This window comes from Centroberyx affinis, unplaced genomic scaffold (genome assembly GCF_046629955.1).
Source record: "Centroberyx affinis isolate AG114_WGS23_722 - 3 ecotype Tasmania unplaced genomic scaffold, CSIRO-AGI_Caff_v1 ptg002745l_1, whole genome shotgun sequence".
Lineage (NCBI taxonomy): Eukaryota > Metazoa > Chordata > Actinopteri > Beryciformes > Berycidae > Centroberyx > Centroberyx affinis.
The window spans coordinates 157,833-301,529 of NW_027280909.1; the positions used below are offsets into that span (position 1 = coordinate 157,833).

General features: G+C 42.0%; 7 protein-coding genes across 14 annotated transcripts in view; 2 read left to right on the top strand and 5 right to left on the bottom strand.

The window, feature by feature from the left end:
* Positions 1-10,127: 10,127 nt before the first annotated feature.
* Positions 10,128-36,913, bottom strand: LOC139657695 (COP9 signalosome complex subunit 1). 5 transcript variants are annotated; one of them, XM_071535613.1, is made up of 14 exons: positions 36,865-36,913; positions 34,863-34,955; positions 34,086-34,267; positions 31,347-31,514; positions 30,545-30,680; positions 30,237-30,314; positions 30,005-30,065; positions 27,745-27,830; positions 24,355-24,449; positions 24,141-24,246; positions 23,558-23,638; positions 19,202-19,339; positions 16,320-16,454; positions 10,128-12,174 (listed from the first exon to the last, which is right to left on the bottom strand). In XM_071535613.1, the coding sequence occupies exons 1-14, from the start codon at positions 36,901-36,903 to the stop codon at positions 12,100-12,102; spliced, it is 1,473 nt and encodes a 490-aa protein (XP_071391714.1). In that variant the 5' UTR covers positions 36,904-36,913; the 3' UTR covers positions 10,128-12,099. The 5 variants fall into 5 exon arrangements, with proteins under 5 accessions (XP_071391714.1, XP_071391712.1, XP_071391716.1 ...); XM_071535611.1 differs by having other exon boundaries at positions 34,065-34,267; XM_071535615.1 differs by lacking the exon at positions 23,558-23,638.
* A 1,516-nt stretch (positions 36,914-38,429) lies between these two features.
* rfng (RFNG O-fucosylpeptide 3-beta-N-acetylglucosaminyltransferase) lies at positions 38,430-50,977 on the top strand. The gene is made up of 9 exons (XM_071535634.1): positions 38,430-38,770; positions 40,904-41,488; positions 47,651-47,699; positions 48,259-48,361; positions 48,474-48,627; positions 49,527-49,612; positions 49,763-49,928; positions 50,223-50,308; positions 50,671-50,977. Exons 2-9 carry the CDS (start codon positions 40,997-40,999, stop codon positions 50,744-50,746), a joined length of 1,212 nt encoding a protein of 403 aa, XP_071391735.1. The 5' UTR covers positions 38,430-38,770; positions 40,904-40,996; the 3' UTR covers positions 50,747-50,977.
* A 4,872-nt stretch (positions 50,978-55,849) lies between these two features.
* On the top strand, positions 55,850-60,633 carry dcxr (dicarbonyl/L-xylulose reductase). 2 transcript variants are annotated; one of them, XM_071535636.1, is made up of 9 exons: positions 55,850-55,896; positions 56,152-56,229; positions 56,568-56,665; positions 57,934-58,088; positions 58,222-58,264; positions 58,478-58,577; positions 58,946-59,010; positions 59,674-59,791; positions 60,375-60,633. In XM_071535636.1, the coding sequence occupies exons 2-9, from the start codon at positions 56,178-56,180 to the stop codon at positions 60,476-60,478; spliced, it is 735 nt and encodes a 244-aa protein (XP_071391737.1). In that variant the 5' UTR covers positions 55,850-55,896; positions 56,152-56,177; the 3' UTR covers positions 60,479-60,633. The 2 variants fall into 2 exon arrangements, with proteins under 2 accessions (XP_071391737.1, XP_071391736.1); XM_071535635.1 differs by lacking the exon at positions 55,850-55,896 and having other exon boundaries at positions 56,082-56,229.
* A 2,079-nt stretch (positions 60,634-62,712) lies between these two features.
* On the bottom strand, positions 62,713-69,892 carry rac3b (Rac family small GTPase 3b). Its single transcript, XM_071535630.1, has 6 exons — positions 69,858-69,892; positions 67,875-67,946; positions 65,956-66,073; positions 65,398-65,460; positions 64,650-64,809; positions 62,713-62,843 (listed from the first exon to the last, which is right to left on the bottom strand). The coding sequence occupies exons 1-6, from the start codon at positions 69,890-69,892 to the stop codon at positions 62,713-62,715; spliced, it is 579 nt and encodes a 192-aa protein (XP_071391731.1).
* Positions 69,893-71,018: 1,126 nt separating this feature from the next.
* lrrc45 (leucine rich repeat containing 45) lies at positions 71,019-89,616 on the bottom strand. Its single transcript, XM_071535628.1, has 18 exons — positions 89,549-89,616; positions 87,028-87,399; positions 85,964-86,025; positions 85,332-85,402; positions 84,864-85,042; positions 83,504-83,632; positions 82,341-82,453; positions 81,858-81,916; positions 81,007-81,084; positions 79,988-80,123; positions 79,172-79,249; positions 78,971-79,082; positions 78,766-78,836; positions 77,835-77,927; positions 76,549-76,641; positions 75,600-75,773; positions 74,139-74,286; positions 71,019-72,772 (listed from the first exon to the last, which is right to left on the bottom strand). Exons 2-18 carry the CDS (start codon positions 87,254-87,256, stop codon positions 72,573-72,575), a joined length of 2,025 nt encoding a protein of 674 aa, XP_071391729.1. The 5' UTR covers positions 87,257-87,399; positions 89,549-89,616; the 3' UTR covers positions 71,019-72,572.
* Positions 89,617-92,147: 2,531 nt separating this feature from the next.
* Positions 92,148-116,592, bottom strand: LOC139657697 (NACHT, LRR and PYD domains-containing protein 12-like). 3 transcript variants are annotated; one of them, XM_071535619.1, is made up of 17 exons: positions 116,492-116,592; positions 116,266-116,379; positions 115,769-115,882; positions 115,422-115,500; positions 114,997-115,225; positions 113,021-114,824; positions 112,747-112,920; positions 112,401-112,574; positions 111,996-112,169; positions 111,490-111,663; positions 104,254-104,427; positions 103,917-104,090; positions 96,316-96,489; positions 94,771-94,944; positions 94,172-94,345; positions 93,936-93,982; positions 92,148-93,687 (listed from the first exon to the last, which is right to left on the bottom strand). In XM_071535619.1, the coding sequence occupies exons 1-17, from the start codon at positions 116,578-116,580 to the stop codon at positions 93,146-93,148; spliced, it is 4,584 nt and encodes a 1,527-aa protein (XP_071391720.1). In that variant the 5' UTR covers positions 116,581-116,592; the 3' UTR covers positions 92,148-93,145. The 3 variants fall into 3 exon arrangements, with proteins under 3 accessions (XP_071391720.1, XP_071391719.1, XP_071391721.1); XM_071535618.1 differs by having other exon boundaries at positions 115,769-115,885; XM_071535620.1 differs by lacking the exons at positions 103,917-104,090; positions 104,254-104,427 and having other exon boundaries at positions 115,769-115,885.
* A 15,337-nt stretch (positions 116,593-131,929) lies between these two features.
* The window catches only part of LOC139657694 (NLR family CARD domain-containing protein 3-like), an 18,964-nt gene continuing 7,196 nt past the window's right edge, over positions 131,930-143,697 (bottom strand). The window contains 11 exon segments of the mRNA XM_071535610.1: positions 131,930-133,140; positions 133,383-133,429; positions 134,239-134,412; positions 139,014-139,187; positions 139,298-140,423; positions 140,426-141,097; positions 141,479-141,707; positions 141,907-141,985; positions 142,220-142,336; positions 142,727-142,840; positions 142,953-143,055. Of these exon segments, the coding sequence (XP_071391711.1) occupies positions 132,614-133,140; positions 133,383-133,429; positions 134,239-134,412; positions 139,014-139,187; positions 139,298-140,423; positions 140,426-141,097; positions 141,479-141,707; positions 141,907-141,985; positions 142,220-142,336; positions 142,727-142,840; positions 142,953-143,055 (3,362 nt within the window). The 3' untranslated portion in view covers positions 131,930-132,613.

The following is a 143,697-nucleotide window of genomic DNA, read 5'->3' on the forward strand; positions in this document are numbered from 1 at the left end:
GAACCAAAACGCACCGTGGCGCACAAAAATTCCGATATAGGCAACATGACATGTTTAGATAATCATGGTGGAACAAATCCCCGTTTATTCTTCCTGAATGTAAGTAATCTATTTGTATCTCTTAAGTGCAAACCAAATGTAAAAAATATCGTGAGCATGTGGCCTATATTGAGTTGAATATTGTGCTACCATTTTTTGTTACCAGTTTCATACCAGGCTGCTATTTGATGTTGAAATGTGATGGGGGAAAAAAAAATGCACTGAGGGTGAGGGTGAGGGTGCGGGAGGGGGGGGGGGATTTTTGTGCATTAATTTGTAAGAATGAATCTGTCTGAACAATAATCTCATATGGCATTAAAAATTATTACTTCAATATAAAAAATGATTGAACCCGCTCTAAAAATTTGTTTTATTTCATCTTAAATTCTTTTTGGAAGTCCTGGGGGAAATTGACTTAGTTGAAAACTTGAAAAAGAAAAAAAAAACAGTCGATTTAAATAATAATAAAAAAAATAATAATCAGAAGAAATTCAAGGCTTTCGCTCATAAATACGATCCTGGCATGTAAATCCTGTTTGACAGCCAGTCTCCCGGGACAGGGCGCGCTTTGGCCGCGATACGGAGAGATATATACTGCTCAGGAAAAGGTGGATCGAAGGATGACAACACAGAGAGAAGGATGACAGGAGAGGCTGACCCCGGGGGGTTAACGGCACCGCTGAGATGCACCGTACTTTATCCGCTTCCGCTCCCCGCGCGCACCAAATTTCATCCTGGCACCGAAACCGAGACAACTTTGGGCATCTGAATCAATCTCTGACCATCTGCAGTAGAGGAGATAATTTATGCGCGCGCACACACACACACACATACACACACTGACGCTGACTGGAGAGACAAGTTTACCTCCTCGGATGAGTTTGGAGTGCGCGGCCACCTTGGGCCTCCTCGCATGTGCGGAATTGGAAATAGTTCTCACCCTTGGAGCCATTGATGGATGATGCTCCGCCATTGGCTTGGAGTCTGGATTACAAACAGATTGCCTGCTTCACCCCCCCCCCCCACCCCCCCCACCCCCCCCACCCCCCGCCTCCTCCCGCCTGAAACCCCCTTTCCCCATTTCATCCAGATCCGAGAGTCTCCACTTCTCTCCGCATCAACTCGAGACTGGAAAACAAATAGTGCGCGTTGTGATAATGGGGCGGCTGTGTCATTGTGTGTTTGGGTAAAAATGTGCTAGGGGGCTCATCTTCTTCTTCTCCTCCTGCAGAGTCTCAGTGTAGATAATTAAGGCGCTAATTGGTTTGGATGGCAACATGGGGGCAGAGGTCTAAGTTAATGACGCCTTCAAGGAGCCTCACACAGCGTCTAGTGCCGCACTCGCAGTGTGGCGCGTCTCATAGCTGGTGCGTCTTCAGATATATGGCATAAAGTGGGGTTCGACTGATACGGGTTTTTTAAAGGCCGATACCAGTAGTTTTTTAGGCTGAATTACAAAAAAGTCACATGTGAATTCAAAGCACATGTGGGTTTTAGACACATGTTCAAAAACCGTTTTCATATCTTTTTTTCCCCAAGTTGTATTCTCTGTCATCACGTGACAGTTTTTTACTTCACATGTGAACATTTCAGTTCATAGCCTAGGTGAAGTGTTTTTTTTCCACTTAATTTCACATGTAAAGAGATCATTAACATGGGAAATTCCACATTAACATATGAAAGCCAACATGTGTTCAAAACCCACACGTGCTTTGAATTCACATGTGGGTTTTCACATGTGACTTTTTTTCTGTGCCAGTATTCTTATTCATTCAATCTTGGAATCGGACCATTTTCGTGCCAAAAAACAAGGATTCATCATTTCCCACAGTGACCGTGGCATGGGACACTAAAACTCTCCACTGAAACCCAGACTAATGAAATTCTTTTGAATTTCCAATAAAATGTGAAAAGAAAATGTTATTGCAGGTTTTACAGACTTTTTACAGACTCCATCGCATTGGCAATGGATGAGACGACCGGCCAATATCGGAGATCTAATGAAAGGCCAATATCAGCCTGTATGTATTGATCCAGCCACGTAGTTCACAGTTAGCCTCTACTCAGCACAAACCGCTCCAAAAGAAAGTGTCTCAGGGCGGAGTCAAGGTTAGAGATGTATGGATCTGTAATTTGTTACACAGCAGCTGAGGTTGGTTTCTTGGAGTCATTAGGCCTCCGGTCCGTCCAGGTCGTTAAGCCTATTGCCCAGGAGAGAGCAGTTTGTCAATAAGAAAGAAAAGCCCCAGTCAGAGAGCTGCTGCACTGGGTTAGAGCCTCTGTGAGACTGGGAGCAGCTCACTGGTCTGTCAGAGGATCAGGAGAGACAAGGACCATCTCTCCTGTTCTGACACATTAAACATGAATATCAGACACAATGTACTACTACTATTACTGTTACTACTACTACTACTACTGCTACTACTACTACTACTGCTACTACTACTACTGTTACTACTGTTACTACTAATACTACTTCTGCTACTACTACTACTGTTACTACTGTTACTACTACCTTTCATACAAGCATGCTGCCCAAAGTGCTTCACATAGCAAAATTACAACAATAAAACAATAAAATGTAAAAAAATAAATAAATAAAAAAATACAATAAAATAAACACCAGGGATAAAAGTAAAAGCCAATGATTAGAACTTAAAAGCTAAGGCTATAACATTACTCCAAATTAAAAGCCAGATTAAAAAGATAGGTCTTTAATTTCCTTTTATGGCTGCTGCCATTCTAATATCCAGAGGCAGTGAGTTCCACAGTTCAGGGGCATCTCACCAGCACTTTTATGGGACACATAAGGAACATTTAAAAGAAAAGCGGTGGAGGACTTTAGTGATCTGTCTGGAACATAAATTGAAAGAACATCTCTGATAGGGAGGAGCAAGGTCATTTAAAGCTTTATAAACAAGTAAAAGAACTTTAAAATCAATTCTAAAAGATACAGGTAGCCAGTGCAGTGTCTTACTGTTACTACTACTGCTACTACTTCTACTACTAGGTACTACTGCTACTACTACTGTTACTACTACTACTGCTATTACTACTGCTACTGTTACTTCTACTACTACTACTACTTTGACTACTGTTACTACTACTACAACTACCACTCCTGCTATTATTCCTCATCCACCTACTGCTACTATTCCTATTACTACTACTAAGAAGAAAAAGAAGGAGGTGGAGGAGAATATGAGGAGAGCTATACGTACTCATTTTCATGGAGATGGATGCACATCTCATCCCTCTGGCTGTACCATGAAAATGAAAAAAAAAAACGGACTCCTGTCTGCTGGTCCATGAGAAAAGTCAAGGCCTCGACTTCATCTGCATTCCAGAAATCGCCCCCTCATGTCTGTGTAAAAGTGTCTTATGATTGCAGTTTACAAAATCGTATAATTGCAGTGCTACCAATACAACCAGACCACAGAATTATGCAACCTGACTGTGGTTTTCTGACATGGAAAACACTTAATGGGCCGGGCTTACCGTCGTACCATCTTAAGTGGATGAAAAAAAATGGAGCTAGATTAAAAAATACTCCAAGAGAGAGCCACATAATATGATCCCATCATCATCTACATTCCATTTTCTCCATCTACTTTCACACAAAATCAGAAGCAGATTTCTCAGATCGTCTTTATCCGCTGGCTTACGACTGAACAAAGACAACTCGGCACCAAGATACTTATCAAGAACTTCTCTTGCCTTGTGTGTAACAAGTGTCTGATACACCAGAGGCAGGAGTAGCTCATTAGGACTTATGTCTGCCAGCTATCAGAGGCTTTCTAACACTTCTACACCCATTAATTTGACTTGTAGCGACAATCTAAAACATCCCTTCTATCTTCTTTTTTAGGCCAGGCAGCCTATAGGCCAGGCAGACCTACTTTTTCTTTCTTTCTTTGACTTGACTTTATTAATTCACGCTTGCAGTAAGGTGTACAGAAAACAGCGCAGAATTTTACATAAACACAAAAATCGATATATCAATATATAAAGAGCACATTTGTACATGTAAAGTACAAAGATATAAAGATTAAAAAGAAATTAAAAGGAAATTGTCTTTCTTTATTTCTTTCTTCTGATGAACTTTGCAGGCAGCACTATAGCAACCGACCAAAGTTTAAAACTTCAAAAATTCATTAACAGTCAGCCATAAGTGCTACAGTGTGCAATTTTCTAAGGATATAGACCCATATTCTTTTGTTTGCTAATGGAAATTATCAATGTGTTGTTTTTATAAACTGTAAAACTAATGATTTTTTTTTGATCAGTGGCCCAAAACTGCAATACTTGACTGTCAGATATAGACAAGCAATGCTATTATACATTTTTTAATTTCATCAAAGATTGAGCTTTCATCGACTGTAAATGCTACTGTACACACTCACTGTACATTGCTGTTTATAAGTGTATAAACACTGAAGAGACATATCCTACAGGTTAACAAGATTTTTTGTGTCTTGGAAACAATTGCGATCAGTGGGAACTAGGGGATATTTCACCAGCATCTTGCTTGTGTTGTAACCAAACAAGATGATCCAGATGAACAACATTCATTATCAGAATTTTATTTTAAGATTAAGATTTAAACAGCTGATTTAAAAGTATGTCCTTATTGGTGGTCAAAGTCCTCATGTTCTGCCCCTGGTGGTTAGTTTCCAAACTCTTGTTCATGATGCTAAACAACCTCAAGGGTAACCTACTTTTCAAATGGTTTATTCAGTTCATGGCCTGCTTACGGTCCTATATCCAGCTTATTTAATACTCAATTTTCATGGACTACTACTTCTTCCTCCTTTCATCTTCCTCCTTTTTAATTTTTTCCTTTTTTTTCTGCTCCCAGCTGCCATGGGTGCTAGTTTCTGTTTATTTTCCTCACACCTCTCTCTTACATGGTCGTTCTGTGGGCACAGTAATGCTGTAAAGGCCCTGAACCTTGACCTCAAGTCCTTACTACTGGTTGCTTGGAATGTTGATGATCTAGGACTTGAAGCTTACCATGTGTTCAGACTGCTAGCAACACAATCAATAAGTCACCACAAGTTCATTCCTTTGCTATGGAGCTGAGTGACCAGGGAAACTCAGCTGATGTGTGGATGCTCAACAAGCTTCCCAGCTGAGAAAACTTCAACCAATCAGATTTCCATGCTTGCTTGTTTTCCTATGATGTGATTTTGTTTCATGAAGTTCCGCCTGGCAAGTGCAAAATAGAGTTCATTCCAGCCATTCAAAGCTTCCCAGTTCTCTACAAGTTTTATTTGAAAGACTACAGCAATAAACATCTCAAACACGATACTTGGAGAATGGTTGATCCACCTTTGGGGTCGATGGTGAGAGCTGAAGTCATATTATTGAGTTTTTCTGTTTATTTTTGATTAATGCTACCTCATTAGTGCTTGCCAGGCAGCTACGTTAACTCATCAAAATGATGTAACGGTATAAAAGTCAATACCAGAGCAGTGAAAATACATGATTTGCGTGTTCAAAACTTTGTAGCTGTGGACCACTACCAGAGACAGCATTACATATAGAGACAGTGCACTCTGCAATCTGTTTTGAATGGTCGTCAATGAATACTTTCAGATTTACATAATGGCAGAACTTTGTTATTTACAACAACTCACCCAAGTTGGAGACAATATCAACCGTCTCTGCCAGCAACCGTTTTATTAATGCATTTGAAATAATTTAATAAGATGATATTCTCAGATATATAACCGTCAGCTCCCTACTGTGGGCTACATGCATTACATCACTTGACAAATGTATGAGACTGCTGTAAACCAGATTTTCCTTGAAAGTCGTAATCTCACTGTTCGTAAAGCAGTGGATGGCGCTGTGTACAAGAATCAGTAAGCGGAAAAAAGACGTTTGAAACAAATTTTAACACCTTGTTGCCTTAGAAGAATATGCGGCATCTTCTGGACTGAAAAGATCACCAACCTAGAACTCTACAGGAAGACCAAAAGCCAGAACATCACTGATGAAACAAAAACAAAGACGATTGCGATGGCTGGGCCGTGTCCTTCAAATGCAGCAGGATTGCATCCCGAAAACTGCTTTGAGATGGACTCCACCTGGCAAAAGGAAACCCGGACGGCGTAAAATTACCTCCCGCTGAACTGTGACGGACACGCTTTCACAAAATGAACCTCTCTTGGGGCACAACATGACGCCGAGGACAGGAATTTTAGATTTAGACGACTCCCCATTCAGAGATAGAAGTCTCGTCTCGTTGGTCACGAACGTACCGTGCCATGCCATTGTTCCGACGGCCCATTATTCCGAAACCCCAATAGTCTGAAAACTCCATGCCTGGCTCCATCCACAACCGTGGCTTCTGACAGCCTTGACCGTAAGCTTGCTCTAACCCTAACCTCACTGACCCCATCAACCCAACCACCTCCGGGATAACAAGCTGTCGGACAAATGGGCTTTCGGTCCAATGGGTGGACATTTTTCGGGACTATTGGGGTTTCGGAATACTGGGCCATCAGAACAATGGGCAGTCCCCGAACGTACTGCCCAGGGGGGCGTTATCAAGTCAGCGCCCGAGTGGACCCACTTTCCTTAAAGGGACTTGGACTTGTTCCCATTCCACCTGACAGCAAAATGCCTACAATGTGACACGTTAATCACTTGGGGTCATTATCCAGTGGTAACGGTCCTCTAAACACCGAACAGGACCGGCGCTACGTCAAGGGCCTAAATCCTAGAGGGGTGGTCATCCATCAACCAATGGCGATCAGTTCTCCATCTAGCTGCAAACAACAGGCAGGAGCACATGTCAGCCCAAACACATTTACAAGCAGCTTCTCTCATCAGGGTTATTAGAGGGATTGAAGCGATCGATGGCGGACCCATGAAAGGGGACTCATTACCTCGTGAACGCTGACAGTGCCAGTCCTTGTGAGCACGAGAAGCTGGCACGCCGTTATTGGAAAGGCTCATTAGTATCCTCTATGGTCCTCTCCTCAAATAGACACACACACACACACACACACACACACACACGGAGGAGACGGTTCCTACAGTGTGTACACTTTGCTGAGGGACTCTACTTAAGTACATTCTTGAGGTGCTTTAAATCAGTGATTCTCAACCTTTTTCATATCAAGGACCCTAGTTTTGCACACATTAGAGCCACGGACCCCACGGACCTCACGGACCTGATGAGATTTTGTCCCTCAGACCCAAATCTGAGAATATTTTTATTGGTAGATATGATTTTGTCTAGAATTCCATGACTATCTGTATTGTAGTTAGAGAGATAACAGTGAAACTATGATCAAAATAGTCATTCTTCTACATTCTCTAACTGTGTTAACTTCTTGTAAATGAAATAATGGTGAAGTTTAATAATTCATCAATTTGCTGGAGCGCCCCCCTGGAATGCCCTCAAGGACCCCTGGTGGTCCCCGGACCCCACGTTGAGAACCACTGCTTTAAGTGAATATTTCCATTTTGAGCGGCTTCGTACTCGAAAATAATCTTTACTCCACTGCGTTTATGGAGCACCTTATTACTTTGAGGACAATGGTTTTATATACAGAACATGAGTGAAGGGGTGAAAAATGAGAATGTTCTGTACTTTCTTGTGTTTCTCAGGCCTGAGTCATTGTCAACTAATCTTACTATTACTATTCTCACCATTAAACTGTACTGATACACATAAACTGTCTTATCCAGAGAACACCTACATCTTACTACTCTCTGGTGTCAGCTGATGAGTCAAATACCTGTTCCTACTCATATCTGTATCCTGATTTAGCGAATAACGGGTTGTACAAATGCTGTTTACCTCTGCCATTTATGACTCTCTAAGGCAGTCAGCATTAGTCAGACCCACTCTAAATTCCAGGCAGAACCGCTGCAGATTGTCTTTCACTTGGGAGATGCACACAAATGTGGTAGGTTAATTAATCTCCCCAATAAACCCCCTGTCATTGACCTACTGTCTGCCCCTCCGCCTTATGTGTGACTGCAGTCGGCTGTTTGTAGTCTGCTCAAGGCTTTCAGGGTCTGATTGAGTTCCAAGCTTCGGATTTGGAGCTAATTTACGCCTCTAAAGTCCATGCGAATGTTTGCTAACATGCAGATTGGAGTTATATTGTGCTGGTAGGAATCTCTGACATCCGAGACTTCCAAGTCGGCTGCTAAACAGCGCTGCGTACACGTGCTATTTTGCCGGAAAATCAACTCAATGGTAGTCTGGCTATCTACAAACGCGCGATCAAGTTGCATGTGTAAATGTGTTTTCTTACCATTGACTGACACAAAACATTTCTGCCATGCTGATAATGTTAAAGGTGATCATAGTGTCACAACTCGTAAACTCAGAGAGCAACATTTTCGACTTTGCAACTTCGTCATCCGACTATGTATGCCATTCACATGAATGATTTTTTCCGATATATCCGAGCATGTGAATGCATAATTCTCAACCATTTCTCAGAGACAGTGGCAGAAATCGTCTCATTGGTTGAGTTAAACGTCAGTGGGAGGGAAAGAACCAGAGTTTTCTGGAGTGCTAACTGGCAAACTTGAATGGCAAAGAAGGGACATGACAATGACTTCTTTTTTCATTCATAACCATGATATTCATGATCTTGGAAGGTCAGCTAGGCCAGTGATTCTCAACCCATTTCATATTGAGGACCCCGAATTCAGTCCACATTAGGGCCACAGACCCCCATTTGATGAGATTTTGTCTCTCGGACCCAAATCTGAGAATATTTTTATTGTTAGATATGATTTTGTCCAGAGTGTCATTACTATCTGTATTGCAGCTAGAGGGATAACAGTGAAACTATGATCAAAATAGTCTTATATAGTAGTCGTCTTCTAGTGTCTCTAATGGTGTTAACTTCTTGTAAATTAAGTAAGTGAAATTTAACATTTCATCAATTTGCTAGGGACCCCCTGGAAGCCCCTCAAGGACCCCTGGTGGTCCCCGGGCCCCATGGTGAGAACCACTGAACTAGGCTAACTAGCTAATCTAAATAGCTATACTATGGCTAGATTGCATTTTTTCTGTTAGAAACAACAGCGCTAGGCTTCATAATATTAGCTTCCTCCTCTCTTATCGCTTCCCTTTTTCACTGGGCTTCAGTCTAATGTTCCTTAACCAGAAAACAGTGGTTCTTTGGCTAAAACTCCAATCTGTGTTTTCTATTTGACTTCCATCAAATGATAGCGCAGGGCACATAATTGCCTCTGGCACCAATTCTCGCCTGCTTAATGCTTTTGTTTCTTTTGTTCTCCTTTCAGCTGACATTTCTAATACTCCAAGTACAAATAAAGAAATGAAACAAACAAGGTTGATTGATGCTCATTCAAAGTTTGAGCCAGTCAACATTAAGAGGAACCAATCAGAGTTAAGTTTAAGTGGACCATCAGCCACCTTCTGAGGTTACTGCATCCAAGATTGAACACTGCTAAGCACTGCAGCACAAGAACATAGTAAGAGATTGGGTTTGTTCTTGCTGAACTATTAGTCAGTTCATTGGAATATTCAAAGCAGAAATTTCACTTTTGCTACACAAAATATTCAATATGGGTAATTCTACTTTCATTTATGTAAAGCAGTTGTATACTTCAAACACTGCAAACACACACACACTGACAGAAGAAGTGTGAGGATGAAATGCAACCATACAGCCTGAATCTGTTATTACACTGAGACTCGTCTTCGTCTCTGTTTCCCTTCTTTCTATTCCACTCATTCCCTCTAGAAGCAAATAGCTGTCTGCTTCTGTCTTCTGGCGTAAACGCTGCCAGTTCCTTGTTTCTCCTCCGGAATGTTTTATTGCCCATCCGTCGTTTCCCCCCCCCCACATCTCCCCTGTCCAGCCGCTCCACTTCCACACCTTCCAGTTTCTAAAGCGAACTCTCGTCGAAGTATGAACGGCTTCTCCCAGGGAGTACGTTTGTGTTCCAAGTGGCTTAATCGTTCTCTGATAATAATCACCCTCTGCTGATGAGTAAACAGACAAATCCCACATTCATACCGAGTGCGTTGGGAGAAGCCCGCCAGATTAAAAGCACAGAATGCAGCGCAGGGCTAGTTCTCATTACGCTTTATTATGAAGGCAATTTAAAACAGGTTCATTTGATGCTGTTGTGAAATGAACAGATTCTCCTCTCCGATTCAGGCAACTCAGTGGAGTAGCCTTTCAAACCGCCTCCAAATATCTTTTCCCTACAGGGAAATCACTTGGTTGGAATGAATATATATGACGATTGATTGGGGGATGGCTGTTTATTCAAATCGCTCCAGTGTATTGTAGCGTAAACAGCGCTGCCAACAGAGTGTCAAACATCAAATTGAAAAGATTAGTTTTTTAACCCCTTGAGCCCAAAATCTGTATTTAATATTCTGCATTCTGTAACTATAGCCTCCTTGAAAAACATGACATGCAAGACGTGAAACCTTATATTAACTAAGAGAGGGCGCTTTCTATGGCCGATTGCCTTGGAATAGAAAATAATGGAGATTTACCAGAGGAAAATGAAACAATACAGACTGTACATTTAAGCTGTCTACATGACAGCACGTCATCAGAGTGTCAGTTCTGAAGGATGAGAAGGCCCGGGCCGTCCGCTGTAAGAAACACATTATTCCTTCAAAATGAATCAACCACAAGATTAGCATCACTAAAGGAAAATTAAATCACTGAACAACATCGGAGCCTTTCATCTAGAGGATTCAATGCCCTTGACATTAACATAAACATCAAACCCTCTGAGGAAAAAAAAGCTACTGTGTGTGTTTGTTATTTAGGGATCGCAGGGTCGGCTCTGTTCCGGAAAAGTATTCACAGAGGAGTCAATGCAGTTCACTCCTTGGAGGCTGGAAATATAAAGCAGTGATTCAAAGTCTTCTGGCAGGTGACAGGCGAGTGGTTTTGTGTCAAGGCCAATAATTGTCCCTTGGATGCCTAAATACTTCATTTTTGCTCCAGTCTGACAGCAAAAATAGGAGGAATAGTCCAATGCAACCTCATTGATTGATGACATCCTTTTCAGTCTTTTGTACGGAGCCTCATTGAGCATAAATACAAATACATAACTGACCTTACATGACCTTCACAACTGTCTTTAACCCTCACAAAACTGAATTTATTTTATATTCAAGTCACTTTCACCATATCCATTACACGCACTAATCTTTGCATGTTGAGCAATGGTAACAGAATGAGATCGGACAAATGAGGTAAATATTAATTTCCCCTGTGACAAATATTAGAATCCCAAATATCCCTCGCTGAACCATTAAAATGATTCTCATTCATGTCCTCCCCAGAGACCAACACAAATTATCATAACAAGCAGACAGATCAGCAACCCAAAAGCCATAAACATGAAATTTTCATTTCCAACCATGGCAACTTGATAACAAAAACTTGGACTGCTCTCCTTTGAACATGGTGCTTTTGTTTACTGTTAAACCCAAATTGATATTCAAAAAGATATGAATGAATTGGTTGCTATCGCTGTCCTGGATAACAATAGGGGAGCATGCCCGGCATTATGCACTTTGCTGATTGAAAAGACTGGGGTTTTCATATTTTCTTCTAAAATCAGACTCTCCGGACACCGCCTAAGAGAAAGGCTGGCGCCAAGAGAAGGACAGCATGATGGGAAGGGGGAGAGAGAGACAATAAGAGCTGGGAAAAGAGAGAGAGAGAAAGAAGGAATAGTGCATTTTTTTTTAATAAAACAGCACTGTGAAGTACCTGAGCGCTCCACACACAGACACATGCAGTCTCCTCTACAGCTAAACACACTCAGGTCTTCAGTGAATCAAGTGACTGCACCGCTAACAATGTCAATACAACTCCTAACAGTGGTGACGCCTTGGGTTTCCTTTTTTTTTTCCAGGGGCAGGTGTGTGTATGTGTGTGTGTGTGTGTGTGTGGGGGGGGGGGTTAGAGAATGACCCTCCACAACAAGTGGGGCAGAGGGTGGCGGCAAAGGGGGGCAGATTTGTCCTCTTTTCAACTGGCTGATGAACAGAAGTGGTCACTTCTCGGATGGGAGCGTTCACATGTTGGTGCTCATCCTCGACTGGCTGTTGGCGGAGTTGAGATCCCCTTGGCTGCCCTCCCTCGGGGGAGACTGGAAAGGAGAAGAGGGGGAAGAAAAAAAAAAAAGGTTAAAGGAACAGCGCACCCCCAAAAATGAAAATCCTGTCACTATCTACTAGGAATGGGACGATATATATATGTCGAAATTCAATATATCGCGATACAAAAATGTAAATGATACGTATCGTGGGGCAGAAAAATGAATCGCGATATTATTCAATTCCTTTCAATTCCTTTATTGAAACAGGTAAGTCCCATTGAGATCGAGATCTCGTTTTCAAGAGAGACCTGTGTACACAACAACAAGAAAACAAATCAAACAAAATTCACGACAAGTTATTTCCAGACAATCCACATGCAGACAAAATAAGAAAACGAAGAGAAACAAGAGCAATCCATACATAATGCATCATCCAGCAGCCTAAACGTCTCTATGGAAACAAGTCGGTCCAATTTGAGTGAGTCCTGAAGCCTATTCCATCTATTAGGAGCGTAAAAGCTGAAAGCGGTCTTTCCTGACTGTGTTCATACGTGGATTGTCCAAACTAATGTATGCCTGCGAACGTGTCTGATATCCTGTAGCACTGAAACTTAAAAACGAAGACAAATACAATGGGAGCTTGCCACATAAGGCTTTGTAAATAAACAAAAGGCAGTGTTGTTCTCTTCGAGTGCTAAGAGATGGCCATCCTACTTTCTCATAGAGAATACAGTGATGTGTTCTAAGCATGTCACCGGTTATAAATCTAAGAGCACTGTGGTAAACAGCATCAAGGGGTTTGAGTGTCAGGGCCCCAGCGTGCATATAGATCACATCTACATAATCAAGCACTGATAAAAATGTACAATCTGCATCCTACTACTCATTGTATATCAGCTCCATGTTATTCTGCTGTAGTAATCACAAATGAGACGGCTTGACCATCACAGTTTCACAAGCTCGCCATCCAAATTATATTATTGTCACTTTGTAATGACATTTTTAAATTGTTGTTTACATTCTAGCGAGCCAGCAACCACAGCGAGTTAGCAGTTCCATTTCAGCTTTCTCCCAAACAACTGAAGTGAATGGGGTCTGGTTGTTTCGAGATCCAAAAAGGGCATAAAATGACCATCATCATTCCTCTAAACAACTTGCCCAGCATAATCCAAGTGTTCTGTAGCCAAACGATTGCACTGCGAATCCAAAAGGCCTATATTTACCTCATTACATAATGTAGGTAGATGAGATGGTAACTTGGTGGTAACTCCTGTATACAACTCATCAAGCAATAGAGAGCCCAACCTCTTCTACTGGCTGGCCAGTTAGAGACAAGACCAGCTCATTTCCTTTCAGGTCAACCAACACAAGCATCAACATATTTAATTTGAAAATATTCCATGTACCATTGGCATAACTCGTGCTATAAAAACTGCTTTATCTGTATTTACTGATGCTCAATAGCTGCAGTGAGGCAGTTCCCAGTTCCCATCAGTTTTGCATAAACACAAAGGGCCGCATTTAAATCTCACGGATGGGAGATCGCAGTTGTGATGGAGATAGGAAATTAAACAAATGTACTACTCGTTTGTCTGACTCATACAGCCTTGTTAATCTGACAACTGAAACTGGGTGTGTGTGTGTGTCATGTGTGTAAATACGTCGTGTGCGTATGTGTGTGTGTGTGTGTGGGTGTGGGCTCGGAGAACGGACAGACTGGTCAGGGTAGTCGAAAATCGAAGCGAGAGTAGGAACAGAAGGAAGGGGGGAGGGAGATAAGACGACCACACCGCTAGGGAGGCCAGGGACCGCAAAGGACTGAAGAAATAAAAGACGAGATGAGTTCTTGGAGCTATGCCAAATACCACTGGGGGGGGGGGGGGGGGGGATAAATAATTAAAAAAAAATAAAGAACTAGAGTTTGTAGATAGATTAAATAAAAATCACATCACATAATTACAGTCTGATATAGCGATATCCCCAGAGTCCCTTGTGGGTCCATTTGAGGAGAACACCCTAGATTTATCTTGTAATGATCTGGCTTAGACTAATTAGACTTCTACTTATCAGAGTTGGTTAAAATAAAAAAACAATTAGCCCTGAGGTTATTATTTCCCCATTCTAAGTCATGAGATAAAGATGACATTAGGGTTCAATTTGAAAGGAAATGATGCCCAAAGACAGGCTCTAGGTGCTCTAATCCCTCCAGCGCTAATACCCAGGAGTCCCCAAACAGCAGCAAGAGCTTATGGGTTAAACAAGTGGCATGTGCACGTTTCAGAGACCCACATTCAATGATTTAAGACCTTTTTAAATCCAAAATAAAGACACAAATCTGCCAAAACCAGCCTATTTCTGAGTGAATATAGCTAATGAAAGTTCGGAAGCATTTACCTATACACAGGATTTGATGTTGCAATCCTTTATGCCACAATCCAAGATGAGCATTTATACAGAAGCCCAATTCAAAAGAATGATGTACTAACCTACAAATGTGACTATAGAGGATATCAGGCTGTGCTGTCATAAATATACAGGACCATCAGACAGGCAGCACCATTCACTGAGCGCCTCATCTAAATATTCACCAGTCACTAACCATGTCATCTAATTATTACATTCACTAACCATCTAATCTAAATGTTACAGGGTTGAGTGTGTGATTGCGGATGTGTCACTGAAACTATCGCTGGGTCACAGTATTCCTCGTTCATTTCTGAACTCGCTATTGATCAGTGAACAGGCTAATGGGACTGCGAGAGTCATTCCATCTGAAATCACACAGGGGTTTTACAAGCTTAGGTCTCAAACTGTCATACTGTTTTCAAAACCATCTTTATGTAGTTAAGTGGACTCCAAAATGGCCACTTGGCATTGGTGTATTTGAGGCAATAAAGGAATAAAAAATCAGATTTTTATTGTGGTAATTACACATAAGGGCACTCGGAGAGCGCAGACCTCCGCCAAGGTTCATGCTATTATTGCTTGTTTGTGAGTCGGATCCGGATCCGCTCCAAAATGTAATGGGTTCTTCCTTGGCCCATGCTACACCCATCCACGGTGTTTCATGAAAATCGGGCCAGTAGTTTTTCCGTAATCCTGCTAACAGAAAAACAAACAGACAAACAAACAAACTAGAAGGGCACTCGGAGAGCGCGGACCTCCGCCAAGGCCAATAGTCCAGTCTGCTATGATATGCAAATTTCGTGAGTCGGATCCGCTCCAAAATTTAGTTTAGTTAGTTTCTTCCTTGGCCCATGCTACACCCTTCCACAAAGTTTCATGAAAATCGGCCCAGTAGTTTTTCCGTAATCCTAGTTTTTCCGTTGTCCTACAGATAAACAAACGGCACCGAAAACATAACCTCCTTGGTGGAGGTAAAAATACAAAATAATTGTTCTATCATAACTCAAATTTTAATGCATATTTTGATGCAATATGCATGTTGGACACCAGGTCCATTGCACTTTATAGGTGTTTCCACAGACCTAATTAAGTACTGTCCACACAAGTCCAAGTGTGTTTCGTAAATCAGATAAGATGCATATTCTACTACTACCCTGTTCTGGATTAATCTAAGAGTGGAAAAGCACCACAAAGAAACAATTACATTGTGAAAAAAGAAGACCTCTAATAACTGGATTGAAGACATTTTAATACTTTAGCGAGGCACTTAAAGTGGCAATCTGCAAGATCCTCAGTGGTTCAGTGTTTTTAGTCTCCATCTTTGGCACTAAGCGCTCTTTGCTGCGGTGTTTCTGCTTCCCACTTCCCAGAGATCACCTGTCAATCAAACACTGTGGGCGGAGCTTGGATTTTCTATTGATGCAGTTTGAGTTTCTCTTTTCTTTGTCTGTTCAGCCATGGTGACTATCATTGCTCATGCTAACTACCCAGTTCTTCTTCTGTTTATTCCAAACAAACCAGAAACCACATCACTTCATGTGAGCCAAAGGAAAGGGCTACCAGACACCGGGTGTTTAACAGCTTTCATTAACTTGGCTATAGGTTGAATTACTATTGTGTTGTATCAATCAGCAAAACAGACATTTATTTATATTTATATGAAAAGTGACTGTTCAATGGCCGGGAACTGTGGTTGTAATGGTCAGCTCCCAGTGTGTGGAGGTGTATGAAAGTGTGTGTGCAGTCAATTTTCAGCGACTAAAACCTACACGGCGCAGAGGTTTTGGTACCTTGACGTGGATCTGGTTGCGCAGCACGGCGGCCCGGAGGATCATGGCTTTGGCTCGTCTCTGGAACTCCTTTCCCATGTGGAGCGACTTCTCGAACGTGGTGCTCCTCTGGTCTACGTCCCTCGCGTACAGAATCTGCGGAGGAACAAACCCGGTTTACCTACTGTAGGCGGACAAGGCAGACAAGCAGGCTCAGGACTGGAAGATTGCTGGTTCAAAATCCCGGACTGGCTGGGAAAATCTATCTGCGTGGGGTAATAAATCTCCAGGTGATCCTCCATGTTTATAGGGCGTCTTTCCACTCTGAGTCAGAACTTTTTTCAACTTGGCACATCCGAGGCGCACTTCCAAAAACGTGAGGCGCCCAGTGTGGAAAAATGCAAGGTGCCCAGCAGTGAAAAGCAGCAAAACGCTTCACTCAAATTGAAAAGAACTAGAAAAAATCCACTGCTAAAAACATGTCCTATGTTATCGGGACCTTAGACCGCACTGGGCAGCTCCCAGTGTGAATGTGTGGAACTGTATGAATGTAAAGTAGGGCATCGCTTTAAAAAATACATAAAAAGCATGGAGCTCGGACAACTTGCCCTGGATAAATAAAAGTGAAAAAAGAAAAAAAGAGAAGAGGACTGAATAGAAGGGATGATTATTACAATTTGCTGGTGGAGCACAAAACCATGACAATACACATCGTGGAGCTGCAAAACGGTTTCTGAAATTAAGTGCACCCCATTTCCTTGATTGATGCCAGAAAGTGCTTCAGAATGGCCGACCGTCCAAAATGCACCATCTTTGTTTTCGTTTATAAAGACTGAACGTCGGAGGGTGAAATTGCCGTCCAAGCCTATAATTAGCCAGGTTTTACTCGACTGGCTCAAGAGGTCACTTTCCCCAGTAAGCCCGGCTTGATCAGGGTATATGCAGGAATCCTGAAGTTAAATTCAATACCTTTTAAGACCTTTTTTTAAGACCTTTTCAATATATTTTAAGACCTCAACGCCACTTCGAGCTGTAACCGCTTACATCAGCGACACCTTTAACTTACATTTACTATACAATGATTTTGAGATTGCAAAACTAAAACAGTCTTAGTTTGCGATAACTTCTATGGACCGCTGTATCAATACAACAGAATCCAGATAGGCCGGGAGGGAGCAAAGCTCAAGAGAATAAATTGAGTGACTAACCCAAAGGCTAGGTTTATTAAAAGTAATAACAGTAACACGCTCACACACACACACAACACGGTCATTAACAAAAATCTCTGTGGTCTTTGCATGCTTTGCTCTCTTTCCCATTCACTTTCCATAATACTTTCCACTTAGGGACAGCCTACACAGAAGAATCCCAAATTGGCCCGGTGCACAAGAGAGCGTCTCTTAACTTCCTTATGCATTACTGTTTCCGGTTGTAGTTTGTTGTAGTAGTTGTGAGGAGCAAAACAAATAAATTCACGCAAACTATTAGCACACAAACTCTTTGGACAAATAGGCTATAGCTACAAAACTGAATACCTCATAAAATGGCGATTAAGACTTTTTAATACTTTTTAAGGGCCTTAATTTTCACTAAATTGAACTGATTTATTACCTTTTAATACTTTTTAAGACCCCGCGGACACCCTGTTGAACGTGTGCGGCGGAGGAGAGAACGCCCTGCCGAGACAAAGACAACAGTGACGGTGTCGCCGGTGACACAGAGGAACTTTACGCGCTTGGCAAGTACACCGTGTTCGACACCTCCGACGTGATTCAGGCTGCCGACAAAGGAAAGTTCCAGTCATTGTCCCCCGCCCCCCCCCCCGGTCTGTCGGCAAATTAGCCACGGCGAATACCACATGACTCTTTAAGTGCTCCTTTCCGCGGCTCGGCTTCCAGGCGGCGGGCCGGAGAGAGAGATCACAGAAAATACATTAGCATATTAAACACGCAGAGGATGTGAGGCCGCATTCGGTCACCGGCGGCTCGTCGAGCTCGCTGGAGCCTCACTTAGTGGCTCAGAAAACTCCGTGTAAGAGACATGACAAGTGCATGCACATTCTTTTGTATTATCATAATTGGCTATTTCGGGAAGAAAATGTGTTGTTTTGTGCAAATCACGGAATCTGTTGTAATAACCTTGAAATATGTGACAGTCGCAGCTCTAAAAGCAGATGTCCACTTTGAGAATACAGTGAATGGACAAAACATTAGGGACGCATGAAATCCACTGATGACGTGAATCCAGGTAAAAGCCATTATTGATTTCCCTTATTAAATATAGAACAATCAGAAAGGAGGAGATGTAGATGAAGAGAAGCAGATGAGTTAGAGAAGGATTTTTAAGCTTGGAGACAAAAAAGGGCACAATATCAGGAAGATGTTACTTAATATTTTAGGTTTACATTTTTATCACTCCACTAAATGCTTTTCAATGAAATGTACATAGACAAACGTCTAAATAAGATGCAAATATGCCAATAAAACCCTTGTTAGAATACAGTGGAAATCTTAATAAGATTCTAAAGAGAAATTGCTAAAAACACGTTTTGCACATTTTCTGCCTTAATAATGATTCAAATGTTGTGACTATATCAAAGCCTTAACCCTGTAACCTGTCTCAAAACAAACTGTGACCTTAATGTGTCATCCCACCCGTGGTTTATTACTACTGCAATGATGACATGTATGTGTGTGTGTGTGTGTGTGTGTGACTGTGCGAGTGAGTGTATCCACTATCTTGCTGCGTTGAGTCAATGTGTGGTGCCGATCGGGGCTCCAGCTGTGTGTGGGTGTGTAGGTATGAATGTGTGCGCTACCTCGCTGCGAGGGTTGATTAAGTTAAGCCTCCGGTGCGCTCTGTGTGTGTGTGTGTGTGTGTGTGTGTGTGTGTGTGTGCATTACCTTGCTGTGTGAGTCGATGCGTGCGTTGATGAGGCCTTCTAGTATGAGCTGTGTGAGCTCGTCCTCCAGCGCCGCCACTGTGGTGTTGAAGGCCTGGGCCATCTTAGTCATGTCTGCTGACACGTACGGGCTGAAATACTGCAAACACACACACACACACACACACACACACACACACACACACACACACACACACACACACACACACACACACACACCACTGACACTTTACTACACATAGAACAGTAATTCTGATGGCTAGGGATGGACGATATATCAAAATTCAATATATAGAGATACAAAAATGTGACAATACGTATCGTGGGGCAGAAAAATGAATCATGATATTAGCTAATCACAAATGAGACGCTTGACCATCACAATTTCACAAGCTCTCCATCCAAATTATAATATTTGCACTTTATAATGACTTTGTTATTCTACATTCTAGCAGCCAATACCATCGCTAGAAAGATTTGTGGCTCAGAAATAAACATAATTCTGCACAGTCAGACTTTGTTGTCGTCGAATCGTGAACTCCATATCATAATAATAATAATGAGAATAATAAACTTCATTTGTATAGCACCTTTCATACAAGAAATGCAGCTCAAAAGTGCTTTACAACAAAGAAATCACATGCATGAAAATAGACATAGAATGAGCATAACATAAGATGGAAAATAAAACCCACTGAATAATAATAAAAATAAAGTTAAGAAATAGAGTACATAATGTATCGAATCATATTGTGACATAAGCGTATCTTCCCATCCCCGACTGTTGGCTTTAAGACGCAGCTTGTAAAGATCTAGGGCGTTCAGGTGGCTCTAAAATGTTATATAAAGAAGAATCAATAAATAAAGCTTCTCTTTGAAAAGCCCTTCATCGTAGAACACTAGGTTGGACACTAGAGAGAAAAAAAAAAAAAAAAAAACTCAGCACGAGGCTCTTAAAATCTCTCTCCCACAGGGTTGTGACTGATTGGAGTTGGAAGCTCCACGGTTTCCAGATTGTCTGGCTGGAAGATAATCAGTAGGTAGCGAGCAACAATGTGGGACGCAAAATGACAAACAAGTCAACAAAATCAAGTCAACTGCAGACTGTACTTTCAGAGAAATGTACTGACCAGGGGAACTCCAATCGATTTCCATGCTTCCTTGTTCCCCTATCGATGCGATTTCAATTCATGAACAGTAGCTCCGTCTGGTACGTGTAAAAACGGGTTGAGAAGTTGATCCCTGACATTCAAAAGCTTCCCGGTTCTATATCAGTTCCTCAATTAAAAAAAACATAACTGTTTCAAAAACCCATTCATAGCAGCGACTCTGACAGCTTGGTGGAAATCCAACCAAATCACTGGACACCCCACATCTTCAAATAAATGTACCCCAATCTGGCACAAACCTGACTTTCAGATCAAAAATAAACCACTATCATTCAATTCATGGAAAAAAAAGTAGGAATTACACATCTGGAACACTTATTTGAACATGGCTCACTCATACCCTACGAAACACTAAAACAGAAATATGATATCGGTGGTAACAGCTTCTTACAATACTCACAACTGAAACACTGTTTAAAAGGGAAAATCAGCACATCAAACAACACTCTGCAAACACCCCCATTGTTCAATCAACTCAAATTTATAGCCACTCAGAAAAAAACCCTTTTCAAAAATGTACAAACTTTTAATAAAAACAGACAATAATCTCCCACGACCGGTCCAAGATTGGGAAAAAGACCTAGCTGTTACCATCGATATCAACTCCTGGATCTGCAACAACATCTTCTCAATGTCCCATAACTCCAAACTGCAGAATACAGAATACAGAATTCTACACAGAGTTCACCTCACCCAATCTAAACTACACAAAATGGGACTCACAGACGACGACACCTGCATACTGGTCGCTCTAACAATCGCCAAGAAGACAATCCTCCTAAAGTGGAAAGACAGAAATAACCTCTCAACATCCCAGTGGTACCTTCTACTATCTGACTATATCACAACAGAAAGACAAATAGCATGAAAAAAACAATCAAATAGACTCATTTCACATATGCTGGACCCCATTTATCAACATCACTTATGCATGTAACACAAACCAATATACACACATACACACACGGACACATCCTCGCCTAGATAACAATCTCCCCCTACTGCCGGTGACACCAGTGCCCCCCCCCCTATACATACTTGAACTGTGGATTAGAGAGCCCTCAAGCCCTGCCAGGACCCCCCCCCATACTACAATAGCGGACATTTCTAAATATCAATTACAAACCATTTATGTATTCATTTATTTATTTACTTTTCATTCTTCTCTTATTGTTGCCTATTTGTTGTTCATTCTTCAATACATGTATTATTATTATTATTACTGTTATTATTATTATTATTTTATTTCATTATTTTTTTTCTTTTCTCTGCTCTCCCATACACACACAATCATACACATAAACACGCGTTCTAACATGGATCTTCCCTAAAACACTAATTTTGGACTGCAGTGGCTGCATGATGTCACTGTCATCATAATTGGTATGTCTTTTTCATCTGTTTGTTTTGTTTCATTTTGTTTTATATGTGTACCATGTCAAGTGTTATATGTCAGCCTGTGGTTGTTTGTTCATTGTCTGCCCTTGTTATCCCTGTTTCAATCATTGTTGTATCTGAAAAGTCACTGCTGTTTTGTTTTTGCACCAATAAAAAAAAACAAACAAAAAAAAACAAAAGCTTCCCGGTTCTCTACAGGTTTTATTTGACAGACTACAGGAATAAACGTCTCGAACACGATGCTTGGAGAACAGTTGCATCCATCGTTGGGGTCGATGGTCAATCTCTGAACCCATCGTCTATCGATCTGACGACGATGGGAGTAGAATGGAGTTGGAGTTGAGTATAATGCACAAACATCAATACTTTTTGTAGGCGTTTTAGGTCCAGACGCCATTTCAGATAATCTCTATAAACAGATATCTGCATATGAGACGTCGTCTCTCAACTCCGACTCCATTCTCGCGTCTCAAGTTGCTAATCGGACTGTAAACAATGACCGGCGCATGGAAGAGGAAGTCTTGACCCGGATGTCCGCTGGCTGCACCGGAAACCCCCAAATATTGGCTGCCGCCCCCAGAGTCTAATCGTCGTCAGACCGATAGACGATGGGTTCTGAGATTGATCATCGACCCCAACGATGGATGCAACTGTTCTCCAAGCATTCCCGTAGAGCGATAGACAATGGGTTCCGAGATTGGTCGATGATAAGCTCTGATTTCATTTAATTGCGTTTTTCTGTTTATTTTTGAGTACTGCTTACCTCATTAGCTATGTGAACTCCTCAAAACAATGTGATTAAAGCCAATACCAATAAAGCATGACTTTGTAGCTGGACCAGACCACATAGTCAGCCAGCATAGAGCCACCCATCGACCAAGCTGATCGCAGTACCAATGATTACACCATAATATTGAACAGAGAGTATTTCTTCTTCAAGTAAATGTCAGTCAAGTTAAATTAAGGAAAGGTCAAAAGGGGCATCTGGCCCCTGGAGACCTTCGGATTGAATAACAGCCTCAGAATGGCTCTTTAAGGCACCGATACATCACCTCCCCGTTCGGTCCAGCTCATCAGCGCGCTCGACCTCAGCGCTCTACGTCGTTTCGGATGCCATCTCGTCTCTAATATCATCTATTGATCTGCCGGGGAGGAGCGTCTACAGCGCCGCTAACGACTCCGGTATTGATTGAGTTTAACATCAGCTCAGGTAAAGAGAGACAGTGTATCAACCCCAACAGTGTGACAGCGGTGGGACTGAAAGCTCGAGTTTGATCCAAAACAAGTTAATGACGCCGCATCTGTGTTTGTTTACTATGATTCGCCTCTGGCTGTGTTAATTCTACATACAGGACATCAGGGTTCCGCTAATAAGGGTTTTTGAAGGCTGATACCGATATCTTGGGATTGAATCTGACAGTAGTCAATACCTTTAAATTTGAACATTTTCATGCCAAAACTTTTTAAGTATTCCGTGTTTTCCCCAGAATTGTAGTCATACATGTGTCTGAAACAGCGTTTAGACCATCATGGGACAGTAAAACTCTCCACTGAAACCCAGGACAAACATCATGCATACTGGAAGGCTGGAATCTAATCAAAATGTCTCATTAGAATCAGTTCAGGTTAAAGGCTTCCCATAGACAACCAGTGTGGTGTTGATTCAATTCTGCACTAAATATGGAAGCAATCAAACTGCATCATATCCATCACATCAGAGGCACAGCCAGCCTTGTTTCTTTCAATCAAAACATAAACTGTGATTGTGTGTGTGCGTGTGTGTGTCTTACCTGTATGAGGGCTCTATTTCTGATCTGGGTGTAAAGGGTCCGTACATGAGGAGCCAGGTACATGTCTAGCAACAGGTTATCCTAAGGAGGGGAACAGGAAGGGGGGGGGCAATGGGATATGAAATTATATATCTACTTAATTTCTCTTATTTTTTTCCACTGGCAGTATTTTCATATCACACAATTTTTCATTCATTTGCCTTCGCTGCACTTTGGCTTACTGCAGTTATTTTGCACACCATCATAATACCGGAATTCATATTTTGTTACACTTCTCATTCATACATTACATTTTTAATATGTTCTTGCTGTGTGTGAAATTGTTGTGTTATGTTTAATACCCCCCATTTGCGCTATTGTTATTAATATTCTATTTAATTACCGTCTTGCTGCGGTGATGACCCAATTTCCCCGCAGGGAGCATCTTTTAAAGTTTCATCTATTCTTTTCTGAAATCACTGTTTTCTAGTCTGGCTCAAATGTCTCTAAAGCTGTATGTGAAATCTCGGTGCCTGTTGCAACGTGTAATATTGCTGGAATCCTCCTAATAATTCATGTAATGATTTGCGAATGTAAGCCTTACCTTGATTTCGTCCAGCATTTTGAGGCAAGAGGCGTACTTCGACTCGTAGAACTTGAAGATGATGTCGCGGACCTGCGGCTCCAGCTCCAGGAACAATTTGAAGGAGCTGGGAGAGGAGGTTTGAAGAGGGAATGTAGTCAGTATGGTGGGGAAATAGTGAGAGAGCAACTACATATACACACACACACACACACACACACACACACACACCGACCTGCTGGAGATGACGTTTCTTTGGAGCTCCTGTCTGTCAAAGGTGGCGAGGGCGCACATGCCGCCGTAAACAGCTACGTTACTGGGAGACAAGAGCTGCGAGGAAACACATCCATCAAACAACATGGACTACAGAACAAACAAAACACTGCCACTATAAAAAGCCACTATAAAAAATTCAATCAATCCAAAATTTCTCCTTCTGGGAACTGCAAAAAAGAAATGGTATGTGGGGAAAGAAAGTAGAAAAAATATGTCACTGTTTTCCTGTTACAAGCGTTTATTGTCCACATAAAGGAGATTCAGATTGTGACAGAGCGTTTATTAAAGCACAAAATTTGTGTCAATTCTATACTCCATTCATTGCTCCATTGGATAGTGACAGTATACAGTGATGACTCTGCCACCCAGTGGTTCTGCTGCACGTTCTCAATGAACTTGCAAGCATGCGAGGACAGCAGTGTCTCTTCTATTATGTTCTATTACCTTCAAATGTTTTAAACGGCTGGTATTTCCACTCAAGTATTATTTTTAAACCGTCTCCTGCTGGCGGACTGCAGCCTGTGGCTATTAATTTCATAACCGCAAAACGGTCAGAGGTTGGCAACGAGAGGTAAATGACTCCGCTCGGTACGTTCTTGTCTTGTCACATGCATCTGAATCACCTCCCGTCTGATTATTTGACCTTTTAAAATGTACATTTCCAGCCGCGGCGCATCCCAAAAACTTCTGCCACGTTTTTTTTTTTTTTTTTTTTTTTTTGAGAAGACCAATTTATTATGTAAGAGCCGCGCCGCTTTATCTGACACCGGAGGACAAACCTGAGTGGATGGAAGGGTTGGAACGATTCCGGAATATTCTCGGCTTTGAAAAGTTAAACGGCCTTGCACCGCGTCGGAGTAAAGGTTAGAGAGTGTGTGTGTGTGTGTGTGTGTGTGTGTGCGCGTCCGTCTATATATATCCGCATTCGATAACATCAAACCTCGAGCCTTGAGCTGAACGCCTGGCAATCAGCGATTTAGATTCCGGTGCATTCGAGGTTGCCGAGCTGTGAAAGCTTTTTTGTCGAGCGGACCTTCGGATTCCCCTGGATTCACTCTACCCCACCTCACCTTAAACCTAATGGAGTTTAGTTGCAGTGTTCAATTGGAGCCGTTAGCAGGGGTCAAACCGCAGTCTGCACTCAAAACAAAAGTGGGTTCCTTTGACTGCAGGACCCAGCCTCTGTGGAACTGCTACGGCGCACTTATATGTACAGTAGTGACACCGAATAACAGTGTTCATCTCAAAATGACTCTTATGTGAACAGCCGAAGATAGATTCAATAATTTGTATGATCCTTGTTTATTTAGAGGCTCTGACAGCACTGTCTTGTTTCTCTGAGGCTCATTCAGGCTGACTGAAGAGAGCCTCTGCTGCTGCACTAAGACAGGGAAAAGTGAGGTAGTATGTCACATGGCCAAAGCCAAACAATGGAGGGGTTTCAATGGAGAGTTTTAGTGTCCCATGATGGTCTAAATGCTGTTTCTCCACGCTTTACAACAATAAAATTCTGATAGAAACAATGAATTCTTTCTTTTTTTTTGGCATGAAAATGGTCAAATTTGAAGATACCAAATATTGGCAGAACATTTTGACTATTGGCACCTTCAATACAGACATATTGGCATCGGCTTTCAAAAATCCATTGTTGCTGTCGGGTAAAAAAGTTTGTAAATCTTTGGAGATTTTCATGTTTCAAACTTAAATTAAATGACTCAATGCTCCTCTATGCGTTGAGAACGTTCTACAACCCTTGGGCTCGTTAATCCCTGAAAAATACACGGTCAAGCTAAAAACAAGGCTTGGTCCCTGGAAGGTTGACAGTTTGGAGATAAAAGGTTTTCACCCGACAACAGTGCCGCATTGGTTGAACCTACCTACCTACAATACAAATTAGCAAATAATTAGTATGTTAGCTATGGAGGCAGTTATATGTGTGCAGCATTTGAGTCCAAGACAAATTTCCCCATGGGGACAATAAAGTATATTGTATTGTATTGTATTGTATTGTATTGTATTGTATTGTATAGCTATGAAAGCATCATTTGGCTGCTTAATTTGCATGTAGCTGCGAATTGCAATAACCAATCAAATGGTTTCTTTAAATATTATTCTGCTGCTCACGTCGAAGTTTAGAGGAAATGTCAGCCAGTCGCTCCTGAGGGTCCCGACGCTTAAGAACAGCTGCACCCTCATAAACCCATATAGCCACTAGGCAGTGAACTAATCAAAATGTGTTTAGATATAAGCTTTTTTTCCCCACTTTCTGAATACTTAGGCCTAAGCAAACACTATGCAACAAAATAAACAACTATCCAACATACTATTCTAACGCCTCAGATTGTACCGCTGGTTTCAAAGCGAAGGCATGCAGGTTCAAGGCTGATATTTCCCTTTAGGTGCTGTGAACTGTGGTCCTGCAGTGAGGAGGACCATCTGTAACACCACCTCTGGAGGAGAGAGCCCCAGCCGAGGGACCGGCATGCTGACCTTCTTTAAAATTCAAAGACGTTGATGTGAATAGACCGCTTCTATGAAGATAATGAAGATGATTATGTTGATGGTGAGATTCTGTGGTGAGACAGTTGGGACTAGGCAAGGCTAAACTAGGCAAACTTTGCATGTCGGCGGCTTTCATATCAATTTCAACAAATTTGTTTACGCTTTGATAGAAAAGCGTGCATTGCATAGAACCTAGACTAAAAATCCCAAATATTTAATAGCACAACAAAATGGGCAAAAAGTCAAGGGGTCTGAATACTTTCACAAGGCACTGTGAAAATTCTGTCTAGTTCTGCTTTAAATTTGACTATTTTATACATAGAAAATAACACAGGCATTCATTTTTTCCGCCACAATTTTCTCCTTGGCAGGGTAGAAATACTTCTGATACTGCATTTAGACCATGGGACACTAAATCTCTCCATTGAATCCCTAATGCTAAGAATATGAATAAGCATTCTCATGCATACTCAATAATTAAATAAATACGCCAAATGGTCATTGTTTTTGCTTGAATACTAAGATCATTAGTAAAATTAAGATTATTATTAATTAATTAAATTTGATGTATTAGAATAAATAAAATACCCCCAAAAAAGGACCCCCCACCTCTGTGATAATGAACTGTATATATCGCGATATTTTGGCGGAAAGCATGGAGATATTAAATTTTGGATATCGCCCATTACTCCATTGTTTCAGGTATGAGGAGACACAGGCTGAATTGTCTTGAATTCTTACTCTTCCTCGTCCTCACTAGCTGAAGGCTGTGGGAGGGGGAGAAGCTAAGGGGGAAGAGAAAGCAAAGAACGTCTTTCTGACAGTGTTGCTGCAGCCAGGCTCTCACCTCAGGGAAGTCACAGTGGTCAAAGGAGGCCAGCAGGAAGCACTTTGCAGCTTGTTTGTATTTCCTAGAGGCCAGCTCCGCTAGGCCTGCAAGGACAGGGGGAAAATAGAAACACAATTCATTCATTCAACCCTTTAATCAAGACAAACAGGGAGACATCAAAGGGTTTTTTTTTTTTTTCAATGAACAGTGTGAGGCTCCATGTTTGTCACCGGAGCACAAAAGACTGTCAGAGCTGTTGATTGGTGAGCGAGTGAAAACAAAACACACAACTGTTATTTATGAACTATTTTTAGTCTTCATTTTCAGTGTGATATCTGCTCCACCATATTGGAGCTTTCATTTAACTTTTTTGTTCCTGAGGCTTAATTCATGTTTGTATTCAACTTTTTGGTGCATATTTTACCTTTTGAGTTATGGAACTTTAACAAACAAGATGCACAATTTGAGCCTCTTGTTTATTATATACTAATGTCCCACCATAATCACTATGATATATTAAACATAATCAGTTATGCTAATAAGGTTATTAATTAGGATAATTAATACATTAATTAGCAAATATTTCAATGTCAACATACAACAGACCTCTGTTATCTGAAAGCATTAAGGAGTTCTAGTAGTTTCAAAAAAAAAATTTTTCCTCATTAATATGAAAATTTATGCAGCAAATGATCTATAATCAGATCATCTACTCCAGTGGTTCTCAACCTTTTTCATATCCCTAATTTAGTCCACATTAGGGCCACGGACCCCCATTTGATGAGATTTTGTCTCTCGGACCCAAATCTGAGAATATTTTTATTGTTAGATATGATTTTGTCCAGAATTCCATGACTATCTGTGGAGTAGGTACAGAGATTTCAGTGAAACTATGTAAAATGGTCATTCTTCTACATTCTTTAATCGTGTTAACTTATTGTAAATGAAGTAATAGTAACAATTCATCAGTTTGCTGGGGACCCCCTGGAACCCCCTCAAGGACCCCTGGTGGTCCCCGGACCCCACGTTGAGAACCACTGATCTACTCTGTCGAGGGTAGCTGTGGTGTAAGCATGAAGTTTCTATCATGTGTTGGTAACACACAGATGCCACCATGACAACATAATGTCCCACATACCATGTACCATGATGGCGGGACATAAGAAGAATGGGGGGTATATGGAGGCTTTTTCAAATTCTATGTTACAAATTCAAATTTTATTATATCACTAGCTGAGGGATAAAAAATGATTTATCATCCCCCAGTTACAATTATGTGTCCCATGTTCTAGAACTTTTAGCAGTCCAACCAAAAGCTTCCACTGTATTTTTAACTGTAATCTTTATACTAGAAACACCATTCAAACTGCAAAACACATACTGTGGTAAACCAAAAAATCAATATTCCAGCACACACCAGGATACTAGGAATTACACTATTTTATTAACAGATTACATTAAAAACAAAGAGGAGCGAACTATGCTTTTCGCATGTTGCTTCATCAGATTGGCTCTGTGCCTAGTACCTACCTACTGTGGTAAGTTAATTAAAAACCATGAGGGTTTACGATGCCACATTTTTGTCACTCAACTACACAGGGAAACATTCAAATTGCCAACTGCCTAGTATGCTCAGCTGACCAAAATCGCAGTTGCTCAGTTGTGCAAATGTTCCCCACAGAGTTCAAAGTATTTCATTACATTTCTAGCTCATTTCCATTCACAACCACTCAATATGGTAAACTGATCAAAGGTAGTGATGATTGAAAACCCTATACGTATGTTGATTGCCTAGGAAAGTCATCAGTTTGCTTGAAATGTCATTCCAGTTGTCCAGAGATCAATCAGAGGACAATTCAGATCCTATTTGATGCCTTTGGTGTAAATTAGTATGCAGATTTCATGGAGTGCTACACATAATGTAGAGATTTGAGCACATAAACAAAGGTGCACACAAATGATGGGCATCATGCTACCATTTTCACTCTCTGAGCTACTAATGCAGTGTTGCCTTAGGCGTACACACTGAAGTGATTGCTACTCTAAATGCCTCATACTGTCTGGATTGCTATCTCAGATATCAAATACATAACAGTTCCTTTCAGTCCGCCAACACATTTCCATCCAGAAAAAAAACATACTTTTACTAGTGTGACTAAAGGCCTTGTAATGAATTCCCTCTCACCAAACCATTACAGGTTTACGGGCTTTGTTCAGCTTGTCATTCATATTGTTCGTGTTTGGCCATTTAAAGAGATAATAGCCATCTGGAAATTACCTGCAGCACATTTTAATTTGGTGAGAACAGCTTGGCTCTGGCAATCCCTCTCTCCTCGTTGCTGAAAAACCAACGGCACATCAAACAAACGGTGTAAGCAAAATTAGGCACGTTTCATCTTTAAAAAAAAATATGTTCAGGGACAGATTAGTATGCGCTTCAGGACTAAATAGATTAATACGGGACTTCAACAAAAATTCAGATTCAGATTCACGAGAGATGGCCAACGTACCTCTGCTATTTCTGGAGTCGACTCTGCTTTGCTGACATAACTTAGGACATGGGACCAGTTCTGGAGGTAAACACTAACCTAATCAACAGGAACACACACACACACACACACACACACACAGTGAGAGTCAAAGGGAAACAAATCTCCATCAAGACTGCCCTCTAGTGTATGCTATCAACGACAATTACATTTAAGGTCGGTGCAGGCAGGAAATGTTGGCCTATAAGCTCTCTGGGCTATTCTGAAGACTCGACATTAACACCCAGCCTATACAGTATGTTTCCATTACAAAGTGACGGGTGTCTTGCCTTGATGACGTTAAGACACATGTTGATGACGTGCTTGGCGCTGGTGCAGTAGTCTCTGGCCCGCGAGTAGCACTTGAGGGCGTTGCTGAGGTCACCGCAGTCCAGGTAGTGGTCGCCCAGGTCGTCGTGACCCCGCCTGAGAGGAAAAAACACCCAATGACAGACTTGCATGTGGAGTTGCGAAGCTCTCCTTCCCAATACTTGAACATATATACCAGAATATATCCCAGGTACTGTCTGCCACTGTAAAGCCTGCAGCAAGAAACTTCAGTGTTTTCAATACAAATCTGAGCTTTGACTTTGAGCTTCTTTCAACTGAGGAATATTGCCAAAAATGAAGCCGTTTTTATCCTTCAGTGATCTGGAAAAAAAAAAAAAAACACTGTGGATCGACTTGCCTGAGGAGCTTTGGCTGGCTAAATCAGTAAATCATCTTTTAAAGCGCTGTCTTTCATACGCTTGCTTTTGTATAATAATCTATTATTGTCTTTGACCTTGTTTTTGTGTTTCTCGCCTCGCTATCGCAGTTTTTGCCTCGCTTTTGTTGTCAATTTTATCTGTTCTTTGTGGGTTTTGCTCCTTTGAAAAGTGATTTGAAAGTGTGTTTTGAAAAGCGCTACATGAATAAAGATGATGATTATTATTATTATAAGAATGAGAATAGCTACTCGTGTACTGAATTAGAGTTTTCTCTGTGGCTCAACCTCATGGAGTATAATACCTAATTTTTCCCCCAGGAGGGATGACTGATTAAAGCAACTGTACGCCACACACACACACACACACACACACAAAAACACACCTGATGCTCTCTTTGATGGAGTTGCCTTTGTAGTTCTTGAGGTCGGTGTCCAGTTTCTCCAGTTTGAGCAGGGCCTTTTTCCTGGTCGACTCGGCCCAGGCCTTGTCCAGGGGAGGGGGGTCGGCGGCCCCCGCCTCCGCCGCGGCCTCCGGGGCCCCCTGGACCTCTCTGGACACGGGAACATAAACACAGAAGGGCACGGTTTTAGTTTGGTTTAGTTTTCATTTGAAGCAGCGGAGCCACAGTGCAGCAGAAGCGCTTTTATCTGTACAAAATAGGCTTGGGTCGATATTTGATAATACTGAATATCGCGATATTTCATGAATATCGCGATATTTTCTGTGATATTTTGTCGGGACAGCATCATGATATTACATTTTGGACATTGCCCAAGCCTAATACAAAACTATACATTGACACAAAACTGTATTTTGTTAATTATGGGTATTTCTCTGAATTTACTCACACACTGTATGACAACCAAAGAATAACATAAGATTGAACTTGTGTTTCAATAAGCAAGATTTTTACTGCCCCATAGAAAATGACCATAATATATCTGCACATTATAGCATTTATTAAGCAATGTTCAAAACATGTGCATTATTGTCTATTCACAGTATCACTATCATTATCAGAAAATGCATGTATTATCAGAACAAATGAAAAAATACTGAGATTGCTGAAGTGAAAAAGTGACTTTAATACATGAGCCAAAACCCTGATGATTGTGGACATCAAGACATGTCTGTCTCGTTTTTGTCAATGGATCATTTATTTTTGGCACATGTATTAAAGTCACTTTTTCAAAAATATTGTCTTTTTTCTTCTTTCATCTACCCCTGTGTTGGTTGTCACATGGTGTATTTTCCTTCTGTTTTAATACCCACACACTCATAGAAAAAATGTTCAGCCCTTTATACATCTGGATATTTGTTTGATTATGTGTACTGGTATACAAGTAAAATCAATTACTACAATAACTAAATGCAAATGAACAATTAAATACAAATATATTTCAACAGCAACTTACATGAAATTTGGGGGTCTGTGCACTTCCAGATTTGCTATTTTTAATTTATGAAATTATAGATAGAGTATTATGGATCAGTATTTCAATGTATTTCAACAATTTAATATACTAAAAATTACAGGGTTCTTATTAATTTCCATTTCAAAATTCCATACGTTTCCAGCCTTAATGTTCTAAGACTAAACATATCAGTTTTCATATATTGAATGCCAAAAGTATTTATTTAAGAAAAGGTTCTTAGAGAAAATATCTGCTATAAAACCTATCTAAGACTAATCAATAGCACCAAGCACCAAGTTGCTCAATAGGACAGAATTAATTGCAGCATCATGTTTCAATTTAACAACTACACTGGGGATAGAAATTTTAGCATAGGGCTGCTTTCTGCCTGCCAATCCCAGGCAGTGATAATTTCATTATCAAAATAATTACCCATACTTGCCCACACCATCAAGACCTGCGTAGGAACCCTGTAATTTGTAATTAGCCAACTCCAGCGCAGTTAGCTGGGATTAACAAGGTTTGACTAAGAAAACTGATTCATGCTGAAGCAACCAGGTACTAAACATTAGTTTAAACAAGCAAATAGTAAACATGTTGTCCCCCACCAGTGATGTAGTTCCACCCTTGGGTCAGTCAGTGATTGCTGAGTGTACTTGAAATATGAGTGAAATTGTATAAGCATTTTGGTATGGGACAATGAAAGGACAGATTGACCATATATTTCTGTTGCCTACTCTCCTCAGAATTAGGCTTACAAGTTATATCTTGAAATGTAGTAACTGTAATTGTCCTGTTTTTACTCAATACAGTACAAAATATAAGAACTACAATACGCAATAAATACAATCCGTACATTACACAATGTACACTACAATACAATTTATAATACAATATACAATATAACATACAACACCAGGAGTGTGAGTGTTATGAATAATGTAAATGCTAAATGATAAGTGATATATGGTATTGCACAGTAGGTAAGTGGTAATATGATATAAGTAGTCAACACTGAGGCACAGTGGTAGTGCAGTGATGATGCAATAACAGAACAACAGTCCAACAACTGGACAATAACTACAGTGTCTTGTGGTTAGAGGTTTGCCCAGAAATTCTCCATTGACTCTCACTTCAACACATCAACCCAGTCTGATGTCTCCAAGTGTGTAGCGTGTGTAGACTATTATGTTACCTATGATAACTTTAACTGGATTGCTTTACCACTGAGTCCCCATTCATTGTCCCCCACATTGTATGATAACTTTAACTGTATGACCTGCTTTACCACTGAGTCCCCATTCATTGTCCCCCACATTGTATGATAACTTTAACTGTATGACCTGTTTTACCACTGAGTACCCATTCACTGTCCCCCACATTGTATGATAACTTTAACTGTATGACCTGCTTTACCACTGAGTCCCCATTCACTGTCCCCCACATTGTATGATAACTTTAACTGTATGAGCTGCTTTACCACTGAGTCCCCATTCATTGTCAATGCCGCCCCCTAGCGGCACAAAGTCAACGTTACAGTGTGACTAACTAACGAACGAACTAACTAACGGACGAACTAACGGACGGAGACCGATCCATAGTCCCCCCTTTGGTGGGGGACAATTAGACTTCACTCATTTTTTCAAACAGAATAACTAAATGGCTGGCATAACATGATAAAGAGCCGTGTGCTGCTCTCCTCGTACCGTGTGGCCTCGGTGAGTTTGCAGTGGATCTCCTCGTACATGTCGACGTTGAAAGTCCTCTGAACGAAGGTCAGCGCCATCTTGAGGGCCTCGGCCCTGAGCTGTGGACAGTGCTCTGCGATGAACTGGAGCCTCTCGATACGCATCAGGCCACTGTAGCTCGACGCATACTGCTCCAGGTCCTACACACACACACATATTTGTATTACTATACTTGTCAGGACTTAACCCCTTAACCCTGACCTTTACATGCCCAACCTTAACCCTTACCTTAACCTAAACCTATACAAGAGTAACTAAACCCCAAACCCAAATCTGTGTAAAGCCTGACACATATTGGTAAAAAGCATGCTACTGAACTTGCCATCTGCTATTGGTTGATCTTTAGTGCCAGGTGATGTCACCACCTCATGCTTTTTACCAATAGATGTCATACTTTACAGTTTAGTTGTTTAGTTACACTTTAATTCTAATCGTAAACTAACCTTAACCCTTAGCCTAAACTAAATCGAATCCTAATCTTATCCCCTTAATCCAAGTCCTAATCCTAAACTAGCTGTCATAGAGGTGTTAAGTGGCAAAATGTCCTCACTTTGGAGGATTTTCCTCATCTTTCTATCTTTGGGAGGACATCTGGTCCTCATAAGTATGGAAATACAAGAATGCACACACAAAAAAGGTCTCAATTTAACAGCAATGCCAACATTTGTATATCGACTCCATAGGGAACCAAGTACAGTGGGAAATACAGCAGAGCAGGATGGGTCCGGTTCATACCAGCGTTGGATTCTCCACCACGTAGCTGACATCTGGGGAGTTCTGCTGGTCCTCCTGTGGGTCGGCATCGATCTGCATGGGTTCGACTGCCCCCTATGAAACAGATCACAACACTATTGTATTGGAAGTATGTGCCACAACATTAACAATGTGAACCTGGAGCCCATAATTGTATTCAAATAGCCTAAGTGCTGCTTGGTGGATTGGATGTAGGGTCTGCCAAAATGAGTGCGGACCACAAGTTGACCTATGTGATATGTATGTTCAATGCCTCAGTTATACACAGTCTCTGGTCTAAGGTGCATGTTTTCAATCTTTGTCTGTACACTCTCTCTGACTGTGAGCCAATTAAATCAAATGGCTCTGTAACAAACAGGCTCCTGATTGGCTGCCTGTTACGCTGCTCAAAGCAATAGTGTCTCTGCTGTCTGAATGGTTAACTGGTCGAACGTCAGTTGAAACTTAATGTTATTACCATGTGGCGACACAGAAACAGGGTCCAAGACAAAACATTTTTTAAATTTTTTTTATAAGTGAGTGAGCAAGTTTTAAATGAAAAATCTAAATCTGCTCCTCTTTTTATTGACTGCTACAAGTAGGGCTGGGCGATAATTCAATATTATCGTTTATCGTCTCATGGAATCATATCGTGATGATATGAAGATATTTTAATATCGTGACACTAGGGCTGGGCGATACGGACCAAAAATCATATCTCGGTATTTTTAGGCTGAATAGCGATACACGATATATATCTTGGTATTTTCTACGAAGTGGGCTAAATGTTCAGTTGTAAGTAGAGCTGATTAGGGATTAAAGCTGGGTGATATGGACAAAATCAAATATCACAATATTTTTGACCAAATACCTCGATATCGATATTGCGACAATATCGTAGGGATGACTATTGGTGCTTTCACAAAATATTTACACGATGAGATTTTTGTTAAATAATCATCAGTAATGTGGATATAATGACTAAGTGGGTAAAGGCAAATAATAGAACAGCTAGAACAGTCTGGTAAGTTCAGAAAATGACATCACTTCACTGAAATGCAGCCTTTAAAACCAGGAAAAGACACTTATGCCATATCACGATATTACAATATCCAAAATCTAAGACGATATCTAGTCTCATATCACAATATCGATATAATATCGATATATTGCCCAGCCCTACGTGACACACATTTCTGCTGTCTAAATTGATGATGACAAGCAAATTTTACTTAAAAACTCTCATAATATGAGGTATGGTAGGAATATTATTTGATAATTTCAGTTTTGTTTGACATCACACCTAACATTACCATTCGGTTCAATGAGAGGAACATTCATTTGACACATACAAATATGAAAAATGATAATTATATAGACAAAAAGATGAATAACAAACATGTTATGACTACACAGAAGGAATGAGTACAAAGAGAAGAAACTGATAGATACAAAAGGGGTTTTCCCCATGAATTCAGATTTGTGAATGATTTTTTCCCCCTCGAATAAACATAAACAAATGTACTATATATTGAGGAATTGGCCAAAAGTCGGCAGAGTAACAGATAATGTCAAAATGTTAAATATCAATATGTGTCCCCATTTTGTCATTCAGAAATCCCATTTAACGCTAGCATCGAAGTTACCACCAGCATCACCTACCAGTCGAGCTAGCTGGATAACAGCAGCATGGGGGTTATTATCGGTAACAATAAATATACGTTTTAAACTGTTATATGCTTGAGCACGTGACAGTTCTGTACATTCCTAATTAGAATAGAGAAGTGTATTATTAAGCTGTCACCGATATTCAGAGTTAAATCACGTTACTGCACGAGCTAACATGGAACTTACTACTAGCTGGGTTGTCAAACTGAGCGGGCAGCACGAGCTCGACTCGAGTCTTAAAACACACACCTGTTCTATAAGCATGCTAATTTCCCTTACGCTACATGCTACACCTTATAAACCTGGCGAATATGTAAATATGTTAACCAAATCTTACTTGGAAGTTGAATACTTGAACAGGCAAAGGCATCTTCATCTGTTTCCAAAGCGCCGCAGCAGCAACAACAGTGGGTTTAGTTTCACTTCCGGGGCAGAGTTGCCTACGTAATGGCGTGCAGTTGTGATGCCTTCACGTGCTGTCGGAAAATCAGGTTTTCGTCCTGAAAGAACGCAGCGGAACACTACGCGGTCTGCTCTTAACAAAGTCAGTTAAGCATGTTTAAAATGATTCATTTAATCTACCCAGTTAACTGGGTGATGGCAAGATTTAAAACAATGCTAATGAAACGTGTGTTTATGTGTTTTTCCATATCGAAAACAAAAACATTATTCACCGGTTCTCATTAGGACTTTGAATATTTCACTTTTAGATCTACTGGTACAATTCATTTTGACAGTAAAGACAATTTTATATCTTCATTCTGCTGCTGCAGCATATAAAATAGCTCTAAAAACAGAAGCCACCCAACATTATTTTGTTCCATTCTTCTATTAGTTCAGACCAAATGTTTGAATGCAGAAGTCGTAAGTAAATAAGCTCAAAGTTGATGTCGATGTTGTAAATGTTCAATGAATGTTATGATGAAATATTGTATCAAAATCAAAAACATTGCACTGTGCATTGGACAGCTATAAAATATATGTACTTCTTTTGCACAGATTTGTCATTGAGGTAGAAGACAATTTTTATTTTTATTATTGTAATTAGTAGGCCTAGTTTTATTTAAGCAGCTTGTTCATAGAGTAGATTGTATTGACATATCAAATAGCAAATCCACACGGTAAAAAGCATGGTAATGGTGAGGTATTATCACATCAGGCAGAGGGCGCTCAACTGAATTGTAAGAGGTCGGTTTTGGGAAACAAACCATAATCACAGAATAGGGAAAGGGAGGGAGAGATACGTCAAGCAAGCAAGAGTTAGCCAGCGTAGGACAGGAAAGTAGACGATTTAGCCTTCAGAATAAAAGCGTAAAATTTGTCACTTCTAAAAAAAAAAAATTTGGGGGTGCACAGGACAACAAAAATCATATCAAAATACTGAATAGAAAAAGATTAAATAAGGGTTCTTTGTCTGACTTGACAAAAGGTACAGGAGGAACAAACGTCACTAAGCCTACTATCGGTTAAAATGTACTTTTTATCCCTCCAGTTTGTCTGGTGTATGTTTGTTAGTATGTCTTTTACTATATTTTTTTTGTTGTATAAGTATGGCTTCTTGCATGGGCTATATAGTTAGATGCTTGTTAGCTTGTTAGATTGTGATATCACCAAATGATCATCTTAGAGGGAACATTAGTGCTGAATGCTCCCAATTTTGTAGATTGTAGAGAATTTTTGGTTATATGTGGCCTCCCTCCAAATAGATTTCTGGCAATGTTTCTTGATCTTTTCTCTCCATTATAATGCAAAAAATTTGGACTCACCAAGGCCACACCTGTATAGGCCCATGCAACATTCGCTTCAATAAGACTTTTATTTTGAAATATACGTCCGGGAGTGCTATTTTATTCTTCTGGCTAGCTTGACACTGCTTGTTACTGCTGAGTTAAAGTGTTTTGTAGACTATTTGGATAACGTTACAAGCGGACGGGCTGCAATGGAAATAAAGTCGTGTTTGTATTATTTTTCTCTTAACGACTTTCTTAACGTCAGACGAGACTGATAATCTGAGAGAGGAAGAGAAGAGGAACTGTAAGCACCGCTGGAGGTTTAAAGTCACGAAGGAACAAAAAAAGAAAGACAACGAGTCGACCAGAGGACCCAGCTCTGTCTTTCTCTCCGGTTTAAACTGCGAACTGTTTGCTTTCAGCACAATTTGAAGGCTTCCTCGCCGTTTCCCGACGGAGTTAAAAGCATGATACTGGAAAAAAGACGGCAAATTTGTGCTCTGTTGTTTCATGGTAAGTTCACGCTGCAGTGTAGCCCCGATACGAGCAGGTCTCTCTTCATAGTTGCGACGCCACGCCAAAGTTCATTTAAAGCTCTGACAATTTAGCGTGGTCTTGGTTATCGGCCGAGGTTCACATCTGGTAGAACATCACTTAAAACATTTTACGAATTGTTAGGAGCCACCGTTAAATTCGGCGTACTCATAAGTCACCACGCAGCACGCATTTCAATAAAATGTCAACATTTATAACTTCACATGCTCACAATCTTCTTCCACCAACATAGCCGAGGAGAACGGTAGCGAGCAGTGCGAGCCAATTATAAAAGTTGAAATTTTACTGTAATAAGAGCTGCTTGGTCAATTATGTGTATGCCGAATTTAACAGTATTTCCCAATGATTCGTATACGGTCTTGAGTCGTGTTTTAAGGGGCATATACCGTTGCCGATAACCATGGCCACATTAAACTACCAGATTGGTTAATGGAGTTCGGTGCATATTTACGACACCTATCAGTGCTAGCTATAATAGCGTTAGAATTTCAGGCATTCCAACCAACAACTAACGACGGAATTTTCTAGAAAGATTACCATCTCATGTCAACATAGGAATAAACAATTTATCTCAGTAGAAGCAGGTTGAACAGGCCAATGCAGGGAAATGGGTCTTTCGAATGACATTTAAATAGGCCTTTTAACTGTGATGGAGATTGCACCTGTTTGTTGATTTTACTGTAAATGAATGCCTGTCTACGTAGAATTCGTGATATGCAATTTTTACTGGGAAACCCTCAACCTTTCTTTCCTTCATAGTCTTGGTGGAGATTATGCCCTGCAGTCTCTCCAATGCATGAACTTGGGTCAACTCAACAATGGGATTTTTCTCTAGAACAGTGGTTCTCAACGTGGGGTCCGGGGACCACCAGGGGTCCTTGAAGGGGGTTCCAGGGGGTCCCCAGCAAATTGGTGAACTGTTAAACTTCACCATTATTTCATTTACAAGAAGTTAACACAATTAGAGAATGTTTTGATCATAGTTTCACTGTTATCTCTCTACCTACAGTACAGATAGTCACAGAATTCTGGACAAAATCATATCTAACAAAAAAAACATATTCTCAGATTTAGGTTCAAGAGACAAAATCTCATCAAATGGGGGTCCGTGGCTCTAATGTGGACTGAATTAGGGTCCTTGATATGAAAAAGGTTGAGAATCACTGGCTTAAAATATGTCTGAACCTAAATATAGGGATTCCGTTTCATCCTCGTTTGCTTCTTATTAGCACAGATGAATAATGATGATGATACTTTATTGCTCCTTATATGAAAATCCTCTTTTCTCAAAATCTCATGAAATGGGGGTCCATGGCCTTAATACTAAATTAGGGGTCCTTGATATGAAAAAGGTTGAGAATCACTGAGCTAAAGTGTCGCTGCTCTCCTGAAAATAGCAGCAAACAGGAAATTGGCTCCACTCTCTGGCAAATTGCAAAGGCTATGACTGATGACCTGCCAAGAGCAGACAAGTTTAAAGCGGATACGTGAGCAGAAGTCGGTGCTGGTTATTAGAAGTCTAGTATCTGCTGAGTTATATGCCGACGATGGGGCTGAGTGGGACTGCTGCCTGCTTTTTTGGAAATAGAGAGGGCGCTTGTGTGGGGGACAGAAACCTCTATCACAACCAGATGTTGGAGAGGCTTTATTTTTTGTGGGCCATAGGCAAGTGGGTCCCAGAGGGGGGTCCACGAGGGCGTTTGAGGGGGGTCCTCAGAAAAAGCAAGAGCCGTAATTTGACTGCTATTTCATTCGCCAGAAGTTGGCACAGTATGAAAATGTATGAGTTAGGCTAGTATTCTGATTAAAGGTTTCACTCTCTCCACAGCAGGGGCAGTTATGCGGTTCTAAATTAAAGGGACCTTTATTGGCTTTATGGTCTGGGTTCGAACCCGGCCTGGGACCTTTGTCGCATGTCATCCCCCTCTCTCTCCCAGTCTTTCCAATCTGTCTCTACTTTGTACTACCTAATAAAAGGCGAAAATGCCCCAAAAAATATAACTTCAATGTAAAAAGTTCAATGAAAAAGTTTGAAAAAAGCGGCATCGTGAGAACATGCTCTAACTATCCTGTTGAATCTATTTTCTGTAGGTTCCCAAGTGATGTCATAAGGATGGGACACGGCGGCGTGGGAAGTGAAGCCAGCCCTGGAGGCTGACGAGACCCGTCTACCGGCCAATCAGGATGCACATAGCCTCGGTGGGCGTCAGCAAGCTCTGCTTCCTGTGTTCCCTCGCGTTCTGCGGCCTCCTGCTGCTGCTCATCCCTGCCTTCCAGCCCCCGTCCCGCCTGGGGGACCTGCCTCAGCCCCGACCCCACGCCAGGCCCGCGCGGGCCGGCGGGGGCTCGGCCAACACCCTGCGCCGCCCTGGGGCTCCGGCGGTGTCCGTCCATGCTGGGGAAACGGCACTGGCCACGTGGCTGAACGGGAGCACCACAGAGACTGAAGTTACTAGGAGCGGCGACCAGGGTCCCGGGAGGGGGACGGACTCCCGCAAAAGCCCGGAAGGAGGCGCTCTCCCCGGGGGGGGGAAGGGCGGTGGACTTGCAGGGTCCAGGTCCCGGGACCCTTTGGAGCTGAAGGACATTTTTATTGCGGTGAAGACTACCAGGAAGTACCACAAGTCCAGGCTGGAGCTGCTGTTTCAGACCTGGGTGTCCCGAGCCAAAGAACAGGTAAGGAGAGATTCGAGAGATTTGGTGTTACGGATGGAGTTGGTTCAGTTGCAGAAGGTTCCCGTGTCCATAATCAGCCACTCTTTGCTGTAAACCACGATATTTAAGTATGGATCAGATTGGAAGATTCTGCTGCCAATTTCAGACCATTTATTTCTTCTGTGGCTTTTAGCATGTCAAGATTTTCCATATCTGTAGGCCTTCAAAGTAGCCGTAACAGACTTGAGAGAAAGGGAAACATCAGCCTCAGATACAACACTTTGGCCAAGGACGCTACACCCTTGACCAACGTAATTTCATAGTTTTGACCTTGCAGAATAGGCCACTGCAATACATTTGAATTACATCTATGTAAGGTTGAGTTCAGTGGTCTTGGTCCCTGTTCACCCATCAACTTATGACCAATAGAGCCTTTGCAGTTGCATCAGAAATCTCCTATCAGCCACGCCTGGTGCCATGATGGAATTGGCTGTGCACAAATGTCTTGATATATAACAGCAAAGCTAGAAAAGAAGGATAAAGATTGTGAGAAAGATTGGTGTGGGTGGAGGTCAATTCGATATTGCTTTAAGTAAAAGTGAACAGCGTGATAAGGGGGATTTGTTTCCGACACACGGTACATCCACCTGAAATCTCTCTATAGTTTATATGCTGGGATCAGTGAAGATCTCAGCTCCACACTTACAGCGGGGCATAACATTCGGACCACATCTTTAAAAAAAAAAAAAAAAACATAACCAGCTTTCATATAAACACATTCCTCCACCATGTACTGGCTCCTGTGGTGACAGTGTGAGGAGAAATGCAGCAGCAACAGGGCTTCAAGACCTTTTAGAGTCCATCATGTTTGGTTTGGACTCAACGGCTCATACAGCTACATTAATGCCAACAAAGTTAGCTCATGTCTGCCTAAGCTCTGTTGGTGTCTTTGGTTGTTTGTATCGGTTTTTCTTTAGGGTGTTGCCTTATCTCCGTCAGAGATTCCTCACTAATGCGGTTAGGGTTTGTCCTTGTTGACAGTCAGTGGAGCCACCAAGACGTTTATAGGAGAATAAATCTAGATTTCACAGCTCATCTCGCATCTAGCCATCCTCTAGATGGCTGGGGTGTGTTTTTGTGTGTGTATTTCTGTGTGTTACACTGTTCAAAATCCGTTCTATGTCTCTCCTTAACTCTTCTACCATTACTATTCTACTACTATTTTCCCCTGCATATTAAGGGCACTTAAGGCCGTGACCTTTGACCTCCGGACTATCAGTTGTCTGTAATGTTGGTGATATAGGTCAGTGATTCTCAACCTTTTTCATATCAAGGACCCCTAATTTAGTCCACATTAGGGCCACGGACCTCTGTTTGATGAGATTTTGTCTCTCGGACCCAAATCTGAGAATATTTTTTTATTGTCAGATATGACTATGTATAGAATTCCATGACTATCCTACTGTAGGTAGAGAGATAACAGTGAAACTATGATCAAAATACTCATTCTAAAATGACAAAATAATGAAGTTTAACAATTCATCAATTTGCTGGGGACCCCCTGGAATGCCCTCAAGGACCCCTGGTGGTCCCCGGACCCCACGTTGAGAACCACTGATATAGTGTGTGTGTGGGGACCCCTGGCCTGGGCCTCTGGGGAGGAAGTTCCACAGCAACCCGAGACTGGGAGACACATGTGCTAAAACACTCTGCTGTGTTTGCTCTCTCACTGCAGGAATCTCTGCCCCCACCCCACCAACCACCATACACACACACACACACACACACACACACACACACACACACACACACCATCCCTCAGCAGAGCTACCCTCCGACTGCCACCACAGATGTCAGGGTGCAGAGAGCTGCGGTGAATGCAGAATGGAAGGGGTTGAGGGTGTTAGCGATGGGAGCAATGGGTGGGGGCTGGATAGGGTGGTGGGTGCTGGTCAGGGGGGAAGTGGGTGGGGAGGGAGGACAGCAGCCAAACACATAGACATAGATAATTGGGTTTCCATCTGGGTATTTTTCTGTGGATTATGAAGTGTCACATTAGAAAGGCTGAATAGAAAGTGAAAATTTCACGATAATTTCATCCAATATTACAAATTTCTTCCAATATTACAAAAAGTTATTTGCCTGTAAGTAGCAATGGAAATTCTTTGGTCATATGGCGCAGTGACATTTGCAGCCAATGATGGAAACATAGCTATTTGATTTTTAATTAAATTTCAAAGGTACCCTTAACAGTTGGATGAAAAATGTAGCTTATGAATGTTAAAATCAGCGCAATTAAGTTTAAAATCTATGATATTTTTAATATCTTTGTTGTGTATAAAAATACAGAACTTTCCTGCACATAACTACTAAAAACTAATAAAAAAAAATAATAGAATATAGTGTGTCTAGAGTTTGGAATACAGAAGCAAATGCTAATTTAGGCTTGGACTAACTCATTGTTGCACAGCTATATTTTCCAATGCCAAGACATTCAGCCGTGCAACATGACGTGGCCTGTTTTCATGCCTGTTGATTTTCAACACGCCTGACACCTTCACACCACTCAGGAGTCAACTCCTCTCCAAGGGAGGCTGTAGTAAACCCCCCCGTCCCAAATACCATGTGCGAAGTTTAAAGTAGCCAAGATGGAAAGCGCTATGACTAGTTCTGTTTTGGGAGCCATTAAAAGCTATTAGAAGTAAGTCCTCCTGTCAGACAAAGAGCCACAGTGTTCAGGGAAGGAGATCTAACAGGAGAAACACTCCAGCCCCACTTTGCCCCAGCAACTTCGTAGCCGGAGAGTATGAAGAAGCCCAACCAGTTCCGTTTGTGGATCCAGTACCAAGAGCCTGTCTGTACTGGTTCTAACAAGAGGCCTGTTGAGAAAGTGTTTGGTTGCTCTGTGTTAAGTGTCGACATTAAGAAACCATTTACTCCCAAACGTGGAGAAGCCATTACTGGCCTGTTGGCCAGGTTATTTCAGTGCTCTCAGGTCAATAAAGTCTAGCCACTCAAGTTTATGAGTGCCTGTAAAAATAAAAGTGCCTCTTACCAATTTGTATTTAATATAGACGTGTCAGTCTGACAGTTCGGTAGTGCAGGTGGCACATTCAGTAGTTATCTTCACAAAGGGAGACAGACGGTAGTTATTTACTAGAAGTCCAAGGTCAGGTGAAATTGGGCCTTCGAACGTCTGGCTCATTTGATGGTGTGTGAAGTTTAAAGCATGCCCGCTGGGTTTATTCGGCCTTGGTAAAACTTTGAAGAGCCCGGGGATGCGTGTCTTTGCCCGGTACAGTCTGAATGCCGGTTCTGTGCAGGGCTAACCTTAAGTCATGAAGAAAACCATGCCGGGAGCCTCTGAGTCACGACGTAGCTCTTAATGTGGAAACTATTCCTAGAATCCCTCTCTGTCCATATGCAGGCCTGTGGAAAATGACCTCAGTAACCTCAGAGGCCCTATACTAAATAAACCGAAAGGGAGATGATGTGGACTTCCTTTGTTTATAAAACTGATACGATGATATATATCTCTGACTAATGCATTCAGATAGGACCGTCCAAGTGTTGCACTGCCTGTCGGAATTGGTCAGAGCCAGGTTGATGTAATGTGGTTGGAATGAAATCGCTGTAAAACCCCCCCCCCGGAGTTCCAGATTGAGGGCAGTTGGCGCTACTCCGCTGGCAAGGACAATGATTTATGGCAAAGACGGACGTTTGGACATTTCTGGCCGCTCTGTTTGGATGGCGGCCCGGCTGACACGACTCGACTCCGTTCGTGAGCGCGCGTACATGTTTTTGTTGGCATTCTTACGTTCCGTCCAGCCTCGGCCCTGTTTGCCTCTGTCAGCTTGGCAGGCAGTGTGCGTACAAGATGTGCAGACGCTAGGGTTGAGCCGATATGTTCTTTTGAAGGCCAATATTTGATTTTTTTTACCATATATGACAAAAGAAAAAGGATTGAGTGGTGGAAAAGCCTCTGAAACAGCATTTAGACCATCATGGGACACTAAAACTCTCCACTGAAACCCAGACTGAATAGGTTTAAGTGGGTCAGCAGCATCCTTAAGGCAGAGTGAGGCAGGTTTCACTGTAGGTTTTACAGGCTGAAGCTGTTGAGTGAAAGGGAGGAACCTCCAGGACCTTTGTCACATGTCATCCCCCTCTCTCTCTCTCTCTCTCCCAAAAAATAATCAGTAGAACATTGGCCCAGTATATTGTAAAACCGATATATCGATCTAAACCTAGTGGTGCCTGCGGTGCCTGGCAGAGACGACTGCAGAGAGACGTCTGCCAGCACACATGCAGAGGGGGAAGAGACGGCATGCCATCGGCCACGAGTGTGTCGGCCAAACGGGGAGAGAGGCAGGAAGGCAAAGAAAGAAAGACGGAGCGGACGAGAGGAATTGAGAGTCGGGGATGGAGCGGATGAAGAGAGACGGGGAAAACCACTGGGGCAGACGAGTATGGAGAGATTTTGAAAGGAGAGATGAATGAGTGGCATGAGATTGGCAACGATTATGGTACTCGATCACAAAGGCCGGTTTTAAATACTTTGAACTTAGATTTTAAACTTGGTAAGTTTGTAGTTGCTAGTTTCTGGTACTGTGCAGTGTTATATAAATGGAACAGACTGCAAACCCAACCACCCATCCGTCTAGTTTCTGGCAGCTTGTCCAGGTCAGGGTTGCAGTGGCAACAGGTCAAGCAGACCAATCCAGACATCCTTTTCCCCAGCAACTTTCTCTAGCTCTTCTCCCAGGCATGCTGGGAGATGTAGTCTCTCCAGAGTGTCCTGGGTATGCCCCGGTTGGTTGTGCCCGGTTATAGAGGGCTTTCGGGTGATATAATACACCCTCTGGCAGCCATATTGGAGGTCCTCAGCTCTTGGGCAACAGTGGCTATGAAGAGTTGGTTGTGTTTCTAAACTACAACTTTATGGAATGCCATTTAAGTCGATATTAAATAAATAAATATGCCTATGAAATAAATAAATATTGCTATGAAATAAATCCTGAAATAAATAATTGAGACAATAAGTATATAAATACATGTAAATATAAATATATAAATCAGTCAATATAGTTCAATAAATAAATAAATAGGTTTTTGTTTCAAAATGATGTTGACTATATAATGACTATAAAATGACTATATAAATTTACATTTATTTATATATTTATATATTTATTGCCTCATTTATTTATTTCAGGATTTATTTCATAGGCATATTTATTTATTTCATAGGCATATTTATTTATTTATTTATTTATTTAATATCGACTTAAATGGCATTACATACGACTCGGTCGTCTCAAGAGAATTTAATAGGCGTGGGCCATTTTTGTATGTGCTGTTTTGATTGGGAACTGGTCATTTTGCCACTGACAGGACATGACAATGTTAGCGTGTTAGCTAGCTAACCATGGTATCTGGTCGGTTAACCATCACTGTCTTTCTTGTAATCACGCGATTTGCGCACTAGCTAACTTATCTAGTATAAGCTAGACTTTTTTTATAGGAACAAGGCTTCAAAACAGCTATATAAGCACAACAAAACCAATGGTTATCATTTTATTTGATTTCGAAGGTCTCTAACCCTAACCCTAACCCTAACCCAAGAACTGGGGAACATAGGACCCTGGGAACATAGGACCCTGGGAACATAGGAATGACTCCAATGGGACAGGTCACCCTTTTCCAGGAGAGAAACATGGTCTCAGATGGTCAAGATTGAGATGCTTTTTTTTCTTTCTTTCTTTTCAAGAGAGACCTGAGGACAAGAGCATTCATAAAATTAAAATCCAATATACAGTTCAGTCACACATTCTAGCAGTCAAGGGACATAAATAATAAGAAGAAATTGTACATCTTATTGCTTAAAAATCATTGAGGGAGAACATGTTTTCTACTGGTGCTCTCACTCTATTTCTCTCTTCCATTCTATCTGTTTCTCATTCACTGCCTCTAGTTGTGTGTGTGTTTGTGCCTCATTTTCATTGTTTCCCCCCCCTCTCTCCCTCTTGCTCTTACAAACTCTGCACACATTTACTCACATCGTCTTGGAAAACAATGGAACAATTCATCTTGCCTTTGCGGGGGGGTGAGTGTGTGTGTGTGTATGCGTGTGTGTGTGCTAGCACACTAGCAGTGTTAACAGTATCTCTTTGTCTGTTCTAGACTTACATATTCACTGATGGTGAGGACAAGGAGCTGCGGAGGAAAGCAGGTAAGAAGAAGTCGGAAACGTGAATACAAGCAGGCCTGGAAAGTTCTCATAGGAAAAATTAATAAAAGTCAAAATGTGGCCTCATTCTTTTGCGTTGCCACATACTAGATTAGATGAAACATTAATAATCCTTGTGGGGAAATTGGTTTGTTGTGGCAGCAAAGAATGGGATACAGATAAGAAAAAGACAAATAGAGAGTACTGAGGATAATACAAGAAGTAATTACACCAAGCAAGCATATTCAGAATAATGCAGCAAGTAAATATATAGATTAATAATAATATATAGATTTATAGGTTGAAGTGGATGCATTGTAAATATTTACAGATGATAACATAACAGAAATATTTGCAGAACAAGCAGATGTACATTATAAACTATAAGGCAGATGGAAGTAGCATATGTTTAGAAAAATGGTAAATACAGTATGTCCAGAGCTGGCATATGTGCACTGTCAGCTATCACCTTATAAAATATATATATAGAGGTTATATACACACATAGACATGAGTCTGGATATGTAAATGAAGTGATGTAACTGTCCTGTCTCGTTCCCAGGCGCCAACATCATCAACACTAACTGCTCAGCGGCTCACACGCGCCAGGCTCTCTGCTGCAAGATGTCGGTGGAGTACGACAAGTTCATCGAATCTCAGAAGAAGTGAGTATCCCCCTCTCTCTCTCTCTCTCTCTCTCTCTCTCTCTCTCTCTTCCTCACACCCGTAGGCTCCCATGTGGTAAATGCAAAACTGACCTGTCTGTCCGTGCCTCAGGTGGTTCTGCCACATGGACGACGACAACTACGTGATCCTGCCCAGCCTGCTGCGGCTGCTGGCCTCCTACCACCACAGCCAGGACGTGTACCTGGGCCGGCCCAGTCTGGACCACCCCATAGAGGCCGCCGAGAGGGTCAAGAGCGACGGATCGGTCGGTCACCTTAACGCCTTATTCGTCTGTCTGTCCCCCCGCAGTTCCTCTCCTTCATTTTTATGTTTTCGCGTTGTCCGTCCGTACGTACGTACGTCCGTCCCATTCTCGTGAACGCGATATCTCAGGAACGCCTTGAGGGATTTTCTTCAAATTTGGCACAAATGTCCACTTGGACTCAAGGATGAACTGATTAGATTTTGGTGGTCAAAGGTCAAGGTCACCATGACCTCACAAAAGACGCTTTTGGCCATAACTCAAGAATTCATAAGCTAACTAGAAGGGCACTCGGAGAGCGCAGACCTCCACCGAGGTTCGTGCTATTATTGCTTGTTCGTGAGTCGGATCCGGATCCGCTCCAAAATTGAATGGGCTCTTCCTTGGCCCATGCTACACCCTTCCATGAAGTTTCATGAAAATCGGGCCAGTAGTTTTTCCGTAATCCTGCTAACAGACAGACAGACAAACAAACGTCACTGAAAACATAACCTCCTTGGCAGAGGTAATTATGACAAAATTTCACACAAATGTCTAATAGGATAAAATGATGAAGTGATGACATTTTATATACAAAAGTTCAAAGGTCAACTTCACTGTGACATCATAATGTTTTGCTTACCACTGTAGCTGAGAAAACGATCTTGGGTCATTCTACAAAAACGGTGGAAGTGCTGTCACTTACTTTTGCAGACACCAAAATCCTTTAAGTTGACCTAATAATCACATTAATTATATATGTTCAATAAATAAAGACTGTCCTTGCAATGATAAAACAAAGTTTATGGGCAGAGGCATACAACCGTGAGGCGGTTATTTCTAGTTTTCCTTTCTGTTCTTCATAGATGATACATTTTACAGATAGTCATCGGCTGATCTGCATGTTTTTTGTTTCTCCTCAGGTATCTGTGAAGTTCTGGTTCGCCACGGGCGGAGCTGGTTTCTGCATCAGCCGAGGTCTGGCGCTGAAGATGAGTCCGTGGGCCAGGTCAGTCCCGGTCTCTCCCCGTCTCGGTCCCCACAATGCTTCAAAACAAAACCGAGTTAGAAAGAACTGCTGTAAACCGACTAGGAGTGAAAACCCCCTTAGACGAGGCTTGATAGTTGAGACTGTTCTTCCTCTCTCTTCCCGCTCCAGTTTGGGGAACTTCATCAGCACGGCGGAGAAGATCCGTCTACCTGACGACTGCACCATCGGCTACATCATCGAGGCGCTGCTGGAGGTCGCCCTGACACACACACACCTCTTCCATTCCCACCTGGAGAGCCTGCAGAAGCTGCCGACCGACACGGTGCTGGAGCAGGTGTGTGTGTCAGTGTGTCATTCTGTGTTTGTCTATGTGCAGTAGTGACATACAAGCGTATTGGTTGAAAATGGTGAAATTTAAAAATGGAATATCTGGAAAAACATATTGTCTAATGGCAGCTTTGATACAGAAATGCCAGTATCGCAGTTAGCAGTATTGGCCTCCAAAAACCTATTGGTCAAACCCTATTTGACCAATTGTGTGTGTTCTTTCCTGGCTTCACTTCACATCAGTTGCTTTCTACACTGGAATGAAATTAAAGTGTGTGTGTGTGTGTGTGTTTTGCAACAGGTGACTCTGAGCTACGGAGGTTTTGAGAACAGAAGAAACGTGGTCAGCATCGGAGGAGGCTTTTCTCTGGTTGAGGACCCCTCAAGGTAAACACACATGACTACAATGCAGAAACATTAACTCTACTACACTGGTTGTCTATGAGAAGCCCTTAACCTGAATTCTATGATTCTGTTAAGACATTTTGATCAGATTCCACATAAGTATGTATGTATGTATGAATATCTTTGTATGTTTTCTGGGGGAAGCACTAAATACTTAAAAGTTGGCATGAAAATGGTCAAATTGAATGATACTCAATATCTGCAGTGTCAGTTCAAAACTATGACTATCAGCCTTCAAAAACCCATCGGTCGGACTCTAGTTAAAAATTTGCTCTTGTGAGAAAAGTTAATCTGTCAGTGACTCTCTCTCTTCCCACCCTTCCATTCCCTTCCCTATCCTCCAGGTTCAAGACAGTCCACTGCCTTCTGTACCCTGATACCGACTGGTGTCCGCGGGTGAATCCTCGCCAGAAAAACTAAAACCCACTACGAAGAAACCCACTACGCCTTTGTCCTTCAGCACTGACGCCCACTATGCCCTTATCTCACTGCTTCACTCTGCCCTGTCCAGATCAAGCTACCCTCCGGTCTGTCAACAAGCACCCTTAGCCAAAGTTCCTGAACACATCATGTGGCGGATGCAGTTATCCAAAGCGCATCAATGTAGCATGAACTAGCGCTGAACAATTAATCAAAATTTTATTACCATTTTAATTTTATACCATTTTAAATGAAATATTGTGGTGGTGCAGAGATGTCCTGGCCTACACATCATATTCTACAGACTTAAGAAAACATCTTTGTCTGTTACAGGTCAAAATAATCGCAATTAGGTATTTTTTCAAAATCGTTCAGCCCTAGCATGGACGCATAGTGGCAGTGTTAGCGGCAGGTTGGAGTTTTAGTCTACGAACATTTCTCGGTGGTGGAGCTGCTCTAGAGGCAGGAATAATCTCATTGGATGAGTTAAAGCTCAATGGGCGGAGCCAAAGAAGCACCATTATTCTGGCTAAGCAACATTGGACTGAAGCCCAGTGAAAAAGGCAAGGGGTAAGAGAGGAGGTAGCTAATATTATTAAGCCTAGCGCTCTTGCTAGTAACTTGGAAAAAAAATGCAATCTTACCATAATAAGCTATCTAGGTTAGCTAGTTAGCCTAGCTGACCTTCCAACTTCATGAATGCCGTGGGCCAGAGGTGTGACCAAGTCAACTTTGCTTGAGTCCCAAGTCAGTCGAGACTCAAGCCTTGAGGCACAAGTCTCCAGTCAAGTCCCAAGTCTAAATGGAGATTACCAAGTCAAGAGTCCAGGATCTTTTGTCAAGACTTTAGAAACCTTTTCAAGTCATCAAAGTACAAGTCAAAGTCAAGTCCCAAGTCAGGTCTCAAGTCAGAGTCCTGTGACTCGAGTCCCCACCTCTGCCATGGGCATTAAGTGAATGAAATGAAATGAATTTATTTATATTTTGTCCAGACTTCCTTCTTTGCCTTTCACGTTTGCCAGTTAGCCAACTTTCACTCTGGAAAACTGATTCTCTGGCTCCGCCCATTGAGGTTTAACTCAACCAATGAGATTGTTGTTGACTCCAGAGCAGCCCTGCCTCTTAGCAATGTTCGCACTCCAGTCTGCATGTTAGTGCCATGCTCTTCCCACTGAGCTACATAGAACCACTTGTAGGAAATGATGTGTGAATGCTTCATTTGTGGCCTGTACAGGAACTTGCTCCACTTTGCTTTATCATCCACTGCTAAAGCCGCTTCCACAGGCTGAATAGAAGCTCATCCTGAACACAGGCATTACCACTGCCACTGAGTGAGTCACTCTTAATATTTTTGAGGTTATGGACTTCCTCTGTCACCCGCCAGCCACCCTCTCTCCTTGTTTGCAGTTTGTTTCACCACTTTTTCTTCTTTTACCGTAGTCGTGTCATCCCAAAGTGTAAACTTTAACATTGAAAAGTGCATCAGTCATAGTTATGGTACGTTTAAAGAGGCTGAGCTGGATGAAATGAGATTTATTTTAGCTTTGGTCTCAGACATGAATTGATGGTTCATATGATGACTGTCTAGATTTGCGTGTCTGCGTGATTGACAGAAAGTATTGGCGTGAGGACAGTGTGTGACTGTTGCTTTCTCACGGAAATCTCTTCACTAGTGTTTGTGTGTATGCATGCGTGTGCACACAGTCTCTGTCATAATTGTGCTGACAGCTTCATATTCTTAGCCAAATTCCACTGCCGTTGAAAACTACGTCAAACAGGTCTATGTTGATGGTTTTGCACTACTTGTTTTGATCTTGTCAATTCCTATACGTTACTTTCTGTGTGTGCCATGTTACAGTGTTGGTGTAAATATGAGGGCAAAGTTCATTTTTTGTGTGTGTGTGTGTGTTACTGCCATTGCACACTCTCCTCCTCCTTGCGCAGATTGTAGTTTTAGTTCTACAAACATTTCCCGGAGGCAGAGCTTGCCTGATTAGCTAGCTCGCTCTCTGAAAAACTGTGGTTCTTTGGCCCCGCCCACTGAGGTGGAACTCTACCAATGAGCTTCCTTCTGTCTCTGGGAAATGTTCATATAGAACTCCAGTCTGTCCTTTTTGCACAGATATGGAAGCCCATTTCCGCCAGTGTGATGAAAAAAACAGTCCTGTAAGTCATTATAATGAGAAACTTTCTCAAAATAATGACTTAGTATCTCAAAATATGAGATACTAACTCATTATTTTGAGAAAGTTTCTCATTATTTTGAGATACTAACTCATTATTTTGAGAAAGTTTCTCATTATTTTGAGATACTAACTCACTATTTTGAGAAAGTTAGTATCTTAAAATATTGAGTCATTATTTTGAGATACTAAGTCATTTTGAGATACTAAGTCATTATTTTGAGAAAGTTTCTCACTATTTTGAGATACTAAGTCATTATTTTGAGATACTAAGTCATTATTTTGAGAAAGTTTCTCACTATTTTGAGATACTAAGTCATTATTTTGAGATACTAAGTCATTATTTTGAGATACTAAGTCATTATTTTGAGATACTAAGTCATTATTTTGAGAAAGTTTCTCACTATTTTGAGATACTAAGTCATTATTTTGAGATACTAAGTCATTATTTTGAGAAAGTTTCTCATTATTTTGAGATACTAAGTCATTATTTTGAGAAAGTTTGTCACTATTTTGAGATACTAAGTCATTATTTTGAGATACTAAGTCATTATTTTGAGATACTAAATCATTATTTTGAGATACTAAGTCATTATTTTGAGAAAGTTTCTCATTATTTTGAGATACTAACTCACTATTTTGAGAAAGTTAGTATCTTAAAATATTGAGTCATTATTTTGAGATACTAAGTCATTTTGAGATACTAAGTCATTATTTTGAGAGTTTCTCATTATTTTGAGATACTAAGTCATTATTTTGAGAGTTTCTCATTATTTTGAGATACTAAGTCATTATTTTGAGATACTAAGTCATTATTTTGAGAAAGTTTCTCATTATTTTGAGATACTAAGTCATTATTTTGAGATACTAAGTCATTATTTTGAGATACTAAGTCATTATTTTGAGAAAGTTTCTCATTATTTTGAGATACTAAGTCATTATTTTGAGATACTAAATCATTATTTTGAGAAAGTTTCTCACTATTTTGAGATACTAAGTCATTATTTTGAGATACTAAGTCATTATTTTGAGAAAGTTTCTCATTATTTTGAGAAAGTTTCTCACTATTTTGAGATACTAAGTCAAAATATTGAGAAAGTTTCTCATTATTTTGAGATACTAACTCATTTTGAGAAAGTTTCTCATTATTTTAAGATACTATCTCATTTTGAGATACTAAGGCATTATTTTGAGAAAGTTTCTCATTATAATGACTTAACAGGACCGTTTCTTTTTCATCACACTGGCAGCAATGGGCTTCCATACACAGAAGACTAGAATCCAAAATCCAGAGCATGTATCCCACTGCAGGTCAGTGGATGAAATGGAGCGAGAGGTATTCTCCTGTGTTTTTTTTTTTTTTTGTATACCTTTTTACCACTGATGTATTATTTTGTTGTTTATTTTGTTGTTTCGATAAGAATAAAACCTTCCTGTGTTATCACGTTTTTTTGTTATGCTTGATTGAATATCTGAACATTTCCAAATGATGATACAAACACCAACACAACTAAGTTGCATAGAACTGAAGTTACATTCTAGTTGCACCATCTGAAGCCAATACTTTGCCTCTCGATTTTACTGCAGTGAAGGCACAGTAAATGACATCAGCTGTAATTGGAACAAAATGCCTGTCAGATTTATAGGATCCTGTCTGGCACATCCTCCTGGAGAGTGTCTGTAATCAATTTAAGCTCGATTAGACGGGCGGATAAACTCTCTCTCGAGGTAAAAGCTCGGATGCATGAGTGATATAACGCTACAGAGGGGGGAGTGACTGTGGATTTAGTGCCGAGGGACTGTCAGGGTTCAGCACCTCCTGGGTGGATGTGGATGATGAAGAGGGTTCGGCAAGGGTGGGGGTGTGCGTGTGTGTGTGTGTGTGTGTGTGGGAGGGGTGGGGGTGAGGGGCAGACAGCAGAATAACAGGTTTTCACAGTTCCTATATGAATAGTCTTAAAGTAGATTCCTAAAATCAAAGGTTTCCTGTTCACAACAATTGATTATAATCTTATGAGAAGAATTTGAGTTTATAAATTAAGATGTTTACTGATAAGCTATATAAAAATAGCTGTTGTTGATATTTGGGCCCATATGCAACATGTTATATATGTTATGTATTGGCATAAACTTAAACCACATGTATAAAAAGCTTGTATTTTAACCATATAGGTACAATAAATGGAGGAAAATATCAATATTAGCCTACAAAAATGGCCTTTTTCATATACATGGCACTGAAATTTGACATTGGGTTTCCTGTACTGCTAAATGTATTTTCCCCCAGGACATATTATGTAAGACTGTTTTGAATTTGAACCCGTTAGTCATAAATACATGTATTTACATGTTGAAACAGCTTGCCAGGATCTAAATATATTTGCTTGTATTTTGGAATATATGTCAGACTATGTGGTCTACATCAGTGGTTCTCAACGTGGGGTCCGGGGACCACCAGAGGTCCTTGAGGGGCTTCCAGGGGGTCCCCAGCAAAGTGATGAATTGTTAAACTTCATTATTTTGTCATATTAGAATGACTATTTTGATCATAGTTTCACTGTGTTATCTCTCTACAGTACAGATAGTCATGGAATTCTGAACAAAATCATATCTGACAATAAAAAATATTCTCAGATTTGGGTGCGAGAGACAAACTCTCATCAGATGGGGGTCCATGGCCCTAATGTGACTAAATTAGGGATCCTTGATATGAAAAAGGTTGAGAATCACTGGTCTATATGACCATATATGTCCATATATAATTTATTAAATAGATGCATAGATCTCTATGGTGAATTTGCCTTGTTCACAGGCTGGAGGCCAACCTGGAAGAGAAGCATCTTTTGCCCATTAACTTTTGGTGGAACTTTAAACTTTGAGCCCTGCAAAAAAAACAAAAAAAAAACACGTTAGCTTCCTGCAGCCTGCAAGACTGACCTGTCAGCACTGCAGAACTGCACACAACCGGTAAGCCAACAATCCCGTAACACACTGTAAACTGTAATCTATAACCATAATTTAGAATCTATGAAGCGGTTGTTATTTATTTGGATGCGGGCGAGCTATCGGCGGCTTGATAAGAAGGAATTGGGAAAGGAGTAGGAAGTTGTTAGCTGGGTGTTAGTAGCTGTTTGCTCCGATCTATCAGTCATGCCGATAGAATACTTGGACTATTCACTTTAACATTCACGTGCAACCAAATGTATTGCATGTGAATCTACAGTGTATCTTGGTGGATCCGACGAGCCATGGAGATTTCATTCGCAGGCAAACGAGCCCTGGTCACTGGAGCAGGAAAAGGTAAAGGAAACACACACAAACACACACTCTCTCTCCCCATGTTTTCAATGGGTACAGTGACACCAGCAGGTCGCTTCGAAAAGCACAATAAAAACTCCTGTCTCTCCAGTTTATTTAATAGGATTAGCAAGTTTTCACGAGTCTGCCTGTTGCAATGCGGTGAGAAAATGAAGAAGCTTTCGGTCGTGTCACAGTGTCGTAAACCCTAAGACATGTCAGGAATGTGTGCGTGTGTGTGTGTGTGTGTGTGTGAGTGTCAGGCCGCGGTGTCACACAAGGCAGCTCGAGCCCCGCATAAATAATAAGCCTTTGTGTTTATGGATGTTTTCCGACCGCAGGGATCGGCAGGGCCACGGCGCTCGCTCTGGCGCGCGGCGGGTCAACGGTCACGGCGGTCACGCGCACGCGGGCCGACCTGGACAGTCTGGTGCTGGAGGTACACCCCCCCACACACACACACACAAAAACACCCCCCCCAAATCTGAGGGGCCCCTCTCCCCGACCTGTGACCCCCCCTCACCCCTCCACCCTCCTCTGTTCTATCTCCTCCATTGTGCCCCCATTCCATCTCTCCGCTCATTATCATCGGAGGCGCACGCTCTCCACTTTGCTCCGCTCTCTACCCCCGCTGCTCTTTTCATCTCTTCCGCCCATTGTCTCTCCTCCTCTCTTTCCTCCTCCTCTCTTCATCGCGGGACAGGGAGGATGAGCGGTTCCCCCTCTGGGCGATTCGTTCTGGCGTCTGGTGTAGCTTTGCCTACGGTACACACTCATTAATAAGACGTAGAAACATGAACCCTACATTCACTTAGAGTTGAACGAGGCAGCTTCACACGTTGGCGGCCCCTAGTGGCAGCGTGAGGTAACTGCCTTTAAATGCCTGTTATTAATAATTGGATTTTGGTCAGTCACAGTGGTGGAAAGTAACTAAGTACATTTACTCAAGTACTGTACTTAAGTACAATTTTGAGGTACTTGTACTTTACTTGAGTATTTCCATTTTATGCTACTTTGTACTTGTCCACTACATTTTAGAGGGAAAATATTGTACTTTTTACTCCATTACATTTATTTCACAGCTATAGTTACTAGTTACTTGTCAGATCAATATTTTATATTTAAAACATTTGATCATCTTTATAAAATAACTATAAAATAGCATTGTTATAGATTAGACTACCCAAAAGTAAAGCTAAATTGTTAAGATTAGCTTCACGTTGACAACTTTAAAATGCTGCTTACATGTACATGTATGTCAATAAATCAGTATTAATATTCCAATAACTTATGAAAAATATAACTCTAAATGGGGACAGTTTGCATAATGAGTACGTTTACTTTGATACTCTAAGTACATTTTGCTGCCAATACTTATGTACTTTTACTTAAGTAAGATTTTGAATGCAGGACTTTTACTTGTAATGGAGTATCTTTACATTGTTGTATTGCTACTTTTACTTAAGTAAAAGATCTCAGTACTTCTTCCACCACTGGCCAGTCAGCATGGACCAAGTCTCATATGATGGATATGATGCAGTTTGATTGATTACATGCATGAATATGTACTATTCTTATTATTATTGGGTTATTCCCCTGGGATTCAATGGAGAGTTTTAGTGTCCCATGATGGTCTAAATGCTGCTTCAGAGGCACTAACTATCAACTATTGGCTGATCCCTGGTCTCGTGCGGCTGGTTCCTGCAGTGTCCCTCCATCACCCCGGTGTGTGTGGACCTGGCGGACTGGGGGGCCACAGCGGCGGCCCTGCGGGACATCGGCCCCGTCGACCTGCTGGTGAACAACGCCGCCTGCGCCTCGCTGCAGCCCTTTCTGGAGGTCACGCCCGACCAGTTCGACCAGTAAGATGAGATGAGATGAAATTTAAATGTTAACACAACCCACAATTTCACACACATATTCCTGGAATATACAGAAATATGTCCAGATCAGACTGTTTAAAGATTCTATTTTAAAGGTCTGTGTCATCTCCAGGTCTTTCAACGTCAATGTGAAAGCCGTGCTCCATGTTTCTCAGGTAAAACGATGGGTCTTTAAAGGAATAATCCACCCAAAAACACTTCAACACTGTTAAAAAACAACAGCTATTGGTGATGCACCTTCTATATGTGGGTCGTGGGTCGTTTGGTGTATTTTTCCTCTTAAGTCTAACAGCATTAGTTTAAATGCAGATGTCTGGTTAACCAACCCATGTCAGTTTAATCAAACACACACGTCTCTCTCTGTCTAGATAGTGGCTCGGGGGATGAAGGCCAGAGGAACAGGAGGCTCCATAGTCAACATCTCCAGCCAGGCGTCTCAGTGCGCCTTCAGAGACCATACCGTCTACTGTGAGTGACAGGGCCGGTGTTGCGACAAAATGTGTTTCCCTTAAAAAAAATGGTTTCCCCTGGCGGTGTGTCTTTGCCTCAACTTCACGCCAGGGAAGAAATAAACAAAATAATTTAAATATTTCAATACATACATTTGTCTACTTTTGTCTACTCATTTATTAACTATAATTTTCATTGTGCAGTGGGAAAACAACACACACTGAGGACAAGACAAGGACACACCAACAGGGAAACACATTTTCTGGGGATACACATTTTGGCACAACACTTGACTTGACAAGGCTATTCTCAACCCTTTCTAACCCTCTGTTCATTTTTGTTCCATCCCTCTCTTCTATACGTTTTCTCTCTGTGTCACTCTGAAGGTGCCACTAAAGGAGCCCTGGACATGTTGACCAAAGTGATGGCTCTGGAGCTGGGACCCCATCAGGTACCAGACCCACACTGCCAGCCAGAGTGGCTAATGTGGGCCATATTTAGGCTAAATTACACTGAGTGTACATATAGGAGAGGCAACACAGGCAGACAAATAGTGTTAGAACTACTACTATTACTATTAATACTAACTACCACTATTAGTACTACCTCTACTACCACTACTGCTATTACTACTACTACTACTACTACTACTACTGCTATTACTACTGCTATACTGCTACTACTACTGCTATTACTACTACTGCTTCTACTACTACTACTACTGCTATTACTACTACTGCTTCTACTACTACTACTACTACTGCTACTACTGCTGTTACTACTGCTATTACTGCTACTACTACTACCATTATTATTACAACCATTACTAGCCCTGCAATTACTACTACTACTGCTACTAGTGCTACTACTACTACTGCTACTTTGAATAATAATAAATATAATGATAATAATAATGATACAGCCATGTTAAGTTACCTGCAGAATATTATTGCATTCATTGCTTACTCCCGTGTATTAATTGCTGCTCTACTTTAAAAATATGAAAGTTCTGGAATGGGTCTGAAGCCCTCCAATATATGGTGCTTTCACTGATGGAATATTTGCATTGTTTTTACTGACTGTCACTGACGTCCCGGTGTTGTGTGCCGGTCAGATCCGGGTGAACAGCGTGAACCCCACAGTGGTGATGACCGACATGGGCCGAGTGGGCTGGAGCGACCCTGACAAGGCCAAGACCATGACCTCCCGCATCCCCCTGGGCCGCTTCGCAGGTCACACACAGCACATTTTATATATATATATATATACATACAATGCATTTTCACTTCTCATGCACTTGCAGCTTTTTGGCTTTGGAGGGTACTGTACGGAAGAGTATTAGGGCCATTGTAGGTGACTTTATTTTTTTTACTGCAGCCGGGGGGAGGGGGGTAATTTTCAGAGAAAAAAGTCAGAGATTAAAGTCAGAAATTTGTTTTTGAGTTTTTTCTCACAATTTTCTGACTTTAATCTCAGAATTTCTGAGGTTTTTTTTCTCTGAAATTTCTGTCTTTAATCTCCGAAATTTCTTTAATCTCCCAAATTTCTGACTTTAATCTCCCAAATTTCAGAGTTTTTTCTCAGAATATTCCCCCCCCCCCTGCCCCCGGCTGTGGTAAAAAAAAGAAATCCCCTACAATGACCCTAATACTCTTCCGTAGCACTGTCACATCTCTATTGCCGCAAGAACACACTTCTCTATACAATAAGACAAATGCGAGATACACACAATTACTTTGTAAATTTGTCAGCATGAGCCTTCACTGAGATTGTGTATGTGTGTGTGTGTGTGTGTGTGCGTGTGTCCCTGTGCAGAGGTGGAGGACGTGGTGAACAGTGTTTTATTCCTGCTGAGTGACAAGAGCAACATGACCAACGGAGTCACTCTGCCTGTGGATGGGGGCTTCCTGGCCTGCTGACCCCAACCTATCTTTCTCCTCATTGGCTGACCAAGAAAAGAAACACTTCCTGCTTCATAGCCTCACTGTAGTATTATACAGATACAGGTTCATTTTATTCACTGATTAAACTCATCCAGTGCACGACTGACTTTGTGCTTCCCGGTGTGTAAAATAAAGGCAGTCACGACAGAAAGCAAAGTGCCTTACATATACATTTGTATTTAGTATACAAAAATTGAAATATTTCACCACACAGACGTGAAGTCATAAAAAATAAGACAAACAATTGGAACAAGTATACAAGTCATCTTACATTACATACGTACATGGCCAATGCATTTCATCATACAACCTCTCCTAAGAATTACAGTGGGTCAAATAACCAGATAATTTCCATGCAATAGTAGATTTGTATTTTTTGCTGCAGTTTCTCAGCTACATTTTCGACACCCTAGGCAGGACCAGACACGACATTATTCAACCACACAGTTTGCTATGCCAACCAAAGACAGCGTGACAGGCGGGGCGGCAGTGCTGCGTCTCGCCGGGCGAGGGAGACAGACACACTGGAGTCCCGCGACCATACAGAAATGCATTTCATAAAGGTGCAACCCGCACTGTTTGCCACGGCCGACAAACTACACAAAGATTGGCCCCTTTATTGTACATTGTTTTGCGACACTTCTAACTTCAATGTGAGCGACTAGAATCCTTTTTAGTTTGAGTTGTTTTCGAGTTTCAAGAGCTAAATATTCAGGTACATGTAGATAGATATTCATAACGCATTCCTTCTCTAAGGGTTATTCTGTACATCACTAGACTCGTCATCGATATCCCTTTTTACTTTTTTCTTCCTTTATGCCGACAGTTTGTTGAAAAGTCTTGTGTATTACTACAATACAATATGAAATAGTACCAAAAAACTTGACACTAAAAAATTTGCTCAAAACAATACTGTCTTTTACACACTAACCCAAGCTCGCTCTCTCACCAATACCAACCATGTGCTCATCCACACGCACGCACACACACACACACACACAAGCTTGCACGTTCACATGCACGCTTGCGACACACTCTCACACACACACACACACACACACTGAACATATTTAAGATCTAAACAATGGGATAAATTAAGACAGAGAATATTATTAAGACCCATGCAAGCTCCTCCGCCCCAGAGGCAGAACTCAGGCAGCAAGGTTGTACAGCCCCCATGTTTGGCATGCTTGTCTGTCACATGTTCACAGAGTTAGATGAAGTTACCCATAGACACTTGACTAGGATCGGACGTTTGCCTCAATCTCCGCAAAGAACACAACCAATATGGTCTTCGCAAAATTTGCGGAACAAGCGTTAACTCTAAACCGCAGATTACGCGTTGTGGACAGGAATAATGTGAAGATTACATTCCTCCACCATGAAAGGAGTATGTGACAATAACGCAAATTGGACATTTTCACATTTGTCATGTGAAAAGGTTAGCTAAAAGTTAAGCTTAGGCAAGTAAAAATTTGGTAAAGGCTCGGGTAAAGTTTTGGGCATACTAAAATAAAAAAAGCTTAAAATAGTTGGGAATTGAACCCAGGTTGCCAGTTTCTAGTCGTGCCTCCTTCACGTAATCCCTTCATGGTGGGGAAACGTATTTCTCTCACTTTTCGTGCATGGAACACATTATCTGCATTTCAATCACGCTAATTTTCACAACATTTTGTGAGACCAGGCTGCCAAAACGACAGTATTTTGTCCCATTTTGCGGAGTTTAGCATGCCAGAAGTATGAATTTGGTTTTCCATGGCACCACGCACTGATCCTAGGTCAGACGCTGAGGGTAACTTCAAACCTGAAGGCGTATTCACAGTTCACTTTCTATTTAGTCAACACTGCATCAACTCAAGCAAGCATGGCTGAGAAAGAAGGGATGGTGCAGTATGAATAAGAGTAATAGAAACCTCTGTCGGTCCTCTGCATATAAAACAATGGCAACTTGATGTGGTTCTATGCTGTATAAAGTAGATGGACAGTCAACGTCTTTCACAGAGAAACAAACTTATTCAGTAATGTAAAAAAAACGGTATTATGTATTGGCCTTGTTACCAATATCACTTTGAAAAAACATCAATATAAAGAAACAAAATCTCAGCAGTGCACACTCACTCTCGCTAGGTTTCTCTCTCTCTCATCCTCTCAGAGAAGTAGTGGTTGTTGTTCATGGTCATGGACTGTGTTTTCGCGTCGCTTCCCCCTCCTCAGAACACGGTGCACCTCTTCCCTCGCTTCTTGACCGGCGGAGGGCAGAGCACGGCTCGGATGGCCTCGTCGAATACCGTCTTCAGCCCCCGCTGGGTCAGCGCGGAGCACTCCAGGTACTTCACAGCCCCTGAGGACCGGGGGAGAAGACACGGTGGGACACATAGCGGACATGGTTTAGTTCTCAGTGCCGCCGCTTCGTACCTGTAAAGCACGGCAAAGGCTTGGGAAGGCCAGGTGAAAGCAGGGAATGGAGAAAATAATGGAAACACCTAATATCAAATATCTAATGAGGAGTAGGACCACCCTTTGCCTCCAGAATAGCTTCAGTCCTGCTTGTACTGCTGACATCAAGTCGTGAACTGTACATAGCGGGACATTGGACCTTTCTTCAAGAAAGAAAACCTCCAGTTCTTGGAGGCATGACGCTTTGCACTCTGCACTCCAGAAGCTCCCAAAGGTTCAATGATGTTCAGATCCGGTGGAAAGGCCATGAAACTTCATCTTGGTGTTCCAGAAACCACTCTTGAATTTGTTTAGCAGTGTGTATGAGGGAATATTGGAATATGGGAACATAATGAGAGAACAGTGTTTGCACCCTAGGGTTCTCCTGGTCTGTTATGTGGCCATGCAGACCAATCATTGGACCTAATGAGTCCCATGAGATGGCTGCCCATACCATTACAGATCCACCATCAAGATAAAGTCCATCATATGATGTTTCCATTATGTTCCCCACCCACTGTATACAATTTCCCATAGTGCATACATTAGTATGCATGCTTCCTTCAACAGTTGAAGAAAATGCTGTAGTGCACTTTCAAAGAGCTGTGATTGAACGCCCTACCTGGAAGACAGTGAAGCAGATGCAAACGGACAAAATCAACCCATCATTGGACAAATTTTTTTAAATATACACCAATATTATCCTTTGATATTGTAGAGAGATGAGCAGAGCTGGAGGTCAAATCACCCAACAAGGTCCAAAGCAGAGGCTACAACAGCTGTATTGAAAGTGACATCTATAATGTTAGCTAATATTAGTAGACAGCTATTTATTTATCTCTAAGCCAACTACTGTAGGTGGAATGAAAGTTGTAGTCAACAACAAGTTTTAACAGTAGCAGTTTTATCCTGCTAAAGTCACCTAAAGCTAGTGTTACCTAGCAGACACAGCTAGCATAAACAATTTGACCGTCAAAGAAATGCCACTGCAGAAAGCATAATTGTAGCATATTACTGATACTAAAGATAATGGCTATGAATAACGACAATTAATAAGAATTCTAGCCAGTTGGTTTGGAGATAAATATAATGTTAACAACATGAAGTAGCCGAATGCTAACATTAGCTAAAGGTATGGATCAACATCACGGATTGTACCCTTCAATCCACTTGCTGTAACCTTTGATCTATGCTCATCTCTTTTGGTGTATATTTAAAAAATTTTGTTTACCTTTCCATCTGCTTTACTGTTTACTAGGTAGGGTTTCCCACCCTGAGTATGACTTTAATGAAATATGGCTGTCATGCAAATAAAGCAAATTGCTAGCAACATTGTGTTCTCCACTACATGTTCTTGATTCGCCCTTTTGGGGATTATTTTGCGAAAATTACCTACCTATGACATTCCTCATTTGACATGAAATATTGATTTAAAATGATTTAACTGCAAGCTAAAGTAACTGTCAACCTTCCGCCAAAAAAATAGTCCATCAGGAGCAACCAAGTTACTGCAGGAATGTCTTTTTGGCACAAGGTGTCGTCAGTTAATTTGATTAAAAATCAACAAAATGAACACAACAGGCCTCAGAATGCCTTCACTGGCCAATCAGAATTGAATACTGAACAAAGCCGTGTAACAAATGGTAATAATCCATTGAATCTTGATCTTACATAACCTATCCAGTCACACATACGGCAAACACAGCCTCACCAATCTCTCTGGCCATGGCCAGACCCTGCGGGTAGGTGATGGGGGACAGCTTCTTGTCCCTCAGCCTCTCGATGGTGTCCTTGTCGTCTCGCAGATCCAGCTTGGTGCCCACCAGGATGATGGGCGTGTTGGGGCAATGGTGTCTCACCTCAGGGTACCACTGGGGCACCACACACACACACGCATATAAAGGAAAAAGTCAGTGAGAGGAGAGAGAGTAGAGTTAGCTGGATAGAGTGGCAGAGTGATGAGCGCCTTTCCACGCTGACATGCAATAGATTCTACGAATGGTGGAAATAGGAGTTTTTAATAGATCTGTCTGAATGGAACCATAGTTCTAACTGAGCGCAAAACATCCTTGGGCAAAGCAACCTCAGCTAATCTACTTCACATGATGAGAGAATCCCGTTGGACCGGTGCAAGACAAACTGTATAGAGGGAGATCTGACCTTAAGGGAAGAGTGCGATTTCACATGAGAGCGTCTCATGATGCTCAGCAGCTGAAACCACAGTAAGGCCGTTCCTCTCCCTCTATAGAGCGCCTTGACCTCGTTCAGACCTTGCCTTGCAACATTGCTCCGTACCACGTCCCGTAGGGGAATGCGAGCACTCAAATCCAGAACATTGTAAGACAAGGTCCGGACAGGGGTGCCCTTTTTTTGTTTTCCGAAAGCGTTGTGATAAGCCAGGAGGAGCCATAGATGTGCCTCGTTGTGGTCAGACTCGAAGGGTCAGTCAGCGTACTGACCTTAGCTCGGACGTTCTCAAAGGAGGCCGGGCTGACCAGGGAGAAGCATATCAAGAACACATCCTGGGAGAGAACCAGAGAGATGGCTAGTTGAGAGCAAGATCTGTGTGTGAGTGTGTGTGGCTGCAAAAAATGTCCATCGTAATCTAGTATTGACACTTAAAATCGTACTTTTCTTAAAACGTGTAAAGAGAAATCTGCCAATGGGTTGAGGTTGTTTCACTTTCCGATGCAAATCAACAGATTTTCTTTGATGAAGTATCATTTTCCTGATACTAGTGCAATCATCAGGCCTCTGCCTTGTTTCAAGATACTGACACCTGTTTTTTTTTTTTTATCCTGAAATAAGTGAAACTGCATTGGAACAAGTGGAATTATCTCATCCCATTGGCAGCATTTTTCAGTTGTTTAAGAAAAATACAATTTTAAGACTGAATATGACTTGCTACGATGGACATTTGTTGCAGTGTGGCATTGAAGGCTGTATGCAGATAGCTTTAGAGGCCTCAGATAGTGTTTGAGAGCTGGGCGCGCATGTGTGTGTGTGTGTGCAGATACCGTCTGTGGGTAAGACAGTGGTCTGAGCCTATCGTAGTCTTCCTGTCCGGCTGTATCCCAGAGGCCCAGGTTCACTGGTTTCCCATCCACCATCACATTGGCGGAGTAGTTGTCAAAGCTGCAGGAAGGCGGATATTTCACTGAGTAAAATGCAACTGTCTTACATAAGTCTACATCCAGGGGGAGTCACTCCTATGTTCCCAGGGTCCTATGTTCCCCAGATTTATATGGCACATAATGGGAACATGACAAAGGGTCCTATGTTCCCAGGGTCCTATGTTCCCAGGGTCCTATGTTCTCCAGTTCTAGGGTTAGGGTTAGAGACCTTCAAAATCAAATAAAATGCTAACCATTGGTTTTTATGAAATATTTTAACTTGAAACGGGTCAAATTTGACCCGAACACAATAGGAGGGTTAATGTGTGTTAACAGAATATTGAACTGGGGAACATAGGACCCTGGGAATATAGGACCCTGGGAACATAGGACCCTGGGAACATAGGACCCTGGGAACATAGATACGCTCCCCATCCAGGGAGGTAGGGGAGGGTAAACACAGCTACACTCAAGTTTACCCACCTATGCACTTGAGGAACAGTTTATCACCTTTTTAGGCTGACATAAATTCATTGTACACATCTTGGTAAGTATCAAACAGATATAATCTTTTAAAGGTGCAATAATTCTGGTTTTTACCACCCCATAGTACTAAATTCTGCAGGTGGTTTCTCAATACCAATGATTCAACGGTTACTTGGCCAGGTGCTAAGATTCCTGGCTTTCAGAACTCACTTTCTGGCCGGTATACAAAACGTAACAAAAACTCCCCTGCCTTTGGGGGTTTCAAGACACTCTCAGTTCCCCCCTTGCAACACATTTCAGCTACAAAGGCTAAAAAAGCCTTGTTCTCAAGCAAAAAAGCAAATGGCAAAGCAGTAATGTTATTGCAGTATTTAGCATGGTGATATGTTGTCTCTTCACTAGATGTTTCCATGGAATCTCTGCTCTAATTAGCTAGCTTTCTCCTCTCTATTGTATAAACTTGACTTTATTATTTATGTCAATTACAGGCCACCTTAAAGCAATATTCCACTTAGTTTTAACTTTATTCGGCTCTTGACCATGAAAAGCAGAATATAAACTAATCACCAGATGCAGCTGTAGTGTTCGGATTTTTACTTCCCATTCATTTGAATGAGCCACGAAAATAGAGTGAAAACTGACATTTAACACGTTGGTGAACAGATTCAACAACAGATCCTGCTGCTGTGATTTTCAACTGACTGTGGGTCCAACGTTTTAGAACATAATTTCGCCAAATAGCATTTTTATTAATAGAAGAGAACATAGCGGAGGGATACCATTTAGGAGAGATAGTTCCTGTTTGGGAGACCGGATCCACTTTTATTTTTAAATACTAATTTTAGTGTAAAGCAAGAATAGAAATGCAAAATGATGAAGGACCAAGGACTGCTTTGTTGTCTTAAAAGCAGAATCTGTTGTTGAATCTGTTCACCAACATGTTAAATGTCAGTTTTCAGGTTATTTTTGTGCCTCATTCAAATGAATGGGAAGTAAAAATCCTAATGCTACAAACTCGTCCAGCTGCATCTGATCTTGGTGAGTAGTTTATATTCTGGTTTTCATGGTGGTCAAGTGCTGAATAACCCCCAACTAAGTGGAATATTGCTTTAAAATGCGCCAAAGAGCTGCCAATGTTGTTGCAATTCCTACTGGTCGCCTGTAGAGGTCGATAAAATCCAAAATTACTTAACGCCCCTTTACGGAAACCGCATGAATAAATGCTTTTCTGAACGTATTACTGATTTTCTTTCATATTTGTGCTTACCCAACCTTTTTATTTAACACATCACCACTGCCTACATCAAGTAATACTGAACATAATGTGGTTTACTCACACAGTGGGTATGTATTCCCCGGGGAAGGCATTGGTAGTGTAGCTAATCAGCAGACAGGTCTTACCTACAGCCCTGTGGGGGGGGGGGGGGAGAGGATAGAGGATACAAGATTATAAATAGATCGAAATTTTCCAAGATCTGTTGGTCCAGCTCCAACATGTGTGTCTCTCTTCTGGCTGGGACTGAAATCCTATTATCCACCGCGAATGTCAAGCTTGAGAGATAGATTTAAGTGAGATGACGGAATGGCATCTGTCCCGCGCTACAGGGGGGGAAAACATGCAACATTAAAAATAAGATATTTGTTGGGTCTGCGTTGTCTAGATCAGTGATTCTCAACCTTTTTTCATATATAGGACCCCGAATTTTGTCCACATTTGGGCCCCGGACCCCCATTTGATGAGATTTTGTCTCTCAAACCCAAATCTGAGAATATTTTTATTGCTAGATATGATTTTGTCCAGAATTCCATGACTATCTGTATTGTAGGTAGAGAGATAACAGAGAAACTATGATCAAAACAGTCATTCTTCTACATTCTCTAATTGTGTTCACTTCTTGTAAATGAAATAATGGTGAAGTTTAACAATTCATCAATTTGCTGGGGACCCCCTGGAACCCCCTCAAGGGCCCCTGGTGGTCCCCGGACCCCACGTTGAGAACCACTGGTCTAGATTTTTGTAACGTAGGTCTATACTCATATGTAAGGGTAAAACAAAACATGACTGTATGTGTGTGTGTGTGTGTGTGTGTGTGTGTGTGTGTAAAGACATGCAGCCTCTCCCTTTCACAGAGTGCCACAGAGACACTGGCCTACATTCATGTTGCCTGAGGGGCATAGTAGCCCCCTCTGATACCAAGCCCCCTTTCACTTACACACACACACACACACACGCACAACATGACTATACCTCTCTCTCTCTCTCTCTGCAACACACAACACACCACCACCCCTCCCCGTTCTACACTGACACAAGCTCAGTATTTGGCAGCCTGTCCGTCCGAGGGATGCCGCACAGATCGGTAGTGGCACGGACGAGTATTGGAGTGAGCGGTGTACTCATGCATGCAATAATGAGAGTGACTTTGTGAGTGTCTCTCTCTCTCTCTCTCTCTCTCTCGATACACACACACACACACACACACTCCCAATGTGTGTGAGGGCACCGTGAGATTTGGGGTCAGCGAGTTTGCCTGGCTGGGAAGGAGAGAGGGAGAGAGAGGGGTGGAGGATGAAAAACAAGAGGGAGGAGGATGTAAAAAAAAAAAAAAAAAAAAAAGTATGGGCCCATAGTCCTGTCACCTACATCTCCTACCATCCCCTATGAGGAATAAGAAGATGCAGATACACCCATGATGTTAATGCCTTCATGTTAAAGTGATTGATGACCTTAGCCATCAGTGCCGTAGCCCAGCATCCCCCCCTATTCCTGCAGATATCTACTGTAATAGATCAGGCCGGTCCACTGACATGATATTAAGATTTAAGTGCAGCGGTGAGGGGAAAATGGATCCTGGCGGGGTTTCTGCACACGATGCGGCGAGAAACGCACGGAGAGGGCAGAATGAAGGGAACGAGGCCTGTTTTTTTTTTTTGCCATAGATTCCTTAGCGTGCATCAGCACTTCAGCCTGCCTCCAGTGGCCTATGAGGCGTGTAGGTGTTCCCCGCATAGCATCCCCCTAGGCGGCTCTCTTCCCCTACCCGCAACAATAAGCTGGAGGGCACAAGCCGAATGCAATTGGAAGTGGAAGATATAAAGATTTTTTTTTTTTTTACCCCCACTCGCATAGACCACATAAAAGCAGACCACCCGTCCAAAAAAATAAATACATCGGGAGAGCCCCAGCCCCTTTTCCTACATAGCATCCTCCCATCCATCAATCCATCCGTGGACGCATCGCCGAATCGCACGCGAGGAGGGGGGGGGGGGGGAAATGAACGCGGCGGTTTCCCCTTCTCTGATCGAAAGGTTGCGCTTACCCGTCGCCGACCACCACGCATTTGATAGCTTGCATTTGTGCAGCGGCTGACGGTGTTTCCAAACGAGCCCGGCGGGTGGTTTGCTGAAATAGATCCCCGGCAATCTTTTTCGCTGTGGTCTCGGATGAGAGCAGCGGGCCAGTCCGCTCAGCGATGGAGCCGCAGTGAAAGGGGGTCGATGACGAGGCGGGCGCGCGAGCGGCTCCGGAGAAGACCGAGGCGGATTTAAAGGGCCAGGCGGAGCAAAAAAGGGAGGGAACAAAAGAATGAGGCGGCGCGACGAGAGAGTTCGCTGCCGACACTTCCGGCTTCGCTTTTTTTTTGGGGGGGGGGGGACTCGGAGTAAAAGCAGAACTTGACACATTTGGTCTTCGCCTTATTCAGTCAAATATGAAATTTAATAAGCGTGTAAAATGAGTTCCTTTAATTGGGTTCAACTCTACTATTGCTGCTTTGAGGGTTCCTCTATATGCATTTCTTTATTAGTCGAGGTGGATTCTTGTGGGTTTTCTGCAATAAAAATAAAAAATTGCTATCCATACTTTCCATACTATTTCACAGCGGTGTGACAATAAGATAACACAACATCCACAGTATGGTTGTTGGCAAAATATGTAAAAAAATTCAGTAACACATTCAAATATAACAGCTTTGTCTTATGTAATTTCTACTTACAATATGTAAACACAGAGCAATTAGCAAACGGGATCCAAAAATCCCATTCATTTTCACCATAAAGAGAATAAAAAGGTATTTTGATAGAATCTGAATGCTCAGAAATGACATCATCACTTAAGCGGACTGCTATCAGTGATCAGCCTTCAAAACCCACCCATATAAACTGAACCTCAACATGTGCGCATGTGCAAGATCTAGCGGACAAAGGGTTTCACAGGCTGGAACAGCAAGTGAACCATCTTGACAGTTAGACCTCTTCGGCTGTAATTCCAAGATGCCTCAGTGACCTCATCCATCCCCACCCCATCTACACAACACACCACAGATATTATAAGGTTATCTGTAAAATAGGCAAATCTAACTCTGCATTAGCCTCTACTAGCTACATGAATCACACATAAGTGAAATAATGAGGAGAAACCATTCAGAAATTATTGCATTTTACTGACAGAAAAAAAACAAATATAATAAAAAACAGTGCAAAATGGTAAAAACACACCTGGAAATTTTTAATTACAACATATCAAGCGCATACTGAAATCTCAGATTTTCTGAAACGATACCAAGATATAAAACAGAATTCATATTAAAAAAACTGCATCAGCTGTTGAAAATAGGAGGTTCTTCACCAAATATCATTGCAAAAAACAGCAAATGACATTTTGTGAACCGGTTTATTGCTCTCTGCATGAGCCGGAGCCAGAGGATTTTTGGTTTGATAGATCTGAAATAAAGGCTTAAGTGGATCAAATCTCTGTTCTGATGTCTTTCAAACATTGTCACTGTTGTATGTAAACACATGAGCAATGCGAGACTGCACTGCATTCGATTCGGACGGACAGGAGGATGGGTCCAGTAGAATGGGACTGGATATGTACTGGTCCCTGTAGGGCAAACGGGGGGGAAGAATAATGTGTTGTAGATGATTTTAAGCACAATTCATCTCAGTTAATGTGAGCGGTAAAGTCCTGGGACTGGAAATTCCTTGGCAATGATCTGAAAAAATTGGCTATCATGTAATAATGAATAATGTCAAGTTTCAGAACATAAAATGTCCATTTTTACATGTGACTTAGTCTCATGTTAAGCATTAAAATCGTATTTTTCTGAAAACAAGTGAGACCCTGATGAATATGCACTAGCAAAATGCCGGCATTTAGACATTTTTGGGAGCCGAGCATGGATTAATAAATGCCATGATTTTGGATTTTTTTTCTTTTTGATGTTTAGTGGTGTGTTCAGTAGGGTTTGGGTTCTCTCCTTTTTCTCTCACAATGAAAGTGAAAGATCCAGCTAATGGGGTGAGACACTCGCTTCCCATTCAGTTTCACTTGTTCCGGGTGTTTTCAAAAAACGAGCATTAGTATCTTGAAACAAAGCAGATCACTCCACTAATACGTGACTAAGAAAATTCCTGAAACAAGACAACTGGAAACGTGAAATCATCTCACCCTGCTGGCCGATTTCTTTCCACTTGTTTGAAGAAAAATATGATTTTAATACCAGTGTCTTAGAATTAAGAGTACTTCTTAGGACTGAACCAGCAGTGCGGCTTGTGTGTAGGTGAAGGGATGATATATTTGCATATCTGCAATTAGAATATGGAATGTAGAATGTCGAGTCCCAGCAGTGAACCTGAACACAGTTACAACAGCTGCAGTAACTGGGAGGGGGGGGGGGCAGGATTCCTACACAGTTCGGATTCCAAAATTCCAGACTTTTTCCAAGACCTTCATTTCTTGATTTGATTTGAAAATTTTGGGTTGGTGTTCAATATGATTTATGCCAATAGTCATACTGCTTGGCCCCTATTATCTAAGTCATATCTGCCTATAGATGAAGATTATTCTCCATAACAACAGATACAGTATGCAAGATGACAGGGAACCTAAAAATTTCCCCTAATTTTCCAAGTTTTAAAGACTGGGAAACCACCAAATTCTCTATTCCACACATTTCCAGACTTTCCCCCGACCTGTGCAGGAACCCTGTGAGGGGAGGGGGGGGTGGGGTGGGGGGGTGTCAGAGGATTGTGGGTCATTTCTTGGGGCTGCTGTAGTGGCCCAGCGGCGAGCCCTGGACGTAGGTGAGGATGGCGCTCTGCAGGTAGCTGGCTCTCTGGGCCTCGTCCTCCCTCATCCTCTGGATCTCCGCCTCCCGCAGCCGGAGCTTCTCCAGCAGGGAGGAGATCTCGCTCTCTTTGTCGAGGATCGCCTCCCGGTGGCTGCTGGTCAGTACTGCAGGGCCGGGCAGGGCAGGGCGGGACAGGCACAGGGTTAGAAATGCACAAAAGACTGGCAGAGAAAACATTCGAGAGTCTGATGTGTTAGTATCGAGTCTTAAAATGTCTTTTTTCTTAAAATAAGTGAAACAAATCTGCCAATGGGGTGAGATCATTTCACTTGTTTCCAATGTGACTTATTTGGAGAATTTTCTTGATAATAGTGAGTGGAGTGAGCGGATTTATTCTGCTATGTTTCAAGATATTTGTTTTATATTTGAATTTTATATTAATTGTTTCTAGAAAATCCCCAAAACACTGCAAAAAACATCCCACTGCACTACTATCAAGGAAATGAAACTTAATTCTATAAAATTCTTGAAACAAGTTGATTTGCATTGGAAAGAAGTGAAATGATGTAACCCCATTGGCAGATTTTTTCAATTGTTTTAAGAAAATTATAATTTTGGGACTCAGTGATAGACTAAATGACTTGTTAAGATGGAGATTTTTTGAGTTTTTAAAAATTTTTGGCAGAATTTTTCACGATCAAATAAAATAAGATTTAAAGACTGAATATGAGACCAAATGACTTGTCATGACGGACATTTTTCACAGTGCCGTCTTCTATCCGATCTCTCCTCATGCCTCCTGCTCTTTCTTTCTCTCTAGTATTGAGTCTTAAAATCTTGTTTTGCGACAATCTCTTGAAATAAGGCAGATCATGCTACTGGTATCAAGAAAATGATCCGGATAAACTGATTTACACTGGCATACAGTGAAATTATTTCTTCCCACTGGCAGATGTTTTCGACTTGCTTTAAGAAAAATAAGATTTGAAGGCTGAATATAGGGCTGGGCGATATGGACCAAAAATCATATCTCGGTATTTTTAGGCTGAATGGCGATACACGATATATATCTCGGTATTTTCTACGAAGTGGGCTAAATGTTCAGTTGTAAGTCAAAGCCACATGTGAGATGTCACAAGCACTTTCATTAAAACAAGACTGTGATCAAAATAAAATGCAAAGACAGGGTTTCCTTCCCTGTTTTAGAACAGTCTGTTAAGTTCAGAAAATTACATCACTTTATTGTAATGCAGCCTTTAAAACCAGGAAAAGACACTTATGCCATATCACGATATTACGATATCCAAAATCTAAGACGATATCTAGTCTCATATCACGATATCGATATAATATTGATATATCGCCCAGCCCTAGCTGAATATGAAACTAAATGACTTGAAGAAGGACACTGTAGTACGGCAACAAAAAAAAAGATGTACAGTGAGAAGGAGAGCAAAGGGTTTGGGAAAGCTGAGGAAGAGAGTGATGGTGGGGGGGGGAAAGGTAAATAAAGAGGAAGTAAGAGTGCACCTTTCATCTCTCTTTCCAGAGCGCTGATCTTCTCTTTCAGTCCCCCCTGTGCCGTCCGCTCTGCTTGCAAATGTCCAATTTGCTCCTGAAGCTCCACCCTGACCCGGCTGACCTCGGCCACCTTCTCCTGGTCCTTACCCGACAACTCCTGCCAAGAGAACACCATCAGTATTGAGTCTTAATATTTTAGAAACAATTATCTCACCCCGTTGGCAGAATGTTCATGGCCACTGATCTGAATTCTCCATAAGAACGTCCTTTTCTCTGCTAAATTCCACTATTGCTTTCCCCCTCTACATCCTAAGGGAAAGAAGCCTGCTGACCTAATCCCATGCTTGTTCCCTTTTAATCCTAATTTCTAACCTTTGAAATAACCTTTACTTTTACTGACCTCCTCAGTCTGCCCGCCACAGTCCACTATTCCAAGTCAAGGCTTTTATTTTTAGTGAGCCTAATCCCAACCCCAAAAAACGTGTTTTCTTCATGACGAACATGCGTGCAGACGGAAGTTTTTAAACTTCAAAGGTTGATGGACTTAAATGTGAAGTTTGAACTATGAAAATGACATTATAAGTATATATGTATTCGGAAAAATTCACATCAGAGGAACATTCAGGACCAATGCTCTCTCTGAGCTGATAGTTTGGTGACCTACGTCTATTTCTTACATTGACCAAATATCTTAACAGCAGGGTTCCTACACATTTTCAATTAAAAAATTCCATACTTTTTTTGTTTTGAAGATTTTGTCTGGTGTTCAATATGATTTACACAGATAGACATCTTGCCCCTGCTAACTAGGTCATATCACTGTATAGATGAAGATTGTTCTTCACAGTGACAAATATCAGAATATGTGAGATGATTGGCAGGGTTCCTACACGGTTTCCATTTTAAAACTCACATTTTTCCCAGACCCTATGTTCTCGACTGGATTTGATTTTGGTGGGTATTTGATATAATGCATGCTGACAGCGGCTGGGTAATAAGAGCGTCCCTCTATCTGAACATTATCCTTCACATCAACGAAAACTGTGGACTCAAAGTGGCTCTACAACAACATAAAAGCTAGAATTATGTGTGTATCGGACCTGAACCGCAACATTTTCCATACTTTTCCAGACATTTTTTCAAATTCCCAAACTATTCAAGACCTGGAAATGATCAAATTCATTTTTAATACTTTTCCAGACTTTCCAGACCTGCGTAGGAACCCTGTAACAGTTATCAGTCATTGCCATAATTTGTCCACAGAAATTTTTGGATATGAACGGGTTTGGAAGTTGGTATCAGACGCATGGACTTTGCCATAGCTTAGAGTTCAGTGAGCCATAGCGCCCCGTACATCAGTAATAACATTTCAGATAACTTACTGTTTTTTAATGTGACGTGTGTGCGATCCATTTTGTGTCAGTTGCCTCAGGGTAATAGGCATTATTAGTGCAACAGGTGGGTGCTGACCTGCTGCAGCTCGTCTATCCTGCGTCGGAAGCCGTCGATCTCCACGCTCTGCTGGCCGTTCTTGGCCTGCAGGTCGGCGATGGTCTGCTTCTGCTGGGAGCAGTGGGTCTGGACCTCCTGGCGGGACTGGCGGACAGAGCGCAGCTTCTCCTCCAAGGACGCCACGTGCTCCTGCTGCTCAGGGGGAACGAGGTGGGGGGCGAGGAGGGGCGCGGGGGGATGGAGGGAGCCATACCGATGAAAGGGGTTAGCAACTCTCTAAAGCAGGGTGACTCACCACATCTTTTCAAATGGTCAACCATTAAATGCGTAAATAAAATGTTGCAAAGAAAATCAAATTTCATAGCAGGAACCTCCATCATCACTGCTGGATATCTGAGATTTCATTACAGGCAAATATCTAACCCTAATGGAAATTTTTTGCAACATTTAAAAAGTTTAATTCATCTTGTTTAATCCGACATTAAAGGAATAATTCACCCAAAAATGAAAATTCTGTCATCATCTACTCACCCTCATGCCAAATGAAACACAGGTGAAATTTGTTAGTCCATATAACACACAGGGAGGTTTCCAGCACAACTTGGTAGCAGCCTTCTCCAGAACAACTGAAGTCAATGGGGACCTGTTCTTTAGAGTTCCAAAACAAAAACAGCCAAACAATCACACTGTGAATAGAAAGACCTATACACCATTATTTGTTGCAAATCAATCAGCTGTAAAGATTTGCACTAAATGATGGTGTAAATATACTGTAGGTCTTTTTGGAACTCTGAAGAACTGGTCCCCACTGACTTCAGTTGTTTTGGAGAAGGCTGCTATGGAGTTGTGCTGGCAGCCTCCCTGTGTGTTATATGGACAAATTTCACCTGTGTTTCAACTGGCATGAGGGGGAGTAGATGATGACAGAATTTTCATTTTTGGGTGAACTATTCCTTTAAACACCCACCTCCTCCAGGCGGACTTGAGCGCGCACTTTGCCCAGCTCCTCCTCGGCCTGGGCCCGCTCCGTCACACACGCCGCCTTAGCTTTGCTGAGTTCCTACAAGACACATACACACTTCATATTTACATACTTTATTTCGTTCTCTAGCAAATATCCCTAATTAGAGATTAGTTCATATATAGACCTTTTTTGTGTTTGTAAACAGCGATGACGTATTTTGTGGGCGGAGCCGAACTGGTGGCAGAAAGTGAGAGTTAGCGGTATCAGGTGTCAATTTACACCATAGGAATATGGATCATCCGGACGCCTTCTCCAAATATTTTAATGGTTTGCCAGCAGAAGACAGGTTGTCTTACACTAATAAGCTAACCTTTAGCAATGGGGTGAGGTTTCCTGACCCGTAGCCTACTCACTGTCAGATCAATGGGTCACAGATCCAACTAAATGGCCAAAGTTACAGTGGCCGGACATCTTCGTATACCTTGTGGAAAAACCCAGCGTCTATACGAAAGAAAACTCAAGGCATACAAATCTCTTGACGCATACAATTTTGAACTTTGCGGTCATGTCCAGGACCTTGAATACCGAGATTTATCGAATGATTTCTGTGTGTTACGGACCGACGTACTGCCTAGCCAGCGGCAGGGACATAAAAACGCAGCTATACAAGACGTGGCCTATTATAAACAAGTCAAACAACTATATACTGACGGCAGATCAGTCTCATATTTCCGATTCCGATATACATAATAATAGTCCATACATCCATACTGATCTCCGTTCCAGCGCGTCCCGTCTCCTCTCTCTGCCGTTGTCCTCTCCAGATTTTACTTTTCAAGCTTCAGTTTATCACATCATGATATCGGTCAGCCTGCTTACTGTGTGGGACAAACGAGCTATCTCCCGATCGCAGCGGAGTCAAAACATTTGACAAGTCATTTTTTTCCACCACAAGATGGCACTATGACTCTTTCATTACATTGGGCTGGGCTTTTGATGTAAATAGATGACATTAGGTGTGTTGTTATATAGATCTGTTGCACCAGTTTTTCCCTTATTCCGGGGATCTCGCCTGTTTCCCTCTACTTGTTTCCTCTGTTTTTCTGCCGCCACAATGCGCGCGCAACTGCAGTGATGTAACTGTGACGTCCGCTCCAAATTGGTCTATAAAGCTAATAAATAACTATAATCTGTTACAACAAGGAACTTAGTTCACTAGTTTTGTTTTTTGTGTTAGGTCTACTGTAGGTTTTTTCTTTTTTACATGGATATTCTTTCCAAGATCTGACCTCCTCCAACTGTATCCGCTGTCCCTCCAGTTTGAAGATGCGTTCTTGCAGCACTCTCTCGCTCTCTTCCAGATGGCGATTCACATGGTCCACCTGCACAAAAATTTTGAATCTTTAAACATATTTTTTAATACTGTTTATTAGGATTACTAAATCATACTACATAATTAGCACAGCATACTACAATTGAAGGAAATAATAAATTGATAAATAAATAAATAAGTAAGTAAGCAAGAGGTAGGCAAGCAATTTTTACTTCCCATTCATTTGAATGAGGCCATGAAAATAGCGTGAAAACTGACATTTAACACGTTGGTGAACAGATTCAACAACAGATCCTGCTGCTGTGATTTTCAACTGACTGTGGGTCCAACGTTTTATAACTTAATTTTGGCAAATAGCATTTGAATTGATAGAAGAGAACATAGCGGAGGAATACCATTTAGGAGAGATAGTTCCTGTCTGGGAGATATTTTTAAATATTAATTTTAGTGTAAGCCAAGAATAAAAATGCAAAATGGCAACAGACCCAGGACTGCTTTATTGTCTTAAAAGCAGGATCTGTTGTTGAATCTGTTCACCAACGTGTTAAAAGTCAGTTTTCAGTCTATTTTCTCATTCAAATGAATGGGAAGTAGAAATCCTAACACTACAAACTCGTCCAGCTGCATCTGATCTTGGTGAGTAGTTTATATTCTGGTTTTCATGGCGGTCAAGAGCCGAATAACCCCCATGTTAAAACTAAGTGGAGTACTGCTTTAAGTGTTTACATGGCTATTAGCCGCTAATATTCTCCTACTGAACGGATTATCAAAGGCTAACACCATGCCCTTCGCATCGCATGAGGTGTTTCTATTCTAATTGGTCTGTTATTCTGATTACCAATGGAATATTAGGCTACATGTGAAGGGACAAAGATGCAGGACAGTACCTCTTTCTGGCGTAGACTGTCCATGTCCTCCAGGGCTTGTTTGGACCGCCTCTTCTCCATTTCCAAACGGTCTATTAGAGAGCGACACAGAAGACACACTTCCTCGTTTTCATGCGATAAAGCTGGTCTTTACTTGTGTGCGTTTGGGAATAAAACAAGGATGTGCGTCTCTGTGTGTGTGTGTGTGTGTGTGTGTGTGTGTCACCTTCTGCCTGCGCTAGTCGTAGTTTGAGTTCCGCTGTGCTATTGGTCAGCTCCTGCTTCAGCTCAAAGATATGCTGCTGCTGAGACTTACACCTGCGCTCCATCTCCTCCACCTAACACACACACACACACAAAGAAATGAGGCTCACTTTGACCAAATCAACCACAGACTTTAACTCACAAAAAAACACAATGCTCATACCTTATTTCGGAGTTGCACGTTGGTTTCTGTCATGTTCTGCATCTCCCTGAGGAGCTTGCCCTCTCTGAGCACACTTTCCTACAGGATGGAGAGCAATTACGATATCATGTGACCAACCGTCGCACCTCAGTTAATAACATGTGTTTCACTGCAAAAAACGATATATCTTAACAAGTCATGTAATCTCGTAACCCAAGCGATAATCCATGATTCTTGTTTTCTTTATTTAGTCTCCATCTTTGGCACTAATCACTCATTGCGGTGGTGTTTCTGCTCTGTACTTCCCAGAGATCACCTGTCAATCAAACAGTGTGTCCAGTACTGTGACGTCTTTTTCCTTGGATTTTCTGTTGATGCAGCTTGAGTTTCTGTAGGTGGCTACAGCTCTTTTCTCTGTCTGTTCATCCATGGTGGAACCCAGTTCTTCATCTATTTATTCCAAAGAAGCCATAAACATAAAACGCATACCTTCCTGTATTCCTTTGTATCCTCAAAGGAAATTATAGTGGGGGAAATGCGCTTAATAAATGACAAGTAGACTAATGTATAGCCTGACAACTGGAACCAATGGACGCTTGTAGTTTGAGATAATAAGATCACAAACAAGCAGGATCTCTGTTCATTATGAGCCAATAAACTAGGCTACTTTCTCTCTTTGTAATCCCATGAAATGTTTTTAAAATGTTGTTTTACCAAAAGCCAGCGATAGAAATTCATGTTATTTTCTTCACTGGTGTGACATCGAGGCAAGCTCACACTGAATATGAGACTAAATGACTTGTTGAGAGCCAGTCCATCTCACATCTCTCTTCATACCTCTTGCTCTTTCTTCCTCTCTCTGCTCTGTCGTTCCCTCTGCTCGTCCTTCTCCGTCTTCACGCGGGCCAGCAGCTCTCCCAGGTTGTGGTTTTTCTGCTCCGAGAGGGCGAGGGCGGCCTCCGTCATCTGCAGTCTGCACACAAAATATTGTTTTATATTGATTTTGTACTATATTTGTATCAATATATCTAGTATTGAGTTATGTGCTTCTTACCAGACTTCAAGGGATATTGCATACAAATAGTATATATACCCATTAAGCTTCAGAGCATGAAACTCAGGTGCTATTCCATTTGAAAGCTGTGGCTAGTAGTGTATTGTGTGTATGTAGCATCTAGTATTGAGTCTTAAAATCCTATATTGATTAAAACAAGTGAAAAATCTGCCAAACAGGTGAGATTATTTCATTTGTTTCCAATGTAAATCAGCTTGTTTTAAGAATTTTCTTGATTCAAGTGTCATTTTCTTGATACTAGTGCAGTGGTTTACCTTACTTCAAGATATTGACATTGATTTGTTTGTAGAAAATCCCACTACAAAGATACAAGTGCAACTGCATGCAAAACACATGGACTTATCTCATCAATTTTTCACTTGTTTGAAGAAAAAGACGATTTTAAGACTTGAATACAAGACTAAATTACTTGTTAAGTCAGACATATTTTGCGGTGTAGCACCTGACTGGTGTACATATACAGAACACTTCTCTAGGGGAAAGAGCGGACAACAATATGTGGGTCAGCGTGAATAAATATAAGAGCCAGGGTCGTCTGTGTACCTGAGAACCTTTAGTAGCTAATAATAGTCGTCCCTCGGAGCGCCTGATTAAAAATTCATCATGTGGGCTGAGTCAGTGGAGGAGCATTAATGAACGTATGTAGTTATGAGTCTTTAATGCATCACTGTGTCTATATCCAGCAACAGTGAGGAGACTGGTAAATGAAGAAAGTGACAATATCTAATAGATTTTGCTCTTGATGGGCTGAATATAGAATAAAGGAAGAAGGGACGAGTACTTGGCAGTGAGAGAGTTGACAGCGGACTTCCTCTCGTTCAGCGCTTCCTGGAGCTGGCCTACGTGAATAGTGGTTGACCTGATGGGGAAAAACAAAACATAAACTCCATGCTTTTTAAATATCATGGTGTATTACAAATGTGGGGCCATTTGTTTTGGCACTATAGTAAGAAATAACGCATAAACAACTTGATTTGTCTCCAAATGTTCACCTTTTGTTTTATAATCCTAATATCCTTATATGGTTTTTGAGGAACATGCAGAGTGACTATTTCCTCATTTACTTTGTGAAAAATGCATATTATTGCTATGGTGCACACCACAAGTCCCGACTGTAACAACATTTCTACCACTAGAGAAATAAACCTATGACTTGCATCATAAATCTGGAAAATTCTGAAAAATACACCGGTTTGGTCGTATCTAGAGAACAAGAGAGCACTGTAATAAAAGTGCACTGCAGTATAAAATGACAATTTTTTGTTGTTGTTTTTCAATATATTAATGTGTGACTTCTACTTTAATGTATTTTACCTGCTGCATATGAAATCCCCATGTGTAACTTGCCTATGTGGTATAGTGTTTATCTGTCTTTCATTCTTACGTTTATTTTTTTGTACGGTGTTGTAACTTTGTCTACTGAGAAACCCCCCAAAAAATACTATTTAATAAAAATCATGGTAGTTTATGTTGCGCTGGACATGGATCTCAAACCAGAGATCCTTTCCTTTTCTGTACAAATACATAAAACACACAAAACATTGATGTGGAGGTTGTGTCTGTCACTGATCTCAGTCTAATAATCTTGGTAAAACGATTCTTATGCCTTTATCAAGTCCCACTTCCACTGACCTGCTGGAGCGGCCCATCTCCTCCCTCTGCCTGTCTATGGTCTCCATCAGGTTTAGGAACTGATGGGGAGGAATAACAAGAATACCATATTGACAGTGATTGCATATCATAATTATTTCATGTAATATACTGTATGTGTGCCTGTCAAGCTAGAGGTTCTAAGTTCATCGTTTCAAAGAAAAAACTGTGAGAAGTTTATGCGGGTATGTTCAGGCACCAAACATTAATATCCCTCATCAAGGCATGAATAACTATGAGAGGTGTGGGTTGACTAGGGCAAAAAAAAAAATCTGTCGTAACCTCACAGCTCCTCCAAGGCACATGAATCAAAGCGAATCAAAAGAATGAAATAATTTGGCTAATCTTGAAGAAAAAAAAAGCTTGAAAGCTGCAATCCAGCAGCCCGTCCCCATAGCTCTAAAAACCAATATGTTCCAGCTGTAATTGCCTTCAAAAATGTAAATGCTTTGGTTTCTGGGTTACCTGCCGGCCCTTCTCGTCCTTAAGTATCTGAATCTCCTTGCTGAGGACCTGGGTCCTGCTGCGGCTCTCTCTCAGGGTGGACTGCCTGTCGGAGTTATGCTCTATGGTCTGCTCTGAGAGGGTTAAGGGCGACAGGGGAAAGGGTCGGGGAGAGAGAGGAATGTAGAGGACAGTATTGGGACAGGCAGCATTGGGATAGTAATGTGTAAATCAGTACCACCATACTACAGTTACCATTCAAAAATAAGTCTGTTTTTTTGTTATCAGCCCCTCTAAATATAAGACTGAGGTTGAAGCATCCAAAAGTTAGACCCCACCACTATCCCCGGATTCCATTTTGTCAAAATTAGTCATCGTCCTATCACACTAAATCATCTTAGATTAGGTATTCCCACTACTTTGATGAAAAATGGTACAGAAGTTGACTTTCTCTAGGTGGAAGTACTCCCACTACTTTGATTTTATCCAGTAAAAGGACGACAAAAACATTGGACATCAGCTCTGTTTGCTTTCCGATTCATTCACAGGAGAGGAACCGGACTTCTCTTGATTTTAGAAGGGAAGAGAGGGTGTAATCGCCAGTTTTGGCGGTGTAAAAGAAAAGTAATATAACAGATAGCTTAACGAATTACTAGTCTCAGGGAGTAAGAATTAAACAATTAAATCAAATTACTTCTGAAATTAGTATTAAGTATTAAGTACTTTTTTGAGTAACAAGCCCAACACTGGTGACAGGAATATGGGGTAAGGTGAGTAACACATGCATTATAACTCAACTCAACTTTATTTATATAGCACCTTTCATACAAGCATGCAGCCCAAAGTGCTTCACATAGCAAAATTACAACAATAAAACAATAAAATGTTAAAAAAAAATAAAAAAATAAATAAGAGTCAATAAATACAATAAAATGAACACCAGGGATAAAAATAAAGTAAAAACCAATGATTAGAACTTAAGGCTATAACATTACTCAAATTAAAAGCCAGATTAAAAAGATAGGTCTTTTATTTCCTTCTAAAAATACAGAGAGAGCTTGCCATTCTAATATCCTGAGGCAGTGAGTTCCACAGTTTAGGGGCATAAAATCAGTATAAGGAAAGACTAGGAAATCATAATGCTACAGCATGTACACACACACACACACACACACACCTCTTACCAAGTGCTTTGAGTGTGTCACTGGGTATGTTGTTCCCTGCCATCTCCAGCTGTACCAGGGTCTTGTTGTGCTGTACGGCCTCCAGAAGAGACCTGCCGCCCAGCAGGCCGATGTTGTTCCACCTCAGATCTACGACAAAAATCAAAAGGGAGGCCAGAGTAAAACAGCTACGAATACAGCTATTTGAACAAAATCAAATTAAATCAATAAATCGTTCCTCCGTTTCAAGAAGCACATGAGTCTGCAGGTAAACCACGAGTCTGCAGCTGGATCCATCACGAAGACGTCTGAGTAGGGATGGGAGGATGTAAGATTTTATCTTTTATCGCGATAAAAACACTCAAGATAATTTTATCTTGGTGAATTTCCATTAACGGGATAACCGTGAATATCCTCACATGTGACTTGAAAAAGCTGTCCAGCTCACTAACGTACAGTCCTATTGATTTCCTGATTTATTTTGAATTGCCATTTGCCACAAGGGGGAGCCCGCGTCTTTCCAGTCAATCGTCACCATGGCTGAAGGCTCGGCTTGCCCATTGTATCCCCCACAAAAAAAAAGTTAAATCAGATGTGTAGAAATACTATGGATTCAAAACTGAGGAACGACAGAGAGATGAGGTGCCCACCTGTACTTGATAGGTTTGATAGATTACCTGCTAGGTGTTGGCGAGAGTCTGAATCTGTCCTTGTTTGTTTTTCACTAAAAAGGATGTTCACAAAAAAAAAGAAATGTGTCCTATGATGCAATAAAAATATGTGTTTCTTAACAAAATGTAAGGTAAAGCGATTCCAATATGTTTTAGTGCCATTTTAAGAGTTTTAAACATATTTTGATGATTATCGGGATAATATCGTGAATCACAATTATTTTGGCCAGGATAATCGTGACATGACATTTTCATATCGTCCCATGCCTACTTCTGAGTGTCACTCAAAACAAAGCGGGAGCGTTGAAGGGCCGTAATGGGACGGGTGGGGGGAGGGGGTATATCACCTAGAACAGTGGTTCTCAACGTGGGGTCCGGGGACCACCAGGGGTCCTCGAGGGAGTTACAGGGGGTTCCCAGCAAAGTGATGAATTGTTAAACTTCGCTATTATTTCATTTACAAGAAGTTAACACCTTTAGAGTATGTAGAAGAATGTAGAAGAATGACTGTTTTGATTTTGATTGTTTTGACTGTTATCTCTCTACCTACAATACAGTCATGGGATTCTGGACAAAATCATATATAGCTAACAATAAAGATATTCTTAGATTTGGGTTTGAGAGACAAAATCTCACCAAATGGGGGTCCGTGGCCCTAATGTGGACTAAATTAGGGGTCCTTGACATGAAAAAGGTGGAGAATCACTGACCTAGAACTTCCAGGGTGCCGTTCCGCTTGAGCGCCAGAGCGAGCTCCGAGGCCCCGTTGTGGTTGATCTGGTTATTGCGCAGGTCCAGCTGGGCCAGGGCGCCGTTGGAGGCCAGGCCCTCGCAAAAGACCGAGAAGGCCTCGTCCCACATCCCCAGCGCGTTCCACTCCAGCACCAGCCTGCAGAGCGGCATATGAACACTGTGCCGTGACACAGCAACACCACAGCAAAGCCTTCGAGATTAAAGCTACGCTAGGCAACTTTGCAACGTCGGCTGCCCCCAAATGGCAGTGGGAGGTATAACGGTTTGAAATTTTACAAAGTCTCAATTAGTGGGGATGGGACGCTCTTCTCTGTTGCAGGGTTGTTTTACATACAAATCTTGCCTAGTGCAGCTTTAAAACCAATGATAGATTTGTCACAGATTTTGAGATACTCTCACGCTCAACTGAGGTGCATAATCCTCACCTTCGCAGAGTCTTGTTTCGCGCCAACAACTTCCCCAGCACCTCAGCCCCTGTCGATCTCAGGTTATTTCCCTGTAAACATTATTTTGCATTGAGTGACTATCTATGCACATACTTCATGGGAAAAAAAAAAAGGTAACACTTTATTTTCTGGGTCTACAATTTCCTCATAATTTCCTAGAAAGGAGCTGTTCATTTCTTAGGCAGTTTCCTGGAAAGAAGCATGAAACGATGTAGTAGTTCTATAGAAAATGTAAGGTGGAGTCGATAAGATACTGTCAATTTCTAGAAGAATTTCCTGGAAAGAACTGCAAAACTATAAACTATTTATTGGAAAAATAATACACAAAGGTCAATTTGGTAACCCAAGTCATTTTTCATATAATTTATAATATAGTTATTTGTTGAATTCCTTCCTCTAATTTCTAATTTTATATATATCTAGTACATAATTTCATGGTTCCGTCATGGAAACAACAGAATAAATTGGGGGTAATTAATTAGTACATAATGTAACGGTTCTTTCTGAACACTTTCTAGGAAATCATTAGGAAATTGCGGACCCAGAAAATAAAGTGTTACCAAAATAATACCTTTGGGTGACAGTGTGCAGCCTAATTTGCCTGGTCTTACCTTCAGGTCCAGGACTTTAACAGTTGTGTTGCCACACAGTCCAGTCAGGAGTACCTTGGCACCTGAGAGTGACACACAAGCATGGCAAGAGACGTTGTAAAGTGTTAGAATAAATAACTTGTCACATGGACTGGGTCTTTAATTTGTGCATACCGTGAAATGCTATTTAGTACAATTAAACCAAATTGACAAAGAAGACAAACAAAAAGGGAAAAAATGTCTTCACAATATATTAGTCTAATATATTGTATTATAAAGTGTAGATAAGGCTCACACTTCAATGTTTTCTATGCGTGACACAGAAATAACATCACTCTGTCACTTAGGGTTAGAATGATGTTGGTTTTTGAGGGGGTTCTGATACCGGTATTTTTTTGGATTGAACATATCGATAGTTAATATTTTCTGCTGATATTCAATATCTTTAGGTTTGACCATTTTCATGCCCAAACAATAAAAAAAACACAAGACTTTTATTCTCATTAGACTCTTTTAGGTGATTTCTCTGGCCAGACATCTAATAGAAAAATGGTAACACTTTACAATAAAGGTCACTAAGTTAAGGGTTATTAATGCTTAATAAGGGTTAGTTAATGCTTAATAAGCATTAACTAACCCTTAATTAACAGTTAACTAATGTGTAATTTACTAATGGTGTTCATGTTAAGGTATTAATTTATACATTATTTAATAGTTTATAAAGATGACTATTAAATAATGTAGAAATTAGTACCTTAGTTAACATGAACACCATTAGTAAATGATTACGACACATTAGTTAATTGTTAATTAAGGGTTAGTTAATGCTTATTAAGCATTAACTAACCCTTAACTTAGTGACCCTTATTGTAAAGTGTTACCAGAAAAATATTAAGAATATACTGATTAGTTGTGGTCAGGGAGGAACCTCCATCTTATCAGAGGTGGACACTGATTGGCTTGATTTTTCAATAAGGCCAATATTGGCTGCGATATCAGCAAACCAGAACACCAGTCTAACTCCAATCCACATAGAAAAACAAACAGGCTACATATCTATTCCACAGAGTGGGAAACTCACACACCTTCCTCGCTGAGCATGCAGTCACTGAGCAACACCTCAGTAAAGACAGTGTCTTTGTGGAAGACCCTGGCCAGCACAGAGCAGGTATCCGCAGACAGGCTCTGTCCGCTCAGGTCCAGTCTGGAGCTCTGAAGCCCCCTGGTCTCCTGGAGCTGAGCCACGACAGACTCCTGGGGCTCCACGCCTCCCTCTTTACACAGGCGCAGGTATGTCCGCCTGAAGTCCTCCATTCTGGATCACATTGGGGTTTTTTTTTTTCGTCTTGTCAGATTCGTTCTCCCGTTGCTCTTCTAACTTTCAGCCTTCCCTGAGGTGCACAACCTTTTGTTCGCTCCTTCGTTCCTTCTTAGGCACTGCCTCCCTGTGTGGCTCACTGAAGAAGGGAAGACACAATTTACAAGATGAGTAGAAGGCAACCGGGAATCAATTACCCCGAAAATCCAATTCCAAAGAAAAGAAAAGTCAATTCCCGCACACACTTATCACCTCTGCATTGATTTATTAAAAAGAGTCGACGTTTCGGTCACAAGGACCTTTCTCAAGATATATCAATCATAAAGTGACATAGTGCTTAAATACAGCCCATGACTGCATAATAGTCCACAGCTGTGTTGGAGGTGTGTCCATGATCCCACACAACAGCTCACTTATTCAAGATTCCCTCAATTGTCAAAACATACAATATCTATAATTGTACACATTCAAAACCCTTTGATATTACTAACAAGCAAAACATTTTTTCAGGTTAGTGGTATATGTATAAGACATAGCCCAGGTCTACAGTATACAAATGCCCCATGGGGTCCTATAACTTCAAATTTGTCCATGTACAGATATACAAAATAATCGACCATGGTATAAACTATTTTACATAAAGATGGACTTCTTTTGCCTTTTGTTGTGTAGGACATGCCCACCCAAAAAAGGGGAAACAGAAAAACAAAAACACCAAAACAAAACAACAAAAGGCAAAAGAAGTCCATCTCTATGTAAAATAGTTTATACCATGGTAGAAAAAACTTTTTATGTATAAAACACGCAGGTCAAATGTAAAAAAATCTATTTAGGGATTTGACAGTAGGTTGGATTTGTATCACAGGAAGACCCTGAGATCCAGGTCCTCATTCATTCCCAATGGTGTGAGAGTCTCTAATTCAGTAATCCAATATGCTCCACGTTTCAGGAGGGCTGAAACAATACAATTTACAAAAACATAATGTTTAGAAAAATGGTGGAAATTGTATTGTTTTATATACCACAGGAGTCCTAGAATTCTAATGTTGCTATCTGTCTTGTATGTGTTCATTCAGTCACACCCAAACCACACAACAAAGGTGTCTCTATCTTGTATTAATCATTTCAAGAGGTCCACTAGAAGCTCATTACCATCAGTAAGTAAGTGGAAGTGGATGTAGGAGGAGTGCAGAAAAGACCACAGTCAGACTGTTGTAATCAACAGCCTTACCAAGGCTTAATTGTAGGAAATCTGTGCATAACAGCTGCTGATAGACAGTCAGCACTGCTTCCTGATTACCAGCCCACACTGGGCCACTAGGGTCACTAACCATCAAGACATTTTCTGATTTGGAACACAACGCATCGCTGCTTAATCATGTAAAGACGTGAACAATGGCCCTTGAGGCACTACTGTGGTTGACTTGAAAACCCATATACACTAGAATCGAACTGCAAGCAATTTACTCGGACAGCCAGCCCGATAAGGTTATGGTTAAGGTTACTTTATTGTCTCCCATGGGAGAAAATTGCCTTGGATTAAGGGAACTGCTGCATCGAACCAGACATTACAATAACACATTAAAAAGGAACACATTTGCAAACATTAGCCTGAGATAAAACAACGGAGAAAATCAGCCACAGAGCCATTCACACTGTTAAAACTTACAAAGATATGTGCCGTTCTCTTTAAACAGAGAGACAGTTACGTGAACCTCCATTCAAAAATCTGGCAGTTTGGTGTGCCCTTGGTTGTCGGCAAAAGTAGGCTACATAGCCCAGAGCATAAGACTGATGACCTGTTCTAAATCACCACTAAGCAACTCTTCAATTAGGCATATATCCAATCCACCAAACCGCACCATGTTTAGAACTGGTTTGTCGGTGTTTCACCGAATATTCAGCCACTAAAATACACCGCGGTAGGCGATAGCAAGCTAGCCCAGCAGTATACTCCAAACAGTATGAATTGAAATTTTATTGAAATAACCGCTGCTTGGTGGATTACATATACACCGAAATGAAAAGTGGCTACAAGTTATTCAGAAAACATATTAACTCAGATGTTGTAAGGTGTACAATTTTGCCAAGAAACAAGATCACGATACATTGCCACATTTTGAATGGAGTGTGGCACAACGTTGTATCTCTATAAAAACGAGCGGACGGCTCGCGCCGGGACTATCGGATAACCAACTTGCTAACCATTGAACTACCCGCTTCAAAGTCCTTGGTGCAATTTAAGGCAAAAAATGATGGAAGGCTCAGAATACAAGAAAAGCACAAACCTCGCCACAGCGACCACACAGCCCAAAAATCGCTGGCTGTTGTTGTTTCTGTTGCAGACAGCTGACAGTTGGGCTAAAGGAAGCCACGAAGTAACCAGGAAGTGGATTTGGGCGCAAAGCATCTCGGTCAGTGTAGTCTCTAAATTGTACCATCACCTGACAACACTGCTTGCTGAACATGTAAATGGTGCTGGTGATGGATAACTTGAAAAAAATCAAGTGAGGCAGTGCCACTAACAATACCTGTGTACACTGGGCGTTGAGATTTCAAAATAAAACGATTTCCCTATTGTAAATGCAATGTTGTTGTCCATCCATGACTTAATATACAGCCTATTTTGACATGAAATGCCTGTCGGTGGAGATGTGAAAATTGGACTTGGAAAGTTGAACTCCAGACTGTTTTTCTGCATTTTCTTTTGTTTTTGTTTTTTGATGTTTTTGATTTTTGATTTCACAGGCTTGGGTCAGTTTTGTGAAGAATGCCATTACATTATGATGCCTGTGTGTGTGCCTTGTAGTGGTGATAGGTATTGATGATGACTGATATCAATATAATTTAGAGTTAGCTTCAATGAGAATTAAGAACGGGGCACCAGATTACAGACTACGACAGCATATTGATGTCACAGTGGGAGAAAAATATAGGCTCAGTATCTTGTTATAACGAGAAACTTTTCTTGTTATAACAAGATATTTTTCTTGTTATAACAAGATATTTTTCTTGTTATCAAGTTAACAAGACTTGTTAACACTTGTTAACAACACTTGTTAACAAGAAAAGTTTCTCGTTATAATGACATACCAACATATCTCATTGTAATGAGAAACTTTTCTCGTTATGAGATATTGATTGTGTCTGAGTCAGGATGAGTTGAGTTGACTCTATTAGCCAGCTGGCTAATACAGGTGCTGAGCATTGTGAAATGTTTGTGCAGTTTATTGTTGATGCAGTGTGGAGCTTGTAGCATCCAGCATCCCATTATATGTTGTAGACTTAACACCATACTGATTTCTTGTGTGACAGTGTGTGTAAGAGATTACTCTGTTTGTGTGTGTGTGTGTGTGTGTGTGTGTGTGCGCGGGTATGGTATGGTATGGATCCATGTAACATGAAGCCCCCCTGTCTGATTGTTGCTGAGTTGTTGAGCTAAATCATGTAAACGAGCCATTCTCAATTTCTCTGATGTCCGTAGGCTGATTTCTCATTAGGCTATAGATCTTTTTCTCATTATAACATTTGAAAATTTCTTGGTATCTTGTTAAAACGAGAAAAGTTTCTTGTTATAACGAGATATGTTGGTATGTCATTATAACAAGAAACGTTTCTCGTTATGAGATAAGTTGGTATGTCGTAATAACAAAAAAAGATGTCATTATAACGTGAAAATTTCTTGTTAACGAGAAAAAGATCTCATTATAACGAGAAAGGTTTATAACAAGATACCGAGCCGTTTTTTTTTTTTCCCACTGTGGCATCAATACGCTGCCTTACCAGACAGCATCAACAGGTCTCATCTGAAGGACTGAATTCTCGGCATGTTTGAATTTAAACCCACACAATGAGTTTTATGTAGGCTAAAATAAAATATTTATGACTAAAGCACACTAAATAATCAGGTACATATATACAAATACAAGTGAATATGGTACAGTATATACAAGAGGTATACCTATGAATTGTGATGAATCAATGGCAATAGGAATAGATGATCATGTGAATATACAATACTGAAAATTAAACCAATATTCAGCAGTCATGGAAGTTGAGCAGTGGAAGACATGAGTCAACAATTTTAGCCCTTCCCATAATTCTTTGCTTTGCCAGTTGTTCCGGTCAATGCACTGCCTGCCGACTGCCATTCAGTCGTACTGAAGAGAGAGAATAGTAAACAATTATAGCAATGCAAAGAAAAGGGTGGTGCTGAAAAAATATGAGTCATTGGAGAGTGGCCTCATTGTGTCCTCCATATTCTAGTTAAACTATACTGAACAAAAATAGGAATGCAACATGTAAAGTTTTGGTCCCATGTTTCCTGAGTTAAATCCCAATCATTTTCCATAAAAAGCTTATTTTTCTCTAATCTTCTGTCCAAGTTTGTTTACATCCCTGTTACTGAGCATTTCTCCTTTACCCAGAATTTATCTCAAATGATTTTCTTATATGAACTGTAACCAAATAAAAGACCGACATTTACACCATTATTTAGCTGAAATCGCCACTGTAGCCACTGAATTCAAAACTGTGTTCACGTGTGCGAGTACCCCGGCCTTCGAAACTAAATAGGTAAGACTATCTTGAATTAGGAGACACAAGACTTCCGGTTTTGCCAATTAGCCTTCAAAATAAAATCGGTTTTAAAGCAATTACTTTGTATTTAATTGTCAAATTCAATACGTGAGCACCCATATTAATGTTGATGTCATTATAATAATGAAAAATGCCATAATATGTGCCATTTTAACTATAAATGCTGCATGTGTTACACTGTGCGGAAAACATACAGAACAGAGACTTAAGTGGACATGAAACATTAATATGGCGAGTAAGTTTGTGAAACACAAGTTGCATGATAATTTATTTATTTTTAGAGCATAATTTTCCACAGGGTTTGCATCATGATATTCTTTTCTCCGATCAATTGTTTCTGGCTTGATTTTGTTGTTCAGCAGCTAGCTTAAATTACGTGGTGCTAAAGATCAGCTGGGAGCAACACAGCTGAGAGTCTGGGGGTGTTACACCAGTTAACTTTATTCCATGGCTGTGTGCCATGAATTTACTCTTTAACTCTATGTAAGCTGGTTCTATGTAAGCTAATGCAAATGAGGGATGAAATGAGGGATAAAAGGAATGTCGCCTTGTGTATTAGGGGCAATAGCTAGTGTTACTGTATCCTCCTATGTTCATCCAATACCACATTTGTTATGAGCAGAATATTTATTTTATGACTGCATTACTTACAAAACAACAAAAGTACAAAATTCTGTGGGAAACACTGGGATCTGTGCTTGTTTTGCCCCAGTCCATCCCTGATGTCAACTGTTGATATTTTTATGCACACACTCATCTCCTCATTTATACAACTATGGAACAAGATATTGGTTGATTTTAGGAAAATTATAATCACATATTAAGTAAAAAACAATTTTGGCAATAAAAAGTATGAAATAACTGTGCTTGTTTGAAACCAATACAATCAAACAATGTTAATTTTAACTTAAATTGTTGGAAACATGATAGATGTTAGATTGCTGTGACATTAATAAAATACCAAATAAAACAAAGGTCCAAAGGAAAGATATTTTAACCTGTCAATCATCAACAACAGACTCTCAGGTGAACAACAATAACTTGATTCTGTCTGGTTAAATATCTTGTTGATTTAATTTTCCAAATAAAATATCTGGTTTCTTGTACATGTGACATGATTACAAACATTAATATTCTCATTTTAAGGCGTGTGTGTGTGTGTGTGTGTGTGCGTGTGTTATCCTGTACAGAGTGAATATCTAATAATTTCTCTATCTAATAAGATCTAGTGAATAATTTCAGCAGCTGTCTTTGGTCAGCAGTGCGTGTGTTTCTCTCTCCCTCCTCTATCTGACAAGAGACACCGAGGAGTCAAACGACCCAAACCCAAACCCAGGATAGAGTGGTTCCGTGAATGTGGAGTGGAAGGTGTGGATGTGGATCAGTGTGTCAGAGGAAACTCTGTAGAAGGACAGAGAGCCAGCAGGCCAGTCCAGATACACTGCTACTCTGTCAGAGCCAGAGGAGGGGGGAGGGGGGATTCCTGTGGATACTAATGTTTTATTGTGCCAGGAAGAGTAACTATCATCAGAGCATTCCAGACTCCAGGACTTTTCATTCTCTCCAAGCCTGCAGTCAGCTCCCCATCCTCTCCTGCTGATTCCTCTGTAAGTCACTCCTATATCAACCACTCCTTTCCTCTCGACCTCCCAGTAACAGCGACCAGTCAGACCATTTCTACACAACAGTTGATCACAGCAGTCAAATCTCTCTGGATGATCAGGATATGGGTGCTGCTTCTCTGTCACACATGTCACCTTTCTGTTGTCTTCAGACAGGAAGAGGAATCTGTGTGCTGTGTTTGGGTCCAATGTGAGTTCACAGGCATCTGATGGAGAGAACAAGACACAATACAGAAATTATTTTTATTCTAATGGAGCTGTTTATTATTTGTTGATTTATTAACCTTTAACTTCTGAACAGTTTCATGATGACACATTATATCAGCCACCATCTTCATTCACAGTAGGACTTGAATGAATAGATGTCACAAACTGCTGTGTAGAGGGACTTTCCATGTAAGCAGTTGAATGTTTGCTGCTTTGTTTTCCTGAATCAAACTAAGTACACACTTACACTTCCTCAGACCTGGTTTCAACCTCTGGACTCCACCATGGTCCACACTGTGGACAAAAGTCAGACCATAATATTCTATTTGATGATACATACAGAAACATACCCCCTCCCTATGAAGGATTTTCCATACATCACTCATATCCACCATTAAACATTAATCAATACTCCTCAGCTTCTCAGTGTGACAGAGAAAATGTGTGTGACTCAGCCTTCTAGCAGACGTTGCCTCTCCAGACCTGAGAGTGTCCAGTCTCCAGTGTGGATCCTCCAGTCCAGCAGAGAGCAGCTTCCCTCCTGAGGCTCCTGGATGATTGTAGCTCAGGTCCAGCTCTCTCAGATGGGAGGGGCTGGAGCTCAGAGCTGAGACCAGAGGAGCACAGCCTTCTTCGGTGAGCAGACAGCCTGACAGCCTGCACACACACACACACACACACAAATCAAGCCACATGTCAGATTTTATTAGTAACCTACTGCGAAATTAGTTGTGGTAATGCCGTCAAATTCTAGCAAAACTGCCTCAAATACAAATAGTTGGCTGATCAGCTTTGTGGTTTCATTTGCTCCAGTTTGAGAGCTCTCCACTCACTTTGTGACAGAATATTATAAGTCCTTTCTGGTATTTTAGGTTTCAACAACTGAGGCAGCAAGGACAGGAAAGAATTAAATGTCCTAATGGAAAGTAATTCACAGAGGCTAGGAAGTGCTAAATGTTGGTATCACAATTGATTTTAAAATGACGCAGAGATGCGCAGAGAAAATCCTCCACAGGTGTTTGTCTGCTGATAGTAACCTGTATGTAAATGGTCTTCTGTTGAACAGGTTGAGGGATACTGACCTGAGAGTTTCCAGTCTACAGTGTGGACTCTCCAGTCCAGCAGAGAGCAGCTTCACTCCTGAATCCTGCAGGTCGTTGTTACTCAGGTCCAGCTCTCTCAGACTAGAGGACTGGGAGCTGAGAACTGAGGCCAGAGCTTCACAGCTTCTCTCTGACAGCTCACAGTAGCTCAGCCTCAATGGAGATGTACAGAAATGTGAAATGTTACTCTCTTTTATTTAATATGATTGATTTCTGTGTTTTGTTAGGCACTGCAATTATGGCTGTGTGTGTAAAACTGGATGAGAAGAATACTGATTTTGAATATGTTTTAAGATTTCCTTTCCAATTAAACTGAACATTACTTTAGTAAAATAGCTCTTAAATCCCAATATTAAACTTGCAGGGTCTTTACAGGTTCAGGACCAGAGCTGGAAATAATACTCGCCCGTCAGGCGAGAGGGATTTGCTAAAACGTAAAAAGATATTTAAGGAGATTCTAAGTAAATGTGATTATTTTTGGAACTCTAAAGAAGCGGTCTCCATTGACTTCAGTTGTTTTGGAGAAAGCTGCTACGGAGCTGTGCTGGGAAGCTCCCTGTGTGTTACGTGGACAAACAAACAACTAGCATGAGGGTGAGTAGATAATGACAGAATGTAAATTTTTGGGTGAACTATTCCTTTAAAAGAAAAAGGCCACTATAGGGGTGTTGGGTTAATTTTATCTTCCATGCCTGTGATGAAATTGAAGGGCTTGTCTCTGCATCAACCGGCCTATCAGAACTCTGCACCGTTGCCATAGCAACAACGCTCAAAGCTGAGGCGACTGACAGGCAGCTTTTTAGCTCTTTAGCTCACTGACAGAAGTAGACAACGTAAACAACAACAGCAGCGCTAATAACCTCATCCAGAAAAAGAGGTATATATAATTTTAAAGCACAGTTTCCTCCACTAACGAAGATGGGAGAGGTTTTCTTTTCATTCCTGCTTGTTTGTCTGTTTGTTAGCAAGATAAAGTTACCAACGGATTTGTGTCAAATTTGTTGGACAGATCGTTCTTGACCCAAGGATCAGTTGATTCGATTTTGGTGGTGATTTGGATGTGGGATGCAGTGATGTGTGTTGAATGCTAAACAGCGTTGCATTCAAGTGTTTTTTTCAAGAGCGCCGGGTAAATCAAACCCTGAAGACAAATGATAACCATGACATAAACCGTTACCGATGCAGATCTGCAAATTCAGGCTGCAACTTTGCAAGTTGGAGAATTGTTCAGCATTGGTGGACGTTTGCGTTCTGCCAAGTGCCTTGTAGTTTACTTTGTTAAATTTGAACATTACATCACTTATACTGATCTAGCATTAATAAAATATGATATAAGAACACAGACTTGTAATTTTTAGGCATGAATGTAACTTTAGAGCATGATCTGTCTTGATAAACTTGAATATTACATTATCTATACTGGGCTAGTAATAATTTGTCCGGGCTACTAGAAATTCTAGCCGACTAACCCGGTGGGCTAGTACCCAAAATCCTTAAGTTCCACCTCTATTCAGGAATACTGACCTGAGAATCTCCAGTCTACAGTGTGGACTCTCCAGTCCAGCAGAGAGCAGCTTCACTCCTGAATCCTGCAGGTCATTGTTACTGAGGTCCAGCTCTCTCAGACTAGAGGACTGGGAGCTGAGAACTGATGACAACTCCTTACAGCATTTCTCTGTGAGCTTGTTTTGATTCAACCTGAAAAGAAAGAAATGTATTTTATATTTTAGATATTTAGCTTTCCAGAGTGACTCTGTCAGTAAGCAGGAAGGGGTTCAGTGTCTTACTCAATGTTGAGGTAAAACTCAGATACCGCAAGAAAATGATGCCGACCGGAACTTAAGTTTCACTTTCAGTTTCCATTTCCAGCGGAGCTATTACATTGGCGCACCGCTGAAGAGGAAAAAAAACAAATCGTGAAAAAGCCGGCTCATTAAGTGAAGGGGGAATACCTGCGTAGACACTCGGCGTCTCAGTGGAGAGAGACAGACAGAGAAGAAAGGAGTGTTCAACTCGCGGTTTAACCAAAAGACGCTACTGGTATGAAATGAATCATACATACTGATCAGAGAAGTGTTGGTTTTGGTATTGATGTTGGAAATGCTTGGTATGGTAGTAATTTAAATTAATGTAATATTAAATGATAATTGGTAATGTTTAGCAGCATACATATCAGTCTGGCTTGCTTGATTTATGGTTGTACTTTGTAGCTCTGTTATGAGTTGATTTACCTTGGTTATGAGTGATGTGTATTGTTTAAGCACAATGCTGCTGACAGACAGTTTACAGAATTATTACTATTTTTTTTTATTAAATATAATTAAATGGAGATACTGTAACTATATGTTTCAAGGGAATAGGTAAATAAGAAAATGTCTAATTTAAAGAGCAGATATCTTTGTTTTGAAAGTAATGGCATTTTTTGTACATTTACAAAGAGTAAAAGAAGAGTGAGTTGTCCTATGCGTCCTTTGAAGTTAACCAGGCCGTTTTCAAGTTTGGGCAGGAGCTGAACAAAACCTACTATAACTTGACAGTTGACAACCAACACGTGACAGTGAAGACAAAAGGATTAAAGGCCTGATAAAAGTCAGAGGAAAAGCTGTCGACGCAGAGGGGAAAGCTGTACTAAAACTATAGACTGTATTTACTAAATCTTCACAAAATGGCAGAGGAAGCTTTTGGGAAAACAGTAAAGCAACTAAAGAAGGAAAGGACCTTGGCTAAAGGTGCTTTCATCAAATTAGCTAACTTCCTTACCAGAGGAGCACGGAGTATGGCTGAGATTGAACTACAAGAGGAGTTCAAAAAGCTTGCCTCTGAGGCTAGAAATGTCTGCGAAGCAAATGATGAATACAGGGCTGGCCTACTAGCAGACATTGAAGCCAATAAAGCTGATGGTGAGGAAGCAGAGCTTGACAAGCAACAGGAGGCTGACCTGGATAAAACAATGACTGTGAAACAAGATTGGATGAGGTCAGGAAAATAGTTCAAACCAACCTATGGTCTAGGTATGGGCAGGATGAGCTGAGAGTTGCAATCCAGGAAGCAAAGAGTACTTGTGATGATGTTGCTGCAACACCTGTCTCTGCTGTAAACCGGGATGGCTATGAGATGCAGTTGACTTTCCTGGGGAAGCTGGTCCAGGAGGCAGCTAAAAGCCTAGCAGCTTGGTAATTGTGGATTCTAGCAACAGAAAAAGCCAATCTACATAGAAGACTGAGTGAGGGACCTAAAAGCAGTCAATAACAAGCTTGAAGCGAGGAGAGCAGAGTTTGTCATAGCACAAAGAATTGCAGAGGAGGAGAAAAGTGTATCTGTGGCAGCTTCAATGGCAGCAGCAGCAAACATGGCGACCACACCAGCGGCACAGACCATGCCCATTGTGAGGATAAAGCCAACTTGTCTGCCCAAATTTCATGGTTGCAAATGAGAGCTTGGAGACACGGGTGCCATCAAGAACCCGCTGGTAACTAAGTCCATAGAGAGCAAGCTACCTGACACTGTAAAGAAAGACTGGCTTGTCTTCATGGTTAACCCCAGCAATAATGTCACACCAGACAACCATTTTGATAGTTTCCTCAAGTTCCTGAAAACGCAAGAAGAAATTCTGGAAAAACTGGAGCAGCTTGGAGTAACTGAGAAGCCAGAGAAACCAGAAAGAAAATTTGAAAGAAAATATGCTTCCACATGTTCCAAAGATGGAGGATGTATTGTCTGTTAAGATGAAAAGCATAAAGATAATTTTTTCTTTAGCAAGCAAACTGAAGCTGGTTGAAAAGTTGAATGCTGTAAAGAAGCTGGGAGCATGTAAAAGGTGCTTGGGATGTCATGATGAAGATGACAAATGTAGAGGCACCTACCTGTGCAGAAACAAAGACTGCAGGAAGGGGAGCTCCTCAGATCACCATTTCTTTCTCTGTCCAAAGGGAGAATCCAGGAGGGGCGAAGAAGACAAAGGTGGAAAAGACAGCAGGAAAAGATATAAGCTTACAGAGGAACAAGAGAAATTCATAGCCGAACTATTACTCATGCTTTTACCAACATGACTGCAATAACAAACTGTGTTGAGAAGGATCAGTTTGGACTGATAGAGGCAAATGGATTGGAAGAGCTACCAGTTATCATGATGCTACTAGAAGTCACTGCCAATGCAGGGCAGAAAATTGGAACCCTGATAGACTTAGCATCAGACACCAACTACATCACCCACAGAGCTGCCGATAGATTGAAGCTGAGGAGTGAAAAGATCACTTTAGTCATCCATGGAGTCGGAGGAATGGTTATGAAGGTTAACACCAGAAGATATCTACTCAGAGTGAGAGTCAAGACACCCAGAGGTACAGAAAGAGCCCACAAACTTGTTTGCTATGGTCTAAATGAAATAGCCAAAGTGCACAGAGTCATCAAACCCGAGCAATTGAGGAAATTCTTCCCAGAAACTAAACTGGAAGATTTGAGGAGACCAGAGAGCATTGAGCTACTTATCAGCCACCGAGAAGGTAGACTCACCCCACAAAGAGTAAGATCGTTGGGGACCTCATCTTGTGGGAGAGCCCGCTGGGAAAAACTGTAGGAGGAGGTCATCCAGATCTCTTTGAGGAAGTGGACATGGCAGCACATAAGTCTGAAACACTTTGCTCGCTCTATGAGAACAGCCCCAGTGAAGTATGAAGAGATCATCGAGGCACGAGAGATTCAAGCTGAGACCAAGAGTACAGTTGCTGGCAGAAAGTTCCTGGAATTGTGGAAATGGGACAGTATTGGAGCAGCCTGTGAACCAAAGTATGGGGATGTCGCTGCGGTAGTTGACAACCAGGGGGGAAGGATTGAGGAGAAAAAGCTTGAAATTATAAAGCAAGGCCTCACCTACGTAAAAGCGGATGCCCACAGTAATGATCCACACTGGGACACAAAATATCCTTGGATTGAAAACCCAACCACTCTTCCTGATAACAGGAGTGGAGTGGAGGCCACTTTTCTGAGGACAGAAAAACAGCTCTAGAGGGAGCCCAAGTGGCAGGCCGCCCACACAGCTCAGGTATATGAAATGGTGGCAAGAGGAGCAGCAAGGAAACTCACCAAGGAGATTATAAACAGCTGGAAAGGACCAGTGTGGTATTTGAGCCACACCTTGTATGGAACAGCAGCCAAAAGTTTAAGGGACTGAGTATGAATGATCTCCTGCTGAAAGGGCCTGATGTCCTTAATCCAGTCCGAGCAGTTTTACTCAGGTTCAGGAGAGGAGTGTATGCAGCTCTGGGTGACATCATGAAGATGTACAATTCTGTGTGGCTGGAAGGCCGGGAGATGACTTCCACAGATTCCTCTGGAGAGACACTTAAGATGAGGAAATCGGCGAGTATGCTATCACCAGAGTCAACATTGGTGATCGACCAGCAGGGTGCATAGCACAGCTGGCTATGCGGGAGACGGCAAGGTTGCCAATGTTTACCCACTTAGAGGAGGAGTGTAGAGTCCTAGAGGAGGATAGCTACGTGGATGATATCCTGACGTCCCAAAATGACCTAAAAAGGCTGGACGAGAGCACAAAGGGAGTTGATGAAATTCTGAAAGCTGGTGGATTTTTCCTCAAACCATGGGTCCGGTCAGGGCAAAGTGGGAGGCAGAAGCATGTGCCAGAAAAACCTGGACCAGGAATATCGACAGGAAAAGACAGTCATGAGACTCCCAAATCAAATGAGTGAAGGAGACAATAAGGCCCTAGGGGTCGGATACCTGGTGGAGGAGGACAAGCTTTATATGATGACCTCTATCAACTTCTCAAGGAGGAGGAAGAAAATGAGAGTAGTCCAAGACCTCCTTGGAGAAGAAGTGAGAGAAAAGACTCCTGACCCCCTAACCAGAAGAGAACTATTAAGCCAAGTAGCAGGCCTCTATGACCCAATCGGCCTAGTCACACCTACTAGGCAGAAAGGAGCCATACTTGTCAGGAAAGCATTCCAGGAGGCTGGAAGCGGAAGTCTCACCCGAGACACTTGGGACAAACCACTTTCTGAGGGCCTCAGGGAGGAAGCGATCAAACTGTTTGAGGAGTATGTGCGTCTTGGCCAAATCACCTTCCACAGAAGCCTCACACCAGCTGGCTGGGTTGGAAAACCTTGGGTGATAACATTCTCTGATGGATGTGACAAGAGCTACGGTCCCGTGGTGTACTTCAGGTGGGAGACAGAGCAAGGTATCCAGGTCAGATAGGTTGAATCCAAGGCAAAGCTTACACCACTGGACCAAAAAGGAGAACCAGTCAAGGCAGAGATTTGTGGTGCAGTCTTTGCAGCCCGGCTTAGAAGATACATTGAAAAGCACAGCCAAATGGAGATAAAATGATGGTTCCACCTACTGGATAGTCAAACTGTGTTGGGAGCCATTCAGTGAGACAGTTATGGATACCAGACCTTCTTTGCAAACAGAGTTGGTGAGATTCAGAAGGCTGGATCTGTTGAGGACTGGTGGTGGATCCAAGGGGACCTGAACAGTGCTGACATTGTAACAAGAAGAGCGACTCCTGAGGATCTTCGAGAGGGTTCTGAATGGCAAAATGGACCTGGGTTCCTGAGGCGACCAGCGGAGGAGTGGCCAAAGAAGTCAGCCAGAGAGGTTGCAGCAAGTGCCAAGGAGGATATAGATAAACTCCAGAGAAAGGCTTTCTCAGCAGCACTGACCAGAGCTCAGGCAAAGAGAAAGAAGAGTAGTGCACTGCAAAACAACCCTGACGGTAAAGAACCTGTGACTCTTCCAAGGACTTCTGAGAGTATGGGAGATGCTCCAATCCGGAGAGCTCCAGCTGGCTCAGTAGTTAAGCGACTTGTTGAAGAGAGGAAGTTCAGCAGTTTAACTAAGCTGGTCAGAGTCATTGCTTGGGTGTGGAGAGCTGCTACAAAGTGGAGGATGAAGAGCTCAGCTACTAGTAAGGCAAAGTGGGAGGTAATTCCTTCAAAGGAAGAGGCAAGGTCCAAAGCCAAACAAGCTGTGATCTCTGTTGGAGAGTGTGAAGATGCGCTTCGAGACCTTTTCCTTGCAGCCCAGGAGGGTGTTACCTTTCGTGACACTTCCCTCAGCAGACTGTCTGTGTATAAAGAAGAAGAATCAGGACTTTTGGTATGTGGAGGAAGAATTCAAATCTTCAATGAAGAGGAAACCGCAGTACCAATCCTACTGTACGGGGCATGGATATATATATATATATATATATATATATATATATATATATATATATAACCAGTCACCCTTCAGCTGACCAGTCAGCTAAAGGGTGACTGGTTCCTACTGGCCTACCAGAGATTCACAGCATTGAAGGGACATCCACGGAAGCTGTGGTCGGACCCTGAAAAAAACTTTGTGGGAGCCAAGCCTGCCCTGAAGGAGCTTTACCTGTTTCTGGACCAACTGGATAAATCAGAACTCGAGAATGAGGCTGCCAAACATGGGGCAGAATGGAGCTGGAAGATCCATCAAGCAGACTCACCTCACGGAAATGGAGCTGCTGAAGCAGCTGTTCGTATAGTAAAAAGAGCCCTGCATAACCTGGGAGGAGATGGAGTTTTCACATGGGGAGAATTTCAAACATTCCTTTATATGGCAGCCAACCTGGCTAATGAGAGACCCATAGATGCCAGGACTCAGAGCCGGGAAGACTGTGTAGACTACATCAGCCCAAATTCTCTACTGCTAGGTAGGGCTGGACCTAAGGGAGACCCAGGAAGCTTCGAGTTTGAAGGCTATTCCTACAAGAGATTAAGAGTTATCCAGGCAGAAGTAAACAAGTTCTGGAAGAAGTGGAGTCAGTTGGCTGGACCCAGTTTGTTTGTGAGGAGTAAGTGGCACACAAGGGAGCGGAATGTTGCTGTTGGAGACATCGTCTGGCTAGCGGACCAGAATGTCTTGAGGGGTCAGTACAAGCTTGCCAGTGTCAACATCGACAAGAAGGGCATCGTGAAGGATGTGAATGTCTGAACATTCCCAAGCTACCCAGCCTCAACTGTGAAGCCTGTCCAAGAAAGCACCACAAGCAAGGTTGGCAAAACAAAGAAGAAGCTTTCACCCAAAATCCCTGCTACAATTCTTCACAGAGACGTCAGGCATAGTCAAGCAGTTGCCTTGCTTCCTGTAGAAGAGCAAAATAACACTGGGGCTACAGATGGTAAAGAGGATGAACAAACAGGAGAACAATCTACAACTCCAAATCCACCAGAAGAGGATTCGGCTCAGCCCTTCCAACACCAGGAATGAAATTAATGATACATATTGATCAGAGAAGTGTTGGTTTTGGAATTGATGCTGGAAATGCTTGGTATGGTAGTAATTTAAGTTAATGTATAAAATGTATAAATTAATATTAAATTATAATCGGTAATGTTTAGCAGCATACATATCAGTCTGGCTTGCTTGATTTATGGTTGTACTTTGTAGCTCTGTTATGAGTTGACTTACCTTGGTTATGAGTGATGTGTATTGTTTAAGCACAATGCTGCAGACAGACAGTTTCAGAATGAAGTTTTTTTATTAAGTATAATTAAATGGAGATACTGTAACTATATGTTTCAAGGGAATAGGTAAATAAGAAAATGTCTAATTTAAAGAGCGGATATCGTTGTTTTGAAAGTAATGGCATTTTTTGTACATTTTCCCTTTGTTTTCTTTAAAGGTTATCAACCTAACTCTACTGCCAATGTCATTTATTCTACTAAGCGCTCTTATTACTTTTACAAAAAGCAAAACTGGACTGTAACAAAGTAATCAAAGCAAAGTGTAAGTGGACTGAAAATAAAAAGAGGAAAAGAAGAGTGAGTTGTCCTATGCGTCCTTAGAAGTTAACCAGGCCGTTTTCAAGTTTGGGCAGGAGCTGAACAAAACCTAGTATAACTTGACACTCAAGTACACTTGGGCGTTTCAGAGATCAAACATGATGCTCTAACCTGCCTAGCCCTTTAATACAATTAAAGGAACATACAGTAGTAGAAAAGAAGAGGAATACAACATGCATACATTTTATCATACAGGGTTTATACCATGCAAAATTATTTTACATAAAAGATACATCAAAAACAGCATACAATATTATAGTTACAACATAGTTACACAAAAGCATCATAACCTGATCTTACCTGAGAGTGTCCAGTCTACAGTGTGGAATCTCCAGTCCAGCAGAGAGCAGCTTCACTCCTGAATCCTGCAGGTCATTGTTGCTCAGGTCCAGCTCTCTCAGACTAGAGGACTGGGAGCTGAGAACTGATGGCAACTCATTACAGCATTCCTCTGTGAGCTTGTTTTGATTCAACCTGACAAAACAGATAGAAATGTTTTACTTGTCCGCCTTGTTTGAAATTGCAGAAAAATTATGACTAAAAAAAAAAAGAAAAATACAAAAATCCATCATAAAACAGCATACAATGTTATAGTTACAAAATATTGTTACACAAAAGCATCGTAACCTGATCTCACCTGAGAGTTTCCAGTCTACAGTGTGGACTGTCCATTCCAGCAGAGAGCAGCTTCACTCCTGAATCCTGCAGGTCGTTGTTACTCAGGTCCAGCTCTCTCAGACTAGAGGACTGGGAGCTGAGAACTGAGGCCAGAGCTTCACAGCTTCTCTCTGACAGCTTACAGTAGCTCAGCCTCAATGGAGATGTACAGATATGAAATGTTACTGTCTTTTATTTAATATGATTGATTTCTGTGTTTTGTTAGGCACTGCTATTATGGCTGTGTATGTAAAACTGGATGAGAAGAATACTGATTTTGAATATGTTTTAAGATTTCCTTTCCAATTAAACTGAACTGAACACAAATAGCTCTTAAATCCCAATATTAAACTTGCAGGGTCTTTACAGGTTCAGGACCAGAGCTGGAAATAATACTCGCCCGTCAGGCGAGAGGGATTTGCTAAAACGTAAAAAGATATTTAAGGAGATTCTAAGTAAATGTGATTATTTTTGGAACTCTAAAGAAGCGGTCTCCATTGACTTCAGTTGTTTTGGAGAAAGCTGCTACGGAGCTGTGCTGGGAAGCTCCCTGTGTGTTATGTGGACAAACAACTGGCATGAGGGTGAGTAGATAATGACAGAATGTTCATTTTTGGGTGAACTATTCCTTTAAAAGAAAAAGGCCACTATAGGGGTGTTGGGTTAATTTTATCTTCCATGCCTGTGATGAAATTGAAGGGCTTGTCTCTGCATCAACCGGCCTATCAGAACTCTGCACCGTTGCCATAGCAACAACGCTCAAAGCTTCCAAGTTGGCTGCTAAACAGCGTTGCATTCAAGTGCTATTTTCAAGAGCTCCGGGTAAATCAAACCCTGAAGACAAATGATAACTTTAGGTTACCAGGGTAACCCCGGTTCTCTGATAACCGAGTGAGGAACTCACTATGGGAAGCGCCTTCTGGCGTGACCAATCATGGAAGCTCCAATAACACCACGTCTGTCGTGAGACAGACCAATCATTTTGAGATGCACGGGCCAGCCCGTCCCCTTTATAAGCGCCTGTGGCACTGCACCCGTTATTCTCAAGCATATTTCTTCCATGTACTCTACATAAGCAAGCAGGGCAGTGTTGTGAGATACCTCACTCGGTTATCAGAGAGCCGGGTTTACCCTGGTAACCTAAAGTTCTGTTTCAAACCTCATTTGTTATCTCACTATGGGAGATGTGGCCCACTCCCGAATTGCATGCTCCGAAGCCCATAAGACCTCGACCCAAGACAGGTCGACACCACAAGCCCTCCCCATGGGCTAGCACACAATTAACATGAACCCACACTCAGGACTGAGTGAGCCAGTGAAGGCTCCATCATGTCCAGGCGGTAAAACCAAATGATGTGTGTGGGGATGCCCAACTAGCAGCGACACAGATGTCCCTCACAGAAATGCCCCTGAACAGGGCCCATGAGGTGGCCATACTCCTGGTGGAGTGAGCCCATAGGCTGTCCGGGGGCTGCAGTCCACGACTCTCATAAGCCAGAATTATAGCCTCTACCACCCAGTGTGACAGGCGCTGGTGAGTCAGAGCCCTCCCTCTGTGAGAGGGGGCCCAGGATACAAAGAGCTGGTTACTCTTTCTAAGTCCCTTAGTCCTGTCCACATAGATGCGTAAAGCTCTCACAGGACAGAGTGAATTAAGCCGCTTCTCACTCTCCTCCGCAAAAGGCGGTGGGTTAAAAGCCGGTGGGCTCCCTTCATAAACCTCTTTATCAGAGAATGCTGTCCGACCGCCGCATTCCCAAAAGCCACATGGCAGGCTGAAATTGCAGCCAAATAGACCTTAATGGTGGAAAAAGCTTTACCATTGTCCAGTAAATCCTGCAGAAAGCATAATACATCTGGGAGAGAACTCTGGAAAGAAATGATGGCTCTAGCCTCACACCATCTCTCAAATACGCGGCAATTACTTATTATCATATAATGATTGCGTAGATGGTGCCCTTGCGCTTTGAACAGTCTCAATCACCCTCAACGGGAGATCCGACTCATTCAGATTTACCCTCTCATGTACAAAGCCCAGAGAGCCAGTCGTTCGGGGTGTGTAGTGGTGTAACGGACCATAGTTGATCCGTGATCCGTACGGATCCCCCCCCCACGGTTCAGCACGCATGTGAACCGCGGATTAATTGCAAAGTTTAACCATCATAGTGTGAAATATAGTTTTACTGCCGTGGTTACTTTTTAAAGTAATACTTCCCTAAATCTCGATGCAGAGTTGCAGTGAAAAGATACAGACAAGACGGACGCGTGTTGTGTTTTACTCTGAAGCGCAATGATTGCGTTAGGGAAGAAAAAAAAGGAAGAGTGACTGATTTAAAGGCTGTCGCTTTCGCCTCCATTGAGTGAAATCCCATAGGCTATGACTTCGGGCATTTTCAGTGGTGTAACTGGGAAACTGGGCATGCTTGTCATCATTGAAATAGATCACAAGATTGTGATGTGTATTTCAACTTCAGCAATATGCTGCCTTCCCTTCGATACACAGCTCCGCTCGAAGAAGCTCCAGTCTCTTTGCCTGTCATAGCCTTCAGTGTTGATAGGCTCGTGACATGTAACCAATCAGATAGTGCTGTGGGCAGGACATTGAGCGAGAGTACAGAGTGGTGACTACAGACAGAGAGAGGCACCTGCATCAGAGCCAAAGTAGCACATTTTTAAATTAATTCAATTCAATACTTTATTGCCATGTCAACACAGTTGATAGGAATTTGCCTCAGTGCAGCTCTTAAGAACAGACACAAAAACACACACATAAGTAAATAAAATATATAAAATAAGAACAGCAAAAACAGTTATCACATTTATACATTCAAACATACATAATATGATAAAGTCCTAAAGTGCTACATTCGTTTTAAAGTGCTTGTTGCTTTGTGCTGCTACCTACCTACTTTTAAATTGCATTTAACCCTTTTTGTTTTGCTGATCCGAAAAATGATCCGATCCGTGACTCAAAACCGTGATACGATCCGATTCACGGATCACAAAACTTTGTGATCCGTTGCACCCCTAGGAGTGTGGGTGAAAAATCTGTCTGTGCGCCTGTAACGGCAGCGGCCATGGCTGGCTGTGAAGGAGCTGTGCCAGCTCCGCCATCCATGGTCTGCTAGGCCAATACGGGGCTATCAGAATCAAAGACAGCTGCTGCTGTCTCACTCTGATTAGTATCAGCGTGATGAGGCTGAGTGGGGGGAATGCGTACAGCAGCCCGTTTGGCCATGGGTGAGCCAGTGCGTCCGCTCCTAGTGGTGCGTCTCTGTTTCTTAACGAAAAGAACAGAGGACACTGTGTGTTTTCGTGTGATGAAAAGAGATCTACGGACGCTCGGTCGAATCTCTCCCACACCAGGCGAAGCACTTCGGGGTTGACCCTCCATTCGCCGTAGAGAGGATTTCCTCTGGAGAGTAAATCCGCCCCGCTGTTCAATATGCCGGGGACGTGCGCCGCGTGTAATGACAGCAGGCGCTCGCTGCTCCACAATATCAGACTCTGGGCCAGTCTGTGTAACTTTACGGAGTGCGTGCCTCCTTGCTGGTTTATATAAGCCATGGCTGTCGTGTTGTCCGTCCAGACCAACACATGACACTTTCCCAGGAGTGGCAGGAAATGTTTGAGCACCAGGAAAACAGCCAACAGCTCCAGGTAATTTATATGAGCATGACAGAGCATCAGGGGCCAGGTCCCGTTTATTGACCTCCCCTCGAATACTGCTTCCCACCCTCTCAGTGAAACATCCATTGTCACTGTTTTCCTCATAATTACTGTTTCCAAGGGGACACCGGTAATGAACACCTCTGGGTCTCTCCAATGACGGAGAGCCAGGAGGCATCCGGGGGAAACCCCCACCATACGTCTGAGGTGATGTCGTACGTCCAGACGCAGCAAGGATACCCAGCACTGGAATTCCCTCATTGTCAGCAGCACCTGAGGAACGACAGAAATGGCTGACGCCATCAGCCCTGTCAGGCGGAGGCAGGCTCGTAGTGAGATAGAGTTTCCCTGGCGAAACAGAGCCAGGTGCTGGCGAAATTTCTCCACCCAAACTTGTGACAGAAAAGCCCGAAAAGAAACAGAGTCTATTTCAAGGCCCAAATACTCTATACTCTGTGGGAGACAAAACGCTCTTTGTGCGATTGACACTGAAGCCCAAGCTGTAGAGCCTGCCTAACAGCGCCTGAGTGTCTCTCTCTGCTTCCTCCCTGCTGGGAGCGCAGATGAGAAAATCGTCCAGATATGCCAGCACTCTGAGGCCCGTGGCTCACATCGGATTCAGACCTGCTTCCACACACTTGCTGAAGGCAAGTGACAGCCTGAATGGCAGGGTCTGATATTCCTAGGCTACGCCCTTGAAGGTAAACCTGAGATATTTTCTATGTGCTGCATATATGCTTATGTGAAAATAAGCATCCTGCAGATCCACTGATGTGAACCAGTCACCTGGTCGAATCGAGCGGAACAGAACATTGTGTGTGAGCATCCTGAATTTGTATTTCTGGAGGTATGAATTGAGGAAACGTAAGTCCAGAATTGGACGTAATGAACCTCCCTTTTTCGGGACGAGCAAGTACTGGGAGGAAAAGCCCAGACTCTTCTCCCAAACTCCCTTAAGAGAGAAGAAATTTTGCTCTCTAAAGCCTCTGCGGCTTCCCCCGTGGCTTCTGAGAACAGCACATCATTGAAACACGGTGGTTTTGCTGCGAACTGGAGCCTGTATCCCCTGACAACGGTTGTAAACACCCAGGGGTGAGCTGCGCATGCACGCCATTCTTCCGCTTTGACAGAGAGAGGACCTGGCGGCCTGAGGCTCAAAGCTGGAGTAGCTGCGCTCTCTTGTGGCGACAGACTGTCCTGCACTTTTTTATTTTCTCTTTTCTTTTTGAACTGCTCGCTGCGCCCTCAGCTTTATGAACGAGCCTGGCTGCGTCAGCGGCTTCTTTATTGAAAAACCATGTAAAGTGCTCGGTGTGAGCACTACGTGACACTTTCCCACTTCCCTCTGAACTATCCCTGCAGGGTGTTGGGGGGGGGGGGGTGTATGTGAACTGGGTAGCACTGGGGGAACATGTGCTTTCCCCCGTCTGTGAACGGGGTGAACATAATGGGCTGTTACACAGCGCTGCCCGGGACACTGGTCTGGATCCTCTCTTCTCCGTCTCTTGGGGGGAAGAGGAAACTGCCAGTCTGTCCTGGGGAGGCTCAGAGCAGGGATCTCTCTGAGTGCTGACTGCTGAGCCTCTGTCTCCACTAACCACAGCTCCTAAGTTGACCGCCTCTTCTTCCCCTCCGGCAGGCGGGATGGGCGGTCTGACCCGGCAGCGGGAGTGGCGGCGGCAGCCACGAAGGACTTTTTGCCACAGTGTTTTTGGCCCTGGGCTCCACATTGGTGAGACACTGGCTGCTCAGGTGCCTGGGGTCTGGGTCCCTTAAAGCTCCCGCTGTGCCCTCTCACTGCCATAGCCGCAAAACCCGGGCGGGTTGGTGGTGGCAGGCGAGGTGTTGGCTTGCGGGGAAGGCAGAGGTCGGAGGTTCAGCCACAGCGATCTCTCCCCCACCACAGCCAGGCCCATGACGCAGGCACAGCCCTGAACCGCACATCTGGACACATGGTAGATGAGGTCAGTGATGACACATATCTCCTCCCAGATAGTCAGACTCAGGGATCTCTTATCTAAAAGGTGACCCATGTCCTGAAAAAGTTCAGCCTGGTACGTGGTCAGCAGAGTGATCACGTTTAGTTTTTCACCGACTGGGCTGCTGATTTGTACACGTTTTGGTACATGGAGTCGGTGAAGCGCTCCATCTTGCCCGGGAGGGGGGGACCCGCCGTGGCGAGGGTGGACCGGTGGCTGGGATGGAGGTGATAAGCCACCGACTGCTCCACTACCGGGGGGTTATGCGAGCCCCAGCACCTCGCTGTTGGTGACATCCAGGCCAGAGTAGCCCTTGACGGGAACTCTGCGTCGAAATGGTTTGTACCAGTACCACTTCATCTCCTTCATGCAAGTTGTTTCGCGGAGACCTGACGAGAAGGCAGGATTTTACCGTCGTATAAATCTCTCTCCTCCCCCTTCTCATCAAGTGATGTGGGCCAGTCGAAACTCCGCATCGGGGTCATCCACCATATCAGCCCAGCTAGGGCTAGCCGTAGCCGGCTTGTCTCGTCGGCATGGCACAGCAGTATTGACAGCATTCAGAGTCCGGGAGCGATGCCTGGGCATGCTGAACCCCCATACATGGGGGTCCCTCCCCGATATGGTGAAACCGCAGGTGGCTGGGCAAGGGCAGGACTTGACGTCCTTACTCTTGCCACCACTCGGGGTCCCCTTAGAGGATGCGGTTGCCATGGGTAGCTAAAACCTTGACTGCTAGCAGCAGTGAAAAACACATAGCTAACTAAAAACCTTGATGGCTAGCAGCAGTGGTGGAACTAAAAAACCTTGAAGGCTAGCTAGTTCCGAGAGCAGTATAAACAGGTAGAAGTCCGCTACAACATGACGACTTCACCTGAATAAAATATTTTTTCCTAGCAAAAAGTCAGTCCAATGCAAATCCCAACACCGGATATCCACACTCGTTGACTACCTTGACAGCAGTTAAATGAAAAAATCTGGACCGTCAGGGCAGCTGAGGAGCTCGTATGATCTTCACGGTGGAAGAAAGTGAGAATAACGGGTGCAGCGCCGCGGGCACTTATAAAGGGGGGCGGGCTGGCCTGTGTATCTCAAGATGATTGGTCTGTCTCACGACAGATGTGGTGTTATTGGAGCTTCCATGATTGGTCACGCCAGAAGGTGCTTACCATTGTGAGATACCAAATTAGGTTTGAAAGAGAACCAAACATAAACCATTACGGTTGCAGATCTGCAAATTCAGGCTGCAACTTTGCAAGTTGGAGAATTGTTCAGCATTGGTGGACGTTTGCGTTCTGCCAAGTGCCTTGTAGTTTACTTTGTTAAATTTGAACATTACATCACTTATACTGATCTAGCATTAAAAAAATATGATATAAGAACACAAACTTGTCATTTTTAGGCATGTATGTAACTTTAGAGCATGATCTGTCTTGATAAACTTGAAAATTACATTATCTATACTGGGCTAGTAATAATTTGTCCGGACTACTAGAAATTCTAGCCGACTAACCCGGTGGGCTAGTACTAAAAATCCTTAAGTTCCACCTCTATTCAGGAATACTGACCTGAGAGTCTCCAGTCTACAGTGTGGACTCTCCAGTCCAGCAGAGAGCAGCTTCACTCCTGAATCCTGCAGGTTGTTGTTACTGAGGTCCAGCTCTCTCAGAGTAGAGGACTGGGAGCGGAGACCTGATGACAACTCCTTACAGCATTTCTCTGTGAGCTTGTTTTGATTCAACCTGAAAAAAGTTTTTTTTTTCTTTTATATTTTAGATATTTAGCTTTCCAGAGCGACTGTCAGTGAGCAGTAAGGGGTTCAGTGTCTTACTCAAGTACATTTGGATAGGGAACATTGGGCGTTTCAGAGATCAAACATGATGCTCTAACCTGCCCAGCCCTTTAATACAATTGAAGGAACATACAGTAGTAGAAAAGAAGAGGAATACAACATGCATACATTTTTATCATACAGGGTTTATACCATGCAAAATAATTTTATATAAACGAAAACAGCATACAATGTTATAGTTACAACATATTGTTACACAAAAGCATCATAACCTGATCTCACCTGAGAGTTTCCAGTCTACAGTGTGGACTCTCCAGTCCAGTAGAGAGCAGCTTCACTCCTGAATCCTGCAGGTCATTGTTACTCAGGTCCAGCTCTCTCAGACTAGAGGACTGGGAGCTGAGAACTGAGGCCAGAGCTTCACAGCTTCTCTCTGACAGCTTACAGTAGCTCAGCCTCAATTGAGATGTACATATATTAAAATGTTACTCTGTTATTAATTTGATTGATATATGTGTTTTGTTAGGCACTGCTATTATGGCAGTGTATTTAAAATTGGATGAGAACAATACAAATATTTAAAATTTTCAAGATTTCCTTTCCAATTAAATTGAACATTACCTAATGGCTCTTAAATTCCAGTGTTAAATATGTAGGGTCACCGTTTACAGGTTGAGGAATACTGACCTGAAAGTCTCCAGTCTACAGTATGGACTCTCCAGTCCAGCAGAGAGCAGCTTCACTCCTGAATCCTGCAGGTGGTTGTTACTCAGGTCCAGCTCTCTCAGACTAGAGGACTGGGAGCTGAGAACTGATGACAACTCTTTACAGCATTTCTCTGTGAGCTTGTTTTGATTCAACCTGAAAAAACAGAAATGTTTTACTTGTTCGCCTTGTTTGAAATTGCAGAAAAATTAGGACTACAAAAAAAACTAAACAAAAAAAAAGATAAAACACAAATCCATCATAAAACAGCATACAATGTTATAGTTACAAAACATTGTTACACAAAAGCATCATAACCTTATCTTACCTGAGAGTGTCCAGTCTACAGTGTGGACTCTCCAGTCCAGCAGAGAGCAGCTTCACTCCTGAATCCTGCAGGTCGTTGTTACTTAGGTCCAGCTTTCTCAAACTAGAGGACTGGGAGCTGAGAACTGAGGCCAGAGCTTCACAGCTTCTCTCTGACATCTCACAATAGCTCAGCCTGAGGAAGAATTAGTGATGAACAACAAGTTTGAAAATATTTATTTTTTCTCTTCTGTATGAATATTACATTTAATATATCCAGTTATGCGTGCACCTACAGAACTATACTGGAGGCTTTGACCACTGGCAGTAGCCTCAGAAGAGCCTCCTCTGAAGCAGAGTATTTCTTCAGGTCAAACACGTCCAGCTCTTCTTCTGATGACAGTAACATGAAGACCAGAGCTGACCACTGAGCAGGGGAGAGTTCGTCTGTGGAGAGACTTCCTGATCTCAGGTACTGTTGGATCTCCTCCACTAGAGAACGGTCATTCATCTCATTCAGACAGTGGAACAGATTGATGCTTCTCTCTGGAGAGGGATTCTCCCTGATCTTCTCCTTGATGTACTGGACTGTTTCCGGATTGGTCTGTGAGCTACTTCCTGTCTGTGTCAGCAGGCCTCGTAGGAGAGTCTGATTGGTCGGCAGTGAAAGACCCAGGAGGAAGCGGAGGAACAAGTCCAGGTGTCCATTTGGACTCTGTAAGGCCTTGTCCACAGCACTCTGGTAGAGGTGTGTTACTTTAGATTTGTCACTTAATAGTGTAGACCACCAGGATGTTGATTGTGGTCCTGACAGTAAATTGGCATCCATGTTGATGAATGAGACGATGACATAAACAGCAGCCAGAAACTCCTGAATGGTCAGATGGACAAAGCAGAACACCTTGTCCTGGTACAGCCCACGCTCCTCTTTAAAGATCTGTGTGAACACTCCTGAGTACACTGAGGCTGCTCTGATATCAATGCCACACTCTGTCAGGTCGGCTTCATAGAAGATCAGGTTGCCTTTCTCCAGCTGCTCAAAAGCCAGTTTTCCCAGAGAGAGAATCATCTTCCTGCTCTCTGTAGTCCACAGTGGATCTGTCTCAGCTCTCCCATGATACTTGACGTTCCCCTGTTTGGACTGAACCACCAGGAAGTGGGTGTACATCTCAGTCAGGGTCTTGGGCAGGTCTCCTCTTTCACTGGGTTTCAACACATGGTCCAGAACTGTAGCAGTGATCCAGCAGAAGACTGGGATGTGGCACATGATGTGGAGGCTTCGTGAAGTCTTGATGTGGGAGATGATTCTGCTGGCCTGCTCCTCATCTCTGAATCTCTTCTTGAAGTACTCCTCCTTCTGTGGGTCAGTGAAGCCTCTCACCTCTGTCACCATGTCAACGCACTCAGGAGGGATCTGATTGGCTGCTGCAGGTCGTGTGGTTATCCAGAGGCGAGCAGAGGGAAGCAGTTTCCCCTTGATGAGGTTTGTCAGCAGCACGTCCACGGAGGTTGACTCTGTAACATCAGTCCAGATCTCGTTGTTCTGGAAGTCTAGAGGAAGTCGACACTCGTCCAGACCGTCAAAGATGAACACAACCTGGAACTTGTCAAACCTGCAGATTCCTGCTTCTTTGGTCTCAGTAAAGAAGTGATTAAGAAGTTCCACCAAGCTGTACTTTTTCCCTTTCAACAGATTCAGCTCTCGGAAAGTGAATGGAAATGTGAACTGTATATCCTGGTTGGCTTTGTCTTCAGCCCAGTCCAGAGTGAACTTCTGTGTTAAGACTGTTTTCCCAATGCCAGCCACTCCCTTTGTCATCAATGTTCTGATTGGTTCATCTCTTCCAGGTAAGGGTTTAAAGATGTCTTCACATTTGATTGGTGTTTCTGGTCTCACTGGTTTCCTGGATGCTGCTTCAATCTGTCTGACCTCATGTTCATCATTGACCTCTCCACTCCCTCCCTCTGTGATGAAGAGCTCTGTGTAAATCTGATTCAGAAGTGTTTGGTTTCCTGCTTTAGCAATCCCCTCAAACACACACTGAAATTTCTCCTTCAGACTGGATTTGACTTTACCTTGGCACACTGCAGCAATAGTTTCTGAATGAACAAATTACATCAATCAGTGGATGTTGCTGTAAATATGAGAAGTGTAAACATTTCTTAGTGAATGCATATGTTTATATTTCCAGCAGAGTTGAAGATGTAAACATTTCCCATTTTCCCACCATTTCCCCTCTCCATCATGTTAAATCTGTTAAAAGCCTCTTACTGCTCTGCAGAGAGTCAGCCAGCTCCTCCTGCTTCATTCTCCTCAGGAAGTGCAGTGTGATCTGCAGAAAAGCTTCTCTGCTGCTCCTCCTCTGCTCTTCCTCCTCACCGTCCACCACCTCCTCATCCTCCCTCTGCCTCTCTAAGCATTCTGGGTAATCTGGAGTCAGAACCCTCTGGAATCTCTTCAGCTCGTTCTTCACAAAAGTGACGATGTTCTCCTCAAGCAGCTGGAACAGAATAATTTTTTAATTAAACTTTCTTACTAAAATCATGAATAACAACATCAGATCCTTCTGGCATAGACTGAAAGCCCACTGGTCTAAAGAGTGCAGCTTGAAGACTGTTACGACCAGAGTGGTTGTTTTGTATTTCATTTGTAGCTGAAGTAAAATGTAAAGTAAAATGTGTTGTACATTTACACACCATAAATATGGAGTTCTGGTCTGTTTGAAGCTCCTGGACAGACTGACCACTGGGAACCTCTGACCTCTCCTGGTGGAGTCTGGAGAAAACATGACGTATTAGGTCATATAATGTCACACACACACACACACACACACAGACACACACACAAACATGCGGTTAAAGGTGACTATGTTCTATCATGATGGATCCTAGTAGAAACACAATGTGAACTCCACTGTAAATGCTGCTCTCATTATTCTATGTGATGTTTTAAGAGAAGAAACTAAATCAACAGAGTATTATGTCTTCTTTGGTCTGTTCAGTAGAATTGAATAATAACAAACTCATCTGTTTTCAATTCTTACCTTTGCTCAGTAGAGTGCTGTCCATCTTTGAAATCAATAGGATGACCCATAGACCGGTCACTCTTCATGGACACACAGCTGGGTACAGGGGAGTCTGCTCTCTCCTGCTGGATCCTGCTAAGGATTGATAAAACAGGGGTGGTGACAGTAAAAATGTTAGAGGATCAGGGTTTTGACCAGCAGGTTGCCAGTTTGAATCTCAGTACCAACTTTGAAAGTCAGAGTGAATATGTAACTCTTTCCCCACCCTGTGCAACTACCACCAATTAGACCATGAGCAAGGATCTCAACCCCCAGACTGTTCTGGTGGAGCTGCTCAGTGACCAACAGCAGAAGACTGTGGTTGTACTGAGCAGCTCTGGTATGAATATCTGGGTGTGAAGCAGAGCAATGCTGCAAAAGAGCATGTATGCAAAGTAAAACCCGTAATTGTAATAACAGTAATTGTTAAAAATAAGAATATAATGTCATATGTTTTAATGCAAATAACAACTTACTTTTTGTCTGAGAAATGCTGTTCTCTAAAATTAATAAAGAAATCCTTGGACCGGTCACTCTTCATGGACACACAGCTGGGTACAGGGGAGTCTGGTCTCTCCTGCTGGACTGGGCTTCAACACAACAGAGACAGAGCTTTTACTCTGAATAATGATGGGTTAATGATTTCACTGCTGAGCTCTGAGATGGAGAACAGTCATGGACAGTTAGAGATCCTCATCTTACCTCTCAGCTTTGGTCTGGCTGTCATGTTCCCCAGACAGAGTGGTTTTAGAGGGAGGGAGCCCCTCCTCTCTCTCCTCAGACAGACTCATAGTAGAGTGAACACCTTTACACAAACACACCCAACATGCTGTGATAGATGGACTGATTCATTAGAATAAAGTTTCCTTTACAGGATATATTACTTAAAGGGCTGTGATCACTCCTGTCAGTACAAACACTTGTTTTATGTTTTGAACCTAAACTGCGGGTTTTCAAACAGACACACTTTCCTCGTTTTATAGGATAAATGAGCTACTCGCATGCGGTAATAGTATGACAATATATGCTGAGTCTTTAAAGTACTATAAACTGTAAAATGTTGCTTAGCCTACAATACCTTTTGTCGTTAAATAATCTGCGTCACGCCGATAAGTGAAAGTGAAAGTAGCAGCTTCAACAACGAAATCAACGAAAGAGAGAGAGGGAGGGAGGGAGAGAGGGAGAGAGAGCGAGAGAGCGAGAGAGAGAGAGAGAGGGGGGGGGGGGGGGGTCTGAATCTGGTTCCAAAAAAACACATTATTGGAAAAATAGACCAGAGTTTAAATTTTGATTTTAAATCGAAACCTTCATCATCATTTGATGCTGCACTGGTCTGGTGTCATTTTACTGCGGCGGATTTGCTATGATTCAATTAATTATGCTTTTTTGTAAAGGCAGACTTTTTAATAAAGTGTTAAATCAAAAGCAGAAACAATGTTCACGACATCTGGATAAGATTCATTAGGCTATATAAACCATGAGATGTATTGCAATTGGTGCAGTTGTGACAGTGCGCCATCAGATGGCACTGGTGGTCTGTTATAGAGTAGCAGGGTTAACAGTGTGAGAGAAAAACAGTTAGGCTACTTGACGTTACCCGAGGGATGTATATGAAATGCAGAGCCGGGCCCCGCCTCCCCCTCGTGTCAAAGCGTGTGTCAATGTTTACAACTTCGATGAGAGGATGAAGCGGAACTATCCTTCTGGTCACGAAAAGAGGGAAAAAAACACAATCAGAGTGAATTCCGGGAACAGCAATCAGGTAAACTTGTGTTCTCTCCTCTCCAAGTTTGATGTCAGCAAGTAACAGTAACGTCAAGTTGATGTGCTAGCTTGCAGTGCATCTCTCTCTAGTCTGTCTGTCTTGCTAACCTAGCTGGGCAGTGCATCTCTTGGTCTGTCTGTGTCTTGCTTGCCAGCCACTTCCTGGGCTGTTCTGTGACTTTGTGCCTGACAAAAGTGAGAGTGAAATACAACTATTTATTACATTTGATAAACGCCAACGGGCAACGGTGTTTTATAGACTGCAGCTCGGAAAAGATAACCACATCGCGCGTGAACATGCGTTCATATGCGCGTGCACAAAATGAAACTCGCGCTTTCCAGCAGCAACCTCTCTGGGGACCACAAGCTAATCACACAGCTGTATAGGTTTTATTTAACTATTTTGAGACATAAAGCTGCAGCCATAGCCTATTTGCTTATGTTTACACTGTATAGCCAAAGCTAATTGTATAATATTGTGAGTACTGGACTAATTACCAGGCAGCAGAGCCAAAGCTCAGTGTTACATTTTATTATTTTCTACATTTTATATTTTCTACAATTTCTTATTTATGTTAATGTTAATATTCAGTTATCTTAAAATTCTATAGAAAATATTCTATTCAATAGATATTGTTTGTTTATACCTCATTCTGTTCTGTATAGGTCTACTTATTCTTAGACCGACAGATGGAGCAAACTGTTTTAAAGGAGGGAGGATTGTAGTGGGAGCACTGGGGTGTCAGGTGTGACTGTGTGGCAATGGCAAATGGTTTACATGGCTCACGGGTCAGGTAGGAGGGCCCCTTAGCAGAAATTTGCTTAGGGCCCCACTGGGAGGTCAGGACCAGCTCTGATGCAATGTCTGTCAATAAAGCAGCTTTTGGATGAGATCTCTACTGCCATAATGAACCTGTGTTAATAAAAACACGGCAAACCATATCTAACCTGTGAAGATGGTGAACTTCAAAACAGGACAGTTTTAGAATGCATTTTAAATAAATAAATGAATAAATAAATAATACACTCTCATATCTAATTTATTTTGACTAATTTGCCTCATTTTCAGTCATTGTAGATGACACTATGTGAAATTACTATCGCCCAGGTTGCATAGCATTATGGGCAAAGTTTTACCCTGTCAAATTCCAGTTAATAATATTACTAAACCCAGGGATGCTGCTAGAAATACTGGGGTCCTGACAAGATGTCCCACTGGGCCCCCCCCACCACAATCTGTTACTTAGTACAGTGACAGCAGTTGGTGAGAGGTTCGCTCTGTGTGCGGTGCTACAGTTTGGGCAGGTAGGCGCTGGGCAGCAGGTGGGGATGACTGACAGCTTGAATTTCACCTGAGATCGTGTCACTGCTTTGTTTCTGAGCATTAGAAGGGTGAGTGCAAATAAGTTTAAAAATGCAAGTATAACCCCCTTGACTTGACATTACTCCTATATTAACCTCTCTGAAGTCCAGGACCTGGCCGGCCTGGCGCATTCGGCCGTGCACACACTGCTAAGATCTCACTGACAGACTTATTATATCTGAGTCAGATAGAGTTATCTCAACAGTCGCCACAGAGGGCGCTAATGCAACCATTTGGTTCCTGAGCCTCATAACACCTGAAGAAGTAAGTGACGGGAAGTCAGATCGCGAGCTACAGTCAGACGGTCAGCTTACAGAAAAAGGTTTGCTTGCATGCATAAAAAAGTCCAATTTACTTAACATGTCATTCTCATGGTTTTGGATGTTAATGGTTACAGGACAGTTGCAACCTGTTTTCCTTGCCTCTCGTAAAATTTGACACAGCAAAACAGCTGTACGAGCAGGGCGTCTATCGGTTGTTAGTTAGAGGTAGTTGGTTGGAGTTAGTTGGTTGGAGTTGGTTGTTAGAATAAATCCCATTAATTTTCCATAAAAAGCTTATTTTTCTCTAATCTGCTGTACATCCCTGTTATTGAGCATTTATCCTTTGCCCAGAATTTCTCTCAAATGATTTTCTCATATGAACTGTAACCAAGTAAAATCTTGAAAATTGTTGCATGTTGCTTTTATATTTTTGTTCAGTTTAGAATAATATCATATTATTATGACTGTACTTGGTATCATGATACCTTGGCTGGTATAGTATCGTGAGGTAAGATTAAGGCATCGACCCTGCCAGGGACTGTGGAGTATCCGTGTGCCGGTTGTGGTGGGCTGGTCTGGGTCAAAGTCCAGGGCTGTTTTTTTGCCCCAGTCCGTCCCTGGACTGGGTGTAGCTTGCTGGTGTAGCGACCCTGAAACTCTCCACAGTGGTGTGTTGTGTTGCTTCACTGGTGGCGTATTGGTGACAGATGACAGTTTTGTTCTCAGACGTGTTTCATGTAAAGCATTTGGGAATATATTGTACTGGATTCCTCTTCTCTTAGAAACAACAAACAAACACTATCTGAGGCAAGGCAGTCCCTACATAAAGGACAGTCGGATTATCAGCGACATTTCAAGGATGTGGAGAGTGATGACCTTGAAGTCTTTTCTTTCCACTTTTAATGAATTGGTGAGAGACATATTGGCTCTGTCTTGGTTAGGATTAGCATCATGACATGGCGCTCCACTCAGCTTCCTGTGTGTGTGTATGTGTGTGTGTGTGTGTGTGTCTCCCTCAGACTAGAGCCATAGAAGAAGCGAAGAGCGAGATTGCGCCCACCACCGGGGGGCATCTGCGTGGAGCCGAAAGACAGCAGCCGACCCGGAGAAGAACCCGAGGTTGTGGGAGTCCAGACTGGCTGTGGATCTTTGGAGGCGCCCTGTTGTTTGGACCCATCTATGCGATGGGCTTCAGCCGCCCGCCGGAGCTTCCCCGCACATTACAAGCCTTCCACCGGACGCTCGAGACCTCGGACGCAAAGAAGCTTTCGTCCAAACTCGGAGCCCCAGAATAAAGGCGCTTCCCTGAGCTCTGTGTGCTCGGCCCATAGGCCTTACCTTTGGATTCTTCTAGACCGCCTTCCCTCAGGCCTTTTACCTAAACCTTTCTCATCCAAAGAAAATGTGAGACTGTGCACCGTTGTTTCATCAGCTGCCATTTAAATGCATACTCGACCACTACAACTGCACAGCCTTTGCAGGTCACATGGTTCTTAGTGACACCAACATTGAAAGAGCAGGTCTTCAACTGGGATCCTAGTTATTGTGTTCAGAGTGAATTTAGCTCAGTGTAGGAGTTTCGTAAGATTCACAGTACTGAAAAGAACCCTTCAGTTATTCCATGTGGAACTTTATAATATAATTGTTGCTTTGGAAATGTAAACTTCCATCTGCATTCAGCTACACTCTCAGATAACAAGGTACAGACATGTTTTGCTTTGCTGTGTGTGTTTACAAAATGTGTTGAGGTTTCTATCACCCTCTAGTGGTCAGAAAAAATCGCTTAGTGTAGCTTTTAGCTTTTAGTTTCTCACATCCAGTAGTCTATTGCAAACTGCAGCAATATGTTAAGGCTTCTTGTAGAGCTGCATTACATGAGTCAATTATTTTGGAGTAAAATCCAAGGCCATGGTGTGACTCCAGGATGAGATAAATGTAGAGTAACATAGTAGCTCCACTTCCATTTCTGAGTTTGATGGTTTAGGAGAGAGGAAGGAGAGAGAAGGCCCTGTTGTTTTTAACAGCATTTAAATAGCAAAACCATGTCAACAATTGGTAGTTTAGTTACATGTACGCTGTTGACTGTAGCGGAACTTACAATTCTCTATAGAAACAAAACTATACGGGCAGTACAGTTTTGTGCTAAGCGAGTGGTCGGCCGCTTGTTTGTGTTGAGGAAACGTGGCGTGTTGAGGTAAACTCTACTCTAGAATCGAGACTTGTTGGGTAAATAATATTTGTTTGTATGTATGTTGTCTTACTTTGAACACTTTTGATTCTCTTACTAAATGAAGCTAAGCTAAACTAACGGTGCTCCTGTCATTGTAAAAGCCATTTATCTGCCGTAAGTCACCCAAGCTAGCTCCAACTGAACACCTCCAAGACCAAGGAGATGGTGGTGGGCTTTGCGCCGGTCTCCATTGAGGGGGTGGATGTAGAGGTGGTTCGGACTTACAAGTACCTGGGGGTGCATCTGGATGACAAACTGGACTGGTCACTGAACATTGACGCCCTCTACAGGAAGGGGCAGAGCCGGATCTACTTACTATGGAGGCTCAGGTCTTTCAATGTCTGCAGTAAAATGCTGCGGATGTTCTACCAGTCTGTGGTGGCCAGCGTTGTCTTCTATGCTCTAGTGTGCTGGGGAGGCAGCATAAAGGAGAAGAACGCGAGGCGGCTGGACAAACTGGTGAGGAGAGCCGGTTGTGCTTGGCATGGAGCTGGACTCCCTAGCGACGGTAGCAGAGAGAAGAACCTTAAACAAGCTGCTATCCATCATGGATAACCCCAACCACCCCCTCCACAGTACTCTGGTCAGCCAGAGAAGCACATTCAGTGGCAGGCTGATTTCTCTTGGCTGTAAGAAGGATCGCTCCAAGAACTCGTTTGTTCCCTGGGCCATCAGGCTTTACAACGCCTCTCCACTATGCAGGGGGCTGGTCCTCCGGGATCCAGGCCACTGAGATGGGCTGCAACCGGGCCTATGTGTGTGTGTATGTATGTGTATATACAGTATATATGGTGATGATGTAGTGATGTATGTATATATCATGATGTATGTGTGTGTGTGTGTCTATGTATGTATGTATGTATGTATGTATGTATGTATGTATGTATGTGTGTATGTGTGTGTATATATGTATGTGTATATATATATATATATGTATGTATATATGTGTATATATATCGTTGTTATTATTATTACTATTATTATCATTGTATTGTTGTATATATATATCATATGGCCCATGTATATGTGTGTATATATGTGTATGTGTGTATATGTACGTATATGTATATATGTATGTATATGTATATATGTATGTATGTATCTTGCAACCCGGCGCAAAGACAGCATCTCATGTTGATAGTGGGTGGATAGATAGATAGATAGATAGATAGATAGATAGATAGATCTAGTTTACTCAGTTTTGTATATGCATAGTTGTCGACATACTGCAGATTGCACAGGCGCTTTCTTTCTTTCCCAGTCTCTGCCAGGACTGGTTTTTATCTTTTTATTCCTATTTGTTTTAGTCTCTTACCATGCTTTTTAAGAATTTTTCATTGTACCTTCCTATCCTGTAATGTACACGTTGGAAGCTACTGTACACCAGAATTTCCTTCGGGATCAATAAAGTATTTATCTATCTATCTCTATCTATCTATCTATCTATCTATCTATCTATCTATCTATCTATCTATCTAGCTGTCTTCCATGAATTAAGCTAGCACCAGCTTCATTTTTGCAGTTGCACGCCGTCTTGTATTGAAACTAGAGCTTTGGCAGCTTTGTGACTTGCAATGCCATGTGCTAAATCAGACTAATGTTAGCTAGACAAGATAGACTGGGTCAGAGATGGACTGGCCGTCTGGAAGTTCTGGAGAAGTCCAGAACAGCCACTTGTTCCAGGACAGCCGCCGGCTGCCGGCCTGGCCCATTCGGCCGCGCACACATTGCTAAGATCTGAATGACAGAGTTGTTATTTGAGTTAGATGCAACAATTTGGTTCCTGAGCCTCATAACACCTGAAGAAGTAAGTGACGGGAAGTCAGATTGCGAGTTACAGTCAGACGGTTAGCTTACAGAAAAAGGTTTGCATGCATACATAAAAAAGTCCAATTTACTTCACGTCATTCTCATGGTTTTGGATGTTATGGGTTTACAGGACAGTTGCAACCTGTTATCCTTGCCTCTCGTAAAATTTGACACCCGTGTGAGCAGGGCGTCAGCTGCTTCCAATTCTTCTGGTAGAGTGGCGAAGGCTGGTTTGGGATTGGGCCAAAGCCAACATGTAGAGTGAAAAACGCAGTGGCGTAAATATAGACAGTGCAGGGGCAGTGCGGTTGCACTGGGGCCCATGGGGTATGGGGGCCCGTAGAGAGAGCGGGCCCTCCAACAATGTGTTTAGCAGAGAACGGGTCCTTGCAAGTGATTCAGATTGCCACTTCGGAAATATGCCTGTGTTCAAAGAAGAACTCACATTAAATTAAATTTGGTATACATTCTATTCTGGTAGACATTGTTCCTTCTTGAGGATAGATTATATTTTCATTTCTTCTCAATTGTTACATCGAGTTCATAAAGCAGAAATAGTACATATGTCACTGTCTGACCACCATGCTAATTTGTGTGTTTTATTGCTAACTGCATTTCCTAGTCGTGCAACACGCTGGCGATTTAATATCGGTCTTTTGCAGAACATTGATTTTGGTAATCAATTTAGAAAAGGGTTAAGGGAATTTTTGTCCATTAATAAAGGCTCTGTTTCTGACGCTAGAATCCTGTGTGATGCCACAAAAGGTTTTATACGGAACAATTCTATTTGTGTTTGCTTCTGGTCAAAATAGAAAGCAACTTGAGGAGATAAACAACTTGGAACACTGTTACTCTTCATTAATTCGTCAGCAACACAATAGCTTTTCTGCTGAAAGGGAGAAAGAGCTATCTATGACTAAATTAAAACTAAACTCTCTCCACAGACAGAGGTCTGAATTTTTAATACATAGAGTTAGGCAATCCCACTATCTTGATGGCAGCAAACCTAGTTTTTTATTGGCCAGTAAACTCCGCAATAATGATCGTCTGTCTGTTATATCATCAGTACAAGCCGAGGATGGTTCTATTCTGCATGACCCTCAATTGATTAACCAACAATTTAAAAAATTTTACCAAAAATTATACCTAAGTGAGACCGATGACTCATCTGAACTTATGAATTCTTTCTTTGAAGATTTTAATTTACCTCAGCTCTCAACAGATGAGGCTAACGCCTTAGATATAAAAATAACACTAAACAAATTATTTGAATCACTCAAACAAATGAAAAGAGGCAAATCGCCTGGATTAGATGGCATCCCGCCAGAATTCTATCTTGAGTTCTGGTCGGATCTGGGACCAATTATGCTTGATATGATCGATACATCTCTCCAGAAGGGTTTTTTCAATAGAGACGTCAATACAGCTATCATATCACTTTTATGCAAGGTAGATAAAGACCCCACAGTTAGCACGAGCTATAGACCAGTATCATTATTAAATTCTGATGTGAAATTGTTCACCAAAACCTTAGCTAATAGATTAGACCCAGTAATATCTAAGCTCATTCATCTTCATCAAACAGGTTTTGTTAAAAATAGATTAGCATCAGACAATGTAAGAAGATTACTCCATATTATACACGCTGCACCTAATATGTCTTCTCTGCCTGCGATATTATCGATTGACGCGGAAAAGGCGTTTGATCATCTTGAGTGGAGTTTTCTGTGGTTCACACTGGAACATATGGGTTTTGGTGGACAATTTATACATATGTTAAAAGTTTTGTATAGTAACCCCTCAGCTATAGTGTTGACTGGAAACCACTGCTCTGCTCCATTTCCTGTAGGCAGAGGGTCACGTCAAGGCTGCCCCCTCTCTCCACTCTTATTCGCCATATCATTGGAACCGCTGGCTCAAAAAATTCGTCAATCTCAAAATATAGGTCCTATAGCCGTGGGGAACACACACCATGTTATCTCATTATATGCGGATGATATTTTATTATATTTCAATAATGTAGTACATGATTTGCCATATAGTAATGGAATATTTTCATTGTTTAGTAGGTTTGCAGGCTATAAAGTCAATCTGAATAAATCTGCACTTTTACTTTTGAATAATGCTTTAGGTTATTCAGATTTGGATACAGAAATACCTATAGTTTCTCAATTCAAGTATCTTGGTATAGATATTTTCTCTACTCTTGATAAAATTGTCAGCAAGAATTACAATCGTTTACAAGACTCTATCGCAAGAGATCTGGAGAGATGGTTCAATCATAAATCACAATCATTATGTAGTCGAATATCAGTGATTAATATGAACATCTTACCTAAGATTAATTTCCTATCCAGTATGCTTCCTTTACCCTCACCTCCTCGGTACTGGGACACGATTCAGAGCTTGGTGTCTAAGTTTCTTTGGAGAGGGAAACGACCAAGACTTAAAAACACAATACTCCAACAGGGCAAACATTTAGGGGGTTTTGGCTTACCTAATTTTAGTTGCTATTATCAATTATTTATGCTCTGCCCTCTTAAAAATTGTTTTTTTAAAGATGTGAACATGCCCTGGCTCCAGATTGAACGCAGTGTGGTTACCCCTTATAAATTGGAGGAACTAGCATTTTGTGGCTTATCCCTAAAATATTGTCAAAAAAAATTTGGCCCTATTATTGCCCACTCCATACAGATCTGGCAACAAGTGGGGAAATTAGGTAACTGGGAGATGCAGTGGCACTCGCCAATATTTCAAAATAAATTCCTTTGTCTAGGTGGGAAACCTATTGTTTTTCCTACATGGTCTAGATCTGGTATTCGCACTCTCTCACACATTATGGATGATGGAGGCTTAAGATCATTTGAAGATCTTAAAAGCGCATATAATTTATCCAGAACATCTTTTTATTTTTATTTACAACTGAGAGCTGCTTTTTGAAGTTATGGAGTCCCATGCAATAATTCTCCTTCTATACACCCACTGCTTAAGCTTTTATGTATTAAACCTAAATGTGGGGGTTTTGTATCCAATCTGTATAAAAAGTTACAGGAAGCTACAAGTCCTATAATGGGGGTGACCAAAGTCTGGAATCTTGACTTAAAGGATTGGGAGCAAGTTATTAATTGGAAGAGAGTATGGGGAAATATCAAAGTTGCATCACGAAATTTTAGCCATCAAATGATTCACTACAAATTTATTCATAGACTGTACTTCACTCCCAGGAAATGCTGTCAACTTCAACTTTGCTCTACACCCATTTGCCCTCTGTGTAATAATGGAGAAATAGGAACCTACTTGCATACAATGTGGCAATGTCCAGATGTGAAGTTTTTTTGGTCTCAAGTGGCATCCCTGATGGGAGCTATAATTGGAATCTATGTACCTTGTATTCCGACTATTTTACTCTTAAATGACGATTCTTCATTATCTCTTAATTTTTCTCAGAGAAGACTGTTGCTCCTAGGTTTGACAGCTGCAAAGAAAATGTTAATACAGAGGTGGAAGCCCCCACATACACTTCATATTACCCATTGGATTGTCCTGGTTTATGACATAATCTCTCTAGAACTTTCCATTGCCCGGTCAAATGGGGCCATGGCAAATAAAGTTGAGGTTCTGTCCAAGGCAATGGAGAAGGTTAAATCTATGTATATGAATCAGGTTGGCCAATAATGTTTGGTTCGCTATGCTAAATGTAATTTCTATTTCAAATGTAATTTTTTTTTTCTGTGGAGAGGTATGTGTGTGTATGCATAAATGTATTTGTATGTATATGGGTATGTGTAGGCATGTGTATGTACATGTATACAGTATGTGTGCACGTACAGTATATGCGTGTATATATCTATTAGTAGTAGTCTTATTATTAGCATTATTAGTATTATTATTATTATTCGATTAGATTATTATTATTTATGTATTTATTTATGTATTATTATTTTTTATTTTTTTATTTTTTATTTTTTATTTATTTAAATTTTTATTTTTTTATAGTCATTATTATTTTCGCCTATACTATATGCCTAGGTATTACGTAAGCATGCATAGGGAGTTATCTGAAGCCAGCCAGGGGAGGGGAGGGGAAGGGAGTAAGCTAGGGAGGAGAGGGTGGGATAAAATGTTAGGTTTCTTTCTTTTGTTTTTTTTTTCTTTTTCTCTTGAATTACACTGTCCGCAACATTGTGTTAAGGAGATGTATAGACACATATGGATGTGATACATGCGGGTATATGTATTTGATTTATTATCGTTACTCTGTAAAGAAACAAAATAAAAATTTGATCACAAAAAAAAAATTAACTTGGTGCCATTTGCTATATATGCCCTTGAAAAGGCAAACCCATCTCGGTCATGGTCTTCATTTTTTTTAGTAAAATAGTCAGTAGCAATCTATAACAAAATGATATGCTTATTCTACCTAAACTATAAAAACTATAAATACCGGTAAACTATAAAAAACGATTCAATTAAATGAATAATTTCTTATTTTCTTTGGTATTTTTGTCATATACAGATATGCAATGATGATTGCTGTGTAATATGTATGTTGTTGTTCAGTGTCAAGTCTCTATTTGATCATGTGATGAGACGATACGATATAGCTAGTTTAGGAACAAAATCTGAACGTCAAGACTGACAAGCTGAGCACATCTGCAAGCTGAGCGAGCAGTCATGCCTTTCAAACATAAAAGCAGCAGTAAGAAAAGACAAGAGAGAAAAGAACAGGAGGAGAAGGTAGCAAAGCTCCCTAAATTAGATTCCTTTGGCTTTTTTATAAACAGTCGCCAGCCCACGGACCCCCTGCCCCCTCCTAGCAGCAAAGCAGCTGGCATCAGCATCGCTGCCCTCAGTGGTGTGTCAACAACCATGCAGCAGGTAATGTTAGGATAGCAAGCTAGATATAACGTTAGTCCTAAATAATCGTAACGTTAGGCTATTGTGTTAGATATAAATTTCAAGACAAAGACAAAGTTGTTGACAAACCACAGGCCCACAGCGGTACTAAAACACAGAAAAGTTTAGAAAAGTCATAGGTGTTGAGAATTATAAAGGCACTTACCACTGGCCCTGGGTGATACATTGTTAGTCTCGTTATGAATAATAAGAGGATATTAAGGTGATTTTAGCTGAACTGACAACGAGTGACATTCTGGTGTCTAGGCCCTACACACAGTGTACCGGCAGGCTATATTCATAGATGTCGTTAATGCGGAGTCGATTTTTATATGTAGGATATATGGCAGAAATAAGGCTGTTTGTTGTGCAGTAAAATCATCATTTGATGGGGTTTATGCAGACTGCGTGTAGCTGGCCAGTTTTCGGGACATGTTGTTTTTTGTTAAATATTGCAGCTCTCTTCTGTCTCGTTGTGTGCTATAGGTTTAATTTTACTATCATCTCTTGCCTTTATATCAAATAGGAGTGCACTCGTGAGGTTATTGCTCCAAAAAATGCCTTTTGTTAGTCAGTCACCGGTCATTTCAGCACCACAGTGAAATAGACAGCTCCTCTGCTCTAAGGCGCTGATGCTTGTTTTCACGTTTCAGCACTTTGACCGTCTGTTTATGTTACCGCGTGTCAGAGTGCTATCCATGGTTCTGATAGCTTTCTCTTTGACCTCTCTACTTTCCCAATACAATAGCCTAAGTAACTCATTCGACTGTAAAATCCAACACATTGTTGGTAAAATATATATACGCCTAATCATCAGAATCAGAATCAGAATCAGAAATACTTTATTGATCCCCGAGGGGAAATTGGGTTACATTGCAGCTGCTCACATAGTAGAAGTGAATATATACAAGCGTAGAGAAATTATAAGAAATTATAAGAAAAATAGAAATACGAAAGTAAGAAATATGTAAAATATGTGCATTATACTACAATATATAACAATGAGAATAAAAATAATAATAATAATATAGAAATAAGAGAAATAAGAATTCTGTACAATATGCATCATACTCCAATATATACATACACCAGTGTAAATAATTAAATAATTAATAAGTATTGCACAGTTGAATTATTGCAGTTGAATTATTGCACAAAAAAAAATTGGTATTGCACAGTTAGATATAAGTTATAAGTTATGGGTTATAACTGCTGACAGGATGAAATAAGTTCAAGAGCCAGTCTACTGACTCAGAGTGTCTGACACTCTGAGGGAGGAGTTGAAAAGTTTGATGGCCACAGGCAGGAATGAGTTCCTGTGGCGCTCTGTGGTGCATCTTGGTGGAATGAGTCTTGCACTGAATGTGCTCCTGTGCTTGACCAGCAAGTCATGGAGCGGGTGGGAGACATTGTCCAAGATGCCATGTAACTTGGACAGCATCCTCCTCTGTGACACTGCCACCAGAGAGTCCAGCTCCACCCCCACAACGTCACTGGCCTTGCGGATCAGTTTGTTGAGTCTGTTGGCGTCTGCTGCCCTCAACCTGCTGCCCCAGCACACCACAGCAAACAGGAGAGCACTGGCCACCACAGACTCATAAAACATCCTCAGCATTGTCCGGCAGATGTTGAAGGACCTCAGCCTCCTCAGAAAGTAGAGACGGCTCTGGCCCTTCTTGTAGAGAGCTTCAGTGTTCTTAGCCCAGTTCAGTTTATGGTCAATGTACACTCCCAGGTACTTGTAGTCCTCCACAGTGTCCACACTGACCCCCTCGATGGAAACAGGGGTCACCGGTGTCTTGGCCCTCCTCAGATCCACAACCAGCTCCTTAGTCTTTGCCACGTTGAGCTGCAGATGGTTCTGCTCACACCATGTGACAAAGTTTCCCACCACAGCCCTATACTCAGCCTCCACACCCTTGCTGATACATCCAACTATAGCAGAGTCATCAGAGAACTTCTGAAGATGGCAGGACTCTGTGTTGTAGTTGAAGTCTGTGGTGTAGAGGGTGAAGAGGAAGGGACATAGGACTGTCCCCTGCGGGGCCCCAGTGTTGCTGACCACTCTGTCTGACACACAGTGTTGCAAGCGCACATACTGCGGTCTGCCAGTCAGGTAGTTGACAATCCAGGACACGAGGGGGGCATCCACCTGCATCGCTGTCAGCTTCTCACCCAGTAGAGCCGGCCGGATGGTGTTGAAAGCACTGGAGAAGTCAAAAACATGATCCTCACAGTGCTCGCCGGTTTGTCCAGGTGGGCGTAGACGCGGTTTAGCAGGTGGATGGGTGGATTACTGAACGGGCCTACCGGGCACAGGCCCAGGGGCCCAAGAGCTCAGGGGGCCCTTGAGCCAGAGCCTGATACATGATGATGCTGTCACTAACTTTACATTTACTGCCCTGCAGTCGAAGGGCTTTGTCATTTATTTATTTACCAAAGCCCCAAAATTCCCCCTATAATAACCTAAACATTAGTTTTGAAGGTGTCAACATGGCTCTGTCACAGTGAGTGTTCCCCTCAGTTTATCTATAGTGCTTTAGCAGTAAAGCTCTGCATCATTGTCCAAAGGCCTCGTAATGTAAAGTCATGGTTTACGAAGACCCCAAAATGTTGTTTTCCACTCCTGATCTGTCAGAATAGGACCCACTGACTCATACCAAGTCAGTGGGCAATCAGAGGCATTTTGCACTTTAAAATATGTTTTTTAGGCCTAGAATAATATGTGTTTGCACCTTGTAATTCCTTTGTAACTGTTAGAATTTAGTTTCTCTCCCATAAGGGGCCGGTTCACATGCCGTCTTTTGCACACTCAAATCCATTCACTTTAATGGGGGCGCACGGCAGATGCGCACTGACCGCGACCACGGCGCACTGAGATACAAATATCTCAACTTTTTGGAACTCCGCAAGCGCACCGCATGTCACACAGCCTGAAAGCCTGAAATAAGCCTTGAATCGCTCACCATCCAAACGAAGGTCCAGGATCTACCGGCGATATTTCCGTACTCTCGTATTTTTGCGGGCTTGGAGAGACGGATGCATTCATGGTGAGATCTTTTTCTGCTCCATAGATCAAGAAGTAAAGCTACTACGACAGTTTTACTGCGATGGTAATCCATTATTTCAGATAACTAGTAACAAAGTTTGTTATGTTACCAATGCCAGGCGCACCCGTAGCGCACCGTCCAAGCGCATCGGTGTTCACTGTCCACTCAGCACGCCTCGGGGGGGGCCTTATAGCTACCTGGGCCCAGGGGCCCTTTGTCTCATAATCCGCCTATGCGCCTAATTAGCATGCACTGGGGCCCGTCGTAACTACCTTACACTACTGGAAAAACGCAAAGATAAGGGTGGTGCTGAAGAAATATGTCAGTCATTGGAGAGTGGCCTCATTGTGTCCTCCATATTCTAGTTAAACTATACTGAACAAAAATATGAATGCAACATGTAAAGTTTTCGTCCCATGTTTCCTGAGTTAAATACCATTAATTTTCCATAAAAAGCTTATTTTTCTCTAATCTTCTGTCCAGGTTTGTTTACATCCCTGTTACTGAGCATTTCTCCTTTACCCAGAATTTATCTCAAATGATTTTCTCATATGAACTGAAATCGCCACTGTAGCAGTTGAATTCAAATTGCGTTCACGTGTGCCAGTACCCGGCCTTAGAAACTAAATAGGTAAGACTATCTCGAATTAGAAAACACAAGACTTGCGGTTTTGCCAGTTAGCCTTCAAAATAAAAGCGTTAAATGTTAAATCGGTAGAAATACTGTTTAAACCAGTTACTTTGTATTTAATCGTCAAAGGCTTGTTTGTATTTATAATATGTATGACTGCATTGCTTACAAAACCACAAAATTCATAATGGATCTACCCTCCTAATTAACCATAGTTTGACAAAATTCTGTGGGAAACACTGGGATCTGTGTTTGTTTTGCCCCAGTCCGTCCCTGATGTCAATTGTCGATACTTTTATGCGCACACTCATCTCATTTATACAACTATGGAACAAGATATTGGTTGATTTTAGGAAAATTATAATCACATATTAAGTAAAAAACAATTTTGACAATAAAAAGTATAAAATAAAATGTTTGAAACTGTGCTTGTTTGAAACCAATATGATCAAACAATGTTAATTTTAACTTAAATTGTTGGAAACGTGATAGATGTTTAGCTTGGTGTGACATTAATAAAATACCAAATAAAACAAAGGTCCAAAGGAAAGATATTTTAACCTGTCAATCATCAACAACAGACTCTCAGGTGAACAACAATAACTTGATTCTGTCTGGTTAAATATCTTGTTCATTTCATTTTCCAAATAAAATATCTGGTTTCTTGTACATATGATGTGATTACAAACATTAATATTCTCATTTTAAGGCGTGTGTGTGTGTGTGTGCGTGCATGCGAGAGAGAGATTCTGTACAGAGTGAATATCATTTCAGCAGCTGTCTTTGGTCAGCAGTGTGAGTGTTTCTCTCTCCCTCCTCTATCTGACAAGAGACACTGAAGAGTCATACGACCCAAACCCAAACCCAGGATAGAGTGGTTCAGTGAATGTGGAGTGGAAGGTGTGGATGTGGATCAGTGTGTCAGAGGAAACTCTGTAGAAGGACAGAGAGCCAGCCGGCCAGTCCAGATACACTGCCACTCTGTCAGAGTCAGAGGAGGAGATTCCTGTGGATAAGAATGTGTTATTGTGCCAGGCAGAGTAATGATTATCAGAGCAGTCCAGACTCCAGGACTTTTCATTCCCTCCAAGCCTGCAGTCAGCACCCCTTCCTCTCCTTCTGATTCCTCTGTAAGTCACTCCAATATGAACCCTTCCTTTCCTCTTGACCTCCCAGTAACAGCGACCAGTCAGACCATTTCTACACAGCAGCTGATACCAGTAGTCAAATCTCTCTGGGTGATTAGGATATGGCTGCTCCTCTCTCACTGTCACCTCTCTGTTGTCTCCAGACAGGAGGAGGTCTCTGCGTGCTGTCTTTGGGTCCAGTGTGAGTTCACAGGCATCTGATGGAGAGAAAAAGACACAATTTTTATTCTAATAGAGCTGTTTATTTGTTGATTTATTAACACTTTGACCTTTAATTTCTGAACAGTTTCATGCTGACACATTATATCAGCCATCATCTTCATTCACAGTAGGACTTGAATGAATAGATGTCACAAACTGCTGTGTAGAGGGGCTTTCCATGTAAGCAGTTGAATGTTTGCTTCTTTGTTTTCCTGAATCAAACTAAATACACACTTACACTTCCTCACACCTGGTTTCAACCTCTGGACTCCAGCATGGTCCACACTGTGGGGGAAACAAAGTCAGACCAGAATATTCTATTTGATGATAGAAACATAACCTTCCCTATGAAGGATTTTCCATACATCATATCCACCATTAAACATTAATCAATACTCCTCAGCTTCTCAGTATGACAGAGAAAATGTGTGTGACTCTCAGCCTTCTAGCAGACGTTGCCTCTCCAGACCTGAGAGTGTCCAGTCTCCAGTGTGGATCCTCCAGTCCAGCAGAGAGCAGCTTCACTCCTGAGGCTCCTGGATGATTGTAGCTCAGGTCCAGCTCTCTCAGATGGGAGGGGTTGGAGCTCAGAGCTGAGGCCAGAGAAGCACAGCCTTCCTCTGTGAGCAGACAACGTGACAACCTATACACACACACACACACACACACACACACACACACACCTCAAGTCACATGTCAGATTTTATTAGTAACCTACTGTGAAATTAGTTGGGATAATGTCGTCAAATTCTAGCAAAACTGTAACTGCCTCAAATACAAACAGTTGGCTGATCAGCTTTGTGGTTTCATTTGCTCCAGTGTGAGAGTTCTCCACTCACTTTGTGACAGAATATTAGAAGTCCTTTCTGATGGTTTAGGTTTCAACAACTGAGGCAGCAAGGAGAGGAAAGAATGAAATGTCCTCATGGAAAGTAATTCACAGAGGCTAGGAAGTGTTAAATGTTGGTATCACAATTGGTTTGAAAATTACATGCTCAGAGAAAATCCTCGACAGGTGTTTGTCTGCTGATAGTAACCTGTATGTAAAGCAGGATGTAAATGGTCTTCTGTTGAACAGGTTGAGGGATACTGACCTTAGAGTGTCCAGTCTACAGTGTGGACTCTCCAGTCCAGCAGAGAGCAGCTTCACTCCTGAATCCTGCAGGTCGTTGTTACTCAGGTCCAGCTCTCTCAGACTAGAGGACTGGGAGCTGAGAACTGAGGCCAGAGCTTCACAGCTTCTCTCTGACAGCTCACAGTAGCTCAGCCTCAATGGAGATGTACAGATATGAAATGTTACTCTCTTTATTTAATATGATTGATTTCTGTGTTTTGTTAGGCACTGCTATTATGGCTGTGTATGTAAAACTGGATGAGAAGAATACTGATTTTGAATGTGTTTTAAGATTTCCTTTCCAATTAAATGGAACATTAGCCTACTTTAGTAAAATAGCTCTTAAATCCCGATGTTAAACTTGCAGGGTCTTTACAGGTTCAGGACCAGAGCTGGAAATAATACTTGCCCGTCAGGCGAGAGAGATTTGCTAAAATGTAAAAAGATATTTAAGGAGATACTAAGTAAATGTGATTATTTTTGGAACTCTAAAGAAGCGGTCTCCATTGACTTCAGTTGTTTTGGAGAAAGCTGCTACGGAGCTGTGCTGGGAACCTCGCTGTGTGTTATGTGGACAAACAACTGGCATGAGGGCGAGTAGACATGACAGAATGTTCATTTTTGGATGAACTATTCATTTAAAAGAAAAAGGCCACTCCAGGGGTGTTGGGTTAATTTTATCTTCCATGCATGTGATAAAATTGAAGGGCTTGTCTCTGCATCTGCCGGCCTATCAGGACTCTGCACTGTTGCCATAGCAACAACGCTCAAACCTGAGGCGACTGACAGGCAGCTTTTTAGCTCTTTAGCTCACTGACAGAAGTAGACAACGTAAACAACAACAGCAGCACTAAGAACTTCATCCAGAAAAGGAGGTATATATAATTTTAAAGCACGGTTTCCTGTCACTAACAAAGCTGGGGGAGGTTTTCTTTTCATCCCTGCTTGTTTGTCTGTTTGTCTCAACGGATTTGTTTCAAATTTGTTGGACAGATCGTTCTTGCCCCAAGGATCAGTTGATAAGATTTTGCTGGTGATTTGGATCTGGGATTTCCACCATTAGAGAATATGTTTTTAGCCATAACTGTTGTGCTGCGTTCATGTGCTGGTGGGAAAGTCCAACATCCAAGACTTCCAAGTTGGCTGCTAAACAGCATTGCATTCAAGTGCTATTTTCAAGAGCTCCGGGTAAATCAAACCCTGAAGACAAATGATAACCAAACATAAACCGTTACGGTTGCAGATCTGCAAATTCAGGCTGCAACTTTGCAAGTTGGAGAATTGTTCAGCATTGGTGGACATTTGCGCTGTGCCAAGTGCCTTGTAGTTTACCTTGTTAAATTTGATCATTACATTACTTATACTGATCTAGCATTAATAAAATATGATATAAGAACACAAACTTGTGATTTTGATTCATGTATGTAACTTTAGAGCATGATCTGTCTTGATAAACTTGAATATTACATTATTTATACTGGGCTAGTAATAATTTGTCCGGACTACTAGAAATTCCAGCCGACTAACCTGGTGGGCTAGAACCCAAAATTCTTAAATTCCACCTCTATTCAGGAATACTGACCTGAGAGTTTCCAGTCTACAGTGTGGACTCTCCAGTCCAGCAGAGAGCAGCTTCACTCCTGAATCCTGCAGGTCGTTTTTACTCAGGTCCAGCTCACTCAGACTAGAGGACTGGGAGCTGAGACCTGATGACAACTCCTGACAGCATTTCTCTGTGAGCTTGTTTTGATTCAACCTGAAAAAAACAAAACATTTCTTTTATATTTTAGATATTTAGCTTTCCAGAGAAACTGTCAGTGAGCAGGAAGGGGTTCAGTGTCTTACTCAAGTACACCTGGACAGAGAACATTGGGCGTTTCAGAGATCAAACATGATGCTCTAACCTGCCCAGCCCTTTAATAAACATCGAACAAAAAGTTCGGAAATTTGTGTTTGGTAGATTATTTCTCTGTTGTAACAATGCTTCTTGGCAATATATTTTATACCGTTGGAAAGCCTGTTTATTTCCCTTTTAAATGGTGCCTCATTTGTAAGGAACATGCATTTGTGGGATGAGCAGCACAGCTGAGTATGTGGGTTGCGCTCATGTAAAATTTGCCAAATCTTCTCTGCCAATGCCAAACAGCTTATTCTGCTGTTGCTATTGACTCTTGTTTGGTGTTGTTTGGTGGATTGGATGATTGAAGTCTATCAGTAACAAGGAATATTGGCAATTTTACAATTTATTCATTTAACAAACAGTCAGGAGCCTCAGTAGCGTGTGGAAGAACCATACACAGCCACAGCCTGGCACCTCCTCCTCATGCTGGTCACCAGCCTGGTCACACACTGCTGTGGGATGGCATTCCACTCCTCAACCAGGATTTGTCTCAAGTCAGCCAACGTGGTTGTGTTGGTCACTCTAGCACGAACAGCACGCCCAAGCTGATCCCATAAGTGTTCAATTGGGTTGAGGTCAGGACTGTTGGCAGGCCATTCCATTCTCTCTACTCCCAAATTCTGGAGGTAGTCTCTGATAAACCCGCTCTGTGGGGGCGAGCATTGTCATCTTGGAGGATGGAGTTCGGTCCCAGACTGTGGAGATATGGGATTGCCACTGGTTGCAGAATCTCATCTCGATATCTCTCTGCATTGAGATCGCCTCCAATGATGACAAGCCTCGTTTTTCCAGTGATGGAGATGCCGCCCCACACCATCACACTGCCTCCACCAAAAGGTGTTACTCTATCGGTGCAGCAATCAGCATAGCGTTCTCCCCGTCTTCTCCACACTTTGACCCTACGATCCAACTTCCATAGGCAGAATCTGGGCTCATCACTGAACATAACGTTCCTCCACATGTTCAGGTTCCAGTGCAGGTGCCAATCAGGTACCTGATTGTCAGCACCTGGGGGTACCGGAAGCTCAAAACAAGAGTCAATAGCAACAGCAGAATAAGCTGTTTGGCATTGGCAGAGAAGATTTGGCAAATTTTTCATGAGCGCAACCCACATACTCAGCTGTGCTGCTCATCCCACAAATGCATGTTCCTTACAAATGAGGCACCATTTAAAAGGGAAATAAACAGACTTTCCAACGGTATAAAATGTACTGCCAAGAAGCATTGTTACAACAGAGAAATAATCTACCAAATACAAATTTCTGAACTTTTTGTTCGATGTTTACAATTAAAGGAACACAGTAGTAGAAAAGAAGAGGAATACAACATGCATACATTTTTATCAAATAGGGTTTTTACCATGCAAAATTATTTTACATAAAATATACATCAAAAACACCTGGTGGGCTAGAACCCAAAATTCTTAAATTCCACCTCTATTCAGGAATACTGACCTGAGAGTTTCCAGTCTACAGTGTGGACTCTCCAGTCCAGCAGAGAGCAGCTTCACTCCTGAATCCTGCAGGTCGTTTTTACTCAGGTCCAGCTCACTCAGACTAGAGGACTGGGAGCTGAGACCTGATGACAACTCCTGACAGCATTTCTCTGTGAGTTTGTTTTGATTCAACCTGAAAAAATCAAACATTTCTTTTATATTTTAGATATTTAGCTTTCTAGAGTGACTCTGTCAGTGAGCAGGAAGGGGTTCGGTGTCTTACTCAAGTACACTTGGACAGAAAACATTGGGCGTTTCAGAGATCAAACATGATGCTCTAACCTGCCCAGCCCTTTAATACAATTAAAGGAACATACAGTAGTAGAAAAGAAGAGGAATACAACATGCATACATTTTTATCAAACAGGGTTTTTACCATGAAAAATTATTTTACATAAAATATACATCAAAAACACCATACAATGTTATACTGTAGTTACAACATATTGTTACACAAAAGCATCATAACCATAACCTCTCTGACAGCTTACAGACACTCAGCCTCAATGGAGATGTACAGATATGAAAATGTTACTCTTGTAGCGGACTCTATGGACATTATTCACCATAATCTGTGGTATGGACATTATTCACCATAATCTGTGGTTTGGGTATGTTTAACACACGCAGTTATATTGTGTGCTTTTCAGGGTTAGGGAGACACGGCCCCTTTAAGAAAGTCTGTTTTTTCTGAGCAACGCCAGCTCGACGTAGGTTTGTTGTGTTTTGGGCAGTGCCATGTAAATTAGCTAGCTCAGTCGGTTGTAAATAAATGACACACGAGTTGGTGTAGTCAACGAGAGAAGTTGTCCGTCTCTACATTCCTGCCACTTCTACACTCTGTTATTAATTTGATTGATATCTGTGTTTTGTTAGGCACTGCTATTATGGCAGTGTATGTAAAACTGTATGAGAACAATACTAATATTGAACATTTTCAAGGTTTCCTTTCCAATTAAATTGAACATTACTTAATGGCTCTTAAATCCCAGTGTTACATTTGCAGGGTCACCGTTTACAGGTTGAGGAATACTGACCTGAGAGTCTTCAGTCTACAGTGTGGACTCTCCAGTCCAGCAGAGAGCAGCTTCACTCCTGAATCCTGCAGGTCGTTGTTACTCAGGTCCAGCTCTCTCAGACTAGAGGACTGGGAGCTGAGACCTGATGACAACTTTTTACAGCATTTCTCTGTGAGCTTGTTTTGATTCAACCTGACAAAACAGATAGAAATGTTTTACTTCTTTGCCTTGTTTGACAAATGCAGAAAAATTGAAAAAATGAATACAAATCCATCATAAAACAGCATGCAATGTTTAGTTACAAAACATTGTTACACAAAAGCATCATAACCTGATCTTACCTGAGAGTGTCCAGTCTACAGTGTGGACTCTCCAGTCCAGCAGAGAGCAGCTTCACTCCTGAATCCTGCAGGTGGTTGTTACTCAGGTCCAGCTCTCTCAGACTAGAGGACTGGGAGCTGAGACCTAAGGCCAGAGCTTCACAGCTTCTCTCTGACAGCTTACAGCCACTCAGCCTGAGGAAGAATTAGTGATGAACAACAAGTTTGAACATCTTTATTTTTTCTCTTCTGTATGAATATTACTTTTAATATATTGAATATATCCAGTTATGGTATGCACCTACAGAGCCATACTGGAGGCTTTGACCACTGGCAGCAGCCTCAGAAGAGCCTCCTCTGAAGCAGAGTATTTCTTCAGGTCAAACACGTCCAGTTCCTCTTCTGATGACAGTAAGATGAAGACCAGAGCCGACCACTGAGCAGGGGAGAGTTCATCTGTGGAGAGACTTCCTGATCTCAGGTACTGTTGGATCTCCTCCACTAGAGAACGATCATTCATCTCATTCAAACAGTGGAACAGATTGATGCTTCTCTCTGGAGACGGATTCTCCCTGATCTTCTGCTTGATGTACTGGACTGTTTTCTGATTGGTCTGTGAGCTACTTCCTGTCTGTGTCAGCAGGCCTCGTAGGAGAGTCTGATTGGTCTGCAGTGAAAGGCCCAGGAGGAAGCGGAGGAACAAGTCCAAGTGTCCATTTGGACTCTGTAAGGCCTTGTCCACAGCACTCTGGTAGAGGTGTGTTAGTTTAGATTTGTCACTTAATAGTGTCGACCACCAGGATGTTGATTGAGTTTCTGACAGTAGATTGACACCATTGTTGATGAATGACAGAAAGACATAAACAGCAGCCAGAAACTCCTGAATGGTCAGATGGACAAAGCAGAACACCTTGTCCTGGTACAGCCCACATTCCTCTTTAAAGATCTGTGTGAACACTCCTGAGTACACTGAGGCTGCTCTGATATCAATGCCACACTTTGTCAGGTCGGCTTCATAGAAGATCAGGTTGCCTTTCTCCCGTTGCTCAAAAGCCAGTTTTCCCAGAGAAAGAATCATCTTCCTGCTCTCTGTAATCCAGTGTGGATCTGTCTCAGCTCTCCCATGATACTTGATGTTCCCGTGTTTGGACTGAACCACCAGGAAGTGGATGTACATCTCAGTCAGGGTCTTGGGCAGGTCTCCTCTTTCACTGGGTTTCAACACATGGTCCAGAACTGTTGCAGTGATCCAGCAGAATACTGGGATGTGGCACATGATGCGGAGGCTTTGTGAAGTCTTGATATGGGAGATGATTCTGCTGGCCTGCTCCTCATCTCTGAATCTCTTCCTGAAGTACTCCTCCTTCTGTGGGTCAGTGAAGCCTCTCACCTCTGTCACCATGTCAACGCACTCAGGAGGGATCTGATTGCTGCTGCAGGTCGTGTGGTTATCCAGAGGCGAGAAGAGGGAAGCAGTTTCCCCTTGATGAGGTTTGTCAGCAGCACGTCCACGGAGGTTGACTCTGTAACATCAGTCCAGATCTCGTTGTTCTGGAAGTCTAGAGGAAGTCGACACTCATCCAGACCGTCAAAGATGAACACAACCTGGAACTTGTCAAACCTGCAGATTCCTGCTTCTTTGGTCTCAGTAAAGAAGTGATGAAGAAGTTCCACCAAGCTGTACTTTTTCCCTTTCAGCAGATTCAGCTCTCGGAAAGTGAATGGAAACGTGAACCGTATATCCTGGTTAGCTTTGTCTTCAGCCCAGTCCAGAGTGAACTGTGTTAAGACTGTTTTCCCAATGCCAGCCACTCCCTTTGTCATCAATGTTCTGATTGGTTCATCTCTTCCAGGTAAGGGTTTAAAGATGTCTTCGCATTTGATTGTTGTTTCTGGTCTCACTGGTTTCCTGGTTGCTGCTTCAATCTGTCTGACCTCATGTTCATCATTGACCTCTCCACTCCCTCCCTCTGTGATGTAGAGCTCTGTGTAGATCTGATTCAGAAGTGTTGGGTTTCCTGCTTTAGCAATCCCCTCAAACACACATTGAAACTTCTCCTTCAGATTGGATTTGAGTTGACATTGGCACACTGCAGCAAGAGTTTCTGAATGAACAAATTACATCAATCAGTGCATGTTGCTGTAAATATGAGACATGTTCACATTTCTCAGTGAATGCATACTTTTCCCAACCCCATGGCATCTATTCTGCTCATCACTGGTGGACAAACAGGTCCTGACTGTGTGTGCAGTCGAATGTGAAAGGCAACTGTGGTGGGCTTTTTTTTTTTTTAATAACAATATTGTGTTCAGCATTATACACCCAGCTTATGATTCATGAGGATTGTGCTCATTCACCTTCCAATCTGGAATTGAATTTCTTTTTTGAGAAATGTCTATATTTACAGCAGAGTTGTAGATGTAAACATCTCCCATTTTCCCTCCCATTTCCCCTCTCCATGTTAAACCTGTTATAAGCCTCTTACTGCTCTGCAGAGAGTCAGCCAGCTCCTCCTGCTTCATTCTCCTCAGGAAGTGCAGTGTGATCTGCAGAAAAGCCTCTCTGCTGCTCCTCCTCTGCTCTTCCTCCTCACCGTCCACCACCTCCTCATCCTCCCTCTGCCTGTCTAAGCATTCTGGGTAATCTGGACTCAGAACCCTCTGGAATCTCTTCAGCTCGTTCTTCACAAAAGTGACGATGTTCTCCTCAAGCAGCTGGAACAGAATAATATTTGAATTAAACTTTCTTACTAAAATCGTGAATAACAACATCAGATCCATCTGGCATAGACTGAAAGCCCACTGGTCTAAAGAGTGCAGCTTGAAGACTGTTACGACCAGAGTGGTTGTTTTGTATTTCATTTGTAGCTGAAGTAAAATGTAAAGTAAAATGTGTTGTTGTACATTTACACACCATAAATATGGAGTTCAGGTCTGTTTGAAGCTCCTGAACAGACTGACCACTGGGAACCTCTGACCTCTCCTGGTGGAGTCTGGAGAAAACATAATGTATTAGGTCATATAATGTCACACACACACACACAGACACACACATGCGGTTAAAGGTGACTATGTTCTGTGCAACGCAATGTGAACTCCACTGTAAATGCTGCTCTGATTATTTTATGTGATGTTTTGAGAGAAGAAACTAAATCAACAGAGTATCATGACTTCTTTCCTCTGTTCAGTAGAATTTAATAACAAACTCATCTGTTTTCAATTCTTACCTTTGCTCAGTAGAGTGCTGTCCATCTTTGAACTCAATAGGATGACTCATAGACCGGTCACTCTTCATGGACACACAGCTGGGTACAGGGGAGTCTGCTCTCTCCTGCTGGATCCTGCTAAGGATTGATAAAACAGGGGTGGTGGCAGTAAAAATGTTAGAGGAGCAGGGTTTTGACCAGCAGATTGCCAGTTTGAATCCCAGTACCAACTTTGAAAGTCAGAGTGAATATGTAACTCTTTCCCCACCCTGTGCAACTACCACCAATTAGACCTTGAACAAGTATCTCAACCCCCAGAGTGTTCTGGTGGAGCTGCTCAGTGACCAACAGCAGAAGACTGTGGTTGTACTGAGCAGCTCTGGTATGAATATCTGTAACTGTATGGATGTGAAGCAGAGCAATGCTGCAAAAGAGCATGTATGCAAAGTAAAACCCTTCTGGATAAATACAGTAATTGTTAAAAATAAGAATATAATGTTACATGTTTTAAGGCAAATAACAACTTACTTTTTGTCTGATAAATGCTGTTCTTTAAAATTAATAAAGAAATCCTTGGACTGGTCACTCTTCATGGACACACAGCTGGGCACAGGGGAGTCTGGTCTCTCCTGCTGGACTTGGCTTCAACACAACAGAGACAGAGCTTTTACTCTGAATAATGATGGGTTAATGATTTCACTGCTGAGCTCTGAGATGGAGAACAGTCATGGACAGTTAAAGATCCTCATCTTACCTCTCAGCTTTGGTCTGGTTGTCCTGTTCCCCAGACAGAGTGGCTTTAGAGGGAGGGAGCCCCTCCTCTCTCTCCTCAGACAGACTCATAGTAGAGCGAACACCTTTACACAAACACACCCAACATGCTGTGGGCTGTGATCACTCCTGTCAGTAGGCTACAAACACTTGTTGGAAAACCATTGGAAGTGTTGAGTTATGCTTTGAGCCTAAACTGCGGGTTTTCAAACAGACACACTTTCCTCTTTTTATAGGCTAAATAAGCTAATCACATGCAGTAATAGTATGATAAAATATATGCTGAGTCTTTAAAGTATAATACTCTATAAACTGTAAAATGTTGCTTAGACTACAATACCTTTTGTCGTTAAATAATCTGCATCACGCCGATAAGTGGAAGTGAAAATAGCAGCTTCAACAAGGAAATCAACGAGAGAGTAAGTGGAAGTGAAAATAGCAGCTTCAACAAGGAAATCAACGAGAGAGAGAGACTGAATCTGGTTTGATTCCTGTCTCTTAAGAAAAAAAACAAAAACATTGGAAAAATAGACCAGATTTTAAATTTAGATTTTAAAATCGACACCTTCATCATCATTTGATGCTGCATGATGACACTGGTCTGGTGTCATTTTACTGCGGCGGATTTGCTATGATTCAATTTATTCAGCTTTTTTGTGAAGGCAGACATTTTAATAAAAAAAGTGTTAAATCAAAAGCAGAAACAATGTTCGTGACATCTGGATAGG

Excerpts from the sequence above, each read along its gene's own strand:
- LOC139657695 (XM_071535611.1), bottom strand. The coding sequence starts at position 36,903 with ATGAAGATGCCTTTGCCTGTTCAAGTATTCAACTTCCAA. Across the intron at positions 19,340-23,557 it reads GAAATAGAGCCCTCATACAG|TATTTCAGCCCGTACGTGTC; the intron begins GTAAGACACACA and ends GTGTGTTTGCAG. Across the intron at positions 12,175-16,319 it reads GCAACCAGATCCACGTCAAG|TCTCCCCCGAGGGAGGGCAG; the intron begins GTACCAAAACCT and ends TCTCCTTTCCAG.
- rfng (XM_071535634.1), top strand. The coding sequence starts at position 40,997 with ATGCACATAGCCTCGGTGGGCGTCAGCAAGCTCTGCTTCCTGTGTTCC. Across the intron at positions 48,628-49,526 it reads GGGTCAAGAGCGACGGATCG|GTATCTGTGAAGTTCTGGTT; the intron begins GTCGGTCACCTT and ends GTTTCTCCTCAG. Across the intron at positions 49,613-49,762 it reads AAGATGAGTCCGTGGGCCAG|TTTGGGGAACTTCATCAGCA; the intron begins GTCAGTCCCGGT and ends TTCCCGCTCCAG.
- dcxr (XM_071535636.1), top strand. The coding sequence starts at position 56,178 with ATGGAGATTTCATTCGCAGGCAAACGAGCCCTGGTCACTGGAGCAGGA. Across the intron at positions 56,666-57,933 it reads TGGACAGTCTGGTGCTGGAG|TGTCCCTCCATCACCCCGGT; the intron begins GTACACCCCCCC and ends TGGTTCCTGCAG. Across the intron at positions 58,578-58,945 it reads CAGAGACCATACCGTCTACT|GTGCCACTAAAGGAGCCCTG; the intron begins GTGAGTGACAGG and ends GTCACTCTGAAG.
- rac3b (XM_071535630.1), bottom strand. The coding sequence starts at position 69,892 with ATGCAAGCTATCAAATGCGTGGTGGTCGGCGACGG. Across the intron at positions 66,074-67,874 it reads GGGGAATACATACCCACTGT|CTTTGACAACTACTCCGCCA; the intron begins GTGAGTAAACCA and ends GCCTTCCTGCAG. Across the intron at positions 65,461-65,955 it reads CACTGTCTTACCCACAGACG|GATGTGTTCTTGATATGCTT; the intron begins GTATCTGCACAC and ends GTTCTCTCCCAG.
- lrrc45 (XM_071535628.1), bottom strand. The coding sequence starts at position 87,256 with ATGGAGGACTTCAGGCGGACATACCTGCGCCTGTGTAAAGAGGGAGGC. Across the intron at positions 85,043-85,331 it reads CGAAACAAGACTCTGCGAAG|GCTGGTGCTGGAGTGGAACG; the intron begins GTGAGGATTATG and ends GCCGCTCTGCAG. Across the intron at positions 77,928-78,765 it reads ACAGTCTACGCCAGAAAGAG|GTGGACCATGTGAATCGCCA; the intron begins GTACTGTCCTGC and ends ATTTTTGTGCAG.
- LOC139657697 (XM_071535618.1), bottom strand. The coding sequence starts at position 116,580 with ATGAGTCTGTCTGAGGAGAGAGAGGAGGGGCTCCCTCCCTCTAAAACC. Across the intron at positions 116,380-116,491 it reads AGCCAGACCAAAGCTGAGAG|CCCAGTCCAGCAGGAGAGAC; the intron begins GTAAGATGAGGA and ends GTTGTGTTGAAG. Across the intron at positions 112,575-112,746 it reads TGTAGACTGGACACTCTCAG|GTTGAATCAAAACAAGCTCA; the intron begins GTAAGATAAGGT and ends CTGTTTTTTCAG.